Source organism: Triturus cristatus, unplaced genomic scaffold, assembly GCF_964204655.1.
Source record: "Triturus cristatus unplaced genomic scaffold, aTriCri1.1 SCAFFOLD_404, whole genome shotgun sequence".
NCBI classification, from domain to species: domain Eukaryota; kingdom Metazoa; phylum Chordata; class Amphibia; order Caudata; family Salamandridae; genus Triturus; species Triturus cristatus.
Window position 1 is genome coordinate 115,951 of NW_028187991.1, and position 144,179 is coordinate 260,129.

The 144,179-nt window shown below is 46.2% G+C and overlaps 1 protein-coding gene across 1 annotated transcript; it reads left to right on the forward strand.

Moving 5' to 3' along the window:
• The first annotated feature begins 2,149 nt into the window (after positions 1 to 2,149).
• On the forward strand, positions 2,150 to 116,025 carry LOC146770436 (uncharacterized). The gene is made up of 4 exons (XM_085640452.1): positions 2,150 to 2,259; positions 5,243 to 10,934; positions 113,368 to 114,702; positions 115,120 to 116,025. The coding sequence occupies exons 2-4, from the start codon at positions 5,286 to 5,288 to the stop codon at positions 116,023 to 116,025; spliced, it is 7,890 nt and encodes a 2,629-aa protein (XP_085496578.1). The 5' UTR covers positions 2,150 to 2,259; positions 5,243 to 5,285.
• The last annotated feature ends 28,154 nt before the right edge of the window (positions 116,026 to 144,179 follow it).

Here is a 144,179-nt window from a genome sequence, read left to right on the forward strand (position 1 = left end):
GTGTCACGAGTGCAAAATGATAAAAAGAAACGTGCCTGAGTGATGCCAGATGTAGTGAGCAAGGCGGACTCGTCCGCCGAAATGCGTCTGGGTTTCATCTTATGGAATAAAGATTTTCTTTGAATCACCGCATCCCACGGAGTCAGTGCCTGTTTTGAATTGTTGAAACCAGGATTGGAGAGAATAAAAAAAAAATAATATATATATATATATATATATATATATATATATATATATATATATATATATATATATATATTACCTACTGGCGGTCGCCAGTAGGTAGTTATAGTTAGGACCACGTTTCCATAGGAAAACCTCAACATTCTATTTTGAATAACTTTGGCGCCGGTCGACGAATCCTCGCGAATTTCTCAAAATAGGTGGGGCGCTACGCTCCGCTCCTACCCTGAAAGTCTCGGGGGGATCCGTCAAGCGGGGGCTGAGATAAAAGGGGGGTCCCAAAACGCGTTTTTCCCATGCATTTTTCCATAGGACCTTTAGACAGGGCTACAGCCCGAACGGCTGAACAGAATTACTAGAAATTTGGCAGAGAGGTAGTCCGTAGGTCAAGGAAGTGCCTTTTGTAGGTTTGGTGTAAATCAGTTCAGTTGATTTTGAGAAAATAGCCTTTAAATCAATATATATATCTGAGCCAGCTTACGGTACGCTTACCGTACGCTTACGGTAAGCGTACGGTGGCGTGCGCGAGCGCGATTCTGATTGGCTCTTAGATCTTAGTAAACATTCGAATCGGCCGAAACCAGGAAGCGGCGGCCGCCATTTTGTGTATTTCACTCTGAAAAAAAAGAGTGAAAACAAGGAAAGGGGGCAATGAGGAGAGTTACAGACCCCCTAACAATTGTAAGGGGGTCAAAGAAGGACAGAAAAGTACAAAAAAAACATTTATTGATTTTAAAAAAAATCACGGGGTACGCGTACGGTAAGCTCACGGTAAGCGTACGGTAAAAAAAATAAAAATAAATAAATGAAAATCAGATTTAAGAGTTTAGAAATTAGGGAGCTCTAAAAAGAGCTGTTGTGTTTATGGAGTCATTTTTTTAGTGGTACCTACAAGTAAGTACCGATGCAGAGTCTAAGGTTCAAGAGGAAGACTCTGTTCCCTTCATCATTGAAGTGCACACCATCTCCTCTATAAATGTCTTGCATGTCGTAACGCAAGTTGTTGTGGTAAATGGCACCCATACCATAGTCACGGAGGAAAGCAGAAACAGATTTGTTGACGTGCTTTCTTGCTTTGTCAATCTGTGGACAGAAATGATTGGACCAGTTCCATTTTTGCCTTTGGCATATGTTGGAAAACACAAAGGCAGTTTTAGGGAAAAGTGTAAACAGTTGTGCAAAGGTGTCCTTCATAAGCATTTCCAGACCTACCCCAGTCAAAGTGCCTAGGTCATTGCCACCACAGTGCACTATTATGAGGTCAGGGTGTTGGATTTGCATGAAGGATTTCACCAATGGCATCAATTGGTGCCACTTTAACCCTCTCTGACCAATCCATTTAATGTCTACATTTGGCAAAGCAAGGTCTCTCACCATATCTGTTTTCTCTGCAAACTTTTCACTCCAGAAGACATAGCTGTGCCCTACAATCCACACTGTGAACATCTTCAAAGGAGAACTGGATGCACTCAGGAGGTGTCTTTCAGTAGAATGGCAATATGAAAAGAAAGACAGTTTGGAAATGGAGGCATACATATTTTTTACAAAACAAAAAGAACTGATTGGCTGTTTCATACCATTCTAGAAAAAAAACTAGGCTGTATGTGAAAATTAATAGAAGCATGTTTTGTATTGGTACAAAAAAATGTGTAACCAAAGAACAGTACTATGGATTTGCAGTTAGGTTTGAAAAGTCAAGCACTCTTGCTCTGTGGAATTGAAACATTGTGTGTCGAACTTCTGACCTAACTGCACACAGCAGTGTTCCATGAGCTGTTGCTATGGTAGCAGGCAGAAGTCAAGTTGGGGGAAGGGTACTAGGCAGAAGTCAAGTTGGGGGCAGGGTACTTTTGGAAAAGGGTTGGTTTTCAACCAATAGAAATGTGTCATTACATTTGAAAAAAAGGGGGAAGCACTGAGATTTGAAACTTACATGTATATGTGTGGAAAAATAGAGGGAAAGTTTGCCATTATCTGGTTCTGCTGAGAGGAGAGAGGTGTACAGAACAGAGATCCTGGCTCTGATAATCTGCTGTTTGAGTGACACATTTCTTTCACAACTAACTAATTTTAAAGGTGAGTTTACAGTTTGAGAGGGGATGTATGTGGTAACTTAAGAAATGAATAATAGAAATGGGAATTGTTTTTGTTGTAGTTACACATGGTGGATTCATAATGTGTCAGTCTGTAAAAGAGATTTTCACTTGGCCCGAAAAAAAAAGAGCAGTAAGTGTGCTTTCAAATTGGCAAAGAAATTTCGTTTTGGCACTAATGTGAAAACATGACTGTGTGTGCATAGAAGAATTATAGGCAGAAATGTATTGCGTCTTGCTCTGGTGATTTCACAGTTGCAGTAGATGGAAAAGAGGAGCGAATTTTTGGGGGAAGAAGCAGAGGTTTAGCACACACCCATGTGCTTGCCATGTATAGTCATGCACAGTAATTAGAAGCGAGTGGGGTTTTCAGGTTTAAGTCTGTAATGCAAATACATTCAGCATCACTAAGGCTGGTTGCCCCTGCTGGAGTGTAGGCAGTCACAGAGAATGCACACGGTGGTGGTCTGAAAAAAAAACAGCTTGGACATGTGCATTTAAATAAATTTAAAAAAAAAGGTTTCAGAATGTGTCAGTCTGTAAAAGTGATTTCAAAGTGTAAAAAGAGATTTTCACTTGGCCCGAAAAAAAAAGAGCAGTAAGTGTGCTTTCAAATTGGCAAAGAAATTTCGTTTTGGCACTAATGTGAAAACATGACTCTGTGTGCATAGAAGAATTATAGGCAGAAATGTATTGCGTCTTGCTCTGGTGATTTCACAGTTGCAGTAGATGGAAAAGAGGAGCGAATTTTTGGGGGAAGAAGCAGAGGTTTAGCACACACCCATGTGCTTGCCATGTATAGTCATGCACAGTAATTAGAAGCGAGTGGGGTTTTCAGGTTTAAGTCTGTAATGCAAATACATTCAGCATCACTAAGGCTGGTTGCCCCTGCTGGAGTGTAGGCAGTCACAGAGAATACACACGGTGGTGGTCTGAAAAAAAAACAGCTTGGACATGTGCATTTAAATAAATTTAAAAAAAAAGGTTTCAGAATGTGTCAGTCTGTAAAAGTGATTTCAAAGTGTAAAAAGAGATTTTCACTTGGCCCGAAAAAAAAAGAGCAGTAAGTGTGCTTTCAAATTGGCAAAGAAATTTCGTTTTGGCACTAATGTGAAAACATGACTCTGTGTGCATAGAAGAATTATAGGCAGAAATGTATTGCGTCTTGCTCTGGTGATTTCACAGTTGCAGTAGATGGAAAAGTGGAGCGAATTTTTGGGGGAAGAAGCAGAGGTTTAGCACACACCCATGTGCTTGCCATGTATAGTCATGCACAGTAATTAGAAGCGAGTGGGGTTTTCAGGTTTAAGTCTGTAATGCAAATACATTCAGCATCACTAAGGCTGGTTGCCCCTGCTGGAGTGTAGGCAGTCACAGAGAATACACACGGTGGTGGTCTGAAAAAAAAACAGCTTGGACATGTGCATTTAAATAAATTTAAAAAAAAGGTTTCAGAATGTGTCAGTCTGTAAAAGTGATTTCAAAGTGTAAAAAGAGATTTTCACTTGGCCCGAAAAAAAAAGAGCAGTAAGTGTGCTTTCAAATTGGCAAAGAAATTTCGTTTTGGCACTAATGTGAAAACATGACTCTGTGTGCATAGAAGAATTATAGGCAGAAATGTATTGCGTCTTGCTCTGGTGATTTCACAGTTGCAGTAGATGGAAAAGAGGAGCGAATTTTTGGGGGAAGAAGCAGAGGTTTAGCACACACCCATGTGCTTGCCATGTATAGTCATGCACAGTAATTAGAAGCGAGTGGGGTTTTCAGGTTTAAGTCTGTAATGCAAATACATTCAGCATCACTAAGGCTGGTTGCCCCTGCTGGAGTGTAGGCAGTCACAGAGAATACACACGGTGGTGGTCTGAAAAAAAAACAGCTTGGACATGTGCATTTAAATAAATTTAAAAAAAAGGTTTCAGAATGTGTCAGTCTGTAAAAGTGATTTCAAAGTGTAAAAAGAGATTTTCACTTGGCCCGAAAAAAAAAGAGCAGTAAGTGTGCTTTCAAATTGGCAAAGAAATTTCGTTTTGGCACTAATGTGAAAACATGACTCTGTGTGCATAGAAGAATTATAGGCAGAAATGTATTGCGTCTTGCTCTGGTGATTTCACAGTTGCAGTAGATGGAAAAGAGGAGCGAATTTTTGGGGGAAGAAGCAGAGGTTTAGCACACACCCATGTGCTTGCCATGTATAGTCATGCACAGTAATTAGAAGCGAGTGGGGTTTTCAGGTTTAAGTCTGTAATGCAAATACATTCAGCATCACTAAGGCTGGTTGCCCCTGCTGGAGTGTAGGCAGTCACAGAGAATACACACGGTGGTGGTCTGAAAAAAAAACAGCTTGGACATGTGCATTTAAATAAATTTAAAAAAAAAGGTTTCAGAATGTGTCAGTCTGTAAAAGTGATTTCAAAGTGTAAAAAGAGATTTTCACTTGGCCCGAAAAAAAAAGAGCAGTAAGTGTGCTTTCAAATTGGCAAAGAAATTTCGTTTTGGCACTAATGTGAAAACATGACTCTGTGTGCATAGAAGAATTATAGGCAGAAATGTATTGCGTCTTGCTCTGGTGATTTCACAGTTGCAGTAGATGGAAAAGAGGAGCGAATTTTTGGGGGAAGAAGCAGAGGTTTAGCACACACCCATGTGCTTGCCATGTATAGTCATGCACAGTAATTAGAAGCGAGTGGGGTTTTCAGGTTTAAGTCTGTAATGCAAATACATTCAGCATCACTAAGGCTGGTTGCCCCTGCTGGAGTGTAGGCAGTCACAGAGAATACACACGGTGGTGGTCTGAAAAAAAAACAGCTTGGTTTCATAATGTGACAGTTTGTTATACAGATTTTCACTTGCCCAAAAAAAAAGAGGAGTTTGTGTGCATTCAAATTGGCAAAGAAATTTCGTTTTGTGACTATTGTGAAAAGAAATGTAGTAATATATTTAAATTCAATAAAGAATTTTTTTTTTAGTTTTTTTGCAGGTATTGCTGAAGAACAGTGAACAAAATTTAAGATGCCTACAAAATCTCGAGTTCAAAAAACGCTAAAAAAAAAACTATATTTGAGGACAACTGGAGGACCAAAGTTAGTAGAAGATGCTGATGTTGGGAAAAAGAAAAAATCTTCTGGTAAGCAAAAAAGACAATTCCTAAACAAAATATTGAAAACAAACAAAAATGTACAAAATGTCTGTTCTCGGAAAAATGTAACAAAACCTACAGAACAGCAAAAAATTGAGGATTTAGTTAATGCAAATATACCTTCTGCAATTGAAAAGTTTAACATAAACAGAAAAACAGCATTTAAAGAGATACGTAGAAAAATGTTTCAGAGAAGAGTTATGTCCAATTTGATAAAGGATATAAAGAAATATAAGCAAAAGGCTAAATATTATAAGAGAAAAAAAGAAATTGAAGCCATTGCAGCAAAGGCATTAGAATTAAAAAGGAAACTATTCATATTAATTTTGAATAGGATGCGTACATTAGATAAAATGGTTAATGTACTGAAATCACAAAGCAAAAGCAAAAGAGTAGTGAACAGAACAAATTTTTGTAAAGTGTTTTTAGGAAAGTGGATGCATAGCTCAAGTAGTGAACCTTTTTTTAATGAAGAGAGCTATTTTCAAAGTAATAGTTTGCTGCATGCAGTTGACACCAGAGGTCGTTCATACGAAGTAAAAAATGGTTGCATAATGGAGAAGGAGATAATGGTTCCAAGAGATGAGGTACAAGTGATGGCAGATGAGGCAATGGGGAGACGTCCTAAAGCCCCAGTGTACACTTGGAATTGTAGTAGTATTTGCACTGTGCGTCAGGAATCTATTGACAGATTTCGAGAGTTTCTAAGAGAATATAGTAAAAAAAGTGTAAAACAAAAGATTAAGGTGCTTCAAAGTCTGGATCCATGCAGAGTGAGAGAGAATACTGGTTTGCAGGGTCATTCTCTTGCTTGTCTATCTAGAAAAGTGTGCAATAGTGTTTTCCATCATTTTAGGATGCTGGCTGTTCATCATACTGAAATGAGAAAGTTTGTGAGACGGTTGTATTTTGCCAAAAGTCCAGCAATAAAGTTAAATGAATTGAATAGGGCTCTGTTCCGAGGAACGGTATCAGATGTAGAGAAGGTTGTTGATGAAATTCAGTTTTGTTACTTTGGTCCTGAACAAAACAGTGCAGAGAAGGACACAGTAAATGAGGCAGAAGTGGAAGAGAATGTAGAACCTTGTGTAAGTAAGACATTTAATGATCACATAACAAAATTTGCAATAGTCTCTAATGAAAGACCAAATGTTACTTGTATTTGTTGCCGCAGAACTCATTATAGAAAACAAACTAGGAATGTTGATCTCTACAGAAAGAGTGAAAATGAAGATAATTATAAGTGGATGGATTTTGCAACATATATATTTCTTGAAAATTGTTTTGAATTGGGTGAAGATCAGCGTATTTGTAAATACTGCTACAACAAGTTAGAGGAAAATAGAATGCCGACCAGAGCTGTACATAATAATTTAGAATTGGATGCTATTCCTGCTGAACTTTCTGAATTAAATACATATGAGTCTATACTCATTCAATGTGTTCATCCGTTCCAGACCATAGTACGTATGGAGCCCAAAACTGGTAAATTACCTCCTTCAGATTTAGTGAGAGGTTTAAAAGGTAGAGTGGTGTATTTGCCCTTGGATTTGAAAAAAAATATGGAAACTATTGATGCGGATACTTTGGAAACTGAACCATTAATTATTCTGGTTAATGGTGTACCTACAAAGAATAAGAAGATTTGGCAGGAGCTGGTAGATGTGCGGAAAGTACAAAGAGCAAATTTGTATTTGAAAAAAAATAACAAATGGTATGAATCAATTTATATAGTAGAAGAAGAAGAAGAAGAAGATTTACAAGGAGATACAGAAACACCAAGTGGACAAATTGAAAAAGTGGACAAGTCAAAGGAAGAAGAAATTTATGAACATTTTAGCATACATCCTCTCCATTCGAAAGAAGTTATGGGAGACAATATTGATCTCTTTCAGATGAAGAAAGCAAAAGGAAATCCCGTGAGTGTATGGGAGGAGAGCTTGGAAGCTCGATGTTTTCCCCAGCTGTTTCCTAAAGGAAAAGGAGGACGATACGATGAACGTCCGGAACAGATTCCAGCTTCTGAGTATCGGACTACAAGACTATATGCTGAAGATCCCAGATTTCGACAAAGTATCCCTTATTTGTTCCATCTTTTATTTGAAAGCGACTTGTCTGCACTGTCTTATGCAGTAAATCACATTTTAAAAAGTGGAGTACATTTACAAAATGTGTCTGCTAAGGATTTTATGGAGAAAGTGCAGCACCGAGATGATCATTTGGAAACACAACTGATCAATCTGATGGCTTGTCAGCGTGGGACAAATGAATATTGGTACCGACGCCATGGTGAACTAAAATGCATGTTACGCAATTTAGGAACACCAACATGGTTCCTTACCCTAAGCTGCGCCGAGTACGCTTGGGATGATTTACTGGATTTTCTACGAGAGGCCAATTCAAACATTGAAAACATCGAATACAAGACAGCAGGAGAACTGTGCTCATTGGATCCGGTTAATGTTTGCAGATATTTCAATCATAGATTTGAGGCTATGATGTCCTTCATCTGCAATAAAAAAAATCCACCCCTTGGAGAAGTAGTGGATTTCTTTTGGAGAAAAGAGTACCAGGCAAGAGGTGCTCCTCATATTCATATGCTGCTGTGGATCAAGGATGCCCCAAAGTTTGGAACAGATACTGATGAAGCAGTGTTATCTTACATTGAAGAATATGCAACATGTGCTATACCTAAAAGCACAGAAGAGTACAAGTTAAAGGAGCAAGTTCTACGTTTCCAAAGTCATCGGTGTGGAAAATACTGTCGACGGAAATACAAGAGCAAAGAAAAATACTACACTAAATGTCGATTTGGATTTCCTAGACCTGTTCTTACAAATGGAAGAGTCAACAGTTTTATGTCAGCTGTGAGACATACTATCACAAGAAAATCACCTAAGAATACCTACAACCTTAAAAGAAAAGAAGAATCAAAAAATATAAATGACTACAACCCAGTCATTTTATCCATGTGGAACGCTAACATGGATATACAGTATGTTGCTGACAATTCCATTGCTGTTGCTCGATATGTAACGTCTTACATTACGAAATCAGAAAAAACAGAATTGAAGGAAATGTGGGAAGAGATTTCTCACGAGAAGACTGTCAGTAAGAAGCTGTACAGTTTCAGTTTGAAGATGTTATCGCATCGAGAAATTGGATCCTACGAATGTTCAGATAGATTATCTTCTGCAAGTCTCTACTCGAAGTCAAGAAGAATAATTTGGGCAAGTTTAGGCCTTGCAGCAATGAGAAATCGGGTACTGAAATCTGTTGGAGAAATTGAATATTTGGCACAGTTCGAACCTGAAAGTACAGATATATTGAAAACAAACATGTTGGACACATATTATCCCAAGAGAAGTCATCATCTGGAGAACATGTGTCTCTATGAAGTGCTGCAGAACTACATTTATTCACGGAAAGCTGCAGAAGACATCAATAATGGAAAATATAAAGTCGTTGGTGAAGAAGGATGTTTGGTGAAGCAAACCAAAGGAAGTTTGATAAATCACCGGAAGCTGAGTTGCGACACTACCGACAAGAAAGAATTTTACTACTTGGCTCTTTTACAGTTGTTTAAACCATGGCGTTCAGAGGATGAACTACTGGGAGAATTCCAGAGCTATGAAGATTCTTTTAATGCTTGCAAAGACAGCATACAATGCAGTACATTCTCAACTTATCTGCAAATGTTAAATGAAGAAATTGAACAGGAAACTACAATTGCAGCAGAAATTGCTAGAGACAGTTCTCAGGACAGCCAAAGTTCAGGAACATACAGTCAAGATCCCCTAGGACAACCAATCGTTGAAAATGAAGCATCAATAGCCATGAATGAAGTGGAAACGGCTATGAATCAAGCTCAAGAAGAATTTATAGACTTAGAAAATTTGGAAAGACAACTGAATCAAGAGCAGCAACAAATTTATGAAGAGATCAAAAACAAAATTGAACACGGATTTCTACATGAAAAAAAAGAGTGCTCATGCACATCATTTCATCCAATCAGGATGTATGTAAGCGGACAAGCTGGCACTGGAAAAAGTTTCCTAATTAAAGTCATCAGAAGCTACCTAAAGCAAAAAACAGATTCTACTTTGTCTTGTGTGGTTACTGCTCCAACTGGGTTAGCAGCATATAACATAAAAGGAATCACCTTACATCGTTTGCTAATGTTACCAGTGGAGCATGAGAACAAAATACAATTCAACAAGCTAACTGGAGAAGCATGCTTGGAAGTTTCAAGAGTATTGAAGAAGATGCAAGTTCTCATTATTGATGAGGTGAGCATGGTATCAAACTTAATGCTTGCCTTTGTGCATTTAAGAATGCAGCAAATTTTGAAGACAGACTATGACGTGTTATTTGGTGGAAAACACGTCATCGTTTTTGGGGATCTTTTGCAACTTACTCCGGTTAAAGGACAACCAGTGTTTAATACTGTGACACATGAAGACACGAAGAAGTCATTGGGAAGCATCGGTAATACAAATATTTGGTCCTTCTTTGAGTACAAGGAACTTACAACTAATATGAGGCAAGCAAACGATGAAGAATATGGAAGTATTCTGAAAGATATCAGGATTGGACTACTCACAGAAGCTGGCAAAAAAGCATTACAGACTCGGCTGCTACATAATTTATTTCCAAAGGAAGAAATAGTTGCAGAGAAGATATACAAGAACATTGCAGAAAACAAAAGTGTCATCTGCTTAATGCCAACTCTACGTGAATGCTCAATATTCAATGAGGAGCTTTTGAAATTGGAAAAGGAAGAGATCATGAAATTGGAAGCAGTGGACAAAATTGAGGATGGAAGAATTACTGTCACAGTAACAGGCAAACTGAAAAATAAATTGGACTCACTAGAGAAGAACATCTCCAAAACAGCAGGATTAGAAAAAAATCTATATGTTTGCATGAACTGTAGAGTGTTTTTAAGGAGAAATTTGGATGTTGAAAAAGGCTTAGTAAATGGAGCGATGGGAAGAGTTGTGGGTTTTATTAATTATCAGAAAAAAGATGGAATTGAATGGTTAAAAATAAAATTTGATCAGATAGAGGAAGTTAAAGACATTTGTCGTTGTTCAGTTCGTTTCATGCTTGTGAAAGACTTATATGTACGTAGGAAGCAGTTTCCGTTTTCTCTAGCATATGCTGTAACTATTCACAAGTCTCAAGGATTGACTGTAGATTGTGCATTTGTGAACATTGGATCTAGTGTGTTCAAAGAAGGTATGGCATATGTTGCTTTGTCACGAGTCAAAACATTATCAGGTTTATTCATGATAGACTTCGATGACTCAAAAGTTAGTGCTGATACAAACTGTGTAAAGGAGTATAATAGATTAAGAAGAAGCTATGCTCCTCATTTAGGTCAGTATCCTGTGTTGGAGAAACGTGTAGTTTCTCGTAAAAGGAGAAATGAGAATATCTGTAATGAAGATGTAGAGAAGAGGAAAAAAAAGAGGAGTGATGTAATTGCAAGCAAAAAGAATAAGGAAAATGAAGAACAGGTTGTAGGATGTCATTTTGAAAATAGCTCTGGTGTCAACTGCTACGCAAATGTAGTGCTGAATGTTGCTTTTTATCTGGAAAGTTTGCAAGAGCAGATAATAATAAATCAGGGAAAAAGATTATGTTCAGAGCTCAGTCTCCTTTTTCAAAAGCTGAGTAAAGATAAAACTCAAATAGAAAGTGCTACTGATATTAGAAAACTTTTAGATGTATGTTCAGGACGAACACAGTTTTCTCAAAATGAACAGCAAGATGCTCACGAATTTTTGATGTATTTTCTTCAGGTAGTGGAAGAAGAAGGAGTTCCCATTGACATTTTTTTTGGTCTCTCTTATAAATGGGAACATAGTTGTGATAATTGTTATAATATAAGTGGTTCTATTGTTGATAATGAAAGGTTTATTTATTTGACATTGCCAGAGAGTAAAACAGTCACTTTTGCAAACTTAGTTAAAGATGCTAATCATAGCATGAAATGTGGTGAGTGTAATTCTGACATGTTATCAACATTAATTTTAAGGGAATACGGACAGTATGTAATTTTAATGATGCAACGATGTAGAGCTGATGGATCAAAATTGGATACTTTAATAAAGAAGTTTACAGGACAGCAATTATCAATTTCAGGAAAAACTTTTGTAACTGTTGCAATAATTTTCCATGATGGACCTACTGTTACTTCTGGACATTACACAGTTTATCTAAAATGTGAAAAAGGATGGACACTGTGTAATGATTCCCAATTGATTTTCAAACAACGTTTGCCTTTTGATTTAGCAAATTCCTATCTAATCTTCCTGAAACCTAAATTTTAGAGAGACTTGGCAAGATCTGGACAAAATAATTTTACCATTTTACAGGATTACCATTGCAATTTTGTAGAAAAAAGATTTTTAAAATTATCATTTGGCCTAAAGGAAAGATAACCAATTGTAATGTGGACTTTTTAAATTTTTAATGCAATTTTGAAAAACCAATAATTTAGAGATTATCGGTAACTTCTGCACATTTTAAATTTTGGAATGTTATTGGACTGCCACTGGAAATTTTTTCAAAAATAATTTCAAAAATTACTATTTGGCCATGTGGAAAAGTAAGCAATTCTATTGTGGACTAAATAAATTATTCGAAAAATTTTCGTGAACCAAAATGTTACAGAGAATCGGTGAGATCTGGACAGATTAAACTTTAGAATTTTAATGGTTTTCCCTTGGAAATTTATTCCAGGGAAAGAATAAAAAATACTATTTGGCCTAAAGGAAATAAAATCAGATGTATTTTGGAGTTATTTGAGATATATTATTGTGAATGTACTTCTGAAACAAAAATATCAGACGGTATTTTAAAGAAAAAAGTATTGTTTTTAGATGACATTTTTTAAGAATAATATGCATTTCTGTAATGATAAGTTTAAGTGAGAAGAGATTCTGGGCTTTTTTAATACAATCTTTGAGATTGTTATTTTTTTTTGCCCGCTGTAAAATGATGAATGCAATTGCTTTCACAATTTATAGTGAAATGCAATATATTCTGAAAACAGCAAAAATAAGGCAAAAATATTTTTGGGGAAAAAATGTAAATATGTGTACTGTATTATAAAATGTTTTAAAAATATTAATACTTTTTTCTTTTTTTTCAGATCGATATAGAAAATTTTCGTAAACTACAACCATTTTAAAAACTATTTTTTAAAAAAACAAATGAATAAATATTTTTTTCAGTGAGTATGGTAAGTCAATAGTAATAATTGTAGTCTTTCAAGGACCTTGTAATGTGAAAAATGATTTTTAGTGTTTTTTTTAAAAAATAAAAAAAAGGTACGCTTACCGTACGCGTACGGTAAAAAAAAAAAGTTTTTTAAAAAAAATGTAAAAAAAAGATGAAAGATAAGGTTGGCTCTTAAAAGAACCGTTGTGTTCATGCAGGGACAGAGGAAAGGAACCATGGGAAAATCATTCAAAGCTACAAATGTGCTGATCTATTTTGTTATTCACTAGGGAAACACTGGTCTCCCTATAACAAATTAGAGCTTTACAAAATGTGCAATGAATATCAACCTTCCGAAATCGAGGGTTCATTTCCAGAGGGCCAGCAAAAGGAGATTCTCCCCCCACAGATGAAGGGCTCACCTGAGCTGCAGAAGAAGGAGTAAGCTCTGCAGGTGATGGTCCAGGCTGAGCTGCTGTGGATGTACTGGCTCGTCTTTCTGAAGAGTTACCTCCAAAAAGTTGAGCATGTGTCCTTTTGTGTACATCCTTGAGGTGCCTCATCATGGTGTGATTCCCAAAGGAATACTTCCTGTCAGGATTACCTCTAGAAAGTACACGCTGACACAGCTTGCAAGTAACTAAGGGTGCATTCACCTTTTGCTGGCCTTCTGGAAAAGTAAAATAATCCCAAACATAAGAAGGTTTTACTTTCCTCGCTCTCTGCCTCAAGACAGTGCTGCTGGTGCTAGCCTCACTCTCAGAAGAGCTCTGCTGTTCTGCCATCGTATCCCAAAGACAAACCAGCTCCTTCTCCCAAGGGATCACAAGCAGAAATGAGGGGAATGGGTGTGGTGTAGGAGAGTTCTAGAACTGAAAGTAGTTTCAACCAATCAAAAGTTGTGTTTCAAGATCACATGACCTACCGTACGCTTACGGTACGCTTACGGTGCGCTTACGGCAAAAAGTACGCGTGCGCGTAAAAAAGACACGCGCTTGCGCACATGCGCATAACAGTCATTTCCCGGCACTTCCGCGTAACGTGCGCGTGTTGCGTAAGCGCGCACGCGTCCCACGCGCAGTACGCGCGGCTACGCAAAGTGCGTAACTATACGCAAGCAGCGTAGATAGATTACGGACGTTGCGTAAACCGTACGCTTACCGTGAGCTTACGGTACGCGTACTATAAAAAAAAAAAAAAAAAAATCTGGAAATAAATTTTACATGTTTATTTTAAAAAATATATATAAAAAAAATATTTAAGGATTTTAAAAATTAAAGCATAGTCTTTATAAAAGATAAGAAAATTAAAATAAAAATATGTTTGAAAAAAATGAAGAATATAAAAAAAAAATAGCATTTAAAAAACCTTGCAAATTCACTGAAAAAACCATGGGTTTCACACACGTTATAGTTAGGAATTAGCATTTAAAAAACCTTGCAAATTCAATGAAAAAACCATGGGTTTCACACACGTTATAGTTAGGAATTAGCATTTAAAAAACCTTAGAAATTCACTGAAAAAACCATAGGTTTCACACACGTTATAGTTAGGAATTAGCATTTAAAAAACCTTAGAAATTCAGTGAAAAAACCATAGGTTTCACACATGTTATAGTTAGCTGGACATTTTACTCGTAAAAAACCAATGAAATTGCCCCGTTATAGTTAGTTCAGCTAACTATAACTCGCGCGCCCGCAATGCACTGCTGATGACGTCACATATTACATCACTCATGACATGGTCAGTGACATCACTCATGACATCACTGATGACATCTCAAATGACATCACTGATGACATCACTGATGACATCATCTAGTGAATGTGTGTTATTCTGAAAATTAAATATGTTTTATATATGTATATCTCATGGTCGATGGAAGAATAAATGGGTATATAAGTGTCTAAATGGATGATTTGTTTTTGAAAAATTGATTGTGTAACTGACTGATTAAGTGTATCATAGTGAATACATGGCTTAGTGAATAATGTTTAAATATGTAAATATCTGTATCAGTCTCTCACTTTGTGTATAAGTGGCTGCATGGGTTGGTGAGTAGCTACATGGGTGCCTATTTAGGTTATTAGTTGTTTTTTTGAGTATCAGTCTGAGTGTCTGCATGGTTCGGTGGGGGGTATTACGTAGTGCATCGGTGCATGAATGAGTGACTCACTGTTTGTATGTGTTGAACACAGCATGTGTGCAGGACTGTATGGGTGGATGAGTGTGTGTATGGGTGTGTTAGTGAGTGAATGACTGTCTCAATAGTGTCTTCAGGAGTAACTACATACGTTTTAAACTAGTATATGTGACTATTGGTGTATATATGTGAGTATATGTGAAAGTGAGAGATTGAAAGAGTTCCTGTATGAATAAGTATGTGTTTCTATAAGTGATTGTTTAAAAGACTAAGTATGTGTAAGTTTCCGTAGAAGTAAGTGTGGTGGTGTGTGTATAACTGTATATGCAAGTAAATGTATGTTTGATTCTTTATTAGCATGAGTGACTATGTGTGTGAGTAACTCTATGGATGAGTGGCATTGTGTAACAGGATGTATAGATGTATGAGTACATATGATGAGTGAGTACATGTATGAGTGACTGTATAGGACTGTTGGTGAATGAGTGGATGTGTATGTGGATCTTAGAATTACTGAAGAGGTTGTTGTAACTGGTATTGGTATGTCCATTGTTTTGAAATTTTTAGTCTCTATTTTTGAATGTGTGTATCAAAGCTTATATTAAGGTGAGAGGAGGTCTGCCACTCTATCACAAGGATGATGTCATCAGTGATGTCATCAGTGATGTCATTTGAGATGTCATCAGTGATGTCATGAGTGATGTCACTGACCATGTCATGAGTGATGTAATATGTGACGTCATCAGCAGTGCATTGCGGGCGCGCGAGTTATAGTTAGCTGAACTAACTATAACGGGGCAATTTCATTGGTTTTTTACGAGTAAAATGTCCAGCTAACTATAACATGTGTGAAACCTATGGTTTTTTCACTGAATTTCTAAGGTTTTTTAAATGCTAATTCCTAACTATAACGTGTGTGAAACCTATGGTTTTTTCAGTGAATATATATATATATATATATATATGTTAACAATTCAATAATTCAATTCCAAAGCATGAAATAAATGAATAAACAAAGTAAATATATTATAGAAATAGACATTTACAAACAATAATATACACATAGGAAAAGGGTTGGATTTCAGAGGGGTAAGATTTACTATGCCCAATCCAGTCTGTGGAACAGTAGGGACGTGTTGATCTTCGATGGGGTAATATTTACTATTCCTACTCCAGTCTGTGAAAAAGTAGGGAAAGCGCTGGACTTAGGAGGGATACCATTTAGTATTTCCATTCCAATCTGTGCAACTGTAGCAAAAGCGTTGGACATCGGAGGAGTTACATTTACCATTCTCACTCCAGTCTGTACAACAGTAGGGAAAGCCTTCAACTTCGGAAGGGTAAGATTTACTATTTCCACTTCAGTCTGTACAACAATAACAAACGTGTTGGACTTTGGAGGGGTTACATTTACTATTTCTACCCCAGTCTGTGCAAAAGTAGGGAAGGTCTTGGACTTCTGAGGGGTAATATTTACTATTGCCACTCCAGTCTAAGCAACAGTAAGTAAACTACTTCACTTCAAACACATTACATATTTGAATAACCTTATTAATTAAAATAAATATATAAAACTCTTGCTATAAACATTATTAACTAAAATCAAATATGTATATTAAATAAAAACCCATGGAAATAATTGCAAAATTCATAATGTAATTAATTTTCAAATTAAAAATAATTGCTGTTTAACTATAAATTAATCAACTTCCTACCATATAACCCTACAAACATAGCAACACACACCTAAAATATAACTAAAATATATCATTATCTAATCAACATAATTATTAATCAACCAAATATTTAATTATACATAAATGAATATCTTATTTAATTATTACTTAATTAACTTCCCACCCTGTACCCCTACAAAGCTAGCATTGAGCAACTAACATATAACTAAAATAAATCAGTATTAAATAATGTCCATAATTAATAATCAATTCAATAATGAATAATAGATTCATAAATAGTTGTTGATTAATTATTACTTAGTTCACTTCTCACTCATACTCCTATCATCCCAGCAGCCCACACATAAAATATTACAAAAATATATTATTATTACACAGATTACATAATGTATATTCAATTAAATAATTAATATTAAATCAATAATTAGTTGTTAATTATTATTACCTAATTAACTTCCAAGCCTATTCCCCTACAAACCTAGTAACCTGCACCTAAAATATAAGTAAAATAGACCATTAGTACATTATGTACATAATTAATATCAGTTACATACTTACTTTAAATGTATTCATGAATTACTAATTAAGTGTTATTTAATTAATTAACTTCCCACCCTTTCCCTTTACAAAACCAATAACCCGCTACAACACTATAAATTATCTAATATCAATAAATCAAACATTTTAAATCACTTAAAATCACAAACTTAATTTACAAAAATTAATAGCAATTATACAAACAAAAGTAACATATAAAATTAATATATAAACTAAAACTCATTAAAATAATTATGAACAATATTTTTTACAGCGATATGATATTATCCACAGCAACATTCTTAACAACGATAAAAAAAATATATTATTCACAACGATATTTCTGCATGATGATAATTTTGCATCAATTTGTTTTCTCAATATTTCTATCTCCCAATATTTAAACTCAGTATTTTGTACAAATACCAACTATATGGTGTCTTTTCCCAGTGTCCTGGGTCCCTTGAATGTGAATGGCTCTGCTTTTGGGTTTGTGTGTTCCTCCCAGACAGTGAGACAAGTAGGGACTAGGTGTTGGCAGGAGGAGCCATTCTGCCAGGATGGCTGGAGGCGGAGCTGTTCCCTGCCCACTCACACTTCCAAGGGCTGCCAACAGCACCCTCACAAAGGAAGAACATGACAATAGTCACCCCAGACTTCTTGGAGTCTTGGCAGGGGAAGGTAAGAACTTTCTGCAACCAGATGTAAGGGAAACTTCCCCACTTCAAAGGCTGGCACCAGGTATAAATACTGGACCCTCAGTACACCTCATAAGTACACTCCTGGACTTGTAAGACTTCATGAGGACAGCCTTGTACCCCAGGGGACTGCCCTGCTGCTTGAGGCCTGACTGGCTCCCCAGAGGACCACCCTGCTGCTACCAAATGACTTCCCTGCTGCTTGAGGCAAGTCTTGCTGCCTGAAGAAACGTACCAACTCCTTGAACCCAGGACTACCAGAGTGACTTCAAGGGCTAGTTGGCTGACTCCTGCGTGTGCTACAACAAGCTCCAGAAACCTTGAATCCTATACCTGGCCTCTGCAGGAGTGAGTCCCAACCTACCAGGTGGTGACCCCGCAGGTCCTGGATCCTTGGAAGTGGTGTTAGAGGTGCTGCTCCTGCCTAACCCTAAAAGTTGGGTCTTGGAAAAATGTTTACCAAAAAGTGCCAGGAGAACCCAAAGGAGACAACACCTACTTGCCAGTCTATCTACCCAAGTTGCATCTCTGGCTGGCCTGACTTGATGGCAGTTCCCACTGCACTCTTCTCCACAGCAGCAGATCCTATTTAGCCGGAATTCGGTCTCACGTAGCCCTCTTCGGCTACAGCTTTCAGCTTTGTCCCACTAGACCTTTTCGACTTCCAAAAAGTTGTTAAAGTTCGAAGTTGAAAATCTTCTTCAGGCTCAATGGCAACAGGCTCCTCACTGATGACAACAACCTCCTTGGCCGGAAAATCCACATTTTCCTGCTAGGAGCTTTTTCCTGCCATCTTTGACAGTTTCACAGAGACTTTGCCCAGCACTCCCCGGCAATGATAAGTCTTTGTCAGGATTGCCACATCTGGTCACCGGTTGAACTCTATTAGAGTAGTTAGTACTCAAAAAAAGAGGTTAGTCACATTGAAACATCCTGACTGGAAACTACTACTCAAGGTACTCCTGAAAAATATGCAGAAGCAAGTCAAACATGACCCTCAACATGGTGAACACTAAAAAGTGATTGTTAAAGAGTCTAGTCTGTATCCTGTTAAAGTTGCTCTTTTTGTTGCAGAACACATGCGCGAGGCTCGTGCTGTACACTTCAACTGATTTCTGAGAAAGAGAGGTAGTGTCTCTCTTTTGCCCCTGACTAAGTAGAAAAGTCGAAGTTCAGTCAGGCAAGGCACATGAAAATCAGAGTGCATGTCAAGACAAGCAGTGTTTCACCGGATTTGAAGAGACTCGTTGAGTTTACTGTCAAAGTAAAGATTTTGTGAGAAGCAGCTCAAAGCTACTTTTTCCAGTGAGCTGTTGTATGATCATCGAAGTAAGTTTAAACTGAAAGGTTTAAATAAAAAGGTTTCCAGTGACCAGGTATTTGTTTCCAGTGAAAGGCTTGTCAGCATTTCACGGATCGTTTTGCAACATTTCTGTTTCAGTTAATTACTTGCTGTCCTGTCACCTAATTATCTCAGTAATTTATTGCTTGGGCAAAACTTGTTCTGGCTCCTCCCAGCACGTCTTCAAGGACGATAAATTAAGAACTGGCAGTTTTATCTTCTCCTAAATGCAGCAAGCTTGACACGAGAAAAAAGTCACACAACTTTCATTGAGAAAAAAAACGACATTTTCAGGCATGCTATAGTTAGAAATTAGCATTTAAAAAACCTTAGAACTTCACTGAAAAAACCATAGGTTTCAGGGACATTATAGTTAGTTGGACACTTCACTCGTACAAACCCATAGAAATTCCCCCGTTATAGTTAGTTCAGCTAACTACATCATTCATGTTGATGACATCACTGATGACATCATCCATGTGGAAATCTGAAGCACCTCCTCACACCCTAATATAACCTTTGATACACCATCTCCAAAGTACAGAATACAATTTTTGAAACCATAGACACATGCTAATTTCTAACTATAACATGCCTGAAACCTATGGTTTTTTCAGTGAATATATATATATATATATATTATCTACTGGCGGTCGCCAGTAGATAGTTATAGTTTATCTACTGGCGGTCGCCAGTTGGCGCCGGATGACGAATCGTCGCGAAATTTTCAAAACTAATGGGGCGCTCCGTTCAGCTCCTACCCTGAAAGTCTCGGGGTGATTCGTCAAGCAGGGGCCGAGAAAAAAGGGGGGTCCCAAAACACGTTTTCCCCATGCATTTTTCCATAGGACCTTTAGACACAGCTACAGCCCGAACGGCTGAACAGAATTACTTGAAATTTGGCAGAGAGGTAGCCATAAGGTCAAGGAAGTGCCTTTTGCAGGTCTGGTTTAAATCTGTTCAGTATTTCCTGAGAAAATAGCATTTAAAAGCATATATATATGTGGGCGGAGCCTAACCACACATCTCATCCTGAGATCTGATTGGCTGCCAGCACTTCATCCAAGAAGTGTTGGCAGCCATCTTGGGACCAATATACATGATAGCACCTCATTAAAAAGCATTGCAGTTAATAGAAGGTTTTAAGACTTTAGTTACATTATAAATCATTTGTTGATGGTACCATACTCATTTTAGGAATTGTGGTATGTTCTAAGGAGATTTCACCATGTGAAAAAGCCTTCTGCTGGGATATCATGATTGAGAGAAAAATATTTTCTCATGCTTTTACCACAGAGGTTTGGAAGGTGATCTATAAGCTAAACTGAGAGCTTATTTTCTGTAAATTCACATTATCTTTCTCAGTCATGTGAGAATGAAGTCTGACATTCTCAGTAAAACATGTACATCCAACAAGGGCAGAGACTGTCAGTTGATTCCTTTGTGTTCTACTGCAGCTTCCCAGAGTGTTCCAAAGAACTACTAGAGCGCTAACAGTCCTACTTATGGTAAACGTATGGCACACCTGAAGCCATCTTGCTTGGATTAAAGTGGTAACTCTTAAAACATTTCATTTAAAAAGGAACAAAATGAGGGGGTTCATTTTTCCATAAAAAGTATGATTAGTGCTGCAGAAAGAAAAATTAGGGCACATTTTGAGTGACTTCTCAAATCCTCTTCTATTTCATTAAAAAATTCTGACATGCAGACTGAAACATGCACTTTCAATACCAGCAGCAGTTTTCCCTGGTGAGCAGTTGCTTTACTACAGTGATCTAATGAGCAAAAAGAGTGCTAACATTCTGAATTTATGGCAAATGTGTGACACATCTGAATGCCTTCTTGATGGAATCAAAGTAAAAAAACTGAAAGTATTTCCTACTGAGGAGACTGCAGTAAATGAGGAAATTAGGAAACTTCATAACAAATAAGTCTCCCAAGATGGCCACCAGAGACAAAAGAGCCCAAATGTAGCCCAAATATCACCCAGATGTAGCCCAAGTATAGCCCAATGACAGAATGTCCCAGAATGTTCTTAAAAACAACTAGAGCGCTTACTGTCTTCATTATGACAAAAGTATGGCACACCTGAAGCCACCTTGATTGGAATAAACTGGTAACACTTAAAACATTTAATTTAAAAAGGAACACAATGAGGGGGTTCATTTTGCCATAGAAATTATGATTAATGCTGAAGAAAGAAAATGAGGGCACATTTTGAGTAACTTCTCAAATCCTCTTCTATTTCATTAAAATATTCTGACATGCAGACTGAAACATGCACTTTTAATACCAGGAGCAGACTTCCATGGTGAACAGTAGTTTTACTACAGTGATCTAATGAGCAACTAGAGTGATAACATTCAGAATTTATGGCAAATGTGTGACATATCTGAATACCTTCATGATGGAATCAAAGTAAAAAACTGAAAGCATTTCCTACTGAGGAGACTGCAGTACATGAGGAAATTAGGAAACTTCATAACAAATAAATCTCCCAAGATGGCCACCGTAGACAAAAGAGCCCAAATGTAGCCCAAAATCACCCAGATGTAGCCCAAATATAGCCCAATGACAGAAGTGTGCAAAACACTTATTATTTTGTGTTTTTGCAGTGTTATATAGTGCAGACTTGTCAGGTATTGGAGTGCTTTACATGAGCATTGGTTACATCACACAATAACAAATTCATTTTGGTTGTAGACATGGGGAGACTAAGTGATTTGACCAGAATCACAGAATGTCGAGCTGAAGCAGAAACTTCAACCTGGTTCCCCAGTTGCAAAGTCTGCAGTTCTGGAAGTAACACCACATCCTCTCCCCTAAGTGCAACATTTAATCAAGTGGTCAACTGGATAAAAAAACATAAAGATAACAAATAATTTAAAAGTGCTTTGTCGCTATTTGAAAACTCAGAAAATATGTCCTTATTTTAGTCTTTTAGAGCACTAACCATAATTTTGATGCCAATAAGACCCTCTCATATATGAAATTTCTAAAGGAAATGCTCTAGGTATTACAGTTTTGATTACATCAAGATGATGTCAGGCGTTCCACACTTTTGTAATAAATATAGAATGTTAGCAATCTAGTTGTTCATTAGGATACTGGTGAGAGGCAGAGGCCAGGGGCACGGACTCTGAAAATTGAAGTCAGGTAGGAGGGTGCAAAGGCAACAATTTAACCACACTGAGCAGGCAGGAAGGGCCGTGGAAGCACAACAGACTATGGAGGGCAGTGGAAAGGGGGGCAGGGGCAACAAACCAACAATACAGGACTTGCAAGAGAGGCTGTGGCAATGTAATAGACCATTGTGGGCAGAAGGAAGAGGCAATGGTAGTACAACCATACATGCCAACAGACCCGATTCAGCCAGGAAACGTCCAATGTTTTTAAGCTCAAATGGGCTTTATTTGATCTGTCTCCTGTCTACAATCTCCTCTTTTTCAATGTAACTCAAAGGGGAAAATCAATACCCCAGTTTGTTTTCAAAATCTCACTCTTACCAAGTTCAAAATGTTCGCAAGTATGGTACATTGGATCATGGAAGGAAATGGGATAGGGACATGGACTTGGATAACAGAGGACAGGAGGGACATGGAGAGGTGCACCAAACTGACCCTGCAGGGCAGGCATCAGGGTTTGCAGCAGCACAATACACCACACAGGGCATGCAGGACGGGAGTGCAGCACAACAATCCATAGAAAGCAAGAGGGAGGGGACAGGACCATGCACATGGACAACAGAGAACAGAGGGGCAAGAGGCAATGGTAGCTAGCTGACCATAATGGACAGACAGGAGAGAAAGCTGCAGCATAACAGACCATAAAGGGCAGGAGGGACGGATCAGGGGCATTACAATGGAACAGACAAGCCCGGATGGAGGGAGTAGGGGTCTGCACATGTAAACAGAGAGCTGGGGGCAAGGGGGCAGGGCAGGAGCAGCAAGATAGCCATGGAGGTTAGGCAGGATGGGCACTAGAAGCAAGACACACCATGAAGAGCAACAGTGAGACTGTGATGGCATACACACAGACCATGGAGGGAAGGTGGGAGGGGGTCAGGGGCAGCTAATTGACCACACAGGGAAGGTGGGAGGGGCTATGGCAGCACAGAAGACCATGCATGGCAAGTGGGAGGGTTAGTGGCAGCACAATGGCTATGATGGGCAAGAAGGAGGGTGCAGGGGCATGCACAAAGGACGATGGAGGATAGAAGGGAGGGTCAGGACTTGTGCACAGACAAGAAAGTTCAGGGGAAGGGGCCTCACAACAGACCACATGGGGCAGGCAGGAGGAGCAGTTGCAGCACAACAGACCAGGGAGGGCAGAAGGGTGTGGCAGTACAATGGACCATGTAGGACAGGAGGAAGAGGATAGGGGCATGGCATGTGGACAGGCAGGGTGGAGGTGGCAGGGACAGGTTACAGTCATCTGACAATGCTAGGCAGGTGGGAGGGGAGTGGCAGCTCAACAGAACACTCAGAGTAGATAGGAGTGGCAGGTCCATGGGACATGGTGGGCAAAAAGGATGGAGCAGGGGCATGCACAAAGACATCGGAGGGCAGGGGGAAGGAGAATAGGGGCAGCAAGCTAAGCACAGAGTTTAAGCAGGAGGTCAATGATTGGGCATAGAATTGGGCAATGGAGGGCAGGAGGAGTGGATTGGTACATCATACTAAATTGAGGGCAGTGGCAGCACATCAGACCATGCATGGCAGGAGGGAGGAGGCTAGTCCATGGATTCACACAACAGAGGATAGGGAGGAGGGGGATGGGGAAGCAAGCTAACTGTTCAGAGAAGGCGGGTATTAGGAACTTTATTGTTTTTAAAACATTGTGTCTGTGCGAACAACTTAAAATATGAACAAGTATGCAGCATAATCTCACTTTTATTCAGGAAGAAGAGGACGTTTGTGACTGTGACTCCGGGCTCACTTGGCAGAAACACCCCCTGAACCTCCACCCCATATCGCAAAATGTAATGCCCGTGAAAAGGGTAGGTGAACACAGTGTTATATAGAACATAGTCCTGAGAGCACGATTGAAAATGAAAACTAGATATAGTGTATGGTATAAACTATGCACCAAAAAGTGTGATATAAGATGAACCGGGCGTGAAATATAATATGCAATACATTGTGCGCAATGACAGATTCATTGGTGAGCGCGAGATAGCACAGGCACTAGCGCGTGCTATGCGATATGCGCCTTGGAGTGTAATATGCACAGGGCAGTGTTGTGTAACCTAACTAGTCTCTAAAGTTGTAATATAAAATATGTGCTGGGGAGTGTAACGTTGCATATGCACTGTGACAAAGATATGGATCCCAGATTGTAATATGTATGGCATAGCACTGTGCGTTATAACATAGGCATCGAGGAAGGCACGTTAGATGGGGCAATATAACCCGTGCGAAGACAAGTGTGGCATGACATATTCACGGGGTGGTGTTACAGTGCACATGGGCTAGAGAGTGTCATAGCATATGCACTAGCTAGTGGAATACAACACAGAGGTGTGTGGCACTCGGCAGGCAATGGTGGGTGTAGCACAGCATTGGGCTCTGTCAGGAGCGTGCTGTGACTCTCAAGTGATGTTCGTCCCCTTTCCAGAGAGTAAAATAAAAAGTATTACACATCCGGCAGTGGATGTGTGTTTTATTAACCGTGAGGGGGGTTTCTTGCATAGTTTTGGTCGAATTTTTGTCGAATCCCCTTTGAATGGCTTGGTGTGCATGTGTATTAAATGTGCCCGTCAATAGCTACCCATGTTTGTATAAATAAACGACAAGGGTGTCTACCGGGATTAGGCACGGTAGGGCATCAGACATATCAGAGCTTCACTAGTGGTGTAAATACATTCCACGTGGATTCATTGCATGCATAGTCGCCTTTTAATGAATATCACGCAAATCGTCATGGTGATAGGTACGTACGGTTTGTCCAGCATGTCCTAGGTGTGTCTATAAATATATATTTTTTAAAAATAATAAAAAACAGTGGCCGGCCCTGGGGATTGGGGTCAAAAAAATATAATTAGGAGACAGGCCCTGGGGGATGGGGTCATCAGGGCCAATAAATTAGAATAAGAAGGGGAACCACACAGCCCCCCTTCTTAAAAAATTAAAATAAATAAAAGACTGACATCGTGCCGGAGGCCATGCCCCCTTCGTGCAGCACTCTGCAAACGCGCCCCCAACAGGCATCTCCAGTATGCGCCAGGGAGCAGCGCTGCAGACAGGTGTTCTGAGGCCAAGCCCCTTTTTACACCTCTCTGCAACGCAGCTCTGTGGCGCTTACTGGAGGTACCTAGTGGTCTAGTTTGACCCTAGGGACCCTTAGGATTCAAGGGGACTTGATCTCTCAACTTAGAACAGCCACAGGGCGCGTTTACACAGTGGTGAAGGGAGGGGACGGGGCCTGAGGTGACGTGTGCAAACACGCACTATGGCACGTTTTAAATTGGGGATATAATTTCCCTTCAATACTGAGGGCCCCTAGGGGCTAACTAGCCCACCAAGTGCTTCCAGTAAGCGCCACTGAGCTGCATTGCAGAGAGGTGGTCCAGGCCGTGCCACTTTTTACACCTCTCTGCAACGCAGCTCTGTGGCACTTACTGGAGGTACCTAGTGGGCTAGTTGGACCCTAGGGACCCTCAGGATTCAAATGAACTTAATCTCCCAACTAAAAACGGACACAGGGCGTGTTTACACAGTGGTGAAGGGAGGGGACGGGGCCTGAGTTAACGTGTGCAAAAACGCCCTGTGGCCTGTTTTAAGAGGTAGTTTTAATCCCCATGCCCTATTATATACTAGGGGCTTACAGAGGAGGTCATGCTAATCACAGGGGGACCCCAACGCATAATGTTCCCTAGTGTATGTAGGTGTTTTCACTGTATTCTAAGTGTCTTTTAACATAGCACTGGCTCTAGGACTGGTTAGTCAGACTCAGTTACTACCAGTATCCGTCTGAAAAATTTGAGGGTACAGGATGATTTTGCAACAAGGCTTCTTTCTGCTCTTCTTTTTGTTCTTTCTGCACGTTATCCTTCTTCCTGCACTTATCTTCGTATTTTAGGACTTCTGTTGCTTCTTTCTGCACTTCTTTTGTTTCTTTCTGTGCATTTTTTCTTCTTTCTTCACATGTCCTATCTCTGTAGGCATAGTTAGAAATTAGCATTTAAAAAACCTTTGAAATTCACAGAAAAAAACATAGGTTTCAGGCACGTTATAGTTAGGAATTAGCATTTAAAAAACCTCAGAAATTCACTGAAAAAACCATAGGTTTCAGTTATAGTTAGCTGGACTTTTCACTTGTACAAAACCATTGAAATTCCCCCGTTATAGTTAGTTCAGCTAACTATAACTCGCGCGCCCGCAATGCACTGCTGATGACGTCACATATTACATCACTCATGACATGGTCAGTGACATCACTCATGACATCACTCATGACATCTCAAATGACATCACTGATGACATCACTGATGACATCATCCTTGTGATAGAGTGGCAGACCTCCTCTCACCCTAATATAACCTTTGATACACACATTCAAAAATAGAGACTAAAATTTTCAAAACAATGGACATACCAATACCAGTTACAACAACCTCTTCAGTAATTCTAAGATCCACATACACATCCACTCATTCACCAACATTCCTATACAGTCACTCATACATGTACTCACTCATCATATGTACTCATACACCTATACATCCTGTTACACAATGCCACTCATCCATAGAGTTACTCACACACATAGTCACTATAGGTTGTTGTAACTGGTATTGGTATGTCCATTGTTTTGAAAATGTTAGTTTCTATTTTTGAATGTGTGTATCAAAGGTTATATTAGGGGGAGAGGAGGACTGCCACTCTATCACAAGGATGATGTCATCAGTGATGTCATGAGTGATGTCATTTGAGATGTCATCAGTGATGTCATGAGTGATGTCACTGACCATGTCATGAGTGATGTAATATGTGACGTCATCAGCAGTGCATTGCGGGCGCGCGAGTTATAGTTAGCTGAACTAACTATAACGGGGGAATTTCAATGGTTTTGTACGAGTGAAAAGTCCAGCTAACTATAACGCCACTGAAACCTATGGTTTTTACAGTGAATTTTTAAGGTTTTTTAAATGCTAATTCCTAACTATAACGTGCCTGAAACCTATGGTTTTTTCAGTGAATGTCAAAGGTTTTTTAAATGCTAATTTCTAACTATGCCTACAGAGATAGGACATGTGAAGAAAGAAGAATAAATGCACAGAAAGAAAAAAAAGAAATGCAGAAAGAAGCAACAGAAGTCCTCAAAGACGAAGAAAAGTGCAGGAAGAAGGATAACGTGTAGAAAGAACAAACAGAAGAGCAGAAAGAAGCCTTGTTGCAAAATCATACTGTACCCTCAACTTTTTCAGACGGATACTGGTGGTAACTGAGTCTGACTAACCAGTCCTTGAGCCAGTGCTATGTTAAAAGACACTCAGAATACAGTGAAAACACCTACATACACTAGGGAACACTATGTGTTGGGGTCCCCCTGTGATTAGCATGACCTCCTCTGTAAGCCCCTAGTATATAATAGGGCAGGGGATTAAAACTACCTCTTAAAACGCGCCACAGGGCGTGTTTGCACACATCACCTCAGGCCCCGTTCCCCCCCCCCCTTCCCCACTGTGTAAACACGCCCTGTGGCCGTTTTAAGTTGGGAGATTAAGTCCCCTTGAATCCTGAGGGACCCTAGGGTCCAACTAGCCCACTAGGTACCTCCAGTAAGCGCCACAGAGCTGCGTTGCAGAGAGGTGTAAAAAGTGGCACGGCCTGGACCACCTCTCTGCAACGCAGCTCAGTGGCGCTTACTGGAAGCACCTGGTGGGCTAGTTAGCCCCCAGGGACCCTCAGGATTGAAGGGGAATTATTTCCCCAACTTAAAACGCGCCATAGGGCGTGTTTGCACATGTCACCTCAGGCCCCGTCCCCTTCCTTCCCCACTGTGTAAACACGCCCTGTGGCCGTTTTAAGTTGGGAGATTAAGTCCCCTTGAATCCTGAGGGTCCCCAGGGGCAAAATAGCCCACTAGGCACGTCCAGTAAGCGCCATTGCAGAAAGGTGTAAAAAGGGGCACGGCCTGCACCACCTCTCTGCAATGCAGAGCAGTGGTGCTCACTGGAAGCACCTGGTGGGCTAATTGGCCCTCAGGGTCCCTCAGGATTGAAAGGGAATTATTTCCCCAACTTAAAACGCGCCACAGGGCGTGTTTGCACAAGTCACCTCAGGCCCCGTCCCCTCCCTTCACCACTGTGTAAACGCGCCCTGTGGCCGTTCTAAGTTGAGAGATTAAGTCCCCTTGAATCCTAAGGGTCCCTAGGGTCAAACTAGCCCACTAGGTACCTCCAGTAAGCGCCACAGAGCTGCGTTGCATAGAGGTGTAAAAAGGGGCATGGCCTCAGAACACCTGTCTGCAACGCAGCTCCCTGGCGCATACTGGAGATACCTGTTGGGCTAGTTGGCCCTCAGGGACCCTCAGTATTGAAGGGGAATTAATTCCCCAACTTACAACTGGCCAGGGGGCGTGTTTGCAGAGTGCTGCAAGGAGGGGGAGTGGCCTCCGGTGCGATGGCGGTCTTTTATTTTTTTAAGAAGGAGGGCTGTGTGGCCCCCCTTCTTTTTCTAATTTATTGGCCCTGGGGACCCCATCCCCCAGGGCCTGCACCCTAATTTTTTTTGCTGAAAAAAATTAATTTGGAAGGGGGCCGCATGGCCCCCTCCCAAGGCCTTAATCTGCCCCGGGGACCCCAACCCTCGGGTCATGGCCTTTTTAAAACAAATTCTTTAGGAGGGGGGCTGCGTTGCCCCCCTCCTCAGGCCACTTATGGCCCAAGGGACCCCATCCCCCGGGGCCGGCATTTGTTTTTATTATTTTAAAAAAATATATATTTATAGAAACACCTAGGACATGCTGGACAAACCGTATGTACCTATCTCCATGACGATTTGCGTGATATTCATTAAAAGGCGACTATGCATACAATGAATCCGCGTGGAATGTATTTACACCGCGAGTGAAGCTCTGACATGTCTGACGCCCTACCGTGCCTAATCCCGGCGCCCCCGCCGGTGGGTACTCTCCAAGTAGACACCCTTGTTGTTTATTTATACAAACATGGGTAGCTATTGACGGGCACATTTAATACACACGCACACCAAGCCATTCAAAGGGGATTTGACAAAAATTCGACCAAACTATGCAAGAAACCCCCCTCACTGTTAATAAAACACACATCCACCATCAGATGTGTACTACTTTTTATTTTACTCTCTGGAAAGGAGACTGTTAGACCTGGCACCATTGGCGTGAGTCTCCCTTCCATTTTTCCACTGTATCTCCTCTGTTTTTGCTGGTTATAGATGCTCTGGGCGCTGTGCCACTGCCATTCAGTGCCACGGCGCGAATGCTCCCTTTGTAAAGATGACATATGAATTGGTACATCCCTGATTGGCTTATTTGGTTTACCTGTTAGTTCCTAGTAGCGTGGCCTGTGTGTGCCCAGGGCTGGTAAACCGAATGCTGCTGGTGGGCCTGCAGCACTGGTTTGTGCCACCCACAGAAGCAGCTTGTAAAGTGTGTCTCAGACCTGCCACTGCAGTGTCTGCGTGCAGTCCAGAACTGCCATCTTGGCTGTGAAGTGCACCCGCTTCCCAGCCCCTAAAACCTTCCCTTGGCATCATGTAAGCCCCCCTTATGATAGGGCGCATTGTATGTGTAAGGTAGGACATGCCCTGTTGTATGTAGCATGTCCTAGTAGTGAATTACACCCAATTTCGTTTTTCACTACTGTAAGGCTACCTGTTCTCCATAGGCTAGAATGGGAGGTCTGGGCTATTACATCCTATAGTCCTAACTGACCCACAGAACATGGTAGAAAAACGAATCTAGTATGCCTGAGCTCAGAATATTAAAATACATATTTTAGTGAAGGTTATTTTTATATTCTGTGTTTGAAACTACCACTTTTGGAGTATAGGTACTTTCTTGCCTAAGCCTTCCAGTTTGCTCTGCTATGATGTGTATTGGCTGTCTGGTTTTGGAGGGACAGGGCAGGCTGAGTCAGACCTGGGTTGAATAGAGCGACCTGCCTTGGTGTGAGGGGAGGGGTAGCTCCTGCACTTGAATAGGACTGTGCCTGGCAAGGTGAATGCTGGCTCCACCTCCCACTGTGCGTCTGAGGCAGCCCCCCTCTTTCTGAAAGGAAGGATGCAGCCTGATCAACAAAGTGCTCCAGGGCTGGGCAGAACTGGTTCTGGCTGGGTTCAGAGACTTGGGACCCCTAAGAACAAAGACTTAAATATTTGTGCACAAACCCCTACAATTTGTATTGCTCCTGGATAACGAGAAGAACCTCTGTCCGTGTGGCTACAGGAATCTGCAAGAGAAGGACTGTCCTTGTGCCTTGTGTGCTGTTTCTGGGACTGGCCTGCAGCTGTTACTACTGGACTTCAAGAAGAGGAAAGGAACTTTGATTGGACTTTTATTTCTTTTGCTACAGCAACTATCCAAGGGCTAGGAGAGAGCTAGCCTCCTGCTGGAGTCTCAGGCACATCAGACTCCACCATCAGCCTCCTGTTTCCTCCCAGAGAGGATTACTATCTGCAGGTGAGGCTCCTGTGTGTTCCAGGACCTCTATTTCTACTGTTGAGAAGAGAGCGCTGAAAATCGTCGCTAACCTCCGTTAGCGAGCCGCTGCAGCTGGTGAGCGTGAGAAAAATCGCCGCTCCGCTGTCGCCGAGCGCTCGCTAACCCCGAAGATCGTCGCAGCACCTGTCTGTGGGCCTGAAAACGCCCGCTATCCGAAGATCGTCGCAGCACCTGTCTGCGGGCCTGAAAACGCCCGCTATCTGAAATCATCGCAACAGGATCATCGCAGCGCGGACGCCGAGCGTTCGCCATTTTCCCCGCATCGAATCCGGATCGTCGCTCCCTCGCGGAGCGCCATCTTTGTCAACGCAGCAAGATCGCACACGCAACAGGCCCGGTGCATCATCCTCCCTTTGCGGCAAGGATTTTATCGCATCACCGGATCAGCGTGAAGAAGTTTGTCGCTTTGTCCTGCCCGCAACCCAGCGCATCATCCTCCCTTGCGGTAAGGATTCAACGCATAGCTGGCTAGCGTGAGGAAATCTATCGCAACAACTCCTTAGCGACATTTTTGTTGCTTTGCTCCAGGAACCAGATACTTTGTGAGTAAAAGGTTCCTAGAGACCCCTGCCTTGAACTAAACATCATTTTGTGCATCCTGAACTATTTTTCCTTGCAGCATTTCTAAGGTAATTATATTTTTATAGTATTGTGGATTTTTACTGTTATTGGTCTTGTGATTAAGTCTATATAAAAATACCTATTTTTCATAACTACTTGAGTGGTGTCCATTTGTAGTGTTCCTCATTATATTACTGTGTATGGTCATAAATGCTTCACACACTGCCTCTGAGATAAGCCTAGCTGCTCGTGCTACGTTACCACAGGGTTGAGCAGGGGTTGTCAAAGGGTGTAGGCTGCTTGCTCTGACTTAGGAAGAAGGGTCCCTACTTGGACAGTGGCCAGCCGTTGCCAACTAGAGACCCCCATTTCTAACATTGGTGGGCAGCGGTGAGGATCTGGACTTGCATTTATGATTGCATACAGTAATTATAGTGTACACTACTAGTGAGTGCAGACCATAACATAACCACGTACGTTGTTGAGATTTTTTGATTCTATTTTTGATCGTTATTGCCAGTTATTGCCACAATGGGCAAGCCCAGATCCAATGCCTCTGAGGATCTCTCTTGGGAAGAAGAGAAATTAGACACCTACAAAGCCAAGCAGCTCAAATGTTTTTGCAAACGCTTCACGGTCCCTATCACAGGTCTCACTAAGAGGGAAGAGTATTACAAGGCGCTGAAAGCCTGGTTAGAAGCCAGGGATGCCCCTAGGAATGAGGAAGGGCCTGTGGAGGGGGGAGAGAATGCAGGAGAGCAGCCGGAAGAAATTGTAGATTTGGTAGGGGATAAAGCAGTTTCCAGCCCGGGCACTAGCGTGTCCTCAAGGGGTCTGTCTCCAGAAGAGATGGAGGACAGGGAGAGAGATAGGCGGCATAATATGGAGATGGCTAAGCTCAAATTGGATGGTCAGAGAGACCTAGAGAATAAGAAGTTAGAAGTTGAGATAATGAAGATGAAATTTGAACATGAGAGAATTTTGAGGGAGTTGGAGATTAAGGCCAAGGGTATTGAGATCTCCCCCTCTGGTGGCAGCATACCGGTAGTACATACTGAGAGTAGAGTATATATCCCTAAAGATGTTATTAAGGATTTCCATAAAAGTGAGGATATTGGGCAATGGTTTGCCGCTTATGAATTAGCTATGGTTTCCCACCGGGTCCCTGAGAAGGATTGGGGAGCGGGGTTGTGGGGATGCTTTGTGAGTGAGGGGAGGGATACCTTGTTGGACCTACCCCCAGAAAGTAGGATGATTTATACCCACATGAAGGAAGCTTTGATTACCCGCTATGGTTTGACCCCTGAAATGTACAAGCAGAGATTTAGAACCTGCAAGAAGATAGAGGGTACCACGTGGGTTGAATATGTGTCTTTTTTTGGCAGAGCAATGGAGCGCTGGGTAAAAGGCAGCAAAGTAGAAACTTTTGAGCAACTGTATGACTTGATTGCATGGGAGCATTTTTCTAGTAACTGTTTTCCTGAGCTACGCCAGCATCTGATAGATTGCAAGCTGACTAACCCTAGGAAGCTTGCTGAGGAGGCGGACCGCTGGGTGAGCACCCGGGTTCGCAAGGGTCCAGTGGGAGACTTCGCCAAAGGTGGGCAGGGTCCCCAGCAGAGAGGTGGGGGGACAGGGGTAAACCAAGGGAGTTCCACCGAGGGCCCCAAGATGATTCCCCAGGGAACCAGGCAGTGGTATCCCAGCCTCCCCCAGATAAGAAGCCAGTGCCTCCAACAGGTAATCCTGTTCCAAGGAGGCCCCCTACTTGTTTTAAGTGTGGCCAGGTGGGCCACAGATACTTTGACCCCCAGTGTCCCCAAAAGGATACTCCTGCACCACCCCGTGCACCGCCCCGCCAGCTTGCTAGTGTAGCCCTGGGGGAGGAGGAGATGGGTGCCCCAGGTGGGTGGGACCCCGTAGAGTTGACCCTTGTCTCACTAGGAGACTTTGAAATGGTTCCTAAGCCTGCACTGCCTGATAACTCTAAAAAATACAGGCAGTGGGTAACCATCAATGGCCATAGAGTGGAGGCTCTGAGGGACACAGGAGCCAGTGTAACTTCTGTCAGCTCCCGGTTGGTGTCCAAAGAGCAGGTTGTGCCCCACGCATTCTACCCAGTAGTGTCTGCAGACAACACAGAGAGCCAATGTGAGGTGGCTCAGGTTCCCTTTGAGTGGGGGGGGTCTCAGGAAATCTTCAGGTGGCTGTGAGGCTGTCTGTTGGGCAATGATTTAGAGAACTCACCGTGGGCTACAGTGGAGAGGAGAGCTCACTTGCAAATGTTGGGACTGCCTGAGTGGGCATGTGCTACCACTCGGTCCATGGCAGCCAGAGAGAGTGTTGAGAAAGACCTGGAGCCTGAGAATATGGCCCAGGTCCCTGCCTTAGAGGGAGGGGGCAGGGGGCGCGGGAAACCAGCCCCCTTGGTTCCCACGGCCCAGGAGGGAGCAGACCCTGAGGGGGATGCCCTGGAGCCTACCGGGGAGCAGAGTACCGACCTGGGGGACCTGCCTGAGCTGACCCAGTGGCAGCAGGAAGGGGGGCCCACCAGGGAGGAGTTTTGTGAACAGCAGAGAACTTGCCCCTCTCTTGAGGGTATGTGGCAACAGGCTGCAGCCCAGGCAGCAGGTGATATGTCCGGTTCACATCTGATTTATTGGGAGAACAGTCTCCTGTATAGCGAGCCTAAGGTTGCTGAGCCGGGGTCAGCCCGTGTGCTGGTGGTACCCGAGTGCTTCAGAACCTTCCTACTGGGGTTGGCTCATGACATTCCATTGGCAGGACATCTGGGGCAGACCAAGACCTTTGAAAGGCTGGTCACCCACTTTTATTGGCCCCAGATGCGCAAGAGTTCAGATACGTATTGTAGGACCTGTGAGACTTGCCAGGCAAGTGGGAAGAGTGGGGGGAAGATCAAAGCCCCACTCCAACCCTTCCCAGTTGTTAGCACCCCATTCGAGCGAGTGGGCATTGACATTGTGGGGCCTCTGGACCCCAAGACAGCCATGGGCAACAGGTACATCCTGGTCTTGGTGGACCATGCCACCCGGTACCCTGAAGCCATCCTGCTCAGGACAGTGACGGCCCCTGTGGTGGGACGTGCACTGATGGGGATCTTCTCCCGTGTGGCGTTCCCCAGAGAGGTGGTGAGCGACAGGGGGACCAACTTCATCTCCCAGTATATGAAGTCTCTGTGGAAGGAGTGTGGGGTGACTTACAAGTTCACCACTCCTTACCACCCCCAGGGTAACGGTCTGGTTGAGAGATTCAACCGGACCTTGAAGGGCATGATCATGGGCCTAGAGGAGCCCCTGAGGCGTAAGTGGGACGTCTTCTTGCCATGCCTGTTGTTTGCATACCGTGAAGTGCCACAGAAGTCCTTAGGGTTCAGCCCCTTTGAACTGCTTAATGGCCATCCGGTAAGAGGGCCTCTGAGTTTGGTCAAGGAAGGCTGGGAGCAATCTCCCAGGAAACCTCCCCAGGATGTGTTTAGCTACATCCTGGCCTTCAGGAACCAAACTCGGCGTTTCAGAAACATTGCTGAGGCAAATCTGGAAGCCAGCCAGGAGGAGATGAAACGTTGGCACGACCAGAATGCCACTCTGGTCGAGTTTCAACCTGGTCAAAAGGTTTGGGTACTGGCCCCAGTGGAGCCCTGTGCGCTCCAAGATAAGTGGACCGGTCCATTTGAGGTGGTGGAGCGAAAAAGTCAAGTTACCTATTTGGTGGACTTTAAGTCTCCCAGGAACCCCCTGCGGGTCCTGCATGTGAATCGCCTAAAGCCCCACTTTGCGAGGTCTGAAGTGGGCATGCTTCTTGCCACAGATGCAGGGATGGAGGAGGAGAGTGAGCCTCTTCCTGACCTCCTGTGTGCAGGAGAGAAGGATGGGTCAGTGGAGGGTGTGGTCCTCTCCACCACACTGACCCCAGAACAGCAGAGAGATTGCCACCAGCTCTTGGGGCAATTCCCAGATTTGTTTTCCCTGGTACCTGGGGTCACTGATTGGTGCGTCCATGAGGTTGACACAGGGGACAGTCCTCCTGTCAAGCACAAGGCTTACAGAGTGACTGACAGGGTAAGGGCCTGCATTAAGGAGGAGGTCTCCAAAATGTTTGCCCTCTAGCAGCCCTTGGTCCAGCCCCGTGGTCTTGGTACCAAAGGCTGCAGCGCCTGGTGAGACTCCAGAACTTAGGTTCTGTGTGGACTACCGAGGTCTCAATTCGGTCACGAGGACCGACGCGCACCCCATCCCCAGAGCTGATGAGCTCATAGATCGGTTAGGGGCTGCCCGGTACCTCAGTACGTTTGATCTGACGTCTGGGTACTGGCAGATCGCCCTAACTGATGGGGCCAAGGAGAGGTCAGCATTCTCCACCCCAGATGGGCACTACCAGTTCCGTGTGATGCCCTTTGGAATGAAGAATGCCCCTGCCACCTTTCAGAGGTTGGTCAACCAGGTGTTGGCTGGACTGGAGGATTTCAGTGCCGCCTACCTGGATGACATTGCGGTCTTTAGTTCCTCATGGGAAGACCACTTACACCACCTCTGGGAAGTGTTGATCGCACTGCGCAGAGCAGGCCTCACAATCAAGGCCAGTGTGAGAAGTTGGCCTGGTATATGCTGTTCACTAGTTCTAGTGACCACCTTGTACCATGCCAAGCAACCCTTATGGTGTGGTTGTAAGTCAACCTTTTTGGACTAGCTGCCCTAGTGGTAGCGTAGGCTAAGCAGTCTTTGAGGCTAAACTCGTGAAGCGTGTTAAGCCAGCTGTTTTACCAAATGCAACCCCCTTTTATACCAATGAAAGGACACCACACAGATATATATTCAAAATATATATGTATTTATTTATCAAAGTTACCCCTAGTCTCTTTATGAGCACAGGAGCACAAATCGTCAAACAAGATTATCACAGAATACACAGAAGTTGCACGTTATATGGATAGGCCCTGGTGGCCACTCAAACCATATACTAAAATAGTGGTATAAGTACCACGAACAGAAAAGGGAAAAGGCCTAGGGCCTCTAGAATCGCTGGGCCTACAAGGAGCTAACGTCAGTTAGTGACCAGGAGGTCCACGGGTGGCGTGTGCAGAGCAAATAGTCACACGCGTGCTCCCATAGGTTTCAATGGGTGCGTAAAAAGTACAAAGTTACTGCAAAAGGAATCTTCCGGATGGACTAGGAACTCAAGATTTGGAACACAGGCACTAGAGATGTAATACTACACTTGGGCACAGGTGTGCCAGCTTTACCTCACCCACAGGAAGCGGGTGCATAGGCCTCGAAGTGCGTCGGGTTGCTTCTATCTGTTCCGTGGAGCTTGAAGACAAAGATGCTGCAGGCGGTCGGTCCGGGAGAGATGCAGTGGATCCAAGAGTGGATCGGAGAGGTTGAAGACCTGTAAGCAGAGGGGACAGTGTTCACAGTCACTAGCCAGTGACCAGCGTGGCACCAGGTGGGTACCAGGCGATGTCGGGTGCAAACAGGTGATGAGGGGTAGCTTGTCTCCGCAGCCACGTGGTCCCTGAAGGTCGACGACGTCCAGGAGTCGGCTCACGAGCTGTCCCACGCAGGCTCTCGCTGTCGGCGGTGTCGGCGACTTGATCGAAGCAAACAAGCCTTGGCAAAAGCAATTGCAGGAGGATTCGGAAATCAGCTGTTGGTTCTGACCAGCAAGGTCAGAGGGATTGCTCCTTTGGAGGGGAGCAAGGGCCAGTCTGGAGCAACCAGACCAGCGGTGTTTGTCGTAGATTTCGTCGCCAAGATGGCCACTAGCCAGCGGGCCAGCAACCGGTTAGGCGCGTCGAGTGGCAAAATGCAGAAGGGCCCCACGCAGATCGTGGAGATGCTGGAGGGCTCACCTTTGGTGCAGATGCTGCTCGAGGGTTGGGCTTCTCAGGACCTAAAGCACAACTTGGAGGGAGCCTCGGTTGTTGCACTGGTCAGCTTGTCGTAGTCGTTCCAAGATGGCTGGCTCCACGTGTCTCGGTGCCTCCACGGGTCTCCTCTTTTCAGGGACTGTGGATCGGGCGGTGAGAGGTCTGGAGGTCCAGGTCTTGTCAGTCTCTGGGCTCGGGCTCCGGCGGGAGGCGGCGGCAAAGCAGACGTTGATTCGCTGGATGGTGCTTGCGTTAGCAAGGTGGTCACTCCCTGACCACAGGGGAGATTTTCTTCAGTCTTCTGTGCAGCAGAATGTCGAAGTTCCCGTCTTCTTCTTAGTTTCAAGTTGATTCCAGGATGTCTGAAGTCTTAGGACACAGCTCCTACCTTTATTCGGATTCTAGGGGCCGGACTACCTGCTAGGTCCCTCCCTAAGGGTGGGACCAGGAAGGGGGGTGGTTACACCCCCAATCCTTTGTCCAGCTCGCCCCAGGCCCGGGACTGGTGTGCCCCAGGACCGGTTTGAACTGGCATATGCACCGAGGCTCCTTGTGAGCCACAGGCATGTCTGGTTTCTTTCAAGCCCTACCTGACCAATACACAAAATCCTGTCTGGGGTGGTGCACGCACCTCCCCTGGCAGGAAACCCTTTGTCCACACCTCCCAAGCTGGAAGGACTCCCAGCAGCAGGAGGGCAGACTTGTGTCTGTGGTGGCAGCATCCATTTTGTGGAGCTGAGGCTATGTCTGATTTTACCCGGGTTTCATGTACTGTACATGTCGTGTCCCTCTAGAAGGGTGGAATGCTAACCCCGTCGCCAGAATTGGCGAGGGGTTAGTATTCCAATTCGTATGACACCTTACTCGACATGTTTTGATAAAGCCAAACCAAAGTTAGCATTTAACCGCGAGGTTCATAATGCACTTAAGAGTATATGGTATGACGATATCTGGAAACAGTAGAAGGAAGTTGTTCCGACCACTGCAGACAGGCTCAGCTCATGCCAGAGCACCATCTCACATGGAACCAAGCACTCTGCCTTCAGGATTGTTAAGGCCTGCCATAGGAGTGACTTATAGGTTACCAGGTGTCCCATTTAAGGTTAGGTATAGGTATACTACACCTAAGTAAGAGGTGATTACACCAACTTACCCCAGCTGAGTGATCAGCCAGTTGTGTCAAATTGTTAGGCCAAGCCTGGGGTGGCATAATACATGCTGCAGCCCTTGGCAGGCCTTGGGTACACCAATGCCCTGGGTACCTAGTGTACACTGGTACAGGGGCTGACAGGGTGATCCAACCAATTGGGTATGTACCTAGGGTACATGGAGTCCATTTTACAGAGAGAGCAGATAGCCTGAGAGCCTGAATGGCAGGATCTCAGGCCAACTAAGTCGAAAAACCAGCTAGACACTAGGCAAAAATTTGGGGGTAACCATAGTCAGATATCCACCTTCCTACACAACCCCCCCCCAAACGAAGGGAGATAAGGCTGACCTTGACCAGGTAAGCCTATATTGCCCAAGTGGCCATATAAGGAGGAACCAGCACTGGCATGGTTACCCCCTGTCTCATGGTCCACTAAGCAATCCCTCACCCTAAGGGTATCAGAGGGTCTCCACCATAGGGAATCTCTACCTGTGGTGTGTCTTGGCAAAGTAAAAGGCTGGTGTTGAGATGGAGTACTGAAGTGAGTGTCCTCAAAGTGAGGCCTCAGCTTCCTCCAATCATCCTCCACCATGGATGCCTTTCTTTCTTTAACTGAGTTGCACTGTGCTCTCAGGGTCAGCCTCTGGCTACCTAAAGCTGGAGGCTGGGTCCCTTTTGTGGGCTTACTGGAGGGACAGGTCAGGTTTGGGGCCCTAAGGTCCCATGTTTGCCTGTGCCCAACAGAATCCCCCTGGGGGAGGTCCCTAACTACCTGTAAAGGAGATCCCTCAGGAATGTTTTTACCCATCACCTGACTAGGGCTACTAGCCAGGCAATCCTCATTCTTTTGATGGGGGGGTTCTTGTGGACAGGGGCCCTCTGGGGGTCCACTGGCCTCCCTGACCTCTGCAGCCCTGGGCTGACTGAGGCAGGGTAGAGAGAGGCAGGCTACCTGCACCAGACTGGATCCCACCTTGGAAGGGGCCACTGACATCAGAGGCTCTGCCAGGCCAGGCCTGGCTACCTCTGGGGCAGTTCCTTCACAAGGGGTGAGGTCAGATCCCTGAGGAGGCTGACCTTTTCCTAATGTCTGGGGAGAGGGAGACTTTTCTTCCTCCCCACTACTCTCAGTTTGTGTGGAGTGATCCATTGTTTCAGGCTTCACTACACCTATGTCAGTCTGAGTATAGGCTGAGACCATTACAGCCTTGCCAACCTTTTCAGGGGGGCACTCAGTTTGTGTTTGAGCTGTGACTGTCACAGCTCTGCCAGTCCCTACAGGGAAGTCTGTCTGTGCCTGGGCTGTGGCTACCACTGCCCTTCCAACCTTTTCAGGGAGGAAATCTATTTGGACAGGGGTTGTGAATGGCACAACCCCCCTACCCTTTTGTGAAAGGCCTACCATTTTAGAATGGGTGTCTTGTTCAACTCCAGCCCAAGCTGAGAGTTCTAAGTCATTCCCCAGTAAGCAGTCTACAGGCAAGGTTGGGGACACTGCTACCCTTTTAGGGCCAGTGACCCCTCCCCAGCTGAGACATACCTCTGCCATGGGATGACTGTTCTGTTTGCCATCAATGTTAGTCACCTGGTAGGAGAAACCGGGCAAAAGCTGCTCAGAGGGAACTAGCCAATGGGCCACCATTGTGATGCTAGCCCCAGTGTCTCTGTAGGCCTCAGCTTTTGTACCATTGATGTAGGGCTCCTGTCTGTACCTACCCAAAGTGTTGGGACAGGCAGTGAAGTTGGCAAACCCCATGCCACCATCACAGACAAGAGTGGTTGCTGTAGGGGAATTGGCTAAGCCAGGGTCCCCCTGTGTTCCCCAAGTAAACCCACCCAGATTTCTGGGGGCACTCCCACCACCTGGGGGATTACTGCTGACAGTAATAGGTGGTGTGACAGGAGTAATTGGAGGAACAGTTTTGTTTTTAGCCCTTGGGCAACCGCTGTCAGTTTTCCAATGCCCAGGAGTTTTACACTCATGGCAGTAGGGCTTTTTAGCTGTGGTAGAGGAGGGAGCTTGGGACCCACCACCCTGTGTGGAGTTTTGGGGCCCTGAGGAAGGTTTCTCTTTTTCTTTATCCCCACCCTTCTCTTGAGGCTTGGTGGTATCTTTCTTTTGGTCACCACCCTGGTTTTTAGGCCTGATCCTGGTCCTGACCCATTTATCTGCCCTCTTTCCCAATTCTTGGGGAGAGGTCAAATCTGAGTCTACCAGGTGTTGATGGAGAAGCTGGTTTTGACAATTACTTAAAATCTGCTCTCTCATCATCAAATTGTACAATCCTGTATAATCAGACACCTTACTTCCCAGCAACCAACCCTCCAAAGCCTTAGTGGCACATTCCACATATTCAGACCAGTCCTGAGTCTGTGTCTTCTGGGTGTCTCTGAACATTAACCTGTACTGTTCAGTGGTTAAGCCTAACCCATCAACTAGGACACTCTTCAGGACTCTGTAATTTCTGACATCCTCTTCTCTAACAGTGAGGAGTCTATCTCTGCCTCTCCCCTCAAAGGAGAGCCATAAGATTGCTGCCCACTGGTCTTCAGGAACCTGCTGCACTTTGCAGGCTCTCTCAAGAGCAGTCATCCATTTGTGGATGTCATCCCCACTTTTGTAGGGGGGCACAATCTTGGACAGGTTCCTATTGTCAAAGACCCTATCTTTGTCCCTAGGGACATTGCTGCCACCAGTGGGTATAGACCCACTCTCTCTATGCTGCCTAGCCTTGCTCAGTTTTTCTTCCATCAGGGCTACTTCTAGCTCCTGCTTCCTGATCCTCAGCTGGGCTTCCTGCATTCTGGCCTCATGTTCCCTCCTCTGAGGGGTGGTCAGTCTCCTTCTGGAGTGACCTTGAGAGCCTCTAGAGCCATGGGAAGCATTGGAGTCACCTGAGCGATTCCTTTGCCTTCCAAGCCCTGTGTTAAGTCCACTGGGGAGATCCAATGGGGTGAACCCACTGTCAGTCCCCAATAGCCTTAGTTTAGCTGGGCCAAGTATAACACTTGGCACTGGGCTAGTTCTCCCTTCATCCCCACTCACATCTGTATCCCCATCACTTTCTTCCTCTGTGGTAGGCATCCCATCTAAGGGGTGACTATTGAAAGGGGGTACCTCTGTGGCATCTTCAGAAGGGGGGCCTCCTGTTCCTGACCCTAAGGGGGCTAACTGGGAAGCTTTCCTGAGTTCTCTCTGATTCTCATCATTCTGTAAGAGCTCTCTGAGCTCAGCAGAGTTTGGGTTCTTGGGCTGTTTAAGGCCTCTAAGAGTTGCCAAATGCCTGAGCTCATTCTGATTAAGGGTAGCAAAGCTGGATGGTGCCCTCTGGGGGTCACTCTCAACAGAGATGGGTACAGTGGACCCCTCTGCCCCGGCCATTGCTCTTAAGTGTGGGTGGATGTGTTGCAATCTACCTACACTTGGGTTTACCTACTAAACCTATCTAGTAGTTGTAGTCAGGGTGTGCTACTCCCTTTGCTCTACAACAACTAAGTTCAGTAGAACTTATGTATATCTAATCTTGTTTTATATGTACCTACAGGTACCTATGTGATCTTTCAATTGGTAACCAAGAGATTACAATGGTAAAACACAGCAAGCTCAAATCCAACCGCTGCTCACCAATGTGAGAAGTTGGCCTGGTATATGCTGTTCACTAGTTCTAGTGACCACCTTGTACCATGCCAAGCAACCCTTATGGTGTGGTTGTAAGTCAACCTTTTTGGACTAGCTGCCCTAGTGGTAGCGTAGGCTAAGCAGTCTTTGAGGCTAAACTCGTGAAGCGTGTTAAGCCAGCTGTTTTACCAAATGCAACCCCCTTTTATACCAATGAAAGGACACCACACAGATATATATTCAAAATATATATGTATTTATTTATCAAAGTTACCCCTAGTCTCTTTATGAGCACAGGAGCACAAATCGTCAAACAAGATTATCACAGAATACACAGAAGTTGCACGTTATATGGATAGGCCCTGGTGGCCACTCAAACCATATACTAAAATAGTGGTATAAGTACCACGAACAGAAAAGGGAAAAGGCCTAGGGCCTCTAGAATCGCTGGGCCTACAAGGAGCTAACGTCAGTTAGTGACCAGGAGGTCCACGGGTGGCGTGTGCAGAGCAAATAGTCACACGCGTGCTCCCATAGGTTTCAATGGGTGCGTAAAAAGTACAAAGTTACTGCAAAAGGAATCTTCCGGATGGACTAGGAACTCAAGATTTGGAACACAGGCACTAGAGATGTAATACTACACTTGGGCACAGGTGTGCCAGCTTTACCTCACCCACAGGAAGCGGGTGCATAGGCCTCGAAGTGCGTCGGGTTGCTTCTATCTGTTCCGTGGAGCTTGAAGACAAAGATGCTGCAGGCGGTCGGTCCGGGAGAGATGCAGTGGATCCAAGAGTGGATCGGAGAGGTTGAAGACCTGTAAGCAGAGGGGACAGTGTTCACAGTCACTAGCCAGTGACCAGCGTGGCACCAGGTGGGTACCAGGCGATGTCGGGTGCAAACAGGTGATGAGGGGTAGCTTGTCTCCGCAGCCACGTGGTCCCTGAAGGTCGACGACGTCCAGGAGTCGGCTCACGAGCTGTCCCACGCAGGCTCTCGCTGTCGGCGGTGTCGGCGACTTGATCGAAGCAAACAAGCCTTGGCAAAAGCAATTGCAGGAGGATTCGGAAATCAGCTGTTGGTTCTGACCAGCAAGGTCAGAGGGATTGCTCCTTTGGAGGGGAGCAAGGGCCAGTCTGGAGCAACCAGACCAGCGGTGTTTGTCGTAGATTTCGTCGCCAAGATGGCCACTAGCCAGCGGGCCAGCAACCGGTTAGGCGCGTCGAGTGGCAAAATGCAGAAGGGCCCCACGCAGATCGTGGAGATGCTGGAGGGCTCACCTTTGGTGCAGATGCTGCTCGAGGGTTGGGCTTCTCAGGACCCAAAGCACAACTTGGAGGGAGCCTCGGTTGTTGCACTGGTCAGCTTGTCGTAGTCGTTCCAAGATGGCTGGCTCCACGTGTCTCGGTGCCTCCACGGGTCTCCTCTTTTCAGGGACTGTGGATCGGGCGGTGAGAGGTCTGGAGGTCCAGGTCTTGTCAGTCTCTGGGCTCGGGCTCCGGCGGGAGGCGGCGGCAAAGCAGACGTTGATTCGCTGGATGGTGCTTGCGTTAGCAAGGTGGTCACTCCCTGACCACAGGGGAGATTTTCTTCAGTCTTCTGTGCAGCAGAATGTCGAAGTTCCCGTCTTCTTCTTAGTTTCAAGTTGATTCCAGGATGTCTGAAGTCTTAGGACACAGCTCCTACCTTTATTCGGATTCTAGGGGCCGGACTACCTGCTAGGTCCCTCCCTAAGGGTGGGACCAGGAAGGGGGGTGGTTACACCCCCAATCCTTTGTCCAGCTCGCCCCAGGCCCGGGACTGGTGTGCCCCAGGACCGGTTTGAACTGGCATATGCACCGAGGCTCCTTGTGAGCCACAGGCATGTCTGGTTTCTTTCAAGCCCTACCTGACCAATACACAAAATCCTGTCTGGGGTGGTGCACGCACCTCCCCTGGCAGGAAACCCTTTGTCCACACCTCCCAAGCTGGAAGGACTCCCAGCAGCAGGAGGGCAGACTTGTGTCTGTGGTGGCAGCATCCATTTTGTGGAGCTGAGGCTATGTCTGATTTTACCCGGGTTTCAGGTACTGTACATGTCGTGTCCCTCTAGAAGGGTGGAATGCTAACCCCGTCGCCAGAATTGGCGAGGGGTTAGTATTCCAATTCGTATGACACCTTACTCGACATGTTTTGATAAAGCCAAACCAAAGTTAGCATTTAACCGCGAGGTTCATAATGCACTTAAGAGTATATGGTATGACGATATCTGGAAACAGTAGAAGGAAGTTGTTCCGACCACTGCAGACAGGCTCAGCTCATGCCAGAGCACCATCTCACATGGAACCAAGCACTCTGCCTTCAGGATTGTTAAGGCCTGCCATAGGAGTGACTTATAGGTTACCAGGTGTCCCATTTAAGGTTAGGTATAGGTATACTACACCTAAGTAAGAGGTGATTACACCAACTTACCCCAGCTGAGTGATCAGCCAGTTGTGTCAAATTGTTAGGCCAAGCCTGGGGTGGCATAATACATGCTGCAGCCCTTGGCAGGCCTTGGGTACACCAATGCCCTGGGTACCTAGTGTACACTGGTACAGGGGCTGACAGGGTGATCCAACCAATTGGGTATGTACCTAGGGTACATGGAGTCCATTTTACAGAGAGAGCAGATAGCCTGAGAGCCTGAATGGCAGGATCTCAGGCCAACTAAGTCGAAAAACCAGCTAGACACTAGGCAAAAATTTGGGGGTAACCATAGTCAGATATCCACCTTCCTACAGCCAGTAAGTGCCAGATTGGGCAGGGTTCTGTGGTGTACTTAGGACACCAAGTAGGGAGTGACCAGGTGGCCCCCCTACAGCCCAAGATTGAAACTATCCTGGCTTGGGAGCCCCCAAGGACCCAGATCCAGGTGAGGGCCTTTTTAGGACTCACGGGTTATTACAGGAGGTTTGTCAAGGGGTATGGCAACATTGTTGCCCCCTTGACTGAGCTGACTTCCAAGAAGCAGCCAAAGATTGTGAACTGGACTGACACCTGTCAGAAAGCTTTCGATGCCCTCAAGACTGCCATGTGTGCAGCACCTGTACTCCAGGCGCCCAACTTTGCTAAGGAATTTATTGTCCAGACAGACGCTTCAGAGCATGGGGTGGGGGCTGTTCTGTCACAGGTGAATGAGGAGGGACTAGACCAACCTGTAGCCTTCATCAGTAGGAGGTTACTTCCACGGGAACAGAGGTGGAGTGTGATTGAGCGAGAGGCATTTGCTGTGGTCTGGGCGCTGAAGAAGCTGAGACCATACCTTTTTGGGACTCACTTCCGGGTTCAGACCGACCACAGGCCCCTCAGGTGGTTGATGCAGATGAGGGGTGAGAATCCCAAGTTGTTAATGTGGTCCATTTCCCTACAGGGTATGGACTTTACGGTGGAACACCGCCCTGGTACAGAACACGCCAACGCTGATGGTCTGTCCAGATTTTTCCGCCTTAGTGATGAGAACCTCCCAGGGGATGGGTAGTTCTCCCCACATTTCAGCTGGAGGGGACGTGTGTTAGACCTGGCACCATTGGCGTGAGTCTCCCTTCCATTTTTCCGCTGTATCTCCTCTGTTTTTGCTGGTTATAGATGCTCTGGGCGCTGTGCCACTGCCATTCAGTGCCACGCCGCGAATGCTCCCTTTGTAAAGATGACATATGAATTGGTACATCCCTGATTGGCTTATTTGGTTTACCTGTTAGTCCCTAGTAGCGTGGCCTGTGTGTGCCCAGGGCTGGTAAACCGAATGCTGCTGGTGGCCTGCAGCACTGGTTTGTGCCACCCACAGAAGCAGCTTGTAAAGTGTGTCTCAGACCTGCCACTGCAGTGTCTGCGTGCAGTCCAGAACTGCCATCTTGGCTGTGAAGTGCACCCGCTTCCCAGCCCCTAAAACCTTCCCTTGGCATCATGTAAGCCCCCCTTATGATAGGGCGCATTGTATGTGTAAGGTAGGACATGCCCTGTTGTATGTAGCATGTCCTAGTAGTGAATTACACCCAATTTCGTTTTTCACTACTGTAAGGCTACCTGTTCTCCATAGGCCAGAATGGGAGGTCTGGGCTATTACATCCTATAGTCCTAACTGACCCACAGAACATGGTAGAAAAACGAATCTAGTATGCCTGAGCTCAGAATATTAAAATACATCTTTTAGTGAAGGTTATTTTTATATTCTGTGTTTGAAACTACCACTTTTGGAGTATAGGTACTTTCTTGCCTAAGCCTTCCAGTTTGCTCTGCTATGATGTGTATTGGCTGTCTGGTTTTGGAGGGACAGGGCAGGCTGAGTCAGACCTGGGTTGAATAGAGCGACCTGCCTTGGTGTGAGGGGAGGGGTAGCTCCTGCACTTGAATAGGACTGTGCCTGGCAAGGTGAATGCTGGCTCCACCTCCCACTGTGCGTCTGAGGCAGACCCCCTCTTTCTGAAAGGAAGGATGCAGCCTGATCAACAAAGTGCTCCAGGGCTGGGCAGAACTGGTTCTGGCTGGGTTTAGAGACTTGGGACCCCTAAGAACAAAGACTTTGGGGGTATAAATATTTGTGCACAAACCCCTACAATTTGTATTGCTCCTGGATAACGAGAAGAACCTCTGTCCGTGTGGCTACAGGAATCTGCAAGAGAAGGACTGTCCTTGTGCCTTGTGTGCTGTTTCTGGGACTGGCCTGCAGCTGTTACTACTGGACTTCAAGAAGAGGAAAGGAACTTTGATTGGACTTTTATTTCTTTTGCTACAGCAACTACCCAAGGGCTAGGAGACTCCACCATCAGCCTCCTGTTTCCTCCCAGCGAGGATTACTATCTGCAGGTGAGGCTCCTGTGTGTTCCAGGACCTCTATTTCTACTGTTGAGAAGAGAGCGCTGAAAATCGTCGCTAACCTCCGTTAGCGAGCCGCTGCAGCTGGTGAGCGTGAGAAAAATCGCCGCTCCGCTGTCGCCGAGCGCTCGCTAACCCCGAAGATCGTCGCAGCACCTGTCTGCGGGCCTGAAAACGCCCGCTATCCGAAGATCGTCGCAGCACCTGTCTGCGGGCCTGAAAACGCCCGCTATCTGAAATCATCGCAACAGGATCATCGCAGCGCAGACGCCGAGCGTTCGCCATTTTCCCCGCATCGAATCCGGATCGTCGCTCCCTCGCGGAGCGCCATCTTTGTCAACGCAGCAAGATCGCACACGCAACAGGCCCGGTGCATCATCCTCCCTTTGCGGCAAGGATTTTATCGCATCACCGGATCAGTGTGAAGAAGTTTGTCGCTTTGTCCTGCCCGCAACCCAGCGCATCATCCTCCCTTGCGGTAAGGATTCAACGCATCGCTGGCTAGCGTGAGGAAATCTATCGCAACAACTCCTTAGCGACATTTTTGTTGCTTTGCTCCAGGAACCAGATACTTTGTGAGTAAAAGGGTCGCAGAGATCCCTGCCTTGAACTAAACATCATTTTGTGCATCCTGAACTATTTTTCCTTGCAGCATTTCTAAAGTAATTATATTTTTATAGTATTGTGGATTTTTACTGTTATTGGTCTTGTGATTAAGTCTATATAAAAATACCTATTTTTCATAACTACTTGAGTGGTGTCCATTTGTAGTGTTCCTCATTATATTACTGTGTATGGTCATAAATGCTTCACACACTGCCTCTGAGATAGGCCTAGCTGCTCGTGCTACGTTACCAAAGGGTTGAGCAGGGGTTGTCAAAGGGTGTAGGCTGCTTACTCTGACTTAGGAAGAAGGGTCCCTACTTGGACAGTGGCCAGCCGTTGCCAACTAGAGACCCCCATTTCTAACAGAGACGAACTTCACTTGAGAGTCACAGCGTGCTCCTGGCTGAGCCCAATGCTGTGTTACACCCACCAGTGCCCGCCGAGTCCCACACACCTCTGTGTTGTATTCTACCAGCTAGTGCGTATGCTATGACACTCTATAGCCCATGTGCACTGTAACACCACCCCGTGAATATGTCATCACTTGCCTTCGCACGGGTTATATTGCCCCATCCAACATGCCTTTCTCGATGCCTATGTTATAACGCACAGCGCTATGCCATACATATTACAAACTGGGATCCATATCTTTGTCACAGTGCATATGCAACGTTACACTCCCCAGCACATATTTTATATTACAACTTTAGAGACTAGTTAGGTTACACAATACTGCCCTGTGCATATTACACTTCAAGGCACATATCGCATAGCACGCGCTAGTGCCTGTGCTATCTCGCGCTCTCCAATGAATCTGTCATTGCGCACAATGTATTGCATATTATATTTCACACCCCGGTTCATCTTATATCACACTTTTTGGTGCATAGTTTATACCATATACTATATCTAGTTTTCATTTTCAATCGTGCTCTCAGGACTATGTTCTATATAACACTGCGTCCACCTACCCTTTTCACGGGCATTACATTTTGCTATGGGGGTGGAGGGTCAGGGGGTGTTTCTGCCAAGTGAGCCCGGAGTCACAGTCACAAACGTCCTCTTCTTTCTGAATAAAAGTGAGATTATGCTGCATACTTGTTCATATTTTAAGTAGTTCGTTCAGACACACATTTTAAAAACAATAAAGTTCCTAATACCCACCTTCTCTGAACAGTTAGCTTGCTGCCCCATCCACCTCCTCCCTATCCTCTGTTGTCTGAATCCATGGACTAGCCTCCTCCCTCCTGCCATGCATGGTCTGATGTGCTGCCACTGCCCTCTATTTAGCATGATGTACCAGTCCACTCCTCCTGCCCTCCATTGTCCAATTCCATGGTCCATCATTGACCTCCTGCTTAGCCTCTGTGCTTAGCTTGCTGCCCCTATTCTCCTTCCCCCTGCTCTCTGATGTCTTTGTGCCTGCCCCTGCTCCATCCCTTTTGCCCACCATGTTCCATGGACCTGCCACTCCTATCTACTCTGAGTGTTCTGTTGAGCTTCCACTGCCCTCCCACCTGCCTAGAATTGTCAGATGACCGTAAACTGTCCCTGCCACCTCCACCCTGCCTGTCCACATGCCATGCCCCTATCCCCTTCCTCCTGCCCTCCATGGTCCATTTTACTGCCACACCCTTCTGCCCTCCCTGGTCTGTTGTTGCGCAACTGCTCCTCCTGCCTGTCCCGCAAGGTCTGTTGTGAGGCCCCTTCCCCTGAACTCTCTTGTCTGTGCCCAGGTCCTGACCCTCCCTTCTATCCTCCATGGTCCTTGTGCTGCCACTAACCCTCCTGCTTGCCATGCATGGTCTTCTGTGCTGCCATGGCCCCTCCCACCTTCCCTCCATGGTCTGTGTGTATGCCATCATAGTCTCACTGTTGCTCTCCATGGTCTGTGTGTATGCCATCATAGTCTCACTGTTGCTCTCCATGGTGTGTCTTGTTTCTAGTGACCTGCCTGACCTCCATGGTCATCTTGCTGCTCCTGCCTTGCCCCCTTGCCCCCAGCCCTCTGTTTCCATGTGCATACCCCTATTCCCTCCCTCCTGGCTTGTCTGTTCCATTGTAATGCCCCTGATCCATCCCTCCTGCCCTTTATGGTCTGTTATGCTGCAGCTTTCCCTCCTGTCTGTCCATTATGGTCAGCTAGCTACCATTGCCTCTTTCCCTTCTGTTCTCTGTTTTCCATGTGCATGGTCCTGTCCCCTCCCTATTGCTTTCTATGGATTGTTGTGCTGCACTCCCGTCCCGAATGCCCTGTGTGGTGTATTGTGCTGCTGCAAACCCTGATGCCTGCCCTGTAGGGTCAGTTTGGTGCACCTCTCCATGTCCCTCCTGTCCTCTGTTATCCGAGTCCATGTCCCTGTGAGAAGTTGTCCTGGCATATGCTGGTCACTAGTTATAGTGGCCACCTTGCACCAGTCCAATTCGACTCTTGGTAGATAGGTTTAAAGACAACCTTTTAAAGAAAGCTATCCTAGTGGTAGCTGTGGAGAGCAGCCTTCAGGCTAAGTCTCTGAGGAATGTAAAGCAGCTTGTTTTACCTTATAATCTCTTGAATTACCAAATGAAAAGACACCACACAGGTATATATATCAAATATATATGTATTTATTTCTAGATATACTCTACTAATCGCTTTATGAGATTAGAGCCAGGTAAGCATTCAAAAGATCAACAGTTCTCAATAAATTAAGCACAAATATGGCTGTAGCCCTAGGGGCGTGCCAGACCATATACTAAAAAAATGGTGTAACAAACTCGACTTGCAAAATGAAGAGGCCTAGGGCCTTGGGAATTGCTGGGGCTTCACTTCTGCAGTGTTAGCAGGTAAGTAATCAGCCCACGTGAGACGCGTGCAGTGTCTAAACACACACGCGGGTTTTCTATACGTTTCAATGGCAAATGTCGTGGTTTGTAAATTACAGTTTTAGGGCACTTCGCAGAAGTCAACAAGCAAGCAACTTACAGGGTAAGTATTTCGAGGGCCAACACACACTTGGGCACCGGAGTGCACGAGTTACCTCACCCAGGGAAGCCGGCTGCATAGGTGTCCTTTGGTGTCGGGTCGCGATGCTGTTTTCAATGGAGGACACTGAAGACTTGCTGCTGGTGATGACTGGGGAGGTGTCCGTTCGAATCCGAAGATGGATTGGAGTTGCAGAAGACCTATAAATTGAGGGGACAGAGTTCAGAGTCACTTGCCAGTGACCGGTGGCCAGCAAGATGGATGACCACAGCTGTCGCGTCTCTTCAGGTCGATGATGGAGTTTTGTCTCTTCGCTCACGAGGTCCAGGAGAAATCGACGATGACCAGCAGCTGGATTCGGAGGTTTCCTCAACGTCTGCAGCTGATGACAGTGTCGGCACCCGGATTGGAGCCAACAAGCCTTGGCAACCGCAAGTCTCGTGTGGAGTGAAGATTGGCAATGGTGCAGACCAGCAAGGTCTGTTGGACTTACCCAGCGAAGGTAAGTGAGGGCAGGCCCAGTGCAACTAGGCGAGCCCTTGAAGTTGATGTGGAAGTCTTCAGGTGAGTTACTAGCCAACAGGCAAGCAACCGCAAAGACACCTTTGCAGGAAAAGTTTAACAACAGCCCACGGTCACTCGGGACGGGGTAGGCTGCTGATTTTTGGTACTAGACCTGCTAGGGACTTGGACAACAAATGGTCTAAAGCACAATTTCGTTGGATGTAGATTAGGGCTTGCACTCGAAATCAGTGCACGGTTCCCTGGTATTGCTGTTCCTCGTCACTCGTGGGGTCCAGATGCCACAGCTTCGCTGGGGACTCAAAATGGCCATCAAGAGGTCAGGAAATCTGCTTCAGGGGATGCAGGGACTTCGGGCTCCGGCGGGAGCGGTAAAGATTGCAACTGTTGTTGAAGAGTTTTGGTGCCTGCCAAGCAGGGGAGTCACTCCTTGACTCCAAGGGAGATTCTTCAGTCTTCCAGAGATAGTGGAACATCGAAGGGCCAGGATTCTTCTATGTAGAGTGTCGTCCATGTGTAATCTAAGTTGCATTGGCAAGCTTTGGTATCTTATAGTGAAAAGATGGGAGGGACTAGCTCTATGACCACTCCTCTAGGAGGGTGAGGGTAGTGGGTGGTTACACCCACTTCCCTTTGTCCAGTTTCGCGCCAGAGCAGGGGCAGGTAGCCCCTGAACCGGTTTGAGCTGGCATATGCACAGAGGAGCCTACTGCTCCCCCAGTGCAGGACTTCAAAGCACTCTAAGAGTGCACCCACCCAGCTCCAATGCACTAAATCCTGTCTGGGAGGTGGTGACACCTCCCTGTGACAGGAAACCCTTTGTTGGGCTCCCTCCACTTTCGGTCATCAGCAGGAGGGCAGCCCGGTGTCTGTGCTGGTGGCATCCATTTTTTGATGCGTGTAACAAGAGGGAGAGAGAGGACTAGTTAGCTAGTCCGAGTCCCCGAGGGTTTATATGTGATTAAAGAAAGAGGACTAGCTTAAGTTGACCAGAGTGTTACAGTACTCAAATTTAGTTCTGTCACGGGCACCTTGTTGGTGTATTCATGAAGCCCTCACCCACCAACCTAGTTGGTGGCATGCTTCATCATCGGGCCCACCCAGTGACACCTAGTATGTCCCGGGTGTGCTACGACGCCTGATTACAGCGGAGCTGGTATATTGCTGAGAGTGCAGTGAGGTTGGGTGAGTTGTGATTTAAAACGGCTTGGTGGTGGTCCCAGTACCCGAGGGTAAATTAAATTTTAATAACTGGGCCGTCACCAGCGGTTAAAAGTAAGGCTACAGGACGCGTGAGGGTGGCGAGTTACTGCCCCGTAACTCGCCACCCTCACGCGTCCTGAAGCCTTACTTTTAACCGCTGGTGACGGCCCAGGTATTAAAATTTAATTTACCCTCGGGTACTGGGACCACCACCAAGCCGTTTTAAATCACAATTCACCCAACCTCACTGCACTCTCAGCAATATACCAGCTCCGCTGTAATCAGGCGTCGTAGCACACCCGGGACATACTAGGTGTCACTGGGTGGGCCCGATGATGAAGCATGCCACCAACTAGGTTGGTGGGTGAGGGCTTCATGAATACACCAACAAGGTGCCCGTGACAGAACTAAATTTGAGTACCGTAACACTCTGGTCAACTTAAGCTAGTCCTCTTTGTTTCATCCATTTTTTGATGCCAGGGCTCTAGATGATTTCTACCGTGTAGTACAGTGGGTACATGTCGTCCCCTCTAGAAGGGTGGGATCCTACTCCCACACCAGTTACTGGTGTGGGGGTAGGATTCCAAGTTGTTTGACACCAAACACGATATGTTTTGATGCAGTCATTCCAAAGTTAGCATTTACCGCGAGGTTATAATGCACTGCAGAGTATATGGTTTAACCGCATCCACAAACAGCAGCAGAGAATAGACTCTGCCAGCTGCAGAGGGGTCCTGCTCAGGCAGAAGCACCCCCTCACATAGTAAACCAAGCACCCTGCCCTTGGGATTGATAGGGCCTACCATAGGGGTGACTGATAGGTTTATATGTGTGTGTATGGTGAGATATAGGAACCTATACCTCAGTGAGGAGTGCTAACACTACCTCACACAGGCTGCAGTAGCAGGCCTGTGGTGTCAGATTGTGAATGCTTCCCAGGTGTGGCATAATACATGCTGCAGCCCCTGGTAGGCCTGTGAAGTACCAATGCCCTAGGTACCTAAGGTACCTAAAACATAATGGCTCACAAGGCACCACAGTATCCAATCACTAGTGCATCTAATATGCACACCAATCATTTAAGGGAGTAAGCAGATAGGCTGGGGTCCTGGATAGCAGGATCCCAGCCAGACTAGTCAAAAACCATTCAACAAACACCAGGAAAAAAGTGGGGGCAACCATATAGTCAGATTGTAATGTAAAATGTATTTCTATAGCGCTACTATCACTCCAGGGAGTATCTTGGTGCTCACCCAACCCAGATGGACGAGTTGGGGGGAAAGGACACACTTCATGCGAAACACTACATACTTAAACCATTCCTATGCAGGCTGCATCGGTCATAGAAAATATCCACGTTTTTAATGCCTTCCTGTACTGGGTTTCGTGAGACATAGAACATAGAAAAAGGGGGAGCTTGTTCCAGGCCTTGGCACCCAACACGAAAAGGGATTTGCCACCTTTAGTTGTTAGCTTGAATCTAGGGATTACAAGCAAATTCTGACCCACAGACCTTAGGCAGCGTACCGGATGGTATTGTCTAAAGCCATTCCGTAGGTATTTGGGTCCTTGATGGTGGAAAGCCCTGAAGGTGATTAAAAGGATCTTAAAACGAATCCTCTTGGCAATAGGAAGCCAATGAAGCGCATTCAGTGCTGCTGAGGCTGATGACCTACGGGGCCAACGTAATACTAGGCGGGCCGCTGCATGTTGGACCATTTGCAATCTGTGGAAAACCGATTTATTTGCTCCAGCATATAAACTATTGCAATAGTCCAGCCTGGAAGTGATTAGGGCCACAGCGACTGTTTTCCTAGCTGACAAAGGCAGAAAATCAAAAAACTTTCTCAAAGCTTTTATTATGTGGAAACATGTGCCAGCTACAGCAACCGCTTGCTGTTTGAAAGACAGTTGATTATCAAATTTAATGCCTAAATTCCGAGCTGAAGTGATGGTGTTAGGGGGGGCTACTGCATCATCAGGCCAACAGATTTTCGGGGAAAACTAATTTTGCTTTCCAAATGGCAAGATTTCGGTCTTTCCAGCATTACATTTAAGGTGATTGTCAGTCATCCACTTAAATGTTGCTGCTAGGCACTCTTTAAGATTTTCCTCAGCGCCAGCCCGCTCCCTATCCAGTACTAAGATGAGCTGAGTATCATCAGCATACGAAATTGTACTGATCTGAAAAGAGGCGATCAGTTTTACCAGGGGAACCATATACAGATTAAAAAGTATAGGGCTTAGACTCGATCCCTGGGGGACTCCGGAACTGAGGGCCTTAGCTTCAGATTGATAGGGGCCCAGCACTGTAATTTGGCGCCTGTCCCTAAGAAAATTTCTCAGCCAAGCCAAAACCGTCCCATCCACACCTGCGGCAGCCAAACGGTCCACTAAGATGTTATGTGAGACCGTGTCAAAGGCTGCCGACAGGTCAAGTAAAATTAAGACCGCCTTCTTTCCTTGGTCCATGGCCATACGAAGGGTCTCTGCTGTAAACAGCAGGGCAGACTCGGTAGAGTGGTTTGACCGGAACCCTGACTGATTTGGATGTAGAATATTATTTACTTCCAGGAAGCTCGTAAGTTGGTTATTCACGAACTTCTCGGTCAGCTTGGACATCACCGGGAGCAAGGAGATCGGGCGTAAGTTGGAAAGGGTGGTTGGATCGGCAAGTGCCTTTTTCTGAAGCGGCTTAACAGCAGCAAGCTTCCAGTCATTAGGAACATCTGCCGTGGCTAGGGATGAGTTGATGATACTATTAATAATGGGATTCATAGCTTCTGCTAAGATCTGTAGGACCAAGGAAGGGCAGGGATCAAAAGGGGATCCAGATTTGCTAGCTAGGATAGCTTTAAAGGAATCATCAAGGGAGACGGGAGCAAATGTATCCAGACAAATTGGAGATCTCACCCTCTCCACTCTTTCTACATCTCCTAAAGTGGAAGACACTGGAGGAAAGATTTTCACAATGTCGAGAATTTTATTCTCAAAATAGTCTGAGATTTCATTGCAGAGATTTTGAGATGGCGGAATCTCCTGCAGAAGGACTGATGGATTCATGAAATCTTTAACTATCTTAAAGATTTATTTTTGCTCTTGGGCTGCCATCATTATGGCCTGAAGATAATAGGCTTTTTTGGCTGATTTTATGCCTGCATGATACTTTCTCGTAGCGTGTTTATAAGTATCGCGAGCAGTGGCCTCATAATGCCTACGCCACCGTCGTTCCAATATTCTTAGTTTACCTACTTCTACTCTCAAATCCGGTGTAAACCAGGGGGCCTTCCTTTTAATTTTAGTAAAAGTAGGATTTTTAAGGCTAGTAGGGCCTAATTTATGGCCTGCCATGGTTATCCAGTCACAAAAAGTTTGGTAATCTGTAGAGGTGTTACCTGTTAGCACTGGGATGCGGGTTACAAAAGCATCCAACACATCAGATCTACTAGATAGTTGTTTCCAGTTAGGTTTGTAGATCAAATTAGATGTTATGGTATTATTTGTAGTGGTACCCAAAATTTTGTGATTTAGTGAAATATGAAACGGAATAAAAAAGTGATCAGACCAGATCTGAGGACAAGGGGATTTAACTGCAAGCCCAGTGAAGTTGGAACAGACACAGTCCAATAAGTGGCCTCCCAAGTGTGTGTGTTGATGAGTCAAAAGGGTAAGTCCTAGTATATTAATGATGTCCATAAAACAATCAACTCCTGGGGCTTTTGGGGAGTCAAGATGTAAATTTAAGTCACCCAGTATAGTAAAGTTAGAGAATCTGAGCGCTAAATCACTTAATACTTCTCCCGCAGTTTCCAAAAACTCCCTCGGGGGACCTGGAGGGCGATAAATGAGTGCACCCGAGAATGTGAATGAGTCATGGATACCCAAAGAGAATACTAGTGCTTCCGCTCCCTTGATGTCAGCCAATTCATGTGAAGAGCATCTTAATGAGCTACGATACATAATGGCAAGGCCCCCTCCCCGTTGTTCCGCTCTATCCAAACGCTGGATAGAAAAGGTTTGCGGGAGGGCTATGGCTAAGTCAGGATTACACCAAGGCTTAAGCCAGGTTTCTGTGATCAAGAGCCAATCGAGCTCATTATCAATGATGAGATCGTGTATATTTTGAGCATTTTTACAAAGCGAGCGGGCGTTGATGAGACCGCCTCGCAATACCGAAGTAATAGGTGGAGTCTTAGTGGTAGACTCAGTAGAAGACACAACCATGTTTTGATCACAGCAAACGGGAACAGGCCGATTGTCAGGGGGTGCAGCCTTATGGCAATCAGAAAGCGGTATGCAACACGACGATACAAGGGCAGATGACATCCCTGAGATAGTATATAATTGATCTTACCTTATGCGACGTCTCCCGCCTCCGCGCCTCCTTTGCGCTGACGGGCGCAGACGGGCAAGACTCTGGCCAGACTCAGCGCAAAGGAGGCGCTACCGCTGTGCGTCACCGCTGCGCGACCAATGCGAGGTTTAAATAGTGACTCCCCTCACCTCTGCCTGAGCACTAGAGCGCTCAGCGCGATGGCGCCACGAGAGATTCTCAGATCCTCTCCAAGATGGCGGCGAAACACGAGGAGATCTGCCGATTCAACCCGCTAAAGCAGCGGTGGGGGCACAGATTATAGTGCAAGAGTGTGGGCAATAGGTCCAGTTAAAAACAGGGGAAAAAATAAATTAAACTAACTAAGATACCAAAAATTGGGAAAAATATTAAAAACACGCTTAAATTCACAAACCAAGCTCGCTTAAGCGCAGGCTAAGTACATGGCGCCGCGGTCAGTGAGTCCACCTTTCCCTTCGGACACAGTGACCCAATGCTCGTCTTAAATAGTGACTCCCCTCACCTCCGCCTGAGCACTAGAGCGCTCAGCGCGATGGCGCCACGAGAGATTCTCAGATCCTCTCCAAGATGGCGGCGAAACACGAGGAGATCTGCCGATTCAACCCACTAAAGCAGCGGTGGGGGCACAGATTATAGTGCAAGAGTGTGGGCAAGAAGATTCCACCTTCCTACAGTCCCTACCCCAATTCCTCCTGCCTACCATGATCCAATGTACCATACTTGCGAACATTTTGAACTTGGTAAGAGGGAGATTTTGAAAAAAAACTGGGGTATTTATTTTCCCCTTTGAGTTACATTGAAAAAGAGGAGATTGTAGACAGGAGACAAATCAAATAAAGCCCATTTGAGCTTAAAAACATTGGACGTTTCCTTGCTGAAACGGGTCTGTTGGCATGTATGGTTGTACTACCACTGCCTCTTTCTTCTGCCCACAATGGTCTATTATATTGCCACAGCCTCTCTTGCCAGTCCTGTATTGTTGGTTTGTTGCCCCTGCCCCCCTTTCCACTGCCCTCCATAGTCTGTTGTGCTACCACTGCCCTTTCTGCCTGTCCAGTGTGGTCAAATTGTTGCCTCTGCACTCTCCTACCTGCCTTCAATTTTCAGAGTCCGTGCCCCTGGCCTCTGCCTCTCAACAGTATCCCAATGAACAACTAGATTGCTAACATTCTATATTTATTACAAAAGTGTGGAACGCCTGACGTCATCTTGATGTAATCAAAACTGTAATACCTAGAGCATTTACTTTAGAAATTACATATATGAGAGGGTCTTATTTGCATCAAAATTATGGTTAGTGCTCTAAAAAACTAAAATGAGGACATATTATCTGAGTTTTCAAATAGCGACAAAGAACTTTTAAATTATTTGTAATCTTTATGTTTTTTTATCCAGTTGACCACTTGATTAAATGTTGCACTTAGGGGAGAGGATGTGGTGTTACTTCCAGAGCTGCAGACATTGCAACTGGGGAACCAGGTTAGAGTTTCTGCTTCAGCTCAACATTCTGTGATTCTGGTCAAATCACTTAATCTCCCCATGTCTACAACCAAAATGAATTTGATCTTATGTGATGTAACCAATGCTCATGTAAAGCACTCCAATACCTGACAAGTCTGAACTATATAAAACTGAAAATACACAAAAAATAAGTGTTTTGCACACTTCTGTCATTGGGCTACATGTGGGCTACATCTGGGTGATATTTGCGCTGCATTTGGGCTATTTTGTCTCTGGTGGCCATCTTGGGAGATTTATTAGTTATGACGTTTCCTAATTTCCTCATTTACTGCAGTCTCCTCAGTAGGAAATGTTTTCAGTTTTTTACTTTGATTCCATCAAGAAGGTATTCAGATATGTCACACATTTGCCATAAATTCTGAATGTTAGCACTCTAGTTGCTCATTAGATCACTGTAGTAAAGCTACTGCTCACCACAGAAGTCTTCTGCTGGTATTAAAAGTGCATGTTTCAGTCTGCATATTAGAATTTTTTAATGAAATAGAAGAAGATTTGAGAAGTCACTCAAAATGTGCCCTAATTTTTCTTTCTTCAGCACTAATCATAATTTCTATGGCAAAATGAACCCCCTCATTGTGTTCCTTTGTAAATTAAATGTTTTAAGTGTTACCACTTTATTCCAATCAAGATGGCTTCAGGTGTGCCATACTTTGTCATAAGTAGGACTGTTAGCGCTCTAGTTGTTCTTTAGAATCTGGGAAGCTGCAGTAGAACACAAAGGAATCAACTGACAGTCTCTGCCCTTGTTGGATGTACATGTTTTACTGAGAATGTCAGACTTCATTCTCACATGACTGAGAAAGATAATGTGAATTTACAGAAAATATGCTCTCAGTGTAGCTTATAGATCACCTTCCAAACCTCTGTGGGAAAACCATGAGAAAATAGTTTTCTCTCAAACATGATTCATGATATCACAGCAGAAGGCTTTTTCACATGGTAAAATCACCTTAGAACACACCACAATTCCTAAAATGAGTATGGTACCATCAACAAATGATTTATAATGTAAATAAAATCTTAAAACCTTCTATTAACTGCAATGCTTTTTAATGAGGTGCTATCATGTATATTGGTCCCAAGATGGCTGCCAACACTTCTTGGATGAAGTACTCACAGCCAATCAGATCTCAGGATGAGATGGGTGGTTAGGCTCCGCCCAGATATATCTATCTTTTTAACTCTAATTTTCTCAGGAACTACTGAACGGATTTACACCATTTAAGTAAAAAGCACGAGTCTAAACTGAGGACTACCTCTTTGCCAAATTTGGTGTAATTCCGTTCAGCAGTTCGGGCTGTAGCTGCGTCAACAAGTCCTATGGGAAAATGCATAGGGAAAACGTGTTTTGGGACCCCCCTTTTTTCTCGGCCCCCGCTTGACGATTCACCGTGAAATTTTCAGGATAGGAGCGGACCGGAGCTGGCCAAAAGTTTCGCGAAGATTCGGCGATCGGCGCCAACGTTATTCAAAATAGAATGTTGCGGATTTCCTATGGAAAATAGGTTCTAACTATAACTACCTACTGGCGACTGCCAGTAGGTAATATATATATATATATATATATATATTTCAAAAAAGGTTGCCCAAGGTGGAGAGGCCACACCCGAGGAGGTAAACACACAAATGCTGCCGGCGGTTTGAAAGCAAGCTTGACACACCCCATTCCGCTGGCTTGCCAAACGCGTTTCGGGCGTCATCTCGCCCTTGATCACTGGCTGCACTACAAGAGGACAAAGGCAAGATAATGTCGTGCACCTGTTTTTATTGCAAAGTAGTAGTCCCGCCCACATGGGCTCTGGCAAGGCATTGTGGTCTTAGCAGTTCCTGCCGGACTCAGGCGCAAACCGCTGTGGGTGCCAAAGTCCTTTGGTAGCGAAAATGTCTCTCCCAAGTGGGTGGAAAGGGATATATACACAAGCCGCCATCAAACCAATATGTACCTGCAGCTAAGGCCCTCCTCAGTCCAATCGCCGCTTGTGGTAATAAGCAGCGCAGATCCGCCATGAGAAAGCGGCGGGGCCTCCCCGCGACCAGGCTGGCCGCTTAATATTTCAAAAAAGGTTGCCCAAGGTGGAGAGGCCACACCCGAGGAGGTAAACACACAAATGCTGCCGGCGGTTTGAAAGCAAGCTTGACACACCCCATTCCGCTGGCTTGCCAAACGCGTTTCGGGCGTCATCTCGCCCTTGATCACTGGCTGCACTACAAGAGGACAAAGGCAAGATAATGTCGTGCACCTGTTTTTATTGCAAAGTAGTAGTCCCGCCCACATGGGCTCTGACAAGGCATTGTGGTCTTAGCAGTTCCTGCCGGACTCAGGCGCAAACCGCTGTGGGTGCCAAAGTCCTTTGGTAGCGAAAATGTCTCTCCCAAGTGGGTGGAAAGGGATATATACACAAGCCGCCATCAAACCAATATGTACCTGCAGCTAAGGCCCTCCTCAGTCCAATCGCCGCTTGTGGTAATAAGCAGCGCAGATCCGCCATGAGAAAGCGGCGGGGCCTCCCCGCGACCAGGCTGGCCGCTTAATATTTCAAAAAAGGTTGCCCAAGGTGGAGAGGCCACACCCGAGGAGGTAAACACACAAATGCTGCCGGCGGTTTGAAAGCAAGCTTGACACACCCCATTCCGCTGGCTTGCCAAACGCGTTTCGGGCATCATCTCGCCCTTGATCACTGGCTGCACTACAAGAGGACAAAGGCAAGATAATGTCGTGCACCTGTTTTTATTGCAAAGTAGTAGTCCCGCCCACATGGGCTCTGGCAAGGCATTGTGGTCTTAGCAGTTCCTGCCGGACTCAGGCGCAAACCGCTGTGGGTGCCAAAGTCCTTTGGTAGCGAAAATGTCTCTCCCAAGTGGGTGGAAAGGGATATATACACAAGCCGCTTTCTCATGGCGGATCTGCGCTGCTTATTACCACAAGCGGCGAATGGACTGAGGAGGGCCTTAGCTGCAGGTACATATTGGTTTGATGGCGGCTTGTGTATATATCCCTTTCCACCCACTTGGGAGAGACATTTTCGCTACCAAAGGACTTTGGCACCCACAGCGGTTTGCGCCTGAGTCCGGCAGGAACTGCTAAGACCACAATGCCTTGCCAGAGCCCATGTGGGCGGGACTACCACTTTGCAATAAAAACAGGTGCACGACATTATCTTGCCTTTGTCCTCTTGTAGTGCAGCCAGTGATCAAGGGCGAGATGACGCCCGAAACGCGTTTGGCAAGCCAGCGGAATGGGGTGTGTCAAGCTTGCTTTCAAACCGCCGGCAGCATTTGTGTGTTTACCTCCTCGGATGTGGCCTCTCCACCTTGGGCAACCTTTTTTGAAATATTAAGCTGCCAGCCTGGTCGCGGGGAGGCCCCGCCGCTTTCTCATGGCGGATCTGCGCTGCTTATTACCACAAGCGGCGATTGGACTGAGGAGGGCCTTAGCTGCAGGTACATATTGGTTTGATGGCGGCTTGTGTATATATCCCTTTCCACCCACTTGGGAGAGACATTTTCGCTACCAAAGGACTTTGGCACCCACAGCGGTTTGCGCCTGAGTCCGGCAGGAACTGCTAAGACCACAATGCCTTGCCAGAGCCCATGTGGGCGGGACTACTACTTTGCAATAAAAACAGGTGCACGACATTATCTTGCCTTTGTCCTCTTGTAGTGCAGCCAGTGATCAAGGGCGAGATGACGCCCGAAACGCGTTTGGCAAGCCAGCGGAATGGGGTGTGTCAAGCTTGCTTTCAAACCGCCGGCTGCATTTGTGTGTTTACCTCCTCGGGTGTGGCCTCTCCACCTTGGGCAACCTTTTTTGAAATATTAAGCGGCCAGCCTGGTCGCGGGGAGGCCCCGCCGCTTTCTCATGGCGGATCTGCGCTGCTTATTACCACAAGCGGCGATTGGACTGAGGAGGGCCTTAGCTGCAGGTACATATTTGTTTGATGGCGGCTTGTGTGTATATCCCTTTCCACCCACTTGGGAGAGACATTTTCGCTACCAAAGGACTTTGGCACCCACAGCGGTTTGCGCCTGAGTCAGGCAGGAACTGCTAAGACCACAATGCCTTGCCAGAGCCCATGTGGGCGGGACTACTACTTTGCAATAAAAACAGGTGCACGACATTATCTTGCCTTTGTCCTCTTGTAGTGCAGCCAGTGATCAAGGGCGAGATGACGCCCGAAACGCGTTTGGCAAGCCAGCGGAATGGGGTGTGTCAAGCTTGCTTTCAAACCGCCGGCAGCATTTGTGTGTTTACCTCCTCGGGTGTGGCCTCTCCACCTTGGGCAACTTTTTTTGAAATATTAAGCGGCCAGCCTGGTCGCGGGGAGGCCCCGCCGCTTTCTCATGGCGGATCTGCGCTGCTTATTACCACAAGCGGCGATTGGACTGAGGAGGGCCTTAGCTGCAGGTACATATTGGTTTGATGGCGGCTTGTGTATATATCCCTTTCCACCCACTTGGGAGAGACATTTTCGCTACCAAAGGACTTTGGCACCCACAGCGGTTTGCGCCTGAGTCCGGCAGGAACTGCTAAGACCACAATGCCTTGCCAGAGCCCATGTGGGCGGGACTACTACTTTGCAATAAAAACAGGTGCACGACATTATCTTGCCTTTGTCCTCTTGTAGTGCAGCCAGTGATCAAGGGCGAGATGACGCCCGAAACGCGTTTGGCAAGCCAGCGGAATGGGGTGTGTCAAGCTTGCTTTCAAACCGCCGGCAGCATTTGTGTGTTTACCTCCTCGGGTGTGGCCTCTCCACCTTGGGCAACCTTTTTTGAAATATTAAGCGGCCAGCCTGGTTGCGGGGAGGCCCCGCCGCTTTCTCATGGCGGATCTGCGCTGCTTATTACCACAAGCGGCGATTGGACTGAGGAGGGCCTTAGCTGCAGGTACATATTGGTTTGATGGCGGCTTGTGTATATATCCCTTTCCACCCACTTGGGAGAGACATTTTCGCTACCAAAGGACTTTGGCACCCACAGCGGTTTGCGCCTGAGTCCGGCAGGAACTGCTAAGACCACAATGCCTTGCCAGAGCCCATGTGGGCGGGACTACTACTTTGCAATAAAAACAGGTGCACGACATTATCTTGCCTTTGTCCTCTTGTAGTGCAGCCAGTGATCAAGGGCGAGATGACGCCCGAAAGGCGTTTGGCAAGCCAGCGGAATGGGGTGTGTCAAGCTTGCTTTCAAACCGCCGGCAGCATTTGTGTGTTTACCTCCTCGGGTGTGGCCTCTCCACCTTGGGCAACCTTTTTTGAAATATTAAGCGGCCAGCCTGGTCGCGGGGAGGCCCCGCCGCTTTCTCATGGCGGATCTGCGCTGCTTATTACCACAAGCGGCGATTGGACTGAGGAGGGCCTTAGCTGCAGGTACATATTGGTTTGATGGCGGCTTGTGTATATATCCCTTTCCACCCACTTGGGAGAGACATTTTCGCTACCAAAGGACTTTGGCACCCACAGCGGTTTGCGCCTGAGTCCGGCAGGAACTGCTAAGACCACAATGCCTTGCCAGAGCCCATGTGGGCGGGACTACTACTTTGCAATAAAAACAGGTGCACGACATTATCTTGCCTTTGTCCTCTTGTAGTGCAGCCAGTGATCAAGGGCGAGATGACGCCCGAAAGGCGTTTGGCAAGCCAGCGGAATGGGGTGTGTCAAGCTTGCTTTCAAACCGCCGGCAGCATTTGTGTGTTTACCTCCTCGGGTGTGGCCTCTCCACCTTGGGCAACCTTTTTTGAAATATTAAGCTGCCAGCCTGGTCGCGGGGAGGCCCCGCCGCTTTCTCATGGCGGATCTGCGCTGCTTATTACCACAAGCGGCGATTGGACTGAGGAGGGCCTTAGCTGCAGGTACATATTGGTTTGATGGCGGCTTGTGTATATATCCCTTTCCACCCACTTGGGAGAGACATTTTCGCTACCAAAGGACTTTGGCACCCACAGCGGTTTGCGCCTGAGTCCGGCAGGAACTGCTAAGACCACAATGCCTTGCCAGAGCCCATGTGGGCGGGACTACTACTTTGCAATAAAAACAGGTGCACGACATTATCTTGCCTTTGTCCTCTTGTAGTGCAGCCAGTGATCAAGGGCGAGATGACGCCCGAAACGCGTTTGGCAAGCCAGCGGAATGGGGTGTGTCAAGCTTGCTTTCAAACCGCCGGCAGCATTTGTGTGTTTACCTCCTCGGGTGTGGCCTCTCCACCTTGGGCAACCTTTTTTGAAATATATATATATATATATATATATATATATATATATATATATGTAACGCTCCAAAGTTGCCCACAGGCGAGGATGCACTCAGGCTGCAGCAAATTCCCCAAATCACCACACCCAAGCCGGGATGCAGCCTGACGCGTTTCGGATGGATTCCTTCTTCATAGGCTGGTTCCAAAGAGTACACAGCGTTTCTGACCACACCTTTATTTAAACAATAAACTGCCTTCCAATAGGCCAACTCTGCTCCAATGAACAGTCCCCCAAGGTGTTATGGGATATGTAGTGCGGTAATTCTACCCTGATGGGTGCTGCATGCTCAAGGTCCCCAATCAAAGCCCTCGGATGGGCCCCGAGTTGTGCGTGGTTCCTGGTGCTGCTGCAATTGGCTGCTGCTCGAGTGCAATCCTGCCTAGCGGGCAATTGGGAGCTTTGATATATATATATATATATATATATATATATATATTACCTACTGGCGATAGCCAGTAGGTAGTTATAGTTAGGACCACGTTTCCATAGGAAAACCTCAACATTCTATTTTGAATAACTTTGGCGCCGGTCGACGAATCCTCGCGAATTTCTCAAAATAGGTGGGGCGCTACGCTCCGCTCCTACCCTGAAAGTCTCGGGGGGATTCGTCAAGCGGGGGCTGAGATAAAAGGGGGGTCCCAAAACGCGTTTTTCCCATGCATTTTTCCATAGGACCTTTAGAACGAGCTACAGCCCGAATGGCTGAACAGAATTACTCAAAATTTGGCAGAGAGGTAGTCCCTAGGTCAAGGAAGTGCCTTTTGTAGGTTTGGTGTAAATCTGTTCAGTAGATTCTGAGAAAATAGCCTTTAAATCAATATATATATCTGAGCCAGCTTACGGTACGCTTACCGTACGCTTACGGTAAGCGTACGGTGGCGTGCGCGAGCGCGATTCTGATTGGCTCTTAGATCTTAGTAAACATTCGAATCGGCCGAAACCAGGAAGCGGCGGCCGCCATTTTGTCTCTCGCACTGAGAGAGATTTTTAAAATCGGAAGCCCAAAAACATGTAAAGGGGCTGTTTTGACAACTCCCTCCCACATAGTCATGTTGAGGGAGTCCCCAAACATCCCCCAAGTGCAAAAACGGTTTTATTTTTTTTTCGGCAATTTCGCGGGGTACGCTTACCGTACGCTTACGGTAAGCGTACGGTAAAAAAATAAAAATAAAAAAAACACTATCCACACTTACCCCACCCCCTGTGCTTTTGGTGGCCGAAGGCCACCAAATGTGCTGGGCTTATTACAATGGAAAAAAACACTATCCACACTTACCCCACCCCCTGTGCTTTTGGTGGCCGTAGGCCACCAAATGTACAGGGCTTATTATAAGGGAAAAAAACTTAGCATTTAAAAAACCGTACTAATTCACTGAAAAAACCATAGGTTTCACACACGTTATAGTTAGGAATTAGCATTTAAAAAACCTTGCAAATTCACTGAAAAAACCATAGGTTTCACACATGTTATAGTTAGTGGAAATTTTACTGATAAAAAACCAATGAAATTGCCCCGTTATAGTTAGCGCAGGCAACTATAACTCACGCGACCGCAATCCTCTGCTGATGACATATGTGTCTTTATGAAAAAAAAATATTTGTAATATATGTATAGCTAAAAATGTATGGAAGAAGACATGGGCAAATAAGTGTCTAAATACAGTATTAGCATCAGCAGAGGATTGCGGTCGCGTGAGTTATAGTTGCCTGCGCTAACTATAACGGGGCAATTTCATTGGTTTTTTATCAGTAAAATTTCCACTAACTATAACATGTGTGAAACCTATGGTTTTTTCAGTGAATATATATATATATATATATATATATATATATATATATATGTATATATCAAAACAATGGTGCTCGGTGCTGCAGAGTGCACTCTAGAGACCGCAATTCCCCCAGAAGTCAGGTCAGCACTCCGACCGTGAGTCTCGCCTGACGCGTTTCGGATAGATTTCCTTAATCATAGGCAACTCGATTTTTTACATTTCTGGCGTCACTTTATTTAAATTCTTTGTCCACCAATAGGCTCCTTGGATAGGAGTCCCAGAGACCACGGCGCCGAAATCATGAGGATGCCAGATGTGGAGAGACCGATCCGTGGATGTGAAGCAGGACTGGCGCTTCACGGCCCATCCAGGGCCGCTTGACCAAGCCCAGTGAGGTGAGAGACAGACTGAGTGGCACTACAAATCCCAGAAGGCTCTGGGACTCCTATCCAAGGAGCCTATTGGTGGACAAAGAATTTAAATAAAGTGACGCCAGAAATGTAAAAAATCGAGTTGCCTATGATTAAGGAAATCTATCCGAAACGCGTCAGGCGAGACTCACGGTCGGAGTGCTGACCTGACTTCTGGGGGAATTGCGGTCTCTAGAGTGCACTCTGCAGCACCGAGCACCATTGTTTTGATGTTACACACGCCGGCTTTGGGCGTGAGAGCTGCACCACCCTCGATGTGAAAGGGCCCACGGCGCCGAAATCATGAGGATGCCAGATGTGGAGAGACCGATCCGTGGATGTGAAGCAGGACTGGCGCTTCACGGCCCATCCAGGGCCGCTTGACCAAGCCCAGTGGGGTGAGAGACAGACTGAGTGGCACTACAAATCCCAGAAGGCTCTGGGACTCCTATCCAAGGAGCCTATTGGTGGACAAAGAATTTAAATAAAGTGACGCCAGAAATGTAAAAAATCGAGTTGCCTATGATTAAGGAAATCTATCCGAAACGCGTCAGGCGAGACTCACTGTCGGAGTGCTGACCTGACTTCTGGGGGAATTGCGGTCTCTAGAGTGCACTCTGCAGCACCGAGCACCATTGTTTTGATGTTACACACGCCGGCTTCGGGCGTGAGAGCTGCACCACCCTCGATGTGAAAGGGGCCACGGCGCCGAAATCATGAGGATGCCAGATGTGGAGAGACCGATCCGTGGATGTGAAGCAGGACTGGCGCTTCACGGCCCATCCAGGGCTGCTTGACCAAGCCCAGTGGGGTGAGAGACAGACTGAGTGGCACTACAAATCCCAGAAGGCTCTGGGACTCCTATCCAAGGAGCCTATTGGTGGACAAAGAATTTAAATAAAGTGACGCCAGAAATGTAAAAAATCGAGTTGCCTATGATTAAGGAAATCTATCCGAAACGCGTCAGGCGAGACTCACGGTCGGAGTGCTGACCTGACTTCTGGGGGAATTGCGGTCTCTAGAGTGCACTCTGCAGCACCGAGCACCATTGTTTTGATGTTACACACGCCGGCTTCGGGCGTGAGAGCTGCACCACCCTCGATGTGAAAGGGGCCACGGCGCCGAAATCATGAGGATGCCAGATGTGGAGAGACCGATCCGTGGATGTGAAGCAGGACTGGCGCTTCACGGCCCATCCAGGGCCGCTTGACCAAGCCCAGTGGGGTGAGAGACAGACTGAGTGGCACTACAAATCCCAGAAGGCTCTGGGACTCCTATCCAAGGAGCCTATTGGTGGACAAAGATTTTAAATAAAGTGACGCCAGAAATGTAAAAAATCGAGTTGCCTATGATTAAGGAAATCTATCCGAAACGCGTCAGGCGAGACTCACGGTCGGAGTGCTGACCTGACTTCTGGGGGAATTGCGGTCTCTAGAGTGCACTCTGCAGCACCGAGCACCATTGTTTTGATATATGTATATATATATATATTTTTTTTTTTAATAGAATGTCCATTCCTGCTGTGTGGTCTTCCCAAGCGAAATTTAGAGAATGCGGGTGTAAGAGAAATATTATCTTGCTGGAATTTAACAATTCTATCCAAGTCTCCTTCGAAGCCTGTAACTGAGATCCGTGCTATTGAAAAAACGTTTTAGCCATTCAGTTTCTGTGGCTGCATGGTTCTTCTTGGCTCTATTCTGAATATGGGGCAGGAAAAGGAGCCGTTTGCTATTGTGTTGGTTGGTAGTCATGGAAGAGTTCTATTCTAGAGGCTCAGCTGGAATCCTATATGAACCTTTACAATAAATCTTCACAAATGATGCCAAGGTAAGTCAATAAGATTGCATACTATGAATGAGAGACGAGCGAGACAACCAAGTACTTGTAGTGGGACAAACTGGGGTCGTCATACACTGAGGGCAACGTGACCTTATTGACCCCTCCCAAAATACTATTATGATGAGGCTCATGTGTGGAGCTATGGAAAAGTTGATATCAAATGTCGGAGAAAAAATGAAAGCACATTTTGCCTGCATATAGCTGGGATGCCAGTGCAGATTTTGGTGGCTCAGCCAGAATGCAGGAGAAGTTTGTATTCCTTCATTGGTCCAGTGGAGACAATGGGCCTGTTTGCTCTTCAGAGAGTTGACTGATGGTTAAGGAGTGAAGCTGAAGCAAGGAGTACCATGAGGGAAGGAATGAGGATCTGTAACGGCCTTGAATTTTTCGGTAGCCTCGCTTGTCTGAGGAGTTGGATTATAATGACTTCTCTAGAGAGTTGTATAGTTGAGAATAAAATAAGGTTTGTTTATTATTGGAGAGCAAAAAATCCCCCCGCCTCCATTACCGACTTGCACATCCTTTAAGAGTTGCGGTCTAAACACGTTCGGTATCTATTATTTGGATACAGAGAGCTATTCAATGAAATAACTTGATTGTTGGAGAGAGATTGTGGAGTGTTGTAAAGGCATAATGTACTGGGTGGAATTCTTGAAATCCTGAGTTTTATTCTTCCTTACATTCAACAAAAGGCTTTGAATAAAACAAATTCTGCACTTTTCCGAATAATGCTGCTTTGAGATCTGATTTAATATGAATTTGCCTCACGTGGAAACCGAAGCTTAAATGACCAAGAAAAGCTTCATTTAAAAATTAATTGAATGTCGAATTTTCACAATATTATGTGGAGATATATTTGTATACAATATATTGTTTTCTTTGTTTGCTCTGTGCTTTGAAACCCTGTTGGACTGTTACAATGAGGTTTTTCCTAGAAAGAATGAGTCTTCTTTTCAAATGGCTGTAAAAGTGTCTGTGTTCCTTCTTTTGTAATGGTGTTTTCCTCCGGACAGAATACAAAAGCATCTATGATTCACCAGTAATGCCACCCATCAGACATAAACAGTACAAATTATGTGTGTGTGCACGCTGTAAGAATGCGGCCGCGAAGGAATGCGCGTGAGAGAGAGGGGGGAGCAGGAGGTAAGCCCGGGAGTGCTGCGTGCGTGCGCACGCAGTCTGCTCATTTCCATGCACACACTTGTGCTTGTGGCTCGCCGCTGCGCACTCCCGCAAGGCGTATGCCTCCACAATCACGAGTATGTGCTTGGAAAAAAAGAGCCGCACGATGGCTAAAGGTCCTCCTATGCTGCGCATGCACGCTGCGTAGGCGAGACCTAAAAACAGAAAGGAGGTTATAAGATTATAACTGCCAAATTGAGAAGTGAATTACAGTAGAATTATTGTGTTAGTGATTTAAAACTTAGTAGTGAGTATATCAGATGATAATGGAGGTTGAAAGCAACTAGTTAAAAAAAACCACAAAGGTTTGGTATAATCCTTAACCACAAGCTTTCCTCACTCTGAGACTCAAACCAATACAAAGTGTCTGCTTGCTGCCACGGCCCATGCCAACTGTCAGAATTGCAGCAGGCTGCCAGGCTGTTCTCAAACGGTGCCTGGTGCAAGGCAGGAGTGCCAGGTCTCTATTTCTCCTCCATGCACTTCTCCTATACCTCAGATCTAGGAGGAGAACAGCTAACTGACTGCCACTTGTCAGTGTTCCAACTTGGCCTGGAAGGAGGCCTGCAGGTCACTCATTTCTGCTAGACCATACTTGTAGAAAATGGGTTACACCGATTTAATCCCCTTGGATTTTTAGATTTTTTTGACAATCCGGTTTTGAACTTTCAATGAGAGTGACTCTCACCAACTTAGTCTCATTCACTATAAATTATGTGAAAATGGAGTGTAAGCACAAACTGCCAGTGTATGCCCTTTAAGATTAGGTTTCCTGCTGTGCATCCCTCTGGGCTAGTTACATGCCAAAACGCGAGTACAGGCCAAGAGTGTGAAACAGTCTAGCTCAGCTCAATATCTGAACACAGGTAGTGGGCATTTATAGTGTAGGTCTGTAGTGCTTTAGTGAAAAGGCTGTGTGCTCACTTCCTTAAACTTCATCGGTGAAATCTACCCGACCGCACATTTCCCCATACTTAGGCATAGCGATGTCAGTCAGATATCAATTTCAGGGTAAACCGGTACACCGACTTTAGGACCACTGTCACATTTGAGATATCTGTACTCCTTATGACGTTTGAAGAGTCATAATATTTACCTGGTCAGATCATAATCAGATTTCTAGTCTTTGTCCCCACAGGCCCCCGCCCCCCCCCAATCCGTCCTCCTACTGATCAAAGTTAATTACTCTGCTGACCAATAGGAGGATAAAAGGTATCCCCCCCAAAAAGGGTTATTTCCCAGTGGTTGGCCAAGTTCCTGAGAAATGGAGGGGAGGATATCTGTGTGTGCTAATTAACTTTTTACACTGCACTTGGCCTAGGCAAGCCCACAGAAACAAAAGCGGAAAGCCAGACCTCCAGAGCCAAGCACAGGAGGGGTTCCCCCTTTGTTGAAGGTTTGGTGGGAAAAGATCAGGCAGTGGTGTCAGTTGGGAGAGGGGCTGAGACTACAAGGGAAGACCTTTCAACAGACCACTTGAAGCTACCATGTTGAAATATCCCAGAATGCTGTGCAGGAGGATTGCGGTATGGGTGCTGTGGCACCCTAGGAATGGGCACAGGATCCTACTTTCCAGACCTTTCCACCCTCACTTAAAAACCCCTGCAAAAGTGATAGACATTTTAGAAGACACTAGACCTGGGTCTGCAACACAGAATACATTCCCAGCTGGAAGGATAAGCCAACTGGCCCCACTGAGAAGATTGGCTGAAGGAATTTCACTGGCACCAAGAACTGGGATGGGTTTCTCCGGGCCAGTGGTACTGCCCCTTTATGCTCCCTGATGATCATTTGGGGGAATGGTCCTGTTGGGTGGACCCGGGATGGTTCCCCTGAGACTGCTGTATACTGGTCCTGTAGGAGTGAGCCTTCCCAAAGAGGGTGGCCTGTGATTCCACTGACACATAGGTGTCCTGCAAGTAGCCAGGAGGCACTGGGACCTGAGGAGTGCAGCAGGAAAGTTGTTTGTTGGCTGTGGTATGGCAATGGAAGACACTCACCAAGCGGGAAGGGGCATCAGGAGCCAAGGGAAGAACAGGTCTGGCAAAGGAGCAGCAAAACCAAGTTCCCCAACAATACAGTAAACTTCAGAGGCCTGAAGAGAATGCTCGTGGTGGGTAGAGCAAAATCAGAGCATAAATATGCGAACTGGCCCTATGGGGCCGGAGAAATCACCATTACAAGCTTGGGGGTGGGGAGTGACCAAGCGGGAAAAAGCAAGCATAGCAAACCACTGCTACAACTCTAAATTCAGCCAAGCTCTTGGGGTTGGCACAACCTCTTATCTAAAATGTGGAAGAGAGGTGTGTGAGTATGTGTCACTCCCCAGAGCTACATTTGCCCCCTGGAGCCCTATCCGCCTGGGGCCCGACACAAAGAAAAACATCTCGGGGGACATCCCTCTCCCTGCCACAAAGATTGTGGGGTTTAAAAACACCACTATGTACATATGTCTGGTGAGGTGGGAGCACCCTGCTCCCGCCCGCAGATGGCAAAGCGGGCAATTACACAAAAAACAGTGTGTCGGCACCCTGGAGGGGGGCCTTTGGGTGAGGTGGGTAAGCAACAGATGTGTACCAAGGTGCCAGTCTTTAAACAGCAGGCGACGTGAGATCACAAACTAAAGGATTGTTTTTCAAGCTGCATTACCATTAATTGAATGTTCAGCGCTGCGCCTGAACAGCTTCAAGAGCCCACCTCCTAAGGACTTGGGGCAAGATTCAAAATTAGCACCTTTGTTTCTGTGGTGCACCAGGAATGGTACGCTACACGTGTTAACGAATAACGTGAATTGTGTTGCACTGGTTGTTAACATTTTCTTTTACCTTTTTATTAACGTGCTAACGTGCTGGCACCACGACAAAGCCAGCAGGCCTGACTTCTTAGGTCTTGCATGCACCACGCAGGTGCTGTGCTGTAAGAGGAATGGATTACTATTCAGTGGAATTTCAAGTGCCCCCAGCATACCATTGATTATTTTCGTTGTCACTCTTTTGAAATTGCTAAGCTCCCATTGGCTTATTTTCCTCTCTCGTGTTAGCTCCTCCCTCGAGCTTGGACCAAGTACGTGGTCTTCCTGGTCTTTTTGCAACATTTTTATCTTTTTTTTTTTTTTAAATAAGAGTTTTGGTATTATTCCTTGACGTGCAATATGCTAACCTACTTTTAACACTGGCATACCACTTCTTATTTATGTTGCTTTGCCCCCATCTGTTGCCTCGATCAAGGCTTTATTTATTTACTGTACTACTCTACACCTCTCCACTCCAATACACTCTATGCCAGTCCACTCTACAAAACGCAGCTCTACACCACTCCATTCAATTCTACGCCAATCCACTCTACTTCATGACACTGCATGACACTCCTCTCCAATCTACGCTACACACAATGCCACTCACTACACTAAGCCACTCAACTCTACAATGCTCCAATGTATGCCACTACTCTCTCTTCTACAACACACCACTAACTTTTAGCCATGCTAAAAGCCAGCCACACTGCTGTACAAAATGGCTACAAGACACTGGCAAAGCCAACAGTTCTCACATAGGAGACGATCTATTGTCTTTGCCAGTGCTCGTTAATAAGGACATCTCCCCAATAGTATGAGGGGAGGGTATTGTGGTTATTGGGTTCATGGCTTGCTGGGGTGTAAACTGTTTGAGGGGGGTCAAAGATATTTCCTTCTATCTAAATGTATTTAGCAGCGTGTGTAATAAAGTACTTTTTCTTTTTAGAAGTAAAGGCACTGACTGGACAATGATTTCTTGAGTGTTATAGCATACCAGCATGCTAGGGGTACTAGCCCATACCACCTCCGCTGTGTAGGCCTTGGACTGCTCTGCTTTGCTACTCAGAGAGTTAGTGCTACAATGGGGTATTTGGTTTCCAGTAAAGAGAAAGTTGCAGACTTACTGCTTGTAAAGGACTCACACCCTTCACAGTTAATAAACCAATGATTTTACAATGCTCTGATTAGGTATGAAAAGAAGAAGAATGCTAGAATAATGCTAGAATACCACTCTGTGCTTTCACTAGGTCTGGTACGAAAGGGACAGATTACTGACTTGCTTCTCTTATAATGCAGGGAGAGCAGGTTACTGGCATTGTTACTAGCCCATGCTCTCACAATACCTTGAAGAATATAGGACGTGTTACTCACTTACTAGTATGTGCTATGGTTAGGCCTGAAAGAAGGCCTACAGGTAGGTTAATTATTGCTACGTGACAATGTTCTGACTAAGTAAGCCTGTAAGAAGACCTGCAAGTTACTGGTTGCTACTTATCCACACTGTGACTAGGCCTGAGAGGAGAAATGGAGGCTATGGATTGTTTTTAGTCCATACTTTGACTAGGACTGAAAGAAGAAATGCAAGTTACCATTTGCACTAGTCTATACTCTGACAAGGTCAAGCAGGAGACATGGCAGGTTACCAACTTACTAGCCTGTGCTTGTGCTCGGACTGGTCTGGAAGGAGCCAGGGGAGTGTGTAACTTACATTTTGAGGAGAATGAGAGGGTTGCCATTATGCACCATGACAGCAAGATTTCGGTTCCGGACTTTTATTTAACTACTCAATGTGCTCTGGTAGCTGATCATTGACAGATAGTTGATTTGATTTATAAAAGCAAAAGCTCAGTAGAGCAGCAGTTAAAAAACACAGTACAAGACCTCCTGGTTATCATTCGAGTGAGCAATTTGACTTGAACCACCAAATGTCAGTGATTGACATGGCAAGAGGGGTCGAGATCAACAGATACCAACCTGGTTAGAGTACACCCAACTGCCCTGGAGCACAGCAGCAGGTCATAGTTACTAGTCTGTTGTTTATCTTCAATTGCACCCGAAAGTAAAATCCCTATAAAAGTAGCATTGGGTTACAGAGTTTTTCAAGAGGTTCATAAGAGAATTGGTTTTTGAAAAGGAGGAGCACTAGATTCAACATGGAAATGTTTTACATCTAAGCTGTCTGGAGAATAATCCTGTTTGACACTTGAAAATAAATTTTGAGACCAGGGGCGGCTGGTGACATTTGAAAGTGGTGGGGCGTAAAATGATTGGTATACTTCACCGTTGCAAGCGAGCGTAGCGAGCGAGCCCGAGCCCCTATAAGGCGGGTTCGGAGGGGTTCTCCCCCCGAGAAAATTTTGAAAAAAGAGAAGAGAAATGGTGCATTTTCAAGCAAATTTGAGAAAGCAGGAAGGTTAATAAAGCAATTGTGAAAGTGCAGCTATAACATTAATAAAGAGATGTCATATAACATAGGTAGCTGCTTATTCAGTATAACCACAGAGCTTCATAACAGACTTCGAGATACAATGCATTTCTGAGAATCTCACTCACAGATGTTTTTTATTTAACAAACTAAACTGGTTGCAAAGTAGCAGCATTCAACATTGTTTACTTTTTGTAAATGAAATCAGCACGTCTCTCTTTAAGAGCAGCAAACTTTTCAATAACTTTAGTGTTAAAGTCCGGGATTTTCTGAACTAGCTTGCTCTCTACAGAGAGCATTGCCAAAGCATTGAGTCTTTCCTCAAGCATGGTGTTTCTCAGGAATGTCTTAATCCTCTTTAAGGCTGGAAAACATCGTTCTGACTCGACTGTTGTCATAGGAGTGGTTATGACAATTTTAAGTAAAGCCACTGTCTCTCCAAGTGACTTTTCCATATTAAGTTTATTTATTAAAGCCAGCAAAGACAAGGCACTTGTGGCCTTCTGGTACACAGGCATTGTGTACAGTACAGTCAACTCAGTTCTCAGCTCTTCTTTATTGAGCATAGGATAAGCTCCCACAGCCTCATTCAGAGCACGCTCCGGGAAGGATTCATCATATTTGGTAAACTGTTGACTTTGCAATAATGTGGCACTCACCAAATGTTTTGTGAAAGAAAAACGCTCTTTTGCCTGCACAATTACAATGTCACAGATCTCCTTTGCAATTCGGACCATAGTGGTGATGTTTTTCCTGCGGTTTGCGAAAGTAGATTGCTCTGGCAGTTTGCTGTCTAAATTGTCAACCCCATCTCTCACTTTGCTTATGCTTTGGACAAACATAGTAGTATATACTTGCACTTTGACAGTATCTATCTCTCGTGCTTGTAACTGATTGTATAACAGGTCGACAGCTACCATTATATGATGAAATAAAAACAGTAAGAACTGAAACTCTCTGTCTTGTAGTATTCTAGCAAAGCCATGGGCTTTAATCTGACTTTTGTAATCAAACTCATCATTGGCTTCTATGGCTTCAAAACATTTCAGAAGGTCCTCTCTATGTTCATAGATTAGGTTGACTGTACGGATGTTAAAGTTCCAACGAGTTGAGGATCCCCTTGGAACGCTTTTGTCTATAATGTCATGAAGTGCTTCTGTTCTTTTGGGGGAACACGAGAAGAATGCTGCCATGCCTCCTATATCCTGAAAGAAAATTCGTGTCTCGGTGATCTTTGATACTGCCTGTTGCATAATAAGATTAAGTTGGTGAGCGTAACAGTGCACATAATGAGCATTAGGGTACACATCTCGAATTCTCTTCTGAACTCCACTAAGGCTTCCACTCATTATGGACGCACCATCATAGCTTTGCGCAATACGGTTTTCTTTTTTTGAGGCAGCTCTGGAAAAATTAAGCTCAGTTGACGCAGTATAGCAGTAATGGTTTCTGCACTAGAGTCTCTTAAATGTGTGAAACCATAAAACCTCTCCACAACTTGTCTGTCATTGTCAATGTATCGAAACACTAATACGGACTGTGTTTTAGTGGCCACATCAGTGGTGTCATCAGCCTGAATAGCCACAAAGTCTGTGTTTTGCAATTCTTGCACAATATGGCTTCTCATAATTTCGAGCATACACTCAAGAAGTTCATTTTGTATTGTTTTAGAGGTGCCCTTAAAGACTTTAGCACTTGCTAAATGTGCTTCCATATCCTTGTCTATGGTTGCTATTAAATCCACGAGACCTTTGAATATTCCAGGATTTGGGGAACCTTCCGATTCATCATGGCCTCGCAATGCCAGTTCAAAAGCACCACAGAAACGAACGCAATCAATTATTTTGGATAGAATGTGTCTGTTCCTATCAACTGCTTCATTGTGCTTCTGTATTGCTTTGCGGTATGCATCACTTATCTGCTGCTCAATCGGAGCATCTTCCCCCAACATTCCCAGTCTAGTCAGGTTTTCCATATGCTTTCTTGTGCGTGAATGCTTCTTTATTTTTTCAGACAAATGCTTCAAGTCTGTTACTCCTTGATTTGTCCAAGAAAACTCACCACCAAACAGCAAGCAGGGGAAGCAGAACAGAGAATTTCTTAAAGGGCACCCTGTAAGCCAATCAGCTTTTGTGTACCAGGCGTTTGAGAATGTACGTGTGGACATTTTTCCTCTGTCCTGGGAAGTTTGCTGTAGTTTTAGGTCAGGCCGATGAGGTCCCAATTGCTTTAAATGTATTTTCTCTTCTAGTGGCCGTGCCTGGAATGACCTTGTAATCAGCTCTTGTACTGTATTCATGATGCCGATGCTGGCCTTACCAATATATATTAAAGAAACCTGCCAATAATCAAAGTACAACATATAAGGTGCGGTGCAATAATATCAAATTTCAGTATAAATACATATATCTTGTGCAGTATCGCAATGAATCTCCAACAGCTCCCCTTTGCACAACATGACTGCTAAAAATACAGCCTTACTGCCTGCTGCCTCTGTGTGCCATAGTGGTTGCTGAAGGCACTGAAACAGACACTGCTTGAGGGCCTTGAACAAGGCAAGGGATAGATAGTGCTGTTAGCAACCGTTATTGCCCAAATCACAGGGCTAAGGCTGTTAGTAAATTCCATCCACTGAGGGTACAATGTTCAGAATGTGTGCCTACCCCAACCACCATGTACAGTGACCACACACATAGCCCTAACTCCAATCTAAAAAAAAAATAGCATCAGTTTCCTTACCTTTAACTCTGGTGTTTGTTGGGTCGTAGCCGGGGTGAAAGAGCAGCAAAGGAGGTCTTGTTCTTCGCCGGAAATATGACCAGACAGGGCTTGGTATTGTGTAACGTGCTAATTCTTCCAGCAATAGTCAGAATGGCGATGCAGGAGGTCTAGAAGAGGTGAAAAACAAACAAAGCCTCATTAACAAGCGAATGGTCTGTGTGTGTCAGATGTCTGTCTCTGTCGCGCGAACCGGTGCTTATCTGTCCCCTAGATCCCAGTGCTTCCCATCAGCAGGCGCTACTCTTACTCAACTCGGTATTACTCATTGCATCACCACCTCAAGATTAAGAGGCTGAATGGGGCGTGCGGGGATCCGAATCTGTCATTCGGATCACGCAGCTACTGCAGTCCATCCATTAGTCCACTAAGCTATCTTTTACGAGTCTTGAGTCTTGTAGCACACATATCTCTCCCGTGTGCCCGACGCATATTTTTTTTGTGAACAAAATGTTTACTGTTTTATGACCCATACACTGTGCGGGTGGGTCAATTATTGAGACAGTAATAGTCCAAACTAATTGCTGCGCGTGCACAGCATCCGCATAAGTTATAGTGTGCCCGGGAGCTGTTTCAGCCCGGGCTGACGGGGGATGTGGGGGGGGGGTGTATGCACTGACCGCAACCTGCCAGGCCAGTGCACAAGTTAGAGCCCAAAGATACATCTACTGAGAAAACATTTCTTTCCGATAGTAAATGGCATTATCTATGTTAGGTGACAAGACATTGATTGGATTACAATGATCTTGAATTATGGTTTTAGGGTCGGGTAACAGATGCAGAGAGGTGACTGTGATAGCGGAGACTAAAGTTTCAGGACTTCAAATGCGAGTCTTTTAAGCTTTAGCCATCCTTCCCCTCCCCCAACCCCACCACGATATTTTCCCCTGTATGACCCTGACTGCTCGTTGGAACCAGTGGAATTTGGGAAAGAGTTTATGGTATTCCTAAAAGAACTTTTTTGCTTGGGCCGAGGTTGTCACATTAGTTTTGTTTTTGGTACTTAAATATGTATTCTCTGCTAATACGCTTTGTATTAATATGATTTTCATTTCAAAGGCTCGAACTAGAAAAGATGTACCCCTGCTTTAGAATAAGAAACAAAGGATACAGACGTTTATCTTTTTTCCATTGGAAAGTGCTGTAACTAGACAAGCATTGCTTTTAAAATACAAGTAATCCCAATGAATTTTACCAGCGTCAGTTCTTCAAGTTAACATAAAATAATAACTACAGTGTTCTTAAAATATTTATTTTGTTTGATGTTCGGGGAAACCAGACTTTTTTTACTCTGCTACGTTAAAATTATCCATTGGAACCTGCTTACATTTAAAAGTAATAATGATATGATTTTTAGCTTTCAATCTCTTTATGGAATATGATAGATCAAAATTTTAAATTCAAACGTTTCTACTAAAGACACGTTTCGAAGCGTTATCTCAGCACAACTCTTGCATCCCCCTCTTTCTCTGCCTGCCATTGCGCACCACGCTTCTGAAAGGTGATAAAAAAAACACGTGAATTTGCTTTCCAATGTCCGATCCTGCAGCAGCACACTTCCAAAGTCCATGCATGACAGAAACCCGATTGAAGGCCCCATTCTCCCGATTTTTTTTTTTACATCTCCCACAGTAGTAAGTTCATGGGATGCATATATTATTCAGTGTATTAGCAGCAATGTAGATGCATGTCCGCACCACCTAGAATCTCACCAGAATCTAATCATTTACCTTTCTCGATAAAATGTAATAACAACATACGAATTATACTGTTCATTCTCATTAGCTTAAGCTACAAATAGTAATTATTGGGCATAAAATAGAACTTAAGATTTCTGCCAGCACATTTCTAAAGGCTACTAACAGAAATTGTTAGATCTTTTTCTAAGCCCTTTTCATTGATGCTATCATTTCATGATTTTGAAATGCAGGCTCGATGAATATACAGTGTAGAAATGATGACTTGCTAAAAATATCCCGATGAGAACATGGCGTTTCTATGGTTTTGTCTTCATAACCAACAACATAGTATAGTGGATTTGACAATGAAAGCAAACACTTAATTTGAAAAATAGACTTTTACCATTGTTGTAATGTCTTGCACATCTTAATAGTGTATATAGCAACTGTATCAAGAGGTTTAGTGTATATTAGATGTTTGTGGATCTAATCATTTACCTTTCTCGATAAAATGTAATAACAACATACGAATTATACTGTTCATTCTCATTAGCTTAAGCTACAAATAGTAATTATTGGGCATAAAATAGAACTTAAGATTTCTGCCAGCACATTTCTAAAGGCTACTAACAGAAATTGTTAGATCTTTTTCTAAGCCCTTTTCATTGATGCTATCATTTCATGATTTTGAAATGCAGGCTCGATGAATATACAGTGTAGAAATGATGACTTGCTAAAAATATCCCGATGAGAACATGGCGTTTCTATGGTTTTGTCTTCATAACCAACAACATAGTATAGTGGATTTGACAATGAAAGCAAACACTTAATTTGAAAAATAGACTTTTACCATTGTTGTAATGTCTTGCACATCTTAATAGTGTATATAGCAACTGTATCAAGAGGTTTAGTGTATATTAGATGTTTGTGGATCTTTGTAGTATGTTGTTTCGAACAGTGATTCATGCATCAAAGAATACACCGGAATGCTCGGCGCGTGCCCGCTTTTATACTGTGTTCCTTTGCCATCTGTCTTCATCTGAGATACACGTGCGGCGAGAAGGGATGCTTTTGTGGATCCAAGAACAGGCTTCATGCAGTCATTCCTTGTTCCATTTATTTGTCAGATTTTCTATAACTCACTTCATTGCATCACAGAGTCCCACTTTGCTCTTCTGAAATGTTGACATGTACGAAAACGTGCATTTGCGTTTCAAATGTCCGATCCTGCAGCAGCATGCACTTCCAAAGCCCACACATGAGTAACCCGATTCAAGGCCCCATTCTCCCACTTTTCTTTTTAAAATCTCCCACTTTGCTCTTCTGAAATGTTGGCATGTACGAAAACGTGCATTTGCGTTTCAAATGTCCAATCCTGCAGCAGCACACTTACAAAGCCCACACATGACAGTCACAGTAACCCGATTCAATGCCCCATTCTCCCGGATTTTTTTTTTTTACATCTCCCAGTCCCACAGTAGTAAGTTCACGGGATGCATATATTATTCAGTGTATTAGCAGCAATGTAGATGCATGTCCGCACCACCTAGAATCTCAACAGAATCGAATCTAATCATTTACCTTTCTCGACAAACACCACGGTCACGATGGCACTGGCAGTCACGTCAGTCACGAGTCCTCGACGACACGAGTCACATGACGGGTCCGACTCCGGGAGTGCTGACACACACTGTACACCGCCGCCACGAGGTGTGTATGCAGACAGTGTGGCACCGCGTGCGTGATGACGCGACGGACTGCAGAGAGGGCGCTGCGCACCTCATGGCCAATCACTGTCACTGTGTTCAGACATAAGCCACAGTGATTGGCCATAGTTGCGCGGCACCCAATGCAGTTTCGTCGTAGGCTGCCGCGCGGGGTGAGGTCTGAGACTGTCTCAGGCTCTCAGCCAATCCAGAGACGCTGCATTAGCAGCGCCTGCCCTGGATTGGCTAAAGAGCACGGATAGGGCTCGCCCGGATACCGAGAGAAGGGGCTGCTGCATGAGGCAACCCTCGGCCTCTCGACCCCCTCCTCTCAGTACATAGTACATGGCAGACAGTGCGGTGAATGCGCATGCTCGTGCTTGTCATGAGCCAAACTCGAGCATGCGCAAATACATTGCGAGCCGCTGTCAGTCAGTGTCAGTGCTCGCCCCCCGGCCCCACCCCCTTGATGTCCCGACTCCTGGCCGCTACACAGTAAGAGCTGAGCTTAATTGCTGGATTTGCTGCAAAGTGCAAGCACACTGTGTCGCGTGCGTTAAGTGGGGCTCTGAAGTACTGGGTTTTTCAGAACCCAGCGGTGCCAGGGAACACACCCTAAGACTTCGAGTTCTTCCTGTTTCAGACTACAGAAACACAGAGTCTTCTTGGTGAAGTCAAAGATCGTATTTATTGGCTGCAGCCAGTAACAGGTATCCTAGAAGTACAACACGGTGTATATTCTCAGGAGACTGCTCAAACTTACAAAGCCAGCCTTCTCTTTTTATACAAAATATTATGCTTTAGGCAAACATTCCTTATTTTACAGTTGACCATTCACATAATTTCACTACAAAGAAAAAGCAGAGTCATGATGACAAGCCCATATTTCAGTTTGTCCAGCCCTCAATCAATTACCCGGCAAGGCTCAGTACTTTCATCAGATATCGCCGGACCCCCAATAAAAACGGGCACCTCCTCCTCGTAAAGCAAGTCACAAAGGAAGAAACAGGGACAGGTGTGTGTAAGATTAGGCATGGTTTGTGTGTGATGAAAAGGTTTTATGATATGTTGTGCCTTGATACTAATCTCATTCGGAAACTGGGAAAGGAACTGGCCGGACAGGTTTGGCTTCAGGCAGTGTAGTCAGCTTGCCCAGGTCACAAAGGAGTCAGCAAAGGTGTATGTGTCCTTCAGACTCGATTTTTGGCCTAGTCATTGGCCTATGTGAGGGCAACCACAAAATGGCTGCCGTTCAATGGAAACCGAGGGTTCAGAACGGAAACTATGATTTCAGGGTGATTTCTTCACCCGAATATGGCGAAAATGCTTGTGCATAGTATCCTAATCATTCTCTGTCTGCTGATACCAAAATCGTCATGACATGACGATGTTTAGAACACGGGTCCAGAATTTAAAGTACCACAGACCCTCCTTTTGCCCTTACATAGGCAATAACCTATACTCACGCTAATCTGAGTCCAGGTCTGAGTCCAGGTCTATGTTCATGAAGTCGTTGAGATGTTGCTGTAGCATCATCCTATTACTTAGCTCGTCCCTTGATACAGGTTTCCTTACACACGATGTAGCACAGAGGCCACATATTGCAGGAGCACACTGTACACACAGACAGAACAGGAAAAGAATGGCTAAGATCATCCCAATGACTATCAGAATCTTCCATCCCCAGGCGGATATCAGTTCCCAGAACCACCCCATCAAAGACCAATCTCCTTTATCCACGTGAATAGATTCGGAGATCTTATGCAGTTTGGAAATGGCCTGGTAAACTGTTGGAGCGTTATCTGGAATGAAAATACAGCAACTTGATTGGATCACTTTACATACCCCACCTCGGTCTGCAAGTATGACGTCTAATGCGACCCTGTTCTGAAGAGTCATAAGGCAATCCGACTGGAGCTCAGCTGTCAAATTACTAAGGGCACCGGCGGTTTCATCTACCGTGGATTCAACCACCCTTGTCAATTGCCTTATGTTCCTGCTGTTAACCATAGGCCCCCAAAACGGCAGAAAACCCTTTACGAAATCTCCAAGTTCCTGTCCTGTAGTGTCTTCTTTACTGATGACACCTCTAACTATCCTTGTCTTATGGTAATCTGCCGCGGCCGTGTAGGTGGGAGGCAACAGGAACGAAACAAAACATGTGCCTGAGAAGTCAGGGGGCAACCATGTATAGGCTCTATTATGGCAGATGAAATAGGTACCCTTAGCTGCTAAGAACGAAGGTGAAGTCTGAGACGCAAGAACATATGTTTCAGTGCAGGTACTTTTCCCTAACTGAGCTCTGGGATTCTTGCCCTTACCTTGCAGACATAGGTGACCCTGATGGGGTACAATCCAAATCGGGGAGGATCTCTTTGCTCGCTGGTTCTCACTCAGAGTAACTCCATATCCTGTTATATTCCATCCAATATATGCTAGTGTCTCATCTCTCGGGATAGTCTCATAGGAAATATCTTCCCTAATCATATCTACTATACCCTTAACTAGAGCACTATTCTTAGGATTATCTTTCACAGAACGTAGGGGGTTGGCTTCATGAGCGTATATGAATATCGTTCTATATGCCCACACAGAACCATTATGGCTGAAAGGCAGGACCAGATAAGGGATACCTTTATCAGTAGTATGAGGCATAAGACCACACACCCAACAGTTAGTTGTGTTAACTACTAATTGGTGTTGGTGTAGAAGCTGAATGAACGAATTATTGACAAATTCTAATCTTCTAGCAGACTCGTGTTCAGGCAGAGGGTGAAAAGAATGCGAGGAAACAGTAGAAGGAGGTATGGGCTGTGTAGTGGGTGCAAATGTCACTTGAAAAGAGAATAAAACATATCCTATTAAAAACGTCATTACACTAAGCAACATGAAAATACATAATATCAAAAATCGTTTCTTTGTCATCATTACACACATTCTGGCTTTAAAGTTCATCTGTTTGGCAGGTCTCTCATTCTCGAAAAACTCCATCCTCTCTAATTGCTGCTCGTGGTGGTAGGGTGTTCTATGCTAAGGAATGCTTCTGTCAGTCCAGGGCAACTCCCTTAGACCGACCAGAACTGTCGACCTAACGTCTTCAGCTGCACTCCAAAGACTAGGGCAACCACGACCCTACAGCTGAACCCGGATGGCGGTTCGAAAAACAAAAATAAGAAAGTTTCTCAGATGAGAGAGCTGCACTTTCAAAAATAGCAAAGAAAAAGAATTTTTATTTGTTCATAGTTCTCGGCCTCAAATTGTAGCGGCTTTTTCCAGGTACTGTCTGATTCTGGAACAAGAGTTCAGGCTCTGTAGTGTTCAATCGAATTGACGGTGGCACAGCTTCTTGCAAAATAGTGTCACTTTCCTGTTCAGAAAGTGTTCCTTTTACCCGTGCATCGCTAAAAGGCAGAAAACGAGGCACGGTCTCAGTCTCAGAGTCAGCGATCCCCTCCTGGACCCACCGGTCGTACGGTAGAGGCAAAGGGACCCTCTTGCAGTGTACGCCGTGGATCCAGTTCTTTTTCCCTTCCACTCGAACAGCTGATCTTGTTGAGAGAAGGACGAGGTGGGGGCCGGTCCAACGGGGCTGGTCATTCTTCGTCCGCTGGAAGTTTTTGACCAGCACCCATGATCCAGGATCGATAAGATGTCCTGGAGCTTCAGAGACCTGAGGCAGAGTATCGTGAACCTATTGGTGTAAAACACGCAATTTAGCCGTCAATTCATACAAATAATCAAGAAGTACCGGGTGTTCGATCTCACTGAATTTTGTCGGCCTTGGCACTCCCCATATGTTGGCCGGGCGACCGAACACAATTTCATAGGGACTAAGTCCCACTCGCGAATGCACAGTCATTCTTGTTGATAGGAGTGCTAAAGGCAGAGCGTCAGGCCATTTAAGACCAGAGCTCGCTTGTATTTTTGCCAACTTCAATTTTAACGTGCCATTATAGCACTCTACTAGTCCAGCTGATTGGGGGTGATTTGCAGCGTGAAATTTTTGCTGGATACCTAGCCCCTCACATACTTTCTTCATCACTCGACCCACAAATTCACTCCCATTATCACTCCAGACCATTCTCGGCATTCCAAACCTAGGGAAAAATTCTTTGGCAAGGGCTTTAGCTGTGGATAAGGCAGTGTTGTCTTTTAAGGGATATACTTCTACCCATCTTGAAAAGGCACAAACAACAACGAGTACGTATTTCAAATTGTTGCACCTTTCCATGTGGATGAAATCTAGCTGCAAAACCTCAAACGGATACGTTGGAGGCGCAAAATGACCAGATGGAGTTGGGGTTCCCCTACCAGGATTGTATTTCAGACACACCATGCAATTCTTTTTTTATTTATTTTTTTTTATTTTTTTTTTGAAACCGTTTATTACAAAATTAAAAAATTATACAAAGATGGGCCTACAACCTTCAGGCCGGCCGCTAGCAAACAGAAGGAGCATATGGTACAAACAATAGCGCGCATGCTGCGGCAAAGGGAAATGCACAGGAGTTAGCAGCGTTGATAGCCACACCATCCGGACCCCATATAATGGTTTCTTTTGATATAAATAACAACAGAAAACAGATCCACAAGGCAACCCACAATCGGAAACAGCAACATGTGCTCCCCTAGAAGGGGGACCCTACCAATCCATAGGAGTATCAAGGGGGGGAAAAGGTCAGGACAGGGACTAGGTGGACTCAGTGCCCGGTACCGGGGCGATAGACCGGCTAAGGGGACGGGGCCGGAGACGGATCGGGCAATAATGGCGGGGTACAGATTCCCCCGCGGTAGGCGTTCCAGGGGCCCCATACTTTCACCCATGTCCCAGGCTTACCTCTCGCAACATACACCACCTTTTCCAGAAACATGCACCAGTCCATGTTGTCCTTCCAGGCCGAGACGGTCGGCGACCTCTGGGAACCCCACAGTTGGGCAATGTCGCGTTTGGCCACCATATATCCCAGAGTCACCCACCACGTCTGTGGCGCCGAGTAGTCGGTTGGTTCCCACACATTCAAAAGGCATCTCCTCGCTTCAGGCAGCAGCGACACACGCGTAACCACCCGCAGGACCTCATGCACACCACGCCAGAATCGCTCCACCTCCGGGCAGTCCCACAAAATATGAAGAAAGGTCCCCAAAGAACCACACCCACGCTTACACAGCTCGTCCACAGCATAGCCCATACGCAATAGCCTTGGCCCCGTGACGTAGACCCTATGGAGTATCTTGAGCTGGACAAAGCGAAGGCGGGCCGGTATGGCCACCTCTTTCGGGGAGGCCACCGCAGAGACCCAGTCCTCGTCGTCCAGCTCCAATCCATCGGCAACCCATGCCTCACGAAGGCTAGTTAGCAATCCCGCGCGGTCATTAATACGTTTTTTATAGATTAGTGAAATCGTGCTTTGCGGTACATGTCCATCCAGCACTCTGTCCTCCAGAGGGGAATACTCCGGGATGGAGGCAACATCCGGGAAGACGGAGCCTAGCGCATGACGGATCTGCATATACCGAAAGTACTCCCTGTCCTGCAACTGGAATTCCGTCTGCAGCATCTCGAACGTTTTGAATCCCCCCCTAGTCCATAGATCACCCACCCTGCTGATGCCTATCATGTCCCACCTCTCGAAGCCCTTCGAAGTCCACATTGTGCCCAACTGCTCAGATGCGTATAGTGGCGACGCCCGGGTCAAACGATCTTTCCACCCCATCGCTACATTAGCCGCATGCCACACTCGTACCATGACACGCGTGGGGCCCGTCAGACGTGCGTCGAGCGAGCTGGAGTAAAGCGCTCGGTTATAATCACCACCCGGCAGTAACATCTTATCCATTTCAAAGGCCGGGTTTAGAGCGGGCCCGTACATGCCGTGATTAATCGCAGCCAGCTGGGAGGCCCAATAATACCGTTTGATACCACGGGAGCGTCAGCTTCGCCAGGGCGATACGCGGTCTCCCCTCCCAGAACAGGCGGCGCTGCAAACTCTCCACTTCGCGGAAGTAGCGGGCCGGGACGACGTCCATTGTGTTCTGCAGAGCGTACAGGAAACGCGGCAGTGACATCATCTTAAACAATGCCGCCCGGCCGAGCGGCGAGAGCGGCAAGCGCCTCCAACGTGCGACATCCTCCTTCAGGCGCTGGAGGGGGGAAGCAAGTTCTGTCTATATCGGGCCTCCGCATCCAGGGTAATGAAGACACCCAGGTACCGAAATCCCCGCGGGGCGATCTGGATAGGACAGCCCCGCGGAAGGATAGGATCCTCCCCAGAGAGAACATAGACGCACGATTTAGCCCAGTTGATGACAAGGCCGAAGTTAAGACCAAATGAATGCAATACATCAACCAGTACTATCAGTGATTTACGTGGGGAAGCCAGGTACAGGAGAATATCGTCAGCGTATAGAGATACGCGGTCTTCATACTCGGGGGTCCAGCGGAGACCACGAATAGAAGGTTCCCACCGCAGCCACTCCGCGAGGGGCTCCAAGGCGAGTGCGAAAAGGAGCGGCGATAACGGGCAGCCCTGCCGCGTGCCTCTGCCCAGCTCGAACGGAGCCGATACTCTACCGTTCACGACCACCTGTGCCAGCGGGCCAGAGTACAACAATTTAACCCAACTGATAAACCCAGGGCCAAACCCAAATTTCGCGAGCGTCGCCCAAATATATGGCCATTCCAGTGTGTCAAACGCCATAGTGGCGTCCAAGGACGCCAAGATGGCCGGCTCCCGTATGTACGGGACACGTGCGAGCACCCCATGCAAACGCCGCAGGTTAAGCGCTGTGTTGCGATGGGGGATGAAGCCGGACTGATCCTGGTGAATCAAGTCACACACTACGCCGACCAGCCGATTGGCCAACACTTTGGCAAGAATTTTGGGCTCCGCATTCAATAACGAAATGGGCCGATAGGATGTAACTCGGTCCCGCGGCCTCCCCTCCTTGTGGATAACCACAATTGTAGCCAGACGCTGGTCTAGCGGGAGGGAACCCGTCGAGTGGGCCGCAAGGAACATAGCACGGAGATGTGGTGCCAGCGTATCCGGTCGCAGTTTATACAACTCGATGGGAAGACCATTAGGACCCATGGCCTTGCCGGAAGCGACCGAGCGTATAGCGAGGGCAATTTCTTCAGAAGTTGGAGCGGCGTCCAACGACACTCTGTCCTCCTCCGAAAGGGAAGGCAGCGCGATATCTCTGAGCAGGGCATGGGAATCCTCTTCAGAGCGGGAGGACACCGGGGAATACACCCCACGGAAATAGTCTGCAAAGCAAGAAACAATTTCTTCCGGTTCAGTGACACACACACCATGCTGTTTCTCAATCAAAGGGACAACTCGACTCGCTCTCTCTTTTTTGTCCAGCCACGCAATCAATTTACCAGCCTTATCACCCACATCGTACAGTCTCCCCTGTTGCTCTCTACTGAGGCCCCTGGCCGCCTCCGTGACGAGGGCCTTATAGGCCGCTTGCTTGAGTCGGAGAACATGTAATTTATCATCCGTCACCCCATATTCTAGATCACCCTCCAACTCGGTTATCTCAGCTTCAACACGGGTCACCTCCTCCTGCTCGCGCCTCCGGGAGTGGGAAATAAGGGACAGGGCCTCTCCCCGGAGTACCGTTTTGAACGCCTCCCACAGTGAGACCGCCGACGACACAGACCCCACATTCTCGTCAAAGTAGCGCTTAAGGGATTTAACCAGCTCCGCGCGAATGGTGGGGTCACGCAGGTACCAGGGATTAATCGGGGCAACCCTACCCTCTCCCCTCGGAAGAATATCAAAGCGCAACAAGAGCGGGGAGTGGTCCGAGATACCCCGTGCCAAATGGCTCACCTCTCCCACCCTCCCCACATGAGCCGCCGGAACCAGGACATAATCTAGCCGTGAGAGACTACCATGAGCCCCGGAATGGAAGGTGTACTGTAGCTGCGTGGGATGTTTCAAACGCCAACAATCCACCAGCCCCAAGGTATCCAAGAGGCCAGGCAACCACGCCTGGGCCCGGGGGAGATCCCTGGGGGGGTGACGGTCCACCGTTCCGGAAACCACAGCATTAAAATCCCCCCCCACCACTAGAATCCCCTCCGGAAGGCCAAGGAGGAGGCGCCCCAGGTCCGCAAAGGTGGTCGTCTGCAGCCCCGGCGGGACATATACTGACACAAAAACGACCACTCTGCCCTCCATTCTGCCCACCAAAACCGTGTAACGTCCCCTGTCGTCATGGAGCACCTCATCAATCTCCAACGGGAGCGAGTTCTTAACCATAATGCCCACACCCCTTGAACCAGACGTGAAGCCCGAATGGGCCACAAGGCGGTAGCCCCGTCGATTCATAGCACGAAAGGAGTTGCCAATGAGGTGTGTCTCCTGCAGAAAAACTATATCGGGCGAAATTCGCTTCAAGAACTGCAGGACCACACCTCGTTTTATCCTGTCCCCCAGTCCATTAACATTCCAGGACAACAAACTCAGTCCCCTACCCCCCATCATAAACAGAAGCCATCACTCGTCCCCCAGAGAGCACTTTAGAGATAACACAATGATACATTTGCCTTGTGGTGTAAACGAACAACACCCCACCCCAACCCACCCGCCCCAACAAAACTCCCCCCTCCCTGCACCCCTGCATGAGCCCGGACAGCCCCCCCAACTTGCAGTGTGCCTGTCGCCCCTATATAATGAAACTAGCTAGACCCCCTAGAGGAGGAAAGAGTACCCCTTCCAGACCCCACCCAACCTCCATGGGAGAGGAAAGAACAAAGACAGAAGCTTGGTCGAAAGTGGCATCATAGTCGTCCAGAGTGAGGACCAATATCAACCCCTCAGTCCAGTGGGCCGTCTCCTCCCGCCGCCCCCCCCCCGCCATCTCGATCACGATCCCCAGACAGAGTATCCAGCCAGTCCCCGGCCGCTTCGGGACGATCAAAAAAGTGCGTGCGACCATCCACCTCCACTCGCAGCTTGGCCGGGAAGAGCATGGCATATTTTAGGTTCATGTCCCGAAGTCGGCGCTTGACGCCCAGGAAGCTCAGTCTCTGCTTTTGGACCGCTTGGGTAAAATCAGGGTAAAAGTTCACCTCCATATTTTCCAGCTTAATCGGCCCTTGCAGTCTTGCAAGATCGCGTCCCTGTCCCGAAAGTTAAAAATCCGGGCAATGAGAGGTCGCGGAGGGGCTCCGACCTTCGGCCTTCCCCCGGGAACCCTGTGGGCCCTCTCCACGGCAAAAAATTTACTCAGTCCCCGAGGCTGGAGATGGGTAGCGATCAGGTCTTCCACAAATAGATCCGCCGCCGCTTCCTCCCGTCCCTCGGGTACCCCGATGATGCGGATGTTGTTCCTCCGGGCCCGACTCTCGGAATCCTCAAGGCGCCGATCCATAAGTGCACTCGCCTGACGAAGTCGGCGCACCTCCGTTTGTAGGGCCGCCACCTCAGTCGTGAGGCCCGATGCGGTTTGGGCCAAAGAATCAACCCGGTCGTTGGTCTTAGAGAGATCAGCCCTCACCAGGCCAACATCCACGAGGACCGCGTCGATCTTATGTGCCAGGGTATCGAACCGCTGGCCCACCGAGGCCTTCATCTCGGCAATGGCGCCCATGACGTCTTGCAGAGTCAGATCCGTGGGCAAGTCCGGGGCATCAGAGGGGCCCTCAGAGGACTTGTGTGGTCCGCCAGGAGATCCCCTCTGGAGGGTATAGCGGTCCATGATGTTGGCCTGATGTACGGCGCCACGCCGTGTCGACTTGGTCTTTGATCGATCTCCATCTTGTTTCGTGGCCATCGCCACAGTTCTCACACTCGCACCAGCGACGCCGTAGAGGGCAGGCAATCGGGGCCACGAGCTCCGGGGGGGGCCACCCCAGATCGGCGGGGTGGGTCACAGCCGGCAGGCAGGCAGGGTCCCCCAGCGAGGCCACACCAAAGCAAAGAGCTCCGCGATCTCACTCGCAGAGAAGGCGAAGGGGTGCGAAAGTGAAAGCGAAAGTGCGGGGTACGCGACTCGCCAGGCCCAGCCCGCCGTTGTTGTTCACTTTGCCACCAGGTCACCCCCCAGCGCAAATCCGGGGTCCGGCGAGGAGAAGGCCGCAAACTTCAATCGGTGCTCACTCCGGCACCCGAGGTCCGATTTGAGAACGAGAAACGGGTACCACCTCAGCTCAGGCTCACCAACACAGTCCCCTCAACCGAGGCAGGATGAATACAGGATAAATGTAGGAGGTTGCGGAGGTCCTCTGGAGCCTCGCACCTACGCGGCCATCTTGGTTGCGCGCTAGGCTCCACCATGCAATTCTTGACCACATTCTCTGCACATTTAGGAATTCCAGCGTTTTGCCATACTGGAGCCAACAACTTACAAATCCCTTTCACACTGATATGGGCCATTCCATGGGCCATTGTCACCACTGCAAGGACATACGCATCGGGTAACAACCATCGCTAATGACTGACAAGTCAACCCAACAACCATTTTCATCCAATTTACCCGTACTTTCTCTCCACACATTCAACTCTTTCTCTGAAGCTTCAGCTTGAAGAGACTTCACACTCTCTATCGTGTCTTCACACATTCCAACATCTCCAACCCATCTTGCAGGGCCTGCAACATACATTCGATTCATCACATCTTTTGCTGTTTCTTTTGCGATTTCGTCAGCAAATGCATTACCACGACCAACATCATCAGTAACCTTCTTGTGTGCACTGCATTTCACAATCGCAACTTGTAACGGCAAGGTCAGTGACTCAAGAAGTTCATTCACCAACTGACCATGCTGAATCTTAGCTCCATGCGAAGTCAGGAACCCACGTTCTTTCCACAATCGTCCAAAACTATGAGCTACACCAAACGCATACTGGCTGTCGGTATATATGGTCACCTTCATTCCTTTCGATAACACACACGCTCTCGTAAGTGCAATCAACTCTGCTGCTTGAACTGAATTATGTGGTATACGTGCAGCTTCAACAATCGTATGCAAAGTCGTGACAGCATATGCTGCAGTCGTATCACCATTCGGAAGCTTGAAGCATGAACCATCCACCCATAAGGTACCATCACACTTTACAAGAGGAGTATCTTTAAGATCTACTCTCCCTTTCGTTTCTTCTTCTGTCCTGAGAAAACAATCATGCTGTTCAACATTATCTGTCTCTACTGAAATCGTCAATAACGTGGCTGGATTCAACATATTGCACCTTTTTATGTGCACATGACTCGCTAACAGTGTCAACTCGTAACCTGACAATCGAGCACTAGTTAAGTGCTGTGTCTTGGTCCTGTTTAACAACGTGTCCACTGCATGTGGAACCATCACAATCAACATATTATTCATCACTAACCCAGCAGACTGTCGAATAGAAACAGCTGCTGCCGCTGTGGCTCTCAAGCAACTCGGCAATGCTTTAGCTACCGGATCCAAAGTCGACGAAAAATACGCGCATGGACGCTGCTTGTCTCCAAAAGACTGTGTCAGCACTGACAATGCACAACCCTCTTTCTCATGGACATACAGTGTAAAGGGCTTACTGTAGTCGGGGGTACCCAACACAGGAGCCAAACACAATGCATTACGCAATTCGGAAAAACTTTTCTGACAATCTTCAGACCATGGAACGGGATTCGGTGTATCTTTACAGGTCAAAGCTACCAAAGGTTTGGCCAGCAAAGAAAAATTCGGTATCCATTGTCTGCAGTATGATGTAATGCCCAAGAAAGCACGTACTTCTCTCTGTGTCCTTGGCACACTCAATTTTGCAATTGCCTGAATTCTTTCTGGGGTCAGTTTCCTTCCCTCCTTCGATAAGAGATGACCTAAGTAGGTCACTTCTTGTCGACAATATTGCAGTGTTGAAAGAGACACTTTGTGATGTAAATCAGACAAATGACGCAACAACGACAAGGTGGCTTCTTTACAAATTTCCTCAGTATCTGCAGCGATTAGCAAATCATCGACGTATTGAATAAGGGTAGCGCCATCAGGTAAAACAATTGCATCAAGCTGTGTTTTTAAAGCCTGACTATATATTGATGGACTTTCACAGTAGCCTTGAGGAGCGAGTTTGAAGCGGAAGCTTCGGCCTCCTAAACTGAAGCCAAAAATATCCCTGCTCTCCTTGGCAATCGGGATGCTGAAGAAAGCATTCTTCAATCAATCACCGAGAACCAGGTGGCGGAAGCTGGAATCATTGTCAATAGGGCAGTGATATCAGGTACAACTGGAAACTGTGGCACAACTATTTTATTGACTTCTCTAAGATCAATTACGAACCTGTAAACAGGTGGCTGAGAAGGGTCAGTACATTTCAAAACAGGCAGGACAGGACTATTACAAACGTTGCCTCTTGTCTCTTCAATTACATCTTTTTCAATCAAATCATAAATGATCGCTAGCAACGCTTTTTCACCTTCACTAGAGATCTTGTATTGGGGAATGTGTGGCAATTTAACATTGGCTTTTAATGTCACAACATATGGCGGTATTTCCAAAAGACCCACATCATTAGGACCAGTAGCCCAAAGAATATCAGGAAGAAACGTCAATTCTGCCGGAAGTTTATCCTTCGACAAATACATTGGAGAGATCACTTTCCTACCCAGTGTAAGTTGTACTCCCGAAGGAGAACAATATAATGTCGCGTACAATCTTTTCAACAAATCCAATCCTAACAAGTTTTCACCACAACCTGTCGTCAGAATAAGGGGTTCTTCCAATTCACAAGGTCCAACAGAAAGGGACATAGGACTAGAAATCGGGTTCCTAACCGGGGCGCCAGAAAAACCTACTGAAACATTCGTCTCGCCAGACAAAGGTGCGCCAGGGAGTTTTGAGTGCATAATAGAACTCTTTGTAGCACCAGTATCCAACAGAAAAGGCTCTGACACACCTGATGTAATCACCTTAACATAAGGTCCACTCTGATCTACTGGAACTGAAACAACTCCCTCTCTTTGTCTATGGCTGTCCTAGCAATCATTACCTTCGATATTCTCATCTTCTGCATAATAGTCGTCAGCATAGTACTGAGCCGTCCTACCAGACGCGTGATTTTGCTGGTCAAAACTATTCATTGAATTCTGAGGCGGAAGGGAACGCGCATTCTGGGGTAAACTTCCACGTCCTCTACCTCTAGGAGCTTGTTGAACACCTCGACCTCTTGCGCCAGAAGCACCATTCGTACGCTGTAACAAAATAGGACAACTATACTTAAAATGACCCTCTTCTTTACAATATGAACACTGATTGGGACCTACAGGAACACGTGGTTGAGAATACTCGAACCTTTGCGAGGTTCTCTGAAACTGTTGAGGTTGCTGATAGTTACTCTGACCACCACGTGGCGGATACGCCTGTTGTAAAAGAACCTTCGTCTTTAACTCTTTAGTTTTCTTTTCTGCTCTATCCTTCTCATCTTTATCCCTATTTTCGTAGTACTGTGCAGTAGCCAATATTTGTGCTGACGAGGAAACGGCCCAAGAACTCTCTGAATCTTTCAATTTCTTACACAGCTCGGGAAGCAAATTGTGCACAAACTTGTCAACGAACAACCGTTGACCACCTTCTGTACTCATATCTTGACCACTGTGGTCGATAAACGTTTCCTCAAACCTGGTGAAGAAATCAGACACTGTTTCATCTTTCTTCTGCTTACACGCAGACAATTTATCCCAATTCACACGCATCGCAGGCATTAAGGTCTTCATGTAAGTAATGATCCTAGCAGGAAGTTCTGCTACCAAAGGCTCAGGCTTCGTCACCACCAACTTGTCTATCATTTACAGTACTAATATTAGCCCATGAGTCACCTAACTCCTGCGCATGATCTGCATGGCGAATCAATCTCCACAAAGGCTGTGGAACAACATTCCCAAATAACATGTCTATGTCAGCTAAATTCATAATGCATGAGTCTGCAGTCTGTGATAATTCCTTATAATACCCTGCAGGGTTTTTACGGGGGTCAGGCAAAGTCTGCTTAAGGGCTAAAACTTCAGCTCGCTTCCAAGGAACATGTACCCAAACACGCTGAAAATGAGCTGGAGCAGCAGCAATGTTATTAATGGCATCAGCCGCAACAGCGTCCTTCCATACCGGAGGGACTTCTCTCATTGGGTACTGTCGCACTTTTTTCCTAACTGAGGAGTCATTTTCAAACAGTGAATGAGAAGGATCCTTATTCCTAAAGGACAACAACGTCGCAACTGCTTTCTCAACATCGGAACCCACAATCGTGCCCTTTGAAAACTCAAACCGTACACGGCACAACTCAGGCGAATTTGTTTCTAACTCATTATCCTCCAATTCCTCACAAAGGAAAGCACACATTTTCTCAAAAACGTATCTTTGTTTTGGCGCTTCCCATTGACGGAAGACATCCATAACAGACTCTACATAATATTTAAAAGGGAAAGTAACCCATTTACGCGCCATATGGTCAAACACTTCTCTCTCTCTCTCTCTCGAGAATCAGGCAGTTGACTACGCGACTGCTTACGTTCCTAATCAGGGGTCACACCAGCTGACCCGAAAAGAGGAAAAATAATGCTAGCAACAGTATCAGTCATTCTCTGTCAGATAGAAGGAGAAGTTGACAAAAGAACAGGAGGAAAAACAGAGGGAGGCAAGGCAGACGCAGATGCAGACACAGAGTCAGTATCAGGAAGAACACCAGAAGAGGCAGTCGATGTAGTAGACAAAGTCGTAGGAAGTACAGATGAAGCAGGTAGCAAAGTCGGTGGCCCTTGAGGGGGCTGCGCCATAGGAGTAGGAGCCAACTGAAGAGGAGCTGGCGGCTGTGGAAGAACCTGAGGCCCAATAACCGGAGGTTGCACAACTAAAGGTTGCGGAGGTGCTGTAGCACTCTGCGCATAAGGGTGTTGCGAACTCAACAAGTGTGACATTAAAGGATCTTTCTCAATTTCTTTTGCTGCATCTTGCTGAAGAAGCGGCAAAACTGGATAACATTTATCGATCACCATTTTACGTTGCCTGTGCAACTGCTCATTCATCTGTTCTTCTTCATTATCTTTAAACTGCATAGCAGCTTGCATTACCGAGATACCCTTTTCCCTCTTATTTCTCTTTGCTATTTTAATTTCCTTCTGTTTGGCTTCCTTACGCCATAGGCGGAAAGAGTCAAACATCGCCGGCCGGGCTTTCTTCTTAAAAAGTTTAACCTCCAGATTATCCAGAATCTCTGTGTCAAAACTACCATATTGGGGCCATTTTAAAACACCATCTTTCCTGGTGTATCGGATCCATACTTCATTATATGTGATGGGGCCTACGCCATGTTTCACATATAGTTCATAGGTTGGAGTTCCACTCGGAGGAACCGGACACGAGTCCTCCAATCGGGAATCCCTATTACAACTAAGACAAAACAAATTTCCAAGTTTGCTAAGACCAGGCATCTTCGCTCTCTAGTCTAGCTTCAAACTTCAAAGGATTATCGAATACGATAGTCTCGTGAATACACGAGTCTCTCGGCTTTGGTACTTGCAAGTTCCAAATCAAAGATCCCAAGGGGATACCAAACTAAGAACCAAACTAAGGACTGGGAGACGCTCCACTTATACTTAACTGAGATATCGATGACGTCACCAGAAGACTCGTCTATCGTTTCGCTCTACCAATCATCAAGGGTCCAAAACAGGGCGATAGTCAGGGCAGCAGTCCTTCGTAGCCGTCGGGAAGCGGGGAACCTCGCAGCAAAGACTTTCGGACCACGTCGACATACAGGGGTCGATGAAGTGGCGGCCTTCCTCCAGAATTTTCACACGAAGCTCCTCACGAACCTCTGGCTTGGACCGGTACTGCTGAAATCGCCCCGCATGGGCGCCAACTGAAGTACTGGGTTTTTCAGAACCCAGCGGTGCCAGGGAACACACCCTAAGACTTCGAGTTCTTCCTGTTTCAGACTACAGAAACACAGAGTCTTCTTGGTGAAGTCAAAGATCGTATTTATTGGCTGCAGCCAGTAACAGGTATCCTAGAAGTACAACACGGTGTATATTCTCAGGAGACTGCTCAAACTTACAAAGCCAGCCTTCTCTTTTTATACAAAATATTATGCTTTAGGCAAACATTCCTTATTTTACAGTTGACCATTCACATATTTTCACTACAAAGAAAAAGCAGAGTCATGATGACAAGCCCATATTTCAGTTTGTCCAGCCCTCAATCAATTACCCGGCAAGGCTCAGTACTTTCATCAGATATCGCCGGACCCCCAATAAAAACGGGCACCTCCTCCTCGTAAAGCAAGTCACAAAGGAAGAAACAGGGACAGGTGTGTGTAAGATTAGGCATGGTTTGTGTGTGATGAAAAGGTTTTATGATATGTTGTGCCTTGATACTAATCTCATTCGGCCACTGGGAAAGGAACTGGCCGGACAGGTTTGGCTTCAGGCAGTGGAGTCAGCTTGCCCAGGTCACAAAGGAGTCAGCAAAGGTGTATGTGTCCTTCAGACTCGATTTTTTGCCTAGTCATTGGCCTATGTGAGGGCAACCACAAAATGGCTGCCGTTCAATGGAAACCGAGGGTTCAGAACAGAAACTATGATTTCAGGGTGATTTCTTCACCCGAATATGGCGAAAATGCTTGTGCATAGTATCCTAATCATTCTCGGTCTGCTGATACCAAAATTGTCATGATATGACGATGTTTAGAACACGGGTCCAGAATTTAAAGTACCACAGCTCCGCCCCTGCGCCCCAATGGACGCACCGCCACTGTTTGAGACAAAGTTGATGCCAACTGAAGACAATCTAAATCAAACATGCATGAGCCCTGGAGAAACCTTTTCTCTGTCATTCCAACCCCTTTTTAACTGTGAATAATTCAGACAGCGGTAGAGTTAAAATGGGTTTGAAGACATCATTTCAAAGAAAGCACTGCTTGATCAGACTGCTCAGTGGGCCGGGAAAGTTAACAATGCCTCCTGCCCAGGGAACTGCACCTCAAAGAAACCTGCCTGATTTATGTCCCTGTTAAGTAAAGCAGGTCAGCATACACCTGTCCTGCGAGCTCTGAAGATTCACAATTGGGTACAGAGTGTACATGAGTTAGCTCAGCGAGTTTACAGTAACATATCGGCCAAGGTACACAGTGTGCATATGATCACAGACCTTCAGGGGTTCACAATACTGCACCACATTAAATCCACAGACCACTGCTTATATGCTGGGTTACCTCAAATGACATACAATGACTACCAAATACGCCCCTAGGTCCCTGTCTGAGCAACCTGCAGTGTTTATGCATGCACGTCACTTTAAAACTATTAAAATGCCTGTTTCGAAGGCTGCGTGCTTTTAAAATCAGATACTAACAGCAGAAGTAAGGAAGACACAACATTTTTAGAAGGGAAAGCCTAAAGACTTTTGTTAAACTCTCCTTGATCATGAGCAAGAATGATTTCTGCTGAAAGGGGATTCCAGAGAAAAGATACCCTTGCTGCAACTGTTCTCTCCTTACAGCACAGCATGCCAAATTGAGGTAGCCTAAAGTTGCCTGCTTGTGCTGACGTTAAGGTCCTTCTCAGCAAGAATATGGTCTGAATATTTTGTTCGAGCAGCGAAAATGAGATATATGGAATGATTATATAGTACTTGATGGACGCGTCCACTTTGGAAAGGCAGCCAGTTCAAACATTGTAAAAGTGTACCGATAGGATACCATGTGCTTAGTCCCTATATCAACGTTCACTACTTAATTCTTAACTATCTGGAGCTGTTGAACGGTTTTGGTAGTAAATCCCTATGCATGCTTTCAGACTGAGTAAGATGGCTGCCCTCACTAGTGATAGAGATCAGGGTGTGTACAATATTCCCACTACCACGGATAGAGTAATCCCACAGTTACACGCACATGCATACATCATACGCTAGGGCCCATTTCACTAACATACGCTCAAATACTCTACCAGCAATAAACCTGTGGAAGGAAAACACTCCTAACACCCTGCATCTATCCTGAGGTCGATAAGACCTGGTTTTTGTGACTGTCCCTAAGCATAACCTATACAATATATACAACAATAATCAATAATGCAAACCCAATAATTGACAAGAAAGAATATCCAACACCATGTTTAAATTATATTGCTTTATCTAAAATTAGTCAAAGAAAATCAATCAGAGTAAATCATTTCTCATAGTTACCTATTCTAGCTAAATGTCAGAACGGGTCAGGACAGGTCTCTCGGTAAATGTCTCTCAAGACGAAGTCCCTTCAGCATCAATCCTCAGCAACGCAGATTCGGTACGCGGCAAAGGCAAAATGGCAAGTGGCAAAAGACCCTCTCTAGGCTAACATCTCTTATAGTTTCTAAACAATAAAAAGATACATTGGAAACATAGAAAAAACTATAATGTCCGCCGGACTTGCTGAGCAGAGCGAGAAGGAAAGGATGTAACATTGCTACATTTGAGAATCTCCGCTCAGGAAAAATACACATAACGAAAACTACGGAACAGGAACCAAGAAAATAAAACATGTATCACAATTATCCTGCTTCTCCTCGGCCATCGAGCCACAGTTCAGAGCTTCTCTCTAAGGCTCCTTTGTTTCCCAAGGCTGCCAAGGACACTTTCACTTCTCTTGGAGACTTCCCAAAAACTGCTGCTGTCCTCATGGAAAGTTTTTCAACAAGGACCATGGTCAGTTAGCTTCAGGACCATTTCCAGCAGAGGTCTCCCTCGTCACAGTTTTCATATTATAAATCACAGCCAGTCTCATAATTCGGCCATCCTTTCTTAGACCAACATAGGCCTTAATAGACCATCTTAATTAAAAAGAGACAAAAACAACATTACTACAGCATAGTGATTAAACAGTGTTAACCCCACTAATACCCTTATGTGTATGCATTTATCTAGCACTTGCAAGATAGAAAAGCATTAATTCAGAAAGCGTTTTGTGCTCAAAAATAAACAGCACATAGCAACGTTTAAACATGAAAACACGCACGTTATTTTTTAAAACAGCACATTTATGCACACTCACGTGTAACTCTCTCTTGTTAGGACAAACGGATTGATTAATATAAACGCACTTGCACAAGACAAATAATTAATTATTAATTATTAATAAATTAATACAACGAATAGACATGCCAGAGCTCCAAAAGCCCCAGAATTTTCAAACTGAAAACTCTGCTCCAGCAATCCCCCCTTTGGTGATTTTATCACCAAATAAACCCAAAAAAAAAATTAGTGAAAATTTAGTCCCTATTTTAGGAGAAATCGGAAATGTCTTTTCCCCTTTACACAACATTAGACACCAGTCACTCTTTCATCATCCCTTTTTGTCTCTAAATAAACACTCTCCCTCAATTCTTCTAGTTCAATTTCTTGAGGTTCTCTCTTCAACCTCTTGTTTATCTTTTCTTTATTCAATTTCTTCCTCCCTCCCCTGTTTTTACAACACACACACACCAATTTTATTATTAATAAAGCCACAATTATACAAGACAAGGGAAACAAAATTCTACCTATAATAGTACTACCTATTTTTGCAATAAAATCCTTAACTGTTATCATTTTATTAGCTATTTTAGTCCATAAACTCTCAGCTTCAAGTGGTACTAATTCTTCATGCAAATCAGTAATATTTTTGATATAGACCTTCAGGTCTCTGCTTTCGTCTGGAATGTAAGTGCAACAATGTTGAACTTTCAGCATTCCGCAGACTCCACCCTCCTTGGCCAATAAAATATCAAGGGCAAGTCGATTTTGCATAGACATGGCACGTACGGCACTTAATTCCGTATTCACCAAAAGAAACCCTCCAGCGGTATTTGTCGATAAGCGATCAACCACTGTAGACAGTTTCCGAATTCCATAAGCATTCAAAGAAATTCCCACTGCTGGAATCAAAACCCCAAAAATATCACCCACTATTTCAGACCAAGTTTCTCTCTTAAAACGCATTAGTAAATTAATATGTTCTACATCTGTTACTTTATCTATATGAAAAATCTTTGGAAAAACTAGGCCCACATAACATGTGCCATACCAATGGTCAGGCAACTTGTAATAAGCCTTATTCCCACAAACATAATATACTCCTGGAAAAATTGTATCTTCTCCACCTCTGAAACCCCAACCTGTTGCAATGAAGTATGTATCATGGCACTCACTAGTCCCGACAAAATATGTATCATATTGGGATTTCCTTCTTGTAATACAAAGTTTACCCTTCTGTGGTGCATCTAGAGCTAAAGTTGGACTAGCCCCATTCTTCAACTCTTTTCCCATCTCAATGTCCCAAATTGTCTCACTCACTTTATATTCTCCTGCTTTCTCATGCATGTTCAATCTCCTTTCTTCTACCATGTCCAGAAAAGCTTTCTCCTCTCCTTTCAAACTGCAAGTTAAATTATTCTTAAAAATGTAATCTAATGTTAATCCTTTTTCTTCAATAAAAATCTCACCAAAAGTGTTAGCTTCTTTAGCTGGATTCAGCTCTTTGTTCATTGGCAAATGCCCAAAAATACTATCTCTGTTAGACATCTTATAATCTACTTTCCCTAACAAATAAAAAACACTACTTAAAATACTACAGGAAATACCATATGTAGCTGGTAAATGATGATAAGTAACACCCTCTGAAACGGATGCAGGTAACTGCATACAGACGTAGCAATCCCTTACTTCCATTGTCTTCACATATTCATACAACAGTTTCGAAAAAACATTACTAGAAAAGTTATTAATTGACCTATCTTTGTGTATGTAAGTATTACTAATTCTAATTGGAACTATTTTTTGTGAATTTTTCTCTACATTTGTCACATTCTCTGTATGCATCTCAAACTCTACTTTAAAAGTAACTAATAAAACTAAAACACCCCATAGAAGCATTAATAATCCAGTACAGCAGCAGCACATCCTACACCACCTCTTAAGGAAGGCACATCTATTTCTATTATCCTCTATGTTAGCCATTTTAGTTTAGCCTTTACTACTCCACTACTGTTTGAACTTTTCAATTTCAATTCTTCAGCAATTCTTCAGCTTTCAGTTTATCCAAATGATGTCTTTGTTCACTCAATCCAAGTGAATCCTTCTTTTACTCAGTTTGGATACTTGTCATTCTTCACTTCAATTTCTTCAACATCAAATTGTATTAGATCTCCAACATCAAAATCTTCAGTACTCGACTCTTCTCCAATGTCAGTCAAGAGTACTTTCAGAATTTCACCAGTATCTTCCTCAACCACTTTTCTCAAGACCTCTTCCGGATTATCTCGAGTCACTGCTTCTTCTTTTCCTCCTTCAGACAGTGCCACATAAGACCATTCCGGTGATCTGTACTTTTGGTTGGGTTTTCTTACTCTTTTTATTTCCACTGGTTCGTTTGACTCCTTTGGTTCTTCTCCTTCAGTTTTTGAACTTTGACTCGAAACTTCATTCACTTGTTCAGCTTTCGATGTATTTGCTCTTATTATTTTGTATCTCAGCCTCTTAACTCTGTTGTTAGGCCAACGGTCTCCTCTTAACACCTTTTTCGGCTTTATTTCTTTATTACTTCTTTCTCCAATCCAAGTTCTCTTTCTCAGAACTCAACCCTCTGTTTGTTCATCCTCATCATCTGTTTCAAGTGCCTCTTGTTTCCGTTTTCCAGCAGCTCTCTTCTTTTCCACAGATTTTTTCACCACTGTTTGAGACTTCCCTACTCCTGTCCCTCCTCGGGTCTCCGACACGCAATCTTCTTGCTGTCTACTTGTCCCTTCACCTGGCTCATCAAGAATGTTCCCTACACCTCCTCGGGGATCTTCCGCAATCTGTCCCTCTCTATCTTCTTCTGACCCTACTTCTTCAAGTATAATCTCAAGTGGTTCTTCAATCTCCTCCTCTTCTGATTCAGGAGTAGTCTCTGTGTGATTTCTCTTTTCTTTTCTTTTTCCTTCACTGCTGTTTGAAACTTCAGGCTCTTTTACAGAATTTGATCTCCTCTCTGATACTCGCAGTGGTTCATTCGAAGCTCTCCTTACTTCTTTCCCCACTGATTCTGTATCTTCATCATCGCTGGAATCTGACTCTTCAAAATACTCTTTACCAGTCCCTTCTTTCGGGTTTGGAACTCTCAGAGTATGACTTGCATGTACCCAGTGCTTCACTCCAGCACACTTTACTGCAGTCGTCGTAGTCAGAATAACTTGTCTTGGCCTTCCCCACCTTGGAATCAAGCAATTTCTTCTTCTGTGAACTTTTATCCTCACCCAGTCTCCTGGACTCAGATCATGGGCTTGCTTCTTCTCAAGTGTGGTAGCTTCTTCTCCAACCTGGTGAAACACAGAATGAACTGCGTCAGCCAGGCCTTTACAGTAATCCAAAATCATGTCATCAGTTATTGTCACCAATTTATTGACAGGCACGAATGCATGGCGCATAGCACGTCCCATGATTATCTCGTGTGGACTCAAACCAGTAGTTCTATCTGGAGTAGATCTCATAGTCATCAGAACTAGAGGCAAAACATCTGGCCATTTCATGCCAGTGGCTAAGCACATTTTTCCAATTCTATTCTTGATTGTGCCATTAATCTGCTCAACCACACCAGAAGCCTCTGGTCGGTATGCACAATGTAGCTTCTGCTGTATTTTCAATGCTTCACAAATCAAAGCCATGAGCTCATTTTGAAAATGTCCACCTCTATCAGACTCAACTGTTACTGGAAACCCGTACCTAGGAATCAACTCCCTTAACAGTAACTTTGCCACTGTTAATCCATCATTTCTTCTAGTCGGGTAAGCTTCCACCCACCTTGAAAACAAACAGACTACCACTAGAACATACCTCAGTCTGTTTACTTGGGGCATCTCAATGAAATCAATCTGCATTCTTGTAAAAGGACCTCCTTCTCTGCCTATTGTTCCCAGACTCACCACTGTCTTTTTCCCAGTGTTAAATTGCTGACAAACTAAACACCTCTGACAGATGCTTTCTGCAATTGTCCTGAACTTTGCATTGTACCAGGTCTGCTTGAACGACCTAACCATCGCGTCCCTCCCCAAATGTCCCTGGCCATGATACATCCTTGCCATTGACGACAAGATGGAGTTGGGCATCACTGGTCTGCCATCTCTGTAGACCCAAACATGGTCTGTTTCTCTTGGAGCACATCCTGCCTTAATCCAATCTTTTTTCTCTTCCTCTCCTGCCTCATCTTGCAACTGTTTCACTTCATCCCAGGTCTCTAAGACATTAGTAAAGATCACAGAGAGTAAAGACATTTCCCCTTCTCTGTCCCTGTTGATGGACTGATTTGTTTTTGCACAATACTGTGCAACATCGATAGCATAACGGTTTCCGACCGTTATAAAATCCTCCCCTAGTCCATGGGCAGCACATTTTACAACTGCTAACTCCTTAGGCAGCTGTATCGCCTCAAGCAATTTACCAATCATTTCAGCATTCTTTATTGGAGTTCCACTCGATGTCAAGAAACCTCTTTGTAGCCAAAGTTGGCCAAAATCATGCACAACTCCAAATCCATACTGACTATCAGTCAATACAGTCGTCCTCAAATCTTTCCCAATTTCACAAGCTTTTGTCAATGCCATCAATTCAGCAACTTGCGCAGACTTTACTCCTTTCAATGGTGATGCTTCCATGACCTCTGAAACTTTGCATACCGCATATGCTGCACATAGCACACCATCATCATTTCTCAGGCATGATCCATCCACAAACAACACATGATCACTCTCATCCAAGGGTAGATCTCTTATGTCTGGTCTTGGTTTTGTACAGTACTCAAGCACATCCAAACAATCATGATCATTTTCCATCTTCACACCCACATTTTCAATGTCTGGCAAAAGCGTCGCTGGATTCACATTCACACATCTCTCGAGAGTCACATTTGATGCTCCCAGTATCACTTTTTCATATTTAGTCAAACGACTATGTGACATGTACTGAGTTCTGCTTCTTGTCAAAAGAATGGCCACATTGTGAGGTACGAATACCCTTACAGGATATCCCATTATGATTCCTTCACTCTGTTCCAGACTCCTGCATGTTGCAGCCACAGATTTCAGACAACCTGGTAAACCCACAGCTACAGGGTCAAGTGTCGATGAGAAGTATGCAATAGGCCTTCTCAGTAATCCATGTTTCTGAATTAACACTGAAAGTGCACATCCATTTCTTTCACTGCAGTACAGCTCAAATTCTTTCTCATAGTCAGGCATACCCAAAGCTGGAGCCTCACACATCTTACTTTTGAGCTCTTCAAATGCTGCTATTTGTTCTGCATCTAGATCCAATGGATCTGTCATTTCACTTTTTGTCAGTTTAATCAGTGGCTTTGCTATCAAGGAAAAATTAATTATCCACTGACGACAATAACCCACCATACCCAGGAACATTCTCACTTCTCTCTGGGTTTTTGGAGCTTTCATTTCTCTGATTATTCTGATCCTGTCAGTAGTCACTTTTCTCAGACCCTTTTCAATATTGTGTCCAAGATAATGCACCTCTTTCTTGCAAAATTGTAATTTGGCTGGAGATACCTTTAACCCTCCATCTGCCAGATGATTCAGTAAAGCTATAGTATCTACTTCACAAGCTTCACGTGTTTTTGATGCCACCAGTAAGTCATCAATGTACTGCACTAACACTGAACTCTCGGGCATGATCAAACTTTCCAACGATTTCTTCAATAACTGATTGAATATCGAAGGACTCTCCGTATACCCCTGTGGGATTCGACACCATGCTAAGATACGCTGGCCAAACCTAAATGCAAAAATCGGCTGGCTATCATGATGCAATGGAATTGAAAAGAACGCATGACACAAATCAATCACTGTATACCACTCAGCATCATGTGGAATTTGATACAGGATCACTGATGGATTTGGCACAATAGGACAACATGCCACCACAATTTGATTAACTTTTCTCAAATCCTGTACGATCCTAAATTTCCCATTGGGCTTTTTTAGTCCCATTATCGGTGAATTACACGGACTACTCAGTAGTTCTCTCAGGACTCCTTGCTGAATCATTTTCTCAATTATAGGAGTTATCCCTTCAATTATTTCTGGTGTCATTTTGTACTGAGGAATGTTAGGATATGTGATTCCCTCTTTCACTGCAATTTTCACTGGATCTACATTATTCATCAATCCCACATCCTCTCCAGTAAAATCCCAAACTGTCCTTTTCACTGTGTCTCTCAGCTCTTGAGGCAAATCCTCCGGATTAAACACAGCAAATGCACCAATTAACTCACTTTCTCTATTCTCTAGAGTCACTCGGTACAAAGCATCTTCATCTGGTGTCTCAAAGGCTATTCCATCCGGTGTACAAAAAATTGTGCAGTTCATCTTGCACAACAAGTCCCTACCCAATAGGTTCACTGGACTCGTGTCACAGACAATGAATCTATGCATGTCTGAAAATTTCCCTATCTGTACTCTTACAGGTTCAGTAAGACGTGTTTTGATTTGTGTATTGGCTACACCAACTACTTGGATTGCTTCATCCGAGAGAGGAAGATTTCTAACATCTGTTGACCTGACAGTTGATCTTGTCGCACCTGTGTCTACCAAAAAAGTAACACTCTCCTCATTTATTTTCCCATCCACAAATGGTCCTGCCTGGTCTATTTCTAGAGTTGCACCAAGTATGCACTCCTCTTCCTCTCCTCGGCACCGTCAATAATCACCCTCAGACTCACTCCCTTCACTCTTTAACAAGTACTGCTGTACTTTGTTAGAACGTCTTGGTTTGTTTACCTGCTCATCATTGTAGAATCCTGAATCCTGATTATACTTTTGTAACCCTCTATTCTGCGGCAAGGGCGGTTTTGGCTCTTGACTCTGCTGTCTCACAACTTTCTGTTGTTGCTGCTGTTGATTATTTCCTTCGTTCTGCACCTGTTGATTTAAAGTTTTATTTTCATTACTCACTAATGGTGGATTAGGACACTCCGATCTCCAATGCCCCAATTGGCCACAGTTGTGACAAGGGAACTTTTTCTTCGCTTCCTCAAGACTTCCTTTTCCTTTCCCTGCATATCTAGGTCTATTCCCTGCATTGTTTCCTGGATTATTCGCTTGTTCCACTAACTGTGCTTCCTGTCTCTCCGCAACTTTCACTTGTGCCCACATTGCTTTCTCTTTCAGCTTTCTTTGTTTTGCTTCAATTTCATCACTGAAGTATTTTGCATGCCTCAGGATCTCATCTACTTTCTTACCCTGCCAATCCACTGTGTGCTCACGAATTCTTTCACCAATTTCAGGTCTAAGGCCATATACAAATCTGTATACAAAATGACTCAAATCTTTGTCACCCAGGTGTTCATCTCCACTGAATTGTTTAAATGCCAGTATCAGCCTCTCGTAAAAAGCATGAACTGATTCTTTCGCTTCCTGTTGTGTTCGATCTATCTTTACCCAGTCTGTCTCTTTTGCAGGTACTTTACTCTTCAGGTATACCATCACCTGATCATACTTCCTCATTACCTCTGGATCTGGTGCCCCTGTTCTTGGGTCTCTTGGATATTCCTCAGTAGGCCAACTCACAACTATTTTACACTCAGTCCATAAGTCTGCTGGAACAATTATATCAAACAGACTATTCAGGTCAACCCACAGCACTTTTGACAATTTCACAAACCTATCTACCTGCCTATACCACTCGACGGGCTTTTCTCTCAATCGAGGGAAATCATTCGTAAATGATAAAATATCCTGTCTAGTCCATGGAACATGTACATATCCTCCTCCAGGTATTTCTCTCATGGGATAATTATCCACTGGTTTCTCCTTTTCTCTCACTGGAAATGCTGAATAAGTTGTTCTATCTTCAGTCTCATCTCTTTTCTTGTACCACCTATCCTTCCACTTTTCAACATCACCCCATCTAAGCAATAATGCTACCATTTCCTTAATCTGTCCTGTTCTACCAGTAGCATTCAAATTTTCAATATCCTTCTCTGTAAAATCCATCCTATAAGTTCTTTGTAAAGCTTTCACTTTATCAATGTCAACTCCCTGTTCATTTGCTATTGCTCTTAGCCTGTCATGAGTATTCCTTGCTCTCCAGGTAACACTTTTACACATAAACATTAGTTCACCATCATGATGACTCTTCAGAATCTCTGTTGGAACAGTTCCTGTGACAAGCTCTTCTAGTTCTACACGTAACTTAGCTACATCAATTACTTGTGAATCTTTATCTTTTTTCTGTAGAACCTTCATCCAATCATTCAAATCATCAACTGTTATTTCAGCAGTTTTTCTCACTGGAACCACTCTCTTTTGCGGTTCTAAAATCGGCATCCCTGAACAACCAGCTTCACTAGCATCCAATATTTCACTACATGTGTTATGTCTTGATTGTCTCAGGTCATTTCTTTCTGCTCTTTTGCCTGAATCTCCTGAAGGACCAACTGAATTTGTCAGATTATTCCCAACATATGGAATCACCAGTCCATTCTCACCTGTCCTCTGTTTGTCAAACACAGGCATAACTGGACCTACTGTTACAGCCACCGTAACAGCTTCTAGATTCTTCGTTAACTCCCTAATCTTCTCAGTCAACTCTGTTGTAGTTCTGGCTAATTGTCTGGCATTCTTATCAAGATAATGATCACTTCTCACCTCAGGTGTCTCGTTTTCCATCTCACTAACACAAACTGTATCTCTTATCGGAGAAACAACTGGTGTACTTTTGTCCGGTTCTGGTCTATATGGAGGTGGTCTTTTGTAAATCATGTCATTTAAGACCTCATCCTCATACTCATTAACTCCATATTTTCTTATTTCTGACTCAGGAACCCTTTCTGCTCCTCCTTCAACTGTTCTCATCGGATATAATCCCTCTGACATACTAACATCTCGCCACCTTTTCATTCGATCATGATGAGTCTCACGATCATGTCTCCTCCCAAACATATACCTATAGTACCCTCCAGATCTTTGTTTCTCTCTCTCATGTACTTCCTCTTCCCATTCCACTAAAGCCTCGAACTGTGTAGGTCTCGGTTTCGGGTCAAGACATAGCATCTTTTCCCGTAAATTTCTCAACACGGCCAGATTAAATGAACCATGTTCTGGAAAAGCTAGAACACCATCTTCTTTAGTATACCTAACCCAATTCTCCAACCATATACAGGTATGAAACCCATGTCTTGCAGCCATGAAGGATGCAGGTGTTTTCGGTGGAGGTAACAACTCGCCCTCTCTTGTCTTAACATCTTTATCCTTGCTAAACCACTTTTTAACTTTACCAAAAAATGTTTTCTTCTTTTTCTCTTCTTGGTAATACATTTTAGCGTTTACAAAGAACTCTCTACTCTTTCCGTATTATAAATATACAATACGAATTTTCAACCAATTGCAGCGCGACTCACACTAACGCACCAATCCTGGAACGTCTACGTCACTAATTAGCCCTTCCAATCCTTGCGCGGCTCACACTAACGCACCAATCCTAGCGCGAGCACTATTCTGATCTACCATCCAATCAGAGCGCGGTCTTTCTGACGTCAACAGTCGCTGCAGTTTGTCTCCTGTCTTCTGTCACTCGTCTACCCCTCCTTTACAAAATCTTTTCAGTAGACTTCGTGTCAAAATTTCTACAAAATCTATTAGTTACAACATAAAAACATCTCCATTGTCTGCTTCGCTAACCACAGAATAGTAAAAGAGAGTCTATTTCATAAGAAACTTTTCATTGACACAGTAGTACTTCTACTACTCTGCCCTACTAACATACATTCATTAACTGTTTCCTCTAGGACTTGTCCAAAGAGTCTTAGAATCAACTAAATGTACAAACATTCACGCACATTCATACAAAGGAAATATCGTACATACACACAGAATCCTGCTTCCCGAGAACAGACAATCTGCTCCACTACAGAATTATAACATACATCAACTAAGCAAGCTTTCTTTGCCCAGTTCTTCAAATAAGCTCAGAGAATACCTATTACCCCTCCCGCGATAAGCTTTAACGGAAATCCTTACGGATCCCTGGGACTTAAGACCAGAGTTTCACAGATAACCTTCACTATCATACACACTCCTTATATACCAGAAATATCTAATAGTAACATACGACGATGTCACTAATTCCGAACCCAAACAATGTGACGCGCAACTTCAATTGTCACACGTTATTCCTTACAATTCCGTCTTTCCCGAGAGCAGCATTTACTTCCCTCTGCCCTACTACGGAACTGCTACAGCTTCCAAGTTCCAGAAGCACTACATATAACTCAACATTACGACTCCAACATATAGTATTAGTACATATACCAACATGAACCTATAATCAATAATCAATAAAAACAATCTTATCTAATCAAGACAATCATCAAAAACCATCCTCTGCTACCAGGAAATTGATAGAGATCAGGGTGTGTACAATATTCCCACTACCACGGATAGAGTAATCCCACAGTTACACGCACATGCATACATCATACGCTAGGGCCCATTTCACTAACATACGCTCAAATACTCTACCAGCAATAAACCTGTGGAAGGAAAACACTCCTAACACCCTGCATCTATCCTGAGGTCGATAAGACCTGGTTTTTGTGACTGTCCCTAAGCATAACCTATACAATATATACAACAATAATCAATAATGCAAACCCAATAATTGACAAGAAAGAATATCCAACACCATGTTTAAATTATATTGCTTTATCTAAAATTAGTCAAAGAAAATCAATCAGAGTAAATCATTTCTCATAGTTACCTATTCTAGCTAAATGTCAGAACGGGTCAGGACAAGTCTCTCGGTAAATGTCTCTCAAGACGAAGTCCCTTCAGCATCAATCCTCAGCAACGCAGATTCGGTACGCGGCAAAGGCAAAATGGCAAGTGGCAAAAGACCCTCTCTAGGCTAACATCTCTTATAGTTTCTAAACAATAGAAAGATACATTGGAAACATAGAAAAAACTATAATGTCCGCCGGACTTGCTGAGCAGAGCGAGAAGGAAAGGATGTAACATTGCTACATTTGAGAATCTCCGCTCAGGAAAAATACACATAACGAAAACTACGGAACAGGAACCAAGAAAATAAAACATGTATCACAATTATCCTGCTTCTCCTCGGCCATCGAGCCACAGTTCAGAGCTTCTCTCTAAGGCTCCTTTGTTTCCCAAGGCTGCCAAGGACACTTTCACTTCTCTTGGAGACTTCCCAAAAACTGCTGCTGTCCTCATGGAAAGTTTTTCAACAAGGACCATGGTCAGTTAGCTTCAGGACCATTTCCAGCAGAGGTCTCCCTAGTCACAGTTTTCATATTATAAATCACAGCCAGGCTCATAATTCGGCCATCCTTTCTTAGACCAACATAGGCCTTAATAGACCATCTTAATTAAAAAGAGACAAAAACAACATTACTACAGCATAGTGATTAAACAGTGTTAACCCCACTAATACCCTTATGTGTATGCATTTATCTAGCACTTGCAACATAGAAAAGCATTAATTCAGAAAGCGTTTTGTGCTCAAAAATAAACAGCACTTAGCAACGTTTAAACATGAAAACACGCACGTTATTTTTTAAAACAGCACATTTATGCACACTCACGTGTAACTCTCTCTTGTTAGGACAAACGGATTGATTAATATAAACGCACTTGCACAAGACAAATAATTAATTATTAATTATTAATAAATTAATACAACGAATAGACATGCCAGAGCTTCAAAAGCCCCAGAATTTTCAAACTGAAAACTCTGCTCCAGCACTAGAACTACTGATCTGAGTGATTAAGTAGCAACATGTTACTCTCTAGAGAGAAAGGATGGCTCATTGCAACTTTTCGATTTTGTTGCACAACCAGTGGAATTAATTTACTGTACTTGGTTTCAAGATCACAGAAAGGTGTATGGAGGCATTAAGCCAAAGGTGCACAAACTCCATGAGATCTCATTCGAACCCATCAAGCCTCAGTCAAACTACTGTTTACCACTGTCATAGACGTAAGTAATCACATACTGAACATGGGGTAGAAGTGACTGGACAACTGTTTTTTCCAGCCACCATCCAAGCACACTGCCAGCTGAATATTTTGGCATACATTGGAAAACCAAGCCTATGCTGAATAGCAGGCTCAAATAACTGCTGAAAAATACGGGTTAAAACTGGAAGTACGCTTAGAGTGAAAAAACGATGCACATGTCCAGACTAATGACCTACCTTCTGACAAGCATGCAGGACAATACCCCTCTACTGTGGCAGCTGCTGATCTACGGGTGTCAAAGACATAGAGAGGTGGAGAAAGTCAGAAAAATGTTCAAACCTAGTCAACTTAAGACAGAATGAAAAACCTACAGGAAGTCATAGGTTTCCAGAGGCAATCAAAGAAATGAAGGAATGAGAGGGAAGTTATTCACCCCGCAAGCAGAAATAGAGCCATCGCCTGTCATCAACAGTTTGTCCTGGAGGATTAAGTCGGTGCCATGGGCTTGCCTGAAATCACAATGAAAAGCATATAGCATCCCAGTTGGTTCCATGGAGAGGGAGTGTACAGACGGACCCTCTAACTAGAAGCAGAGTTACCAACTGCCAGCAAAAAGTTCCGAGGCCCACCAAAGAGGGCTTTTATGGCATGAGACTGCCCGATGCCGAAATGGAAAATGTAGGAAGGCACGTGTTTTCATTGGAGGTGGGATGGAGTGAACTGAGAGGAGGGATATGTAGAGAGCCACCCGGACTCTCTCTAACAATGTTGCGACTTCACACACATTCATACACCCCTCGGGCGGGCTTGTCCCGAGGGGATAAATAAACGTGGGCGGAGGCCGCACGGGGTCTTCCGGCCCAGAGCGATCAACTGGTGTCCCTGTGTCCTTTATTGCGCTTCTCAACAGTAACTGCGACACAGGCCCCGCCGTGCTACACTGGCGACGAGGCCGGTCGCACTCTCGCGTGTGCACATGCCCATCCTGCTGTCTCTCAGGAGCGTGCGGAGCCCACCCGCAATGCTGACGCTCCTGCCGATTACCTGATCGCTGGAGGAGGATCGCGGAGCCCACCCGCATGCTGACCTCCGCTGCTCGTCTTGCCCGACAGCGCTGCACTCGCCCAGGCGCCTCCCTCGGCATCGGGAGAGTGTTCAGCCGGCGGCGCTTCAGCGCGCTGTGGGGGTAAGTGGCTGGCCCTGAGCGCTGCATCGGCTTGCCTCTCTGGTGGTTGTTCCCCCCCTGCGCTGGGGTCCACGTGGTTGCTCTGCCTCGCGCTAGCTCCCGACTCACTCTGCTAATATCCTGGAGGGGGCCTCAGAAGAGCTGTCCATTTCCTGCCTGCCAGTAAATTGAAAAAAAAAAGGGAGAAGCAGGGATTTTGCCGTGATTCGAGAAAAATAATATAGAAGAAGGAAGGGTGACCCTGCAAGGGAAGTCAAGTGGGGGTAAAAGTTGACCCGGACAAACAAGCATTGGCAACACCCCAAAAGCACACGAAAAGGCCTACAAAGTCGACGAAGAAGCCACACCTGTGCACCGATGTGCCCAGACCTGGCCACGATGAGCACTGTACCTGCCGCAGGTGCGGCCGCACAGCAAGCTGGTGGGCACAATCCAGTCAGCGGCAACAACCCAGCCTGTGGTCACCCATACCGCAGTCGCACCGCTACCACCATTCAGTGAGACCTCGGATCCCGCCACTGCTGCGCCAAGGTGGAAAGTGTGGGTAGGGCGATTAAATCATTACTTCAAAGGAACTCGTGAAACCGATGGGACAGTAAAGCGATCCCTACTCATCTATTATGGAGGGGCTGAGATTTACGACCTCTTCGACACGCTCCCCAACACAGGGAATGATGACGACTATGACGCGGCGGTCGCTGCGCTAAACAGACATTTTGACCCACAGCTCAACCCCGACTTCGAGAAATTCAAGTTCCGGAGGGCGTGGCAGACCGACACCGAATTGGTTGACATGCTCTACGCGCGACTGCGCCGGCTGGCCAGCACGTGCCCCTTCACGGACCAAAGAGAGGAAATCAGTGATCAGATCATCTTAAGCTGCCGTTCCAAGCTCCTGCGGAAATTGATCCTCCGACAGCCAGGGATCTCGCTGGACGAGATCCTGGTACTTGCGCGCTCTCATGAGTTGTCGGACGCCCTGGCAGGAGAGATGGAAGCGGCCTTACACACACCCGTGGCCACCGGATCGGTGTCCAGGACCCCGCACATCAAGGAAGAAAAGGTGGAAGCTATTCAGAGGCGTCCCACAGCACCTCGCCAGGCGTCCAAGCCCGCACCAGGAGGGTCGTGTGGGTACTGTGGCGAAGATCACCCGGCAACGGCCGTCTGCGGGGCGAAAGGAAAAGTGTGCTCCCGCTGCAGAAGGATGAATCACTATGCAAGAGTGTGCCTTGGCAGGCGATTTAGGCAGCTGTCGTCGAGACCCAGGTTCGGTCCACAGCAAGTTCACCAGATCTCGCATGGTGACCCGCTGCCAAGCTCGGAACACCAGCCACAGGCACGACCCCCGAAATATGAAGACGAAGACGACGATGTGTTTGTGGTATCCTACGTCAGCCGGACAGGCTCCAGGCGAAGGCCGCCGCCCATGTGCTCGTTCTCAGTAGAAGGCACGGAGGTGCAAGCCCGCATTGACACCGGGGCGTCTGTCAATGTGATGGACTCCGATCAGTATGACCGCCTGTCGCCGCGACCCCCCTTGACGCCGTCCAAGGCGCGAATATACACGTATGGAGGAACGGACCCTCTTCCTCTCCGTGGAGTCATTAGTGCCACCATCGCGAGCGGGGGCTACTCGACCGAGACACAGTTCCATGTCACGGAAGGCAAGAAAGGAACCCTGCTCAGCAGTCACACTGCGGAGGACTTAGGTCTTGTGTTCTTTGCAAACCAGGTTCATGACTCACATGCAGATACAATACTGAAGGAGTTCCCAACACTCTTCACCGGCCTGGGGAAACTCAAGGGCAAGAAATTCAAGTTGCATATAGATCCGTCAGTACGACCGGTAGCCCTCAGGCATCGGAGGGTGCCCTTCAACCTACGCCCTCAAGTGGAAGAGGAGCTGCGAAAGCTCGAAGAGCTTGACGTCATCAAAAAGGTCTCCGGCCCCACTACCTGGGTGTCCCCGCTGGTCGTGGCACCCAAGCCCAAACAACCGGGGGCCATCAGACTCTGTGTCGACATGCGGCTGCCCAATACAACGGTGAAGAGGGAGCGGCACATCACCCCCACAATGGACGACATCGTGGCGGACCTCAACGGGGCGAAATGGTTCTCGAAGCTAGACCTAAATGCCGGCTACCACCAGCTGGAACTGGACCCGGGGAGCCGATACATCACCACCTTTTCGACTCATGTTGGCCTCCGGAGGTACAAAAGGCTCAGCTTCGGAGTATCTTCAGCCGCAGAGGTCTTTCAAAACGCCCTCCGCGAAACGCTGTCAGGGCTGCAAGGAGTGATTAACCTCAGTGATGACATCCTGGTATTCTCCACCACGCTCGAGGAACATCACTCCCACCTCCGGGCCATGCTCAAGAGGCAGGCGGAATGTGGACTGATGCTGCACAAAGCCAAGTGCTCTTTCTATCAAGACAGCGTAGACTTCTTTGGGTACACGTTCACTCGTGAAGGACTCCTGGTAGACCCGAAGAAGGCTGAAGCCATCCGGGTGGACAACACACCTCAAAGTCTCACCGAAGTGAGGAGTTTTCATGGGATGGCAACTTACTGCAGACGGTTTATCCCCAATCTTGCAGCCATGTCAGAGCCGCTACGCGCCCTCACGCACCACGATCACAAGTGGGAATGGACACCCGCGGCCAACAAGGCGTTCCAAGATATCAAAGCGGGGCTCTTAGACAAGACGGTCATGGCGTACTTCCACCCCCGGAGGAGAACGGAACTGGTCATGGATGCCAGCCCGGTGGGCCTCGGTGCTATCCTCCTGCAGGAACATGGCCCAGAAGTGTGGAAGCCCGTCGCATATGCCAGCAAAGCTCTCACCGACACTGAGACGAGGTATGCCCAGATCCAAAGGGAAGCACTGGCCATCAAGTGGGCATGCCAACACTTCCATTTGTACCTGTGCGGACAAGACTTCAACGTCGTGACGGACCACAACCGCTGCTCCCGCTGTTTGCTAGGTTGTCGAGGCTGGCGCCGCCCAGGATCGAACGGTGGGCAGTGCAGCTACAGGCGTACAATTTCAAGGTGATTTACCGTCCTGGGGCCCACAACCCCGCAGACTATCTGTCCCGTCACCCGGAGTCAGCCCAGCCATCCGCCTCATCAGAAGACATCTGCAGCACTGAAGCGTTTGTCAGCATGGTGTCGCAAGGGGCGTGTCCCAAGGCCATGACGTTGGAGGAAATCGGTCAAGCCACTCGGGAGGACCCCACACTCTCTCGTGTTCGTAGGGCACTGGACAGTAGTGGGTGGGCCCATTTCATGGATGGGGCCCGTGCTCTACGACAAGAAGTCAGCCATGCCCGCCAACAACTGTGGCATGTCCGGAGAGAACTCAGCATTGGGGAAGAAGGAGTCATTCTGAGGGGACGCCTCATAGTGGTCCCAGAAAGCTTACAGAAAAGAATCCTTGCGCTGGCACACGTGGGTCACCAGGGGATGGCCAAGACTAAGGCCAGGCTGCGAGACAAGGTCTGGTTCCCGGCGATGGACTCCAAAGTAGAGGAGATGGTTCGACAATGCCACACCTGCACCATCACCGGAGGGGACCCTGCACCAGCCCCGGTAATCACTGAAGAAGCAAGTGAGACGCCGTGGACGTATCTTAGTATGGACTTTGGGAGTTTTCCTGATGGTCGGCACATGCTGGTTGTGGTCGATTCATTCTCGAAGTTCCCCGTCATTGAAGTGATAGCGTCAACTGCCTTTCCTCATGTCAAGAGGGTTCTAGACTGAGTGTTCACAACGATGGGGCTGCCCGAAGAGGTTGAGTCGGACAATGGGCCCCCCTTCCAGGGGCTGGAATTCCAGGAATACCTTGCAAACCTAGCGGTCCGCCACCGGAAGATCACCCCACTCTGGCCCCAAGCAAATGGGGAGGTGGAACGACTAATGAGAACACTCAATTGAGCGCTGCGTATTGCCGTGGAGAACGGAGAAGATCCGGAAGCAGCTCTTGATCAGTTCCTCGGAGCGTATCGCCAAACTCCACATAGCACCACCAAATGTGCTCCGGCCCACTTCATGTTCAAGAGAGCCCCACGGGACAGTATCCCGTCAGATCCAGGGTGGGTACCTGTGGAGAGAGACGGAGCGGCCGTCCAAGCGAGAAGAGAAGCAACCAATCGGAAGGCCAGTGAGTCCCGAAGGGCCCGAGATCCACAGCTACGGAGATCGGGTGGTAATAAAGGATCAACACCCTGGATGGAAGTTCCCAACCCCCTATGAGCCTGAGGTATGGACTGTGGTAGAGGTTCAAGGGACCATGATCACGGCCAAAAGGGGGCAACAGGCTATCACAAGGAATGTATCGAGTTTCAAAACGGTCTCGGAAGTGGGTACGGATTGGGAGGAGTCCAGGCCTCAAGGTTCACCTCCGGATTTTGGTTCCCCTGCATCTCCCAGTGAGAGGATCCCCTCCCCGGTGTCCAGTCAGCAAATCAATCAGGATGGCGATGAGCATGGAAGGCCAACCCGTCAGGACCCTGTAGCTGAGACATCACGGAGTGTCCCGCTGGGCAGTTCCCCGGAACCTTGTGTGGGAAGTTGGCCTGATATATGATGTCACTAGTTCTAGTGTACACCTTGTATCAGTCCAAACAACCCTTATGGTGATTGGTTGTAAAGTCAACCTTATAGACCAGCTATCCTAGTGGTAGCATGGACAAGAGCAGTCTTAGGCTAAACTCTGTATGGCATGTGAAGCCAGCTGTTATACCATTACAATCCCTTGAATACCAAATGAAAGGACACCACACCAGGTATATATAAAAGTAGAATGTATTTATTCTAACATATACCCTCAGCACTCTTTCTGAGTTCAGAGGTCTAAGTACAAACAATTTCTTAAGTAGCATACGTTAAGTTACACAGGAAAGTACAGTTAGGCCCGGGGGCCACGCAAACCATATACTAAGAATGTGGTATAAGTACCACGTCACGAACAGGGAGTAGGCCTAGGGCCTAGGGAATCGCTGGGGCTACACTACCCTACCAATAGTTAGGAAGTGGGAGGCCCACAGGAGGCATGTGCAGTGTGGAAACACACACGCGGGTTACATTAAAGTCAATGGGAATGTAATAGTCAGAAATAAGAAGAATAAGGACACTTCCGAAGTAACTAGGAGGAAGTAACTAAAGACTTAGACACTTGGATATTCAATATCCACTGGAGCACCGGAGTACTCGCTTTACCTCACCCACAGGAGACGGGTGCATAGGTGTGAAGCTGTGTCGGGTGTCGTCGCTGGATCCTATGGATGCCTGAAGAACAGATGCTGGCAGGCGGCCAGGAGGAAGATGTCTGGTGGACCCAAGGATGGATCTTCAAGGAAGAACACCTGCAAGCAGAGGGGACAAAGTCTGGGTCACTAGCCAGTGACCGTGTGGAACCAGGAAGGAACCAGGCGATGTCGTGCAGAACACAGGTGATGTCTTGAAGCATGTCTCTGCAGCTGCGTGGACCAGGAGGCGTCGTGGACGACCAGAACCAGGGTACGAGCTGTCCCACGAAGGATCTTGTTGATGGCGGAGTCGACGCCTCGATTGGAGTCAACAAGCCTTGGCAAAAGCAGCCCACGTGGAAATGGAAATTTGCTTCAGGTGCAGACCAGGAAGGTCTGAGGTGCTTCTCTTTCACAGGGAAGCAAGGGCCAGTCTGGAGGAGCCAAACCAGTGGTGGAAAGTTAAGGGTTCGTTGTCACTGAGGCTACTAGCCAACGGGCCAGCAACCGGACAGACGCGTCGAGCAGGAAAATGCAGAAGGGCCCCACGCAGAACTCGTGGAGCGCTGATCTTCGGTGCAGATGGTGCTTGGGGTTGGGGCTTCTCAATCTCCAGAGCACAACTTCGAGGATGCCTCAGAAGCTGCGCTGGGAGCTACTCGCCAATTTTCCCAGGTAGCCGGTCCCACGTCTCTCGTCGCCTCCACGGATCTCAGCTCGGCTGTGGATGTGGATCACGGTCGGAGAAGTCTGGAAGTCAAGGCGCTGGTCGGGCTCTGCAGTCGGTTCCTCGTAGAACTTGGGCAAAGCAACCAGCAGGTCGCTTGATGGTGCCTGTTTTCACAGGGTGGCCACTCCTTGGCCACAAGGGAGATTCTTCAGTCTTCTTGTTGTCGAATGTCGAAGGTCCAGAGTTTCATGTCTAGTTTCAGTTCAGGATAATCCAAAGTCCTAGGGACTCAGCTCCCACTCTTATACTAATCTGGGGGGCTGGTTTACCTGCTAGGTCCCTCCTATGGGTGGGACCAGGGAGGGGGGTGGTTACACCCCCTTCCCTTTGTCCAGTTTCGCGCCAGGGCTGGGGCTGGAGTTTGAACCGGGCTATGCATTGGACACCTTGTGTGCCCCAGGCAGTGTCTTGTTTCTTTCATCCCTCCCTGCCCCAATACACTAAGGCCTGTCTGGGGTGGTGCTCGCACCTCCCAAGGCAGGAAACCTATTGTCCAAGCCTCCCTCGCTGGAAGGACTCCCAGCAGCAGGAGGTCAGACTTGTGTCCGTGGCAGCAGCATCCATTTTGTGATGCTGGGGCTCTGGTTAACTTTAACCGGGTAAGTAGGATTTTAACATGTCTTCTCCCTCTAGAAGGGCGGAATACTATCCTCATCGCCAGAAATGGTGTGGGGGTAGTATTCCAAAGTGTTAGACACCTTACAAGACATGTTTTGATAAAGCCAAACCATACTTATCATAACCGCGAGGATTATAAGGCACTTTAAGAGTATATGGTAGGCGATATCATAGAACAGCTATAAGGACATTGTTCCGAAGGCTGCAGACAGGCTCAGCTCACGCTAGAGCACCATCTCACATGTTACCAAGCACTCTGCCTCCAGGATTGTTAAGGCCTGCCATAGGAGTGGCTTACAGGTTACCCATGTGTCTATATATAAGCTAGGTATAGGAATATTATACCTAAGCAAGGGGTGATTACACGACCTTGCCCCAGCTGAGTGATCAGCCAGTTGTGTCATGATGGGAGGCCAGCCAGGGGTGGCATAATACATGCTACAGCCCCTAGTAGGCCTAGGGTACACCTATGCCCTGGGTACCTAAGGTACACTGTACAGGGACCCATAAGGTGATCCTTACCAATTGGGTTAAATACCTAAAGTACATAGTATGAATTTAGAGAGAGAACAGCTGGGCTGTGGGTCTGATTAGCAGGCCCACAGCCACATCTAAGTCGAAAACCAGTAAAGCAAAAGCAAAAAGTGGGGGTGACCATAGGAAGCAGACCCTACTCTCCTACACAACCCCCCCCCCCCCAAACTTAGGGACATTAAACTAACCTTGACCAGTTGAGTCTTCATGTTCTAAGTGGAAATATCTGTAGAATCCATCTGCATTGGCATGGTCAGTCCCAGGTCTATGTTCCACTGTGAAGTCCATCCCCTGTAGGGAAATGGACCACCTAAGAAGTTTGGGATTTTCACCCTTCATCTGATTTAGCCACAAGAGGGGCTTATGGTCTGTCTGAATCTTGAAGTGAGTGCCAAACAGGTATGGCCTCAGCTTCTTCAGTGCCCAGACCACAGCAAAGGCCTCCCTCTCAATAACAGACCAACGTTTCTCTCTAGGGGTCAGCCTTCTACTAATAAAAGCAATGGGCTGGTCTTGACCATCTATATTCAGTTGTGAAAGAACAGCTCCCACACCCAGCTCAGAAGCATCTGTTTGGACAATGAATTCTTTGGAGTAATCTGGACTTTTCAGAATAGGTCCAGTGCACATGGCCTGCTTCAGGTCATCAAATGCCTTCTGACAGCTTACTGTCCACTGAACTTTCTTTGGCATTTTCTTGGAGGTCAAGTGATTAAGTGGTGTCACAATGGACCCATAGTTCTTAACAAACTTTCTGTAGTACCCAGACAGGCCCAAGAAAGCTCTGACCTGTGTCTGGGTAATGGGAGGAGTCCAGTCCTTTATGGTCTGGATCTTGCTCTCCAGTGGTTGAACCTGACCCCCACCTACTAGGTGGCCCAGGTACACAACCTTGCTCTGCCCTATCTGGCACTTAGTGGCCTTGATAGTGAGGCCTGCCTTTTGCAGGGCCTCTAAAACATTCCTCAGGTGGACCAGGTGATCCTCCCAGGTGAAGCTAAAGACAGCAATATCATCAAGATAAACTGCACAGTAGTCATCCAGGCCTGTAAGGACTTGATTCACCAACCTTTGGAAAGTGTCAGGTGCATTCTTCAAGGCAAAGGGCATTACCACAAATTGATAATGTCCTCCTGGGGTTGAGAAAGCAGTTTTGGCTTTTGCACTCTCAGCTAGCCTGATTTGCCAGTAGCCTGCTGTCAGGTCAAATGTACTCAGAAACTTGGCAGCTGCCAATCTGTCAATGAGTTCATCTGCCCTAGGTATTGGGTGGGCATCTGTCCTAGTGACAGCATTGAGACCTCTGTAGTCTACGCAAAACCTCATCTCTCTCTTACCATCTTGGGTGTGAGGTTTTGGCACAAGAACTACAGGACTAGCCCAAGGGCTCTCTGAAGGTTCAATGACTCCCAGCTCCAACATCTTTTGTACCTCAATCTTTATGCAGTCCCTGACATGGTCAGGTTGCCTGTAGATTTTACTCTTCACAGGCAGATTGTCACCAGTGTCCACCTCATGGGTGCACCAGTTTGTCTGACTTGGGGTCAGTGAAACATATGTCTATAGGCCTGTAGAACTTGTCTGCAGTCCTGTTGCTGATGGTTAGTGAGGCTGTCGGAAAAGACCACACCATCAACTGAACCATCATCAGGGTTCTGAGTCAGCAGGTCTGGGAGAGGGTCACTCTCTTCCTCCTGCCCCTCATCTGTAGCCATGAGCAAGCCCATGTCTGCCCTGTCAACATATGCCTTTAACCTGTTGACATAAAGCACCCTGTGGGGGCTTCTGGGAGTCCCAAGGTCCACCAAGTAGGTGACTTCTCCCTTCTGCTCAACAATAGTGTGGGGTCCTGACCATTTGTCCTGGAGTGCTGCTGGGGCCACTGGCTCCAACACCCACACTTTCTGTCCTGGCTGGTACACAGTCAGCACAGCCTTTTGGTCATGCCAAGCTTTTTGGAGTTCTTGGCTTGCCTCAAGGTTATTAGAAGCCTTCTTCATATACTCTGCCATCCTTGAGCGGAGGCCAAGCACATAATCCACTATATCAAGCTTGGGTTGTCTGAGAGGTCTGTCCCATCCTTCCCTTACTAGACATAGGGGTCCCCTTACAGGATGCCCAAACAAAAGTTCAAAAGGGCTGTAGCCAGCCCCTTTTTGTGGGACCTCTCTGTAAGCAAACAGAAGGCAGGGTAAAAGGATGTCCCATCTTCGCCTAAGCTTATCTGGTAAACCTTTTATCATCCCTTTTAGGGTCTTGTTGAACCTTTCAATAAGCCCATTGCATTGTGGGTGATAGGGTGTAGTGAATTTGTAGTTAACACCACACTCCTTCCACATTGCAGTCAGATATCCTGACATGAAGTTGGCACCTCTGTCAGAGACAACCTCCTTTGGAAACCCCACTCTGGAGAACACTCCAAGTAGGGCCCTTGCCACAACAGGAGCTGTTGTGGTCCTCAGGGGTATAGCGTCTGGGTACCTGGTGGCATGGTCCACTATCACCAGTATGAATCTGTGCCCAGATGCTGTTTGGGGGTCCATTGGTCCAACAATGTCTATCCCCACTCTTTCAAAGGGAACCCCCACCAGAGGTAGTGGTATTAGGGGGGCCTTTGTGGTGCCACCTGATTTGCCACTGGCCTGGCAGGTGACACAGGAGCGACAAAACTCCTTGGTATCTTCTGACATGTGAGGCCAGTGAAAGTGAGGGACAAGTCTGTCCCAAGTCTTATTCTGGCCTAAGTGTCCTGCAAGGGGACTATCATGAGCCAAGGTAAGAAGGAAGCCTCTGAAACTCAATGGTATGACCAACCTCCTGGAAGTACCAGGCATGGGGTCTCTAGCCTCTGAGTACAGCAGCCCTTCATCCCAATACACTTTATTGGTACCTTGAGCATTCCCTGCAGCCTCAGCAGCAGCCTGCTGTCTGAGGGGTTCAAGGGAAGGACAGTCTAATTGTGCCTGCCTCAGATCTGCCCTTGAAGGTCCCCCTGTCCCAAGAAACTCAACCTGGTCAGGTTCCAGTTCTTCTAGGACAGTTCCTTCAGGGCTCTCAGAATCATCCTCCTGTGAGAGCTGATTCTCTACCTGAGGCAGGGGGAAGGCACAGCCTTAACCCTACTGCTCTTTCTCTTGGGTTGTGTCTGGTCCATTGTTCCAGGATCCAGCACTTGTTCAGTGTTGCATCTTTTTGCTTGTGACCTAGTCACAGCAAGGACATGTGCATCAATTCCCAGCATTTCTGCATGGGTCCTATACTCCACTTCAGCCCAAATTGAAGTTTCAAGGTCATTTCCCAACAGACACTCCACAGAAAGGTCTGAACTTACCACAACTTTCTTGAGGCCAGTTACCCCTCCCCAGGAGAAGTTAACAATTGCCACACTATGGGAGGTAGTGGCATTGCTAACGTTGGTCACTAGGTAATTCTCACCTAGCATGATCTGTCCAGGGTCCACAAAGGCAGGTGTCACCATTGTGACACTAGCACCTGTGTCCCCGTAGGCTTGAGCCATCCTATGGTTGATTAAAGGAGTCTGTCTATACTTGCCCAGGTTACTGGGACTCACAGTAGGGGACAAAGCTATGTCCTCATCACAGATCAGAACAGCCTGAGTTGGTATTCTGACTAGGCCAGAATCCTCTTCAGTTCCCAGGGTTAACCCTATTACACCCTTTTGCTGGGAACCACCACTTACAGCTGGACTAGGGGGTACAGTTGCCTTTGGGGCAATGGTGGTTGGGGGCTTGTCCTTTTTGGTGCACTCACTATACCAATGGGAATTGGATTTACAATAGTTACACCAAGGTTTCTTTTGGCCATCTTTCTTTTTATCCTTTTTGGGACCACTCTCCCCCTGAGCCTTTTGGGGGCCTGGTGAAGACTTCTGGTCTTTTGCTTTCTGCTCATTACCCTTCTGGTCTTCCTTTTTCTGATCACCGCCCTGGTTCTAGGATTTTTGCTTAACTCTAGTCCTGACCCACCTATCTGCCTTCTTTCCCAATTCTTGGGGAGAACTCAGGTCAGAGTCAATCAAGTGTTGATGCAGTAGCTGGTTTTGACAGTTGTTAAGGATTTGTTCTCTCATGATCAAATTATACAATCCTGTATAGTCCTTAAACTTACTACCCAATAACCAGCCTTCCAAAGCCTTAGTGGCACAATCAACAAAGTCAGTCCAGTCCTGAGTCTGTGTCTTCTGGGTATCCCTGAACAACAACCTGTATTGTTCAGTGGTTAGGCCAAACCCATCAATCAGAGCACTCTTCAGGACAGTGTAATTATCAGCATCCTCATCACTAACTGTGAGGAGCTTGTCTCTACCTTTCTCAGAGAAGGAGAGCCACAAGATAGCTGCCTTCTGACTTTGGGGTACCTGCTGTACTTTGCAAGCCCTCTCCAAAGCAGTTATCCATTTGTGGATGTCATCCCCACACTTGTAGGGAGGGACAATCTTGCTCAGGTTTCTATTCTCATAGGTCCTGTCTCTATCCTTAGGGATAATGCTGCCACCAGTGGGTTCTAACCCACTTAACATTTGCTCTCTGGCCAGAGCAAGTCTCTCTTTGGCAAGGGCACGTTCTTCCCTTTCAATCCTCAGATTGACTTCCCTCATTCTGGCCTTATGCTCTTTTCTCTGTGGAGAAGTCATTCCCCTATGACAAGAGGCATTGGAGCTATTAGAGACATGGGAGTGGATAGATTCCCTGGAAGGGGATCTTCCTCTCCTATCTCTCTGGTTAAGTCAACTTGAGGGTCTGAATGGGGGGATCCCATTCTTACTCCCATGTAGGCTTAAGTTAGCCTGGCTAAGTCTCCTACTTGGACCTGGCTGTCTACCTCATCTCCTGAAGTCCCTTCTGACTCATCTTGATCAGTGTGGTGAGGGGAGTCTTCTGTAGAGGGCAGACCCTCATTTGTACCTAAGGTACCATCGTGGGAGGCTCTCTGAGCATCATACTCTTCTAAGATCTCCACTAGATAAATGAGGGTAGGGTTGGAACCCTGTTTTAACTTTCTGGAGGTACACAATTGTCTCATCTCTTGAAAAGTTAGGGTATCATATCTAGAGGGTATCTTTCTAGGATATACCCGTTCTGAGAGAGAATCATCTGGATCTCCTCTCAGAGACAAGATCTAGTGAGGGTGTGGTGTGTGCACCTACCTACACTAGTTGTATCTACTAAAAACCTCTCTAGTGGTTGTAGTCAGGGTGTGCTAGGCCCTTCAACCTACAACAACTAAGTTCAGTAGGACTTAAGTATTCTAAGATTTTGTTTTATATGTACCTTACAGAACCTAATGTGATCTTTCAATTTGATATCTCAAGATTATAATGGTATCACAACAGCAAGCTCAGATCCCAACCACTGCTCACCAATGTGAGAAGTTGGCCTGATATATGATGTCACTAGTTCTAGTGTACACCTTGTATCAGTCCAAACAACCCTTATGGTGATTGGTTGTAAAGTCAACCTTATAGACCAGCTATCCTAGTGGTAGCATGGACAAGAGCAGTCTTAGGCTAAGCTCTGTATGGCATGTGAAGCCAGCTGTTATACCATTACAATCCCTTGAATACCAAATGAAAGGACACCACACCAGGTATATATAAAAGTAGAATGTATTTATTCTAACATATACCCTCAGCACTCTTTATGAGTTCAGAGGTCTAAGTACAAACAATTTCTTAAGTAGCATACGTTAAGTTACACAGGAAAGTACAGTTAGGCCCAGGGGCCATGCAAACCATATACTAAGAAAGTGGTATAAGTACCACGTCACGAACAGGAAGTAGGCCTAGGGCCTAGGGAATCGCTGGGGCTACACTACCCTACCAATAGTTAGGAAGTGGGAGGCCCACGGGAGGCGTGTGCAGCAGTGTGGAAACACACATGCGGGTTACATTAAAGTCAATGGGAATGAAATAGTCAGAAATAGGAAGAATAAGGACACTTCCGAAGTAACTAGGAGGAAGCAACTAAAGACTTGGACACTTGGATAGTCAATATCCACTGGAGCACCAGAGTACTCGCTTTACCTCACCCACAGGAGACCGGTGCATAGGTGTGAAGATGTGTCGGGTGTCGTCGCTGGATCCTATGGATGCCTGAAGAACAGATACTGGCAGGCGGCCAGGAGGAAGATGTCCGGTGGACCCAAGGATGGATCTTGAAAGGAAGAACACCTGCAAGCAGAGGGGACAAAGTCTGGGTCACTAGCCAGTGACCGTGTGGAACCAGGAAGGAACCAGGCGATGTCGTGCAGAACACAGGTGATGTCTTGAAGCTTGTCTCTGCAGCTGCGTGGACCAGGAGGTGTCGAGGATGACCAGAACCAGGGTACGAGCTGTCCCACAAAGGATCTTTCTGATGACGGAGTCGACGCCTCGATTGGAGTCAACAAGCCTTGGCAAAGGCAACCCACACGGAAATGGAAATTCACTTCAGGTGCAGACCAGGAAGGTCTGAGGTGCTTCTCTTTCACAGGGAAGCAAGGGCCAGTCTGGAGGAGCCAAACCAGCAGTGGACAGTTAAGGGTTCGTCATCACTGAGGCTACTAGCCAACAGGCCATCAACCGGACAGACGTGTCGAGCAGGAAAATGCAGAAGGGCCCCACGCAGAACTCGTGGAGTGTGGAGGGCTGATCTTCGGTGCAGATGGTGCTCAGGGTTGGGGCTTCTCAATCCCCAGAGCACAACTTCGAGGATGCCTCAGAAGCTGCGCTGGGAGCTACTCACCAATGTTTCCAGGTAGCCGGTCCCACGTCTCTCGTCGCCTCCACGGATCTCACCTCGGCTGTGGATGTGGATCAGGGTCGGAGAAGTCTGGAAGTCAAGGCGCTGGTCGGGCTCTGCAGTTGGTTCCTCGTAGAACCTGGGCAAAGCAAATGGCAGGTCGCTTGATGGTGCCTGTTTTCACAGGGTGGCCACTCCTTGGCCACAAGGGAGATTCTTCAGTCTTCTTGTTGTGGAATGTCGAAGGTCCAGAGTTTCGTGTCTAGTTTCAGTTCAGGATAATCCAAAGTCCTAGGGACTCAGCTCCCACTCTTATACTAATCTGGGGGGCTGGTTTACCTGCTAGATCCCTCCTATGGGTGGGACCAGGGAGGGGGGAGGTTACACCCCCTTCCCTTTGTCCAGTTTCGCGCCAGGGCTGGGGTTGGGGCTGGGGTGCCCCAGCACCGGTTTGAACCGGGCTATGCATGGGACACTTTGTGTGCCCCAGTAAGTGTCTCGTTTCTTTCATCCCTCCCTGCCCCAATACACTAAGTCCTGTCTGCGGTGGTGCTCGCACCTCCCAAGGCAGGAAACCTATTGTCCAAGCCTCCCTCGCTGGAAGGACTCCCAGCAGCAGGAGATCAGACTTGTGTCCGTGGCAGCAGCATCCATTTTGTGATGCTGGGGCTCTGGTTAACTTTAACCGGGTAAGTAGGATTTTAACATGTCCTCTCCCTCTAGAAGGGGGGAATACTATCATCATCGCCAGAAATGGTGTGGGGGTAGTATTCCAAAGTGTTAGACACCTTACACAACATGTTTTGATAAAGCCAAACCATAGTTACCATAACTGCGAGGATTATAAGGCACTTTAAGAGTATATGGTAGGCGATATCATAGAACAGCTATAAGGACATGGTTCCGAAAGCTGCAGACAGGCTCAGCTCATGCTAGAGCACCATCTCACATGTTACCAAGCACTCTGCCTCCAGGATTGTTAAGGCCTGCCATAGGAGTGGCTTACAGGTTACCCATGTGTCTATATATAAGGTAGGTATAGGAATACTATACCTAAGCAAGGGGTGATTACACGACCTTGCCCCAGCTGAGTGATCAGCCAGTTGTGTCATGATGGGAGGCCAGCCAGGGGTGGCATAATACATGCTGCAGCCCCTGGTAGGCCTAGGCTACACCTATGCCCTGGAGAAGTGTGGCTCAATGGTTAGAGTGGCAGACCTCGATGCAGAGCACTGGTCCGGGACCAGGGTTCGATTCCCGACGCGGCAGGGTCTCGGGCTATAAATTCCTCGGACCTGATATTCTCGCATCAGTGCCTATCCTAATCATGGGTCCCACGCTGCAACTCTGGGCAATAGCTTGCTTAGTCTCCACAACGGCCCCAACAGCGCTGGGATGCCTGGCTTCACCACGGGGGTGCCCAGGAGTGGACACTTCACACGGATAGCCAGGAAGGGTTCCTACAGCGGTATGAGTACAGCGCGGAGATACCCCCAGGGGTGATTCGGCGCTATATAAGCACATACACATTTACATTTACATTTACCTAAGGTACACTGTACAGGGACCCATAAGGTGATCCTTACCAATTGGGTTATGTACCTAAAGTACATAGTATGAATTTAGAGAGAGAACAGCTGGGCTGTGGGTCTGATTAGCAGGCCCACAGCCACATCTAAGTAAAAAACTAGTAAAGCAAAAGCAAAAAGTGGGGGTGACCATAGGAAGCAGACCCTACTCTCCTACACCTTGCACCCGGAGTCAGAGGTATGGCCGAACCCCGTCCCAAGTCAGAGGTTGAAAGACTTTGTATATACTTCCTCATGATGGGACGAACTCGATAGCTCTGAACTAAAAGAAAGGAGGGATGTAGAGAGCCACCCGGACTCTCTCTAACAATGTTGCGACTTCACATGCATTCATACACCCCTCGGGGCGGGCTCGTCCCAGGGGATAAATAAACGTGGGCGGAGGTCGCACGGGGTCTTCCGGCCCAAAGCGATCAACTGCTGTCCCTGTGTCCTTTATTGCACTTCTCAACAGTAACTGCGACACAGGCCCCGCCGCGCTACAGGAGTGTAGGCATGTGTTCATTTGTACGCATTTTACAAAGGTACCCACCAAGTAGGAGAAGACTGCTTGAGAGCTTAGTTTATGCTGGTGTGCAGCACAAGCATTTATTTAAAAATGGCATATATTTATGACAGTACACTTCATGGTACTGCAGTCTGCCTATATAACGAGCAGCTCAGCAGAGTGTTTAACAATTCAATACATAGACTTAAAACATTTTAGCACGTCTTGGCCATTTAAACAACTTTGGGTCAACTGAATGCTCCAAAACTGTCACATATATATGTCACAATTGTACGAGTCTGATGGTTAGCAGGCAGTGTTGGTACTAGAATTTGGCAAGGACCGTGCGTGGTGCAAGCGGCAGTGGTCTTCTGCGATATATTCTGTGCCCTGGTAATTATTTTTCTACAAATTAAGAAGGTACTAAAACTAGCAGCGTAAACCATTAAACAGAAAGCACTTCAAATAAGAGTGAATGGTTTGGACCTAAAACTCATAATAATGTTCCTTAATCCTTTCCAACTTTATTGCTGGCTGCGATATACGTACCTGGTTTGGAGGCAAGGCATAAATCACTGCTAATGTAGAAAGGCATTTTAACACGGCAAAAGTATCCACATCATTAGCTCCCGGTGTCAAAGGCACGGGCTAGACATGGAATCATGTCACGTCAGTTGCCATCGGGGCTCTCCACGTAAAAGCTCTGGACATCAAACAGAAGTGGCATTGATGATTGGAATGATATGCCATGGGAACAGCTGGAGGTTTTGAAGAGTGTCAAAACAACACCAAGGGCCACTTGACAATTTGGAAGACCTAGCCAAAGTGAACACAACTTTCCTCTGAGGAAACTTAAACTGCAAATGAAATCTTTCTTTTCACAAAGTATTTGATTAGGCATTTCCCTTCAATTGTGAGACGACTCAATAGTATGACTATCAAAAGGAAATACAGAACGCATGTCCATCCTTCCAGGACCATGCTGATGTCCAATGGGATGGACATTCATCAAAGCGCAGAGATGGTGTATGAAGGTGGAATCTGACTGCATGGTTGCCCCCACTTTTTTCCTGGTGTTTGAATGGTTTTTGACTAGTCTGGCTGGGATCCTGCTATCCAGGACCCCAGCCTATCTGCTTACTCCCTTAAATGACTGGTGTGCATATTAGATGCACTAGTGATTGGATACTGTGGTACCCTATGAGCCACTAGTATATGGTACCATAGGTACCAAAGGCATAGGTACTTCACAGGCCTACCAGGGGCTGAAGCATGTATTATGCCACCCCTGGGAAGCAGACTAAATCTGACATGACAGGCCTGCTACTGCAGCCTGGGTGAGGTAATGTTAGCACTCCTCAAAATGGTATAGGTTCCTATATCTCACCATACACATACATATAAACCTATCAGTCACTCCTACAGCAGGCCCTATCAATCCTGATAGCAGGGTGCTTGGTTTACAATGTGAGGGGTGCCTCTGCCTGAGCAGGGCCCCTCTGCAGCTCCCAGGGCCTATTCCCTGTGGCTGTTTGTGGATGCGGTTAAACCATATACTCTTAAGTGAATTATAACCTCCCGGTTAATGCTAACTTTGGAATGACTGCATCAAAACATGTCGTGTTTGGTGTCAAACAACTTGGAATCATACCCCTACACCAGTAGCTGGTGTGGGAGTATGATCCCACCCTTCTAGAGGGGATGACATGTACCCACTGTGGAAACACGGTAGAAATCTGAAAGAGCCCGGGCATCACAAAATGGATGCCACCAGCACAGACACTGGGCTGCCCTCCTGCTGCTGACTGAATCTCGCAGTGGAGGAGGCCCAACAATAGGCATCCTGTCACAGGGAGGTGTCACCACCTTCCAGACAGGATTTAGTGTATTGGAGCTGGGTGGGTGCACTCTTAGAGTGCTTTGAAGTCCTGCACTGGGGGAACAGTAGGCTCCTCTGTGCATATGCCAGCTCAAACCAGTTCAGGGGCTACCAGCCCCTGCTCTGGCGTGAAACTGGACAAAGGGAAGTGGGTGTAACCACCCACCCCCCTGACCCTCCTAGTGGAGTGGTCATAGAGCTAGTCCCACCCTTTCCTTTACTATAAGATAGGTATACCTTGCCATTGCAAGTTAGATAACCCTGGACGACGCTTTACAAGAAGAATCCTGGCCCTTTGATGTTCCACTACCTTTGGAAGATGGAAGAATCTCCCTTGGAGTCAAGGAGTGACTCCACTGCTTGGCAGGCACCTGAAACTATAATCAACGGTTGCAAACTTTCCCGCTCCCGCCAGAGTCCGAAGTCCCTGCAGCCCCGGACGTGGATTTCCTGACTTCTCGACAGCCATTGTGAGTCCCCAGCAGAGCTGAGGCGAGTGGACCCCACGAGTGACGAGAAACCTCAATACCTGGGAACCGTGCACTAGTGCCGAGTGCAACCCCTTCTACGAACTTGTGCTTTGGACCAACTGTGGCCCAAGCCTCCAGCAGGTTTTGCAACAAAAATCAGTGGCCTACCCTGTCCTGAGTGACCGTGGGCTCCTGTCAAGCATTTCCTCAAGAGGCGTCTTCACGATCCCTTGCCCGTTGGCTTTTGGGTCCCCCGAAGACTTTCTTATCAACTCAAAGGGCTCCCCTGGTTGCTCCAGGCCTGCCCTCACTCACCCTTGCTGGGTGAGTCCCTCAGACCTTGCTGGTCTGCACTATCGACTTTCTTCACTCCACACGAGACTTGCTGTTGCCAAGGCTTGTTGGCTCCAATCGGTTGCCGACACCGCAGTCAGCTGCAGACATTGTGGGACACTCCGAATCCAGCTGCTGGTCATCGTCGATCCTTCCTGGACCTCGTGAGCGAAGAGTCAAAACACCCTTAATCACCTGAAATCACCCGACATCCGTGGGCATCCATCTTCCTGGCAAGTGACTGTGAACACTGTCCCTTCAATTTTCAGGTCTTCCACATCTCGAATCCAGCCTTGGATTCCACCGGACACTTCTTCAGTCGCCGGAAGCAGCAAGTCTTCTTTGGCTTCCATAGAAAACAGCGACCCAACACCAAAAGACACCTATGCAACCGGCTTCCCTGGGTGAGGTAACTCATGCACTCCAGTGCCCTAGTGTGTGTTGGCCCTCAAATTACTTACCTTGTAAGTGGCTTGCTTGTAGACTTCCTCGAAGTACCCTAAAACTTTAAAAATCAAACCGCGACTTGCTCCATTGTAATCAATAGGGAACCCACGGCTGTGTTCTCACACTGCATGCGTCTCCCGTGGGTCTGTTACCTACCTGCTTTCACTGCAGCCATGAAGCCCCAGCGATTCTACAGGCCCTAGGCCTTGTCATTCTGCAAGTCGACTTTCCTAAACCTCTTTTTTAGTATATAGTCAGGTACGCCCCTAGGGCCCCAGCCATATTTGTGCTTAACTTATTGTGAAACGTTGATATTTGAATGTGTTCCTGGCTTCTAATCTCATAAAGAGATTAGTAGAGTGTGTCTAGAAATAAATACATATATATTTGATATATATACCTGTGTGGTGTCCTTTCATTTGGTAATTCAAGAGATTATAAGGTAAAACAATCTGCTTTACATTCCTCTGAGACTTAGCCTGAAGGCTGCTCTCCACAGCTACCACTAAGATAGCTTTCTTTAAAAGGCTGTCTTAAACCTATCTACCATAAGAGTCGAATTGGACTGGTGCAAGGTGGCCACTATAACTAGTGACCAGCATATGCCAGGCCAACTTCTCACAAATGGTGACAAAAAACATACGATTGAAGCAGTTTTCGTAAAGAGTAAGTGACAAAAATACGCCAAAGCTTCACATAACAAATGTTCATTTAAAAAAGGTTTGTAAACTAAAATGTATTAAAGAGTAATGCCCATTGTCCAGCGGGCCTTGCGCCACGCATGGGAAAAATGATCGGCCACTGCAATACAATCTGAGACTCTGAAGCAGCCTACAGTTCTAAATGAGTTTCACAGTCCTCTTTAATGAGAATGTTGCCTGTTTAACCGATTGCATGCACTTTTTTCCTTTAAAGACTGAAAACTGGGGCGTGGCAAAGATGGCGGTGGTGCAGCAGTGACTCCTTGGAGCTCCGCTCGCCGTGGCCGTATAAAGCTTAAAATTAGGCACCTCGGGACCCCCAAACCGTTCTACGAATGCCCCATACCTCTCTCTGGGGAACGAAGAGGTCAGGAGGAGAGAAGCGCCCGCCCGACGGCTGGAGAGAAGGAGCGGGAGGCCGCCACATAGCAGCCGCGAGGCCTCGCCGGTGCCCGCGAGGTGGTGCCCAGTGTAACAATGGGCTACGCGCAGTATTTGCGCAGGCACTGCAGGACTCAGAAGGAACGAGGTACACACATAGTCCACTGTATGGGCCGTAAGTCCCGTGCGACCTCCGCCCGTTTATTTAAGCTCTCTGGCCACGCATGGCCAGAGAGTGATACAAAGTGTGTATATGTTTCCGGGCCATGGGGGCAGTCTTAATGGGGAACAACTACACTGCTACACCCAGCAGCAGAGGAGGACCTGGCGGAACTGGGTCTGCGGATTTATTGATCTTTGTCTCGAGGCCGGACCCTGGAGCGGAGACGGAGTGTGGCGTGGTAGGCGGATGCAGAGGTAGCCCGATTAGTTCCTGGTGCAGCCTGCATCCGTCCTACAGGCCCCAATCGCGGGGGTCCTCGACACCAGGAAGCCACCGCAGGAGACAGGATTGGGCCGCCTTTGCTGCCGGCGGTGGTCTGCCGGGCCCTGGGAGGCCTGGGCATCAGGATGGAGTGTGAGGCCAAGACCAGATAAGCCACATCAGGCTGTGCAGCACCGACGGAGAGACTGGCCTGATACACAAGCAGACAAGTAAGGTGTTGGGCGGTGGTGGGAGGCAGAATTAGGGCCCCAAGTTCCGGGGGCAGGAGAGTGGGGCCCAGCGCTTCAGGATTTGCCCTACAGCGGAGCAACACACGGGGAGAAGGGCAGTGACTTGTGGTGGACCATCCCCCCATGGAACACAGGGTGATTGTCTGTGCGGCCACTGGAGATCGCAGCAGGCCGGATGTACAATGCTGATACGAAAGAGCTATTTTTAAAGAACAAAGGTCCTTAGCTTAATGATAAAAAATGAAAACATTTCAACGTAGACTTCGATAAGAACTATGGACATTCTTCCAATGTCCAGCCGGACAAGGGAACATTTATTTTGGACAATACAAAAAGATTTGGACAAGATAAAGAGCATGGAAAAAATGAAACAAGGGCACAATCCTGTACCGAGTTTTAACAGAAGAAAAATGAGAAGAAAGCAAAAATAGCAGGCAAAAACTTTGGGAGCAAGTAGTGGCTTACAGTACAGTAAAATCTTGAGTAAGCTCTAACCAACAGAAACCACAATGCATTTTTCACAATGGATAAATTGCGGTACTGTTTTGTAAAGTCGACGTTTTGATCCCTAGCTCCTAATACAATGGGATCATCCTCAGGACTACACAATAAACAATTGCCTGATTTGATTTTTGCGCCTCAAAAATTTGGCTCGTGATGTGCCAAACACAGCAAAGGTAGTATTGCGTTGAATCGCCTTGAATAAGGCTTGTGGCCGTGTCTGGGAGATAGAGATCTAAATCCTGACTTCCAGCTGGGGAAGGCGTATGCAGGAGTGATCCAGGATGCCTAGCAGCAAGCGGTGGCTGCTGGTTTGTTCGGCGCTCAATGGAGTCTCTCTGAGCCGGGACGGGGATCGTCCGGTCTTCCGTTCCTTAGGGCATAATACCTACGAAAGAGCTGCCATTTTAGGGTCTACTGTCGGTCGTGGATAGTTGGGCCTGGGATTCACAGAGGCCTCACCCGGCAGGGGCCTACCTTGTGTGGGGACCTGATCAGAAGCAGGACTGACGGAGACGGGTCTGCAGTAGGAACTGCAGGTCACGAGGCCCTTGGGGGTAATCGGTCTGCATTCCCGAGAACTGAGATTGGCTGGCATGCTGGTACCAGTCTCGGCCCTGTCCGACACACACAGGCTGGCGTTAGCAACATATCGTCCAACCGTGCCAAAAAGGAGGTTAATATTAAAGGCCTTCTGCAGAAATCCGGGTGCAAACGAACGGACGGTCAGGCTACAGAAGTGCCATCATCACAGCCCCGGGAAAGGGACTCGGACCAAGCTGACCTCGGATCAGAAGAACCGCTCACAAGGAGCTTCATGGAGCAACTCTTCACTAAACTGCGGGATGACTTTGCAGCATTGAGACAGGAGGTCTCCACGGATCTGAAACTGATCAAGAAAGACATTGGGGAGCTGGGTGACCGGGTGGACACCTTAGAAAAGGCAGGCGATAGCAGGGAGGAAGAGCTTTACTCACATGCTCGGGGAGTTGATGGACCTGCGAGGCCGCAATGAAGAACTGTGCATAAGACTCGAGGACTTGGAAAACAGATCGTGACGTTCGAATATACGTATTAAGGGGGTTCCTCTCCGAGCAGATGCGGGGCGGCTGGAGAAGTTTGTGACCAGGTTCTGACATGTGGCTCCGTCATAAGAAGGTCAAGAGATCATTCAGGACCGCACGCATAGGGCGGGCCACCAGGCGAAGACTCCAGGACAGCCCCAAGATATCCTCACATGCCTGCACTACTACTGCCAGAAATAAGTCATCATGGCGGCTACCCGCGACAAGACAACTATCCCGTTTGAGGGCCTAAAGGTGGGCATCTATCAAGATCTCTCCCAGCTCATGCTTCAGAGCTGCCGGTCCCTGCGTCCCGTCACCACCTTTCTACGGGATCCTGAAATACGTTACAGGTGGGGGCATCCATTCAGGCTACTCTTTGTGTGGGACAAGGAAACGCACCCGGTGAGAACCCTTCAAGAAGCCCAGAAGGCCCTGGGAGTGGACTTTGTGGACAGGAACTTGGAAGGCCTGCACCAGGATGAGGAAGAATCTGAACGGGCCACGAAGAAGAGGCAAGGACACCTGATTGAGAAAGACACACGTGCACGACCCACCGAAAAAAAGTCAGACGGAATGAGAGGCACTTATACAGCAGTTGCAAGCCAGGGATGGAGGCGGAGACCACACAACGGAATGAGGAGGCATTGGGAACTTGTGAGAAGTTGGCCTGGTATATGATTTTCACTAGTTAAAGTGACCACCTTGTATCATGCCAAGCAACCCTTATGGTGTGGTTGTAAGTCAACCTTTTCAGGCCAGCTGCCCTAGTGGTAGCTTAGGCTAAGCAGTCTTTCAGGCTAAACTCGTTTTGGCATGTAAAGCAAGCTGTTTTACCATATGTAACCCCCCTTTATACCAATGAAAGGACACCACACAGATATATATTCTAAATATATATGTATTTATTACTCAAAGTATCCCCTAGACTCTTTATGAGCACAGGAGCATAAATCGTTAAACAAGAAAGTATCACAATATACAGAAGTTGCACTTTATATGGATAGGCCCTGGTGGCCGCTCAAACCATATACTAAAATAGTGGTATAAGTACCACGACTAGGAAAGGGAAAAGGCCTAGGGCCTCTAGAATCGCTGGGCCTACAAGGAGCTAACTTCAGTTAGTGACCAGGAGGTCCACGGGTCGCGTGTGCAGTGAGGAAAGTTACACGCGGGCTCCCATAGGTTTTCAATGGGTGCGTAAAAGTTTAAAAGTTACTGCTAGAAGGGTCTTCTGGTTGGACTACGAATTCAAGACTTCAAACCTAGACACTAGAGATGTTACTCTACACTTGTGCACTGGAGTGCCAGCTTTACCTCACCCACAGGAAGCGGGTGCATAGGGCTCGAAGTGCGTCGGGTTTCGTCTATCTGTTTAATGGAGCCTGACAACAAAGATGCTGCAGGCGGCCGGTCCAGAAGAGATGCGGTGGATCCAAGGATGGATCGGAGTTGTAGAAGACCTGTAAGCAGAGGGTACAGTGTTCACAGTCACTAGCCAGTGACCGGCGTGGCACCAGGTGGGTACCAGGCGATGTCGGGTGCAAACAGGTGAAGAGGTGTAGCTTGTCTCTGCAGCCACGTGGTCCCTGAAGGTCAACGACGTCCAGGAGTCGGTTCACGAGCTGTCCCACGCAGGCTCTCGCTGACGGCGGTGTCGGCGACTCAAAGGAAGTAAACAAGCCTTGGCAAAAGCAGGAGTCGCAGGAAATGAAGAAAGCTGGTGGTTCTGACCAGCAAGGTCAGAGGGGCTGCTCCTTTGGAGGGCAGCAGGGGCCAGTCTGGGGCAACCAGACCAGCATCGTATTTTTCAAGATAGTTTGCCAAAATGGCCACTAGCCAACGGGCCAGGGACCGGGCAGGCACGTCGAGTTGCAAAGTGCAGAGGGGCCCCACGCAGATCGTGGAGATGCTGGAGGGCTCACCTTCGGTGCAGATGCTGCTCGGGTGTTGGGCTTCTCAGGACCCAAAGCACAACTTGGAGGGAGCCTCTGTTGTTGCGCTTGCAGCTTGTTGAGTGTCTTCCAAGATGGCTGGCTCCACGTGTCTCGGTGCCTCCACGGGTTCCTTCTTTGCAGGGACTGTGGATCGGGCTGTGAGAGGTCTGGAGGTCCAGGTCTTGTTGGTCTCTGGGCTCGGGCTCCGGCAGGAGGCGGCGGCAAAGCAGACGTCGATTCGCTGGTTGGTGCTTGCGTTAGCAAGATGGTCACTCCCTGACCATAGGGGAGAATTCCTTCAGTCTTCTGTGCAGCAGAACGTCGAAGTTCCCGTCTTCTTCTTAGTGTTAAGTTGATTCCAGGATGTCTGAAGTCTTAGGACACAGCTCCTACCTTTAAGCGGATTCTAGGGGCCGGACTACCTGCTAGGTCCCTCCCTAAGGGTGGGACCAGGAAGGGGGGTGGTCCTTTGTCCAGCTCGCCCCAGGTCCGGGGCTGGTGTGCCCCAGGACCGGTTTGAACTGGCATATGCACCGAGGCTCCTTGTGAGCCTCAGGCATGTCTGATTCTATTCAAGCCCTACCTGACCAATACACAAAATCCTGTCTGGGGTGGTGCTCGCACCTCCCCTGGCAGGAAACCCTTTGTCCACGTCTCCCAAGCTGGGAGGACTCCCAGCAGCAGGAGGGCAGACTTGTGTCGGTGGTGGCAGCGTCCATTTTGTGGAGCTGAGGCTATGTATGATTTTACCCGGGTTTCAGGTTCTGTACATGTTGTGTCCCTCTAGAAGGGTGGAATGCTAACCCCGTCGCCAGAATTGGCGAGGGGTTAGTATTCCAATTCGTATGACACCTTACTCGACATGTTTTGATAAAGCCAAACCAAAGATAGCATTTAACCGCGAGGTTCATAATGCACCTAAGAGTATATGGTATGGCGATATCTTGAAACGGTAGAAGGAAGTTGTTCCGACCACTGCAGACAGGCTCAGCTCATGCCAGAGCACCATCTCACATGGAACCAAGCACTCTGCCTTCAGGATTGTTAAGGCCTGCCATAGAAGTGACTTATAGGTTAACATGTGTCCCATTTAAGGTTAGGTATAGGTATACTACACCTAAGTAAGAGGTGGATACACCAACTTACCCCAGCTGAGCGATCAGCCAGTTGTGTCAAATTGGAAGGCCAGACCAGGGGTGGCATAATACATGCTGCAGCCCCCAGGGGGCCTAGGGTACACCTATGCCCTGGGTACCTAGGGTACACTGTACAGGGTCCAATAAGGTGATCCTTACCAATTGTGTATGTACCTAGGGTACATGGAGTCCATTTTAAAGAGAGAGCAGCCAGGCTGAGATCCTGAATGGCAGGATCTCAGGCCAACTAAGTCGAAAAACCAGCTAGACACTAGGCAAAAAATTGGGGGTAACCATAGTCAGATATCCACCTTCCTACACAACCCCCCCCCCCCAAACGAAGGGAAATAAGGCTGTCCTTGACCAGGTAAGCCTATATTGCCCAAGTGGCCATATAAGGAAGAACCAGCACTGGCATGGTTACCCCCTGTCTCATGGTCCTCTAAGCAATCCCTCACCCTAAAGGTATCATAGGGTCTCTACCATAGGGAATCTCTACCTTTGGTGTGTCTTTGCAAAGTAAAAGGCTGGTGTTGAGATGGAGTACTGAAGTGAGTGTCCTCAAAGTGAGCTTCCTCCAATCATCCTCCACCATGGATGCGTTTCTTTCTTTAACTGAGTTGCAGTGTGCTCTCAGGGTCAGCCTCTGGCTACCTAAAGCTGGAGGCTGGGTCCCTTTTGTGGGCTTACTGGAGGGACAGGTCAGGTTTGGGGCCCTAACTTGGTCCCATGTTTGCCTGTGCCCAACAGAATCCCTCTGGGGGAGGTCCATAACTACCTGTACAGGGGATCCCTCAGGAATGTGTTTAACCATCACCTGGCTAGGGCTACTAGCCAGGCAATCCTCATTCTTTTGATGGGGGGGTTCTTGTGGACAGGGGCCCTCTTGGGGGCCACTGGCCTCCCTGACCTCTGCAGCCCTGGGCTGACTGAGGCAGGGTAGAGAGAGGCAGGCTACCTGCACCAGACTGGGTCCCACCTTGGAAAGGTCCACTGACATCAGAGGCTCTGCCAGGCTAGGCTTGGCTACCTCTGGGGCAGTTCTTTCACAAGGGGTGGGGTCAGATCCCTGGGAAGGCTGACCCTTTCCTAATGTCTGGGGAGAGGGAGACTTTTCTTCCTCCCCACTACTCTCTGTTTGTGTGGAATGATCCATAGTTTCAGGCTTCACTACACCTATGTCAGTCTGAGTATGGACTGAGACCATTACAGTCCTGCCAACCTTTTCAGGGGGGCACTCAGTTTGGGTTTGAGCTGTGACTGTCACAGCTCTGCCAGTCTCTACAGGGAAGTCTGTCTTTGCCTGGGCTGTGGCTACCACTGCCCTTCCAACCTTTTCAGGAAGGAAATCTACTTGGACAGGGGTTGTGGCTGGCACAACCCCACTACCCTTTTGTGAAAGGCCTACCATTTTAGAATGGGTGTTTTGTTCAACTCCAGCCCAAGCTGAGAGTTCTAAGTCATTCCCCAGTAAGCAGTCTACAGGCAAGGTTGGGGACACTGCCACCCTTTTAGGGCCAGTGACACCTCCCCAGCTGAGACATACCTCTGCCATGGGATGACTGTTCTGTTGGCCATCAATGTTAGTTACCTTTTGTCAAACAGGCAATGCAGCACACCACAAAAGTCACATACACCCCACAAGCCAATCTTATTTCCGGGTGTAGTCCGTTAGTTGTAAATGTTGTTCAAAGCACAAAATCAATATCCGTTTTTGATATTACTGGATATATAGTATTTATTCTGTGGTAATCAAATCGGTATCCATATTTTCACAGCGCAGCCGACGCGCGTTTCGCCCAACGGGCTTTCTCAAGGCTGCATATGTACAAAAGAAAAGAAAAACATAGTATCTAATCACCTGTACAAACAGATATATCACCAATATTGTCGACTGTACTATGTATATACATCAAAGTAATTTAGTTGAAAATGCAAACCTAATCAACAATCTATCATATAATTTAATACAATCAAAACAGGGCTCCAGGGGAAAGTACCCTCAAAAACAGAGTGCTCCCCTAGAGTGGGTAATTTATAGAGAGATACGTCCCGAAAGGTTCCCCAGATAGCAAGAACGTGCATGTGAAGAACGCCAATGGGTAACTGAAGCCTGTCTCTTTGAGTTACCCAATTAAAACATGTGTATATCACCATTGTGAATATGAGTGGTAATGGGGGTGCCCATGTGGGATATTCAATCAGCTCAAAAAGAGATAGGAAATAGAAAATGGGGCACATGCTAGTAAAGTGCTCGAAGTAAATAACTCAGAGGTGATATGGTCTCACCTTAAACAATTCAACGTCTCGTTCAAAAATAGTAAGTGAAGTTTGTAAAGTCTGTAAGAAAAATTACCGAACTAGATCAACGCACTGATACTAAACTATCACGATATCTGACACACCGTTTGTCCATACGTTAGGTATTGCTTACCTAATCTTGACAGAATCGTCCCGTGTAATGTTAAGAGATTGTCTTAGATAGGACACTGTCGGCGTTTAGTGCAATTGTGATATTGTTCGAGCAATCAGAAGGACCAGGATCCGTCCCCTCTGAAACAGATATGTCACACAAATAAGTAATCACTGCCTAGTTCCATACGTGTCTTTACCGCAACAAATCCATTGCGCGCGTGTGAATCTAGGATTTAATATTCCAACCCAGAAATTAGCGTTATAACAACACGTTACTGTAACGTCTGTAATGTAAATTCATTCTACATAATCATATCAATTCACATCCTTTGATCAGCATAATGTGTATCTAACACGGCCTTTTTAACAAAACATAACACGGTATCGTTCCTATAACTCCAAAGTCTATGGTATCGCAAGTTAGTTCCCAACAGTAACAACTTCCCCGGATATATGTCAAAACAATCCATCCGACGCACTTGTCGAAGCCGAAGTCGCGCTACAGTAGCTCGCTTATGCACAAAACTCATTCCCACAACAACCCCATGTAACACTCACCATTACTATAGTCACTCGTACTCTCACTGTTAATCGGCGTTTCGAATCCGTATGCCTCCCGCCATTGTCGAAGATAAGCATAGCGCGTGAGGTCATGGAAATGAAAAGTGGACTGCAAAATTGGGTAGTCGGAGTTCACTATCGTAAACTAGCGGCCATATTGGAAAGATCCAATATGTATGTTAAAAACAAGTATGTCATGTATCTAGGCAAGTAATGCCTCTCCAAATAGAAAAGTGATTATAGATAGTCATACATCAACTGTTTCTCACCGAAACAAAACTAAATTTTATATCCCCAGTGATGTTAAGTGGACCAGAAGTCCTGATGTAAAGTAATGTACATTAGTAAAATAGCAATAGATAGGACAGATAGCAGCAGGTCATATAGAATGAGAATCCTGGAGCCACAACATATGTCAAAAATGCTATTCTGTAACGCATGCAGTCCAAGTAAGCTTTTGTCGCATCCTTAGTACATGTAAATTCAAAGACATTAATAATTGGGAGCAGCATCAGTCAAATTATTTCCCAGAACAGACAATCATAGTTATTACACATTGTACATTAAACATTGACTTATAAAAATTCAAACAGCTCCTTATCAATGTTAATCCCGTGTTCCACTGCTCTCAGAGAGATGATCCATTTACATTCATTCTGTCTTAAGACACTCACTCTATTGCCACCTCTCTGATGTGGCAGTATTACCTCAAGGCCATGAAACGTTATCCTAATCAATTCTGTGTGATTATGCAAAGTGTTGAAATGTGAGGCCAACGGATACTGGGTATTATTGTTTCTGATGGCCCTTATATGCTCTTGTATCCGTTCCTTAAGTGGTCTGATCGTACTGCCCACATAAATCTTCCCACATATACAGATAATGCAGTAAATTACAAATTTAGTGTTGCAATTGATAAACCCATTGACTGAATGGATTTTTTCAGAATTGTATTTAAACGTAGTGGTCCTATTCAGTGCAAAGGGGCAGACATTACAAGTCCCACATTTAAAAAACCCCTTTGGTTTAACTGGTAGCCATGTCGTTTGGTCCATTTTTCGGACAAAGCTGGGGCATAAGGTTTGTCTCAGAGTATTGCCCCTGGCAAATGTGATGTTGGGTCTAGACCCCACCGCCTCTAAAATCTTTGCATCACCTGTTAATAAATGCCAATGTCTTTTCAGAATTTTAAATATTTCAGGACTGGCATTTGAGTACGGTGTGATGAACCTGATGGTTCTTGTGTCACATGGCCTTTTGTTAGTTTTGATGCGGCCCTTCAGCAAATCAGTTCTTGTCATGCTATTTACACTATTTCGTGCCTTACGGATGTCAAATACTTTATACCCTCTTGCCAAAAATCGTTGTTCAACTGTATTTAGTTCCTGCTCCAATGTTTGTGTATCGCTGCAATTTCTTTTTGTGCGGATCATCTCTCCCAAAGGGATTGCTTTAATTTGTGATGGTGGGTGTGCGCTAGTGGCATGCAGGACTGCATTGCATGCCGTATCCTTTCTGTATGGACGTGATATTAGTTTATTCTTGTCCACTATGATTGTGATGTCTAGAAAATTAATGTGTGTGGTACTTTCTGTTTTGGTAAAAGTTAAGTTAAACGGATTATTGTTTAAATACTCAAAAAATTCATCTAACATTGTTTTTGTGCCTGACCAAAACATAAGTATGTCGTCTATATAACGGCCTAAGAAAAGGACATTATCCGTTAATAGACTGGGGCCCTTCTTCCAAATATGATTGAGCTCAAAGTAGCCCATATAGAGATTGGCAAATGAGGGCTACTTTGAGCTCAATCATATTTGGAAGAAGGGCCCCAGTCTATTAACGGATAATGTCCTTTTCTTAGGCCGTTTTCCAAAACAGAAAGTACCACACACATTAATTTTCTAGACATCACAATCATAGTGGACAAGAATAAACTAATATCACGTCCATACAGAAAGGATACGGCATGCAATGCTGTCCTGCATGCCACTAGCGCACACCCACCATCACAAATTAAAGCAATCCCTTTGGGAGAGATGATCCGCACAAAAAGAAATTGCAGCGATACACAAACATTGGAGCAGGAACTAAATACAGTTGAACAACGATTTTTGGCAAGAGGGTATAAAGTATTTGACATCCGTAAGGCACGAAATAGTGTAAATAGCATGACAAGAACTGATTTGCTGAAGGGCCGCATCAAAACTAACAAAAGGCCATGTGATACAAGAACCATCAGGTTCATCACACCGTACTCAAATGCCAGTCCTGAAATATTTAAAATTCTGAAAAGACATTGGCATTTATTAACAGGTGATGCAAAGATTTTAGAGGCGGTGGGGTCTAGACCCAACATCACATTTGCCAGGGGCAATACTCTGAGACAAACCTTATGCCCCAGCTTTGTCCGAAAAATGGACCAAACGACATGGCTACCAGTTAAACCAAAGGGGTTTTTTAAATGTGGGACTTGTAATGTCTGCCCCTTTGCACTGAATAGGACCACTACGTTTAAATACAATTCTGAAAAAATCCATTCAGTCAATGGGTTTATCAATTGCAACACTAAATTTGTAATTTACTGCATTATCTGTATATGTGGGAAGATTTATGTGGGCAGTACGATCAGACCACTTAAGGAACGGATACAAGAGCATATAAGGGCCATCAGAAACAATAATACCCAGTATCCGTTGGCCTCACATTTCAACACTTTGCATAATCACACAGAATTGATTAGGATAACGTTTCATGGCCTT

Coding starts and splice junctions, on each gene's coding strand:
- LOC146770436 (XM_085640452.1), top strand. CDS start 5,286: ATGCCTACAAAATCTCGAGTTCAAAAAACGCTAAAAAAAAAACTATAT. Junction 10,935..113,367: donor ATAAGGAAAATGAAGAACAG/GTTGTAGGATGT, acceptor TACCTGCCGCAG/GTGCGGCCGCACAGCAAGCT. Junction 114,703..115,119: donor TTGTGTTCTTTGCAAACCAG/GTTCATGACTCA, acceptor GGCTACCACCAG/CTGGAACTGGACCCGGGGAG.